Source organism: Pan troglodytes, chromosome 14, assembly GCF_028858775.2.
Source record: "Pan troglodytes isolate AG18354 chromosome 14, NHGRI_mPanTro3-v2.0_pri, whole genome shotgun sequence".
Taxonomy (NCBI): domain Eukaryota; kingdom Metazoa; phylum Chordata; class Mammalia; order Primates; family Hominidae; genus Pan; species Pan troglodytes.
The window spans coordinates 94,178,545-94,322,723 of NC_072412.2; the positions used below are offsets into that span (position 1 = coordinate 94,178,545).

Here is a 144,179-nt window from a genome sequence, read left to right on the forward strand (position 1 = left end):
ATGCAACCATAATAGTGGCCTGACTAAATATCTAGAAAACCTGTGGCCTAATCACGTTAATACATAAAATGATCACAGTATCAGAAGTATTATATGCTATCAAGCAAGGGTCTCCAACCTTTTTGGCACCAGGGACTAGTTTTGTGGAAGACAGTTTTTCCACAGAGAAGGCGGATCGTTTCGGGATGAAACTATTCCACCTCAGATCATCAGGCATTAGTTAGATTCTCATAAGGAGTGTACAACCTAGATCCCTCGCATGCGCAGTTCACAGTAGGATTTGCACTCCTATGAGAATCTAATGGTGCAGTTGATCCGACAGGAGGCAGAACTCAGATGGTAATGCTCTCCGATGGCAATTTTGCAAAATATAAGCTTTGAGCATTTTTATTACTTTTTTAATTTTATTACTATTAAATTGACAAATCATAATTGCATATATAAGCTTTGAGTGTTTATTTTTAAAATAAACCAAAAAATGTTTCACCAATGGATAGTTTCTAAACTATTCAACTAAATTAGCCAAGAGTAGTTTTGTAAGTCCCACTAAAAGCTAAACTAATAAAGTAAAGCGTATGTATAACACCAGATTGAGAGGGTAAGGGAGAGGGTAATAGGCCATAGAATACAGTTCACCTGTAATTCACAATCCCTGAATGAACTATTTTGCTCCTGAAAAATGTCCTCTAATTTTAGCACATTGATAGACTTGTTCACCTGAATGTTATCCCCTCCTTTTGTTTGTAGCTGGAATTTTCATGGTCAGTTCATGATTTCATAATCACAACTCAAATCTGCAGGGCACAAGATAATCAACTGAATTTGGCATTACTGGATATCCTATATTGCACCATATTTGTCCCTTATCTATGTGCATGTTTATGAGATGGTCAAGAAATAAAATTATGATTAGTTAGAAAAAGTTTTTTAAACTATAAAATTTCTGTATGTAGGCATGAAAATACATACAGGATATAAAAATGAATCTTACAACACAATATATTTTCTCTATATTTCCAAGACTTTATACTTTTAAATCTACTTTTGCTTTATTTTAAGCAAAATATTTAATCAAATTATTAATGTATAAAATTTCTTAATGTTTAACTAATTCTTTTTTTGTGATGAGAGATATGTTCTATATCTTGACTGCATCAATGCCAATGTCTTTTTTATTATAATTTTTAAGGGAAGTAACTCCAGAATGGAAAAATCAAACATCATATGTTCTTACTCCTATGTGGGAGCTAAGCTATGAGGACACAGGGCATAAGAATGATACATTGAACTTTGAGGGCTCAGGGGAAAGGGTCAGGGTGGCAAGGGATAAGAGACTACACATTGAGTACAGTGTACGCTGCTCGGGTGATGGATACACCAAATCTCACAAATCACCACTAAAGAACTTATGTAAACACCACCACCTGATCCTCAAAAACTTACTGAAATAAAAACAAAAAATAAAAATGAATTAATTCTTAACATTAGTAATTGTCATTATTTATTTATATTCAAAATCAGGCAACAGAAATATGTTTGCACTTAATGCTCAATCATGAACAGCCACAGGGAAAAAAGAGAAGGTAAAAAATCCATTTAAGAAATTCTTATTGTAATTTCTATCATAGGTCTTCTCGATGGTACACATAAAGTATGTCTGGGTCAAGCAATGACAGCTTAATGCCTCTAAAAGTGATACACTGATAGCTCCCTAGAGAATATTTTTATAATAGATGTATTATTATATTTTATATCATAAAATTAAGTATATGTAAAAGATATTTGTATGAAAAATAAACAGAATAGAACCTATGAGATGAGAATTATAAGAAATAAAAAAATGAGCTATTTATAATATTAGCAAGGGATCCAATGCCTTAGCTCAACTAGAATATAAACTAAGATGTTATTGCATTTGTTAAAATACTTTCTACGTTGATACACTCTTCTATTATATTCTAAATCATTAAAAATGCTTTGAATAAAGGTTTAAATAAAAATATCATTAAAGTGAAAATAATATTCATTCTGTTTTTATAACAGCATTATACCCAATTTTTGGAATTCTTCATTTCAAATTATTGTCATTGTTTAGTATATTCTGCACATTACTTTCATCCAGTTCCCTTTATGTGTGTAAACATGTGTGTCTGTGTGTTTTTGTATGTAGAGCAAGAGAAAGAGAGTACTGGGAATTGAATGTTTTCACCCTTCAAAACTCATGCTGAAAATTAATCCTCAATGTGCCACTACTGAAAGGTGGAGCTTTTAAGAAGTAATTGAGTCAAGAGGTCTCTGCTTTCATAAGTGGATTAAACTATTAATGGATTAATGAATTAATGGGCTATCATGGGAGTGGCATTAGTAGTTTTATAAGAAGAGAAAAAGAGACCTGGGCATGTACACTCAGCCCTCTCACCACGTGATGCCCTGTGCCACCTCAGAATTCCCAAGTCCCCACCAACAAGAAAACACTCACCAGATGTAGCCCTTTGACATTGAACTCAGCCTTTATACTGTAGGGAATATATTTCTCTTCTTTTATAAATCACCCAGTTTCAGGTGTTCTCTTGTAAGCAACAAAAAATGGACTAAGACAGAAAATTGGTGCTGAGGAGTAAGGTGTTGATGACAACAAATACCTAAAAATGTGGAAACAACTTTAGAACTGGGTCATGGGCAGAGACTGGAAGAATTTAGAGGAGCAGGCTAGAAAATGCCTAGGTTCTAATGAGGACTTAGAAGACAAGAAGACTAGGAAAAGTTTGGAAATCCTTAGAGATTGGTGAAGTGGTCATAAGCAGAAAACTGATAACAACATAGACAGTAAACGCTATTCTCATGAGGTTTCAAATGGAGCTGAGGAATAAGTTATTGTAAACTAGAGTAAAAGCCAGCCTTGTTATAAACTGGCAAAGAATTTGTCTGAACTGTGCCACTGCCCAGGGGTTTTATGGAAGGCCAAACTTTTGAAGGATAAAGTAGGATATCTGGCAGAAGAAATTTCTAAGCAAAATATAAAAGAAGATGCATGGTTACTTTTGGCCACTCACACTAAGATTCTAAAGCAAATAAATAATTTAAAGCCAGAATTTATAATTAAAAGGAAAGCAGAACAGAAAGATTTAGGAAACTCTCAACCTGGTCACATAAAACGTGAAAAAGTATGTTCTGGAGAGGAAACGAAGGTCATAGCCGAAGGACTGTTTGCTAATGAGATTAACATGGATAGAAGGGAATGAAACAAAGATGCTGAAAGCATTTCAGATATCTTTAAGGTTTCCCTTTCAATCCCAGGCCCAGAGGCCTAGGAAGGCAGAATGATTCCAAGGGACAGACCTCAGCTGCTCTTCCTGGGCTTGAAGCTGAGGGCCATCTTAGGACTCTACCCTCCACACCTCAGCACAGTGCTCCCTGGCTACCCCAGCTGTGGCTGATGCAGCTCCAGGTGGGGCTCATGCCACAGTTCCAGAAGGTAAAAGTCATAAGCCTTGACAGTGTCCATGTGGTGCGGATTTTGCTGCCTAGCAGAAAGCAAGAAAGCTGGAGGTTTGGCAGCCTCCACATACATTTCAAAGGATGTCTTCAAAACCCTGTGGTCCCAGTCAGAAGCTTGTAGCTGAGCAGGGCCACTGCAGCAGGCCCCCAGTAAAGCAATGCTGAGTAGAAACATGGGGTTGAAGCTACTGCGGCGCATCCTCACAGGGCAATTCCTACTGGAGCCATGGGAACAGGACTACAGAACTGTGGAGTCACCAGCAGCATGCAACACCCACCCAGGAAAGTTTCAGGCCCCATGCTCCATCCCATGTTGGTAGTCATATGAGCTGCACCCAGCAGAACCACAGGAGCAGGGCTTCCTGAGGCTTTGAACCCCTGTCCCAGTGTGTTCTAGAATGTTTGACATGGAATCAAAAGAGATTGTTCTCCACCTTTAAGGCTAAATGTTTGCCCTGCTGGGTTTTGGACTTGCTTGGAGCTTTTTACTCTTATTTTGATTCTCTCTCCCTTTTGGAATGGGAATGTCTGTCCTATACCTGTAACACCATTTTATCTTGAAAGTGGATAACTTGCCTCAATTTCGGAGGTTTACAAGTAAGACTCTGGAATTTGGACTTTTGAGCTGATGCTGATGCTGAAATGAGTTAAGTCTTTGGGGCTATGAGGATGGAAAAAAACGTATATGTATTTAAAGTTGTGAGAAAGACAGAAGTTTTGGAGCTCCAAGGGCAGAACACTATGGCGTGAAAGTTTGTTCCCTCTGAAATTCATGTTGCATGAACTTTGTCCCCAGTGTGGCAGTATCGAGAGGTAAGGCCTTCAAGAGGTAATTGGATCACGGCCCTCATGAGGGAATTTATCAATTAATGGATTAATGGATTAATGAATTGTCATGGGAGAGATATTAGTGGTTTCAAAAGCAGAGAAAGAGAGACCTGAGCTAGCACACTCCTCCCCTTCACCATGCGATGCCCTTCACTACCTTGCGACTCTACAGCGAGTCGCCACCAGCAATGAGACGCTCATCAGATATGGATCCTCAACCTTGAAATGCTCATCTCCATACTGTAAGATATACATTTTATTCTTTATAAATTACCCAACTATGAAGGTTTTGTTATAAGTAACAGAAAATTGACTAAGAGAAAAACACAGAGACACAAAAATAAACATAATTTTTCGTAAGCATAATTTTTATTGTTTATCAGATTTTCACATGGATATGGCTCAAATTTTTATTTGATTTGTCTCTATTACACAGAATTATGAATATGTTTTGATGTTACTGGCGTTATTTTTTAAGCATATTTAACCTAATTCAACTAATAGTTTTTTTTATATATTATAACCAGAGAGGGCAAAATTTGAAATTATTTTTATCTATAATCCAAGGATAATATGCATTAAAGTAAGAAATAAGGTTGCCTTTGGCTATATGTTGCTTTAGTATGGTATCTTGTTATTGTATATACCATATAAAAAGTTTTGTAACATGCATTATATAATCACGTTAAATTTATTAACACAGGCTTTGAAATAATCATTAAAACTATACATTTAACAAGATCGGAGTCATATGGTGCGCATCTGCCAGTGCAGGTATGTACGTTTTAAATCTGGTAATTGATTTCTTCCTTCATATACAATGTGTTAGGTGCTAAATTAGATCCCATACTACATAATATTTCAAATTATGAACGGACTAGTAAATTTAATAAGAGAGATATATAAGGGGACATACATGGAGTGCCAAAAAATAAAAAGCATCAAGTGTGAGAGAATAATGCCAACTGATATTTTTTCAGTGATTAATATGTATCGTGAACTGATGATGTAAGCAATTTTACATGTTTTATCTATTTTACTTCCCAGAAATCTTACTAAATATAATTTCAGATTGCCACCTTTGGACAGATGAAAATACTGAGGTAGAGAAAAGTTAAGTAAGTTCCCCAAAGAGAAATACACAGCTAAGAAGTGTTAGTTTAACTTGACCATGTGGCAGAAGGCCAGATATGCAAAGAAAAACATGGGGGAATGGATCAAGAATGGTAAATTGACATATTATTATAAAAGAATTTAAATGAAAATTTAAGATGTTTTGTGTCAAATAAATGAATGAGAGTCATCGTAGGTGATCGTCCTTTGGACATTAATTTTAATATACTGCATGATGGAATAAGTACTCATACTGATCTTGAAAAACCCGACTTTCTACTTACCAATTGCTTGTTCTTTCTACATTATTTTCTATTTGTTAGGCCTGAACTCTTTTTCTCGAATATGTCATTTCTCCTTAACTTCTAAAACCACTTAATAAAAGCCTATCTGCCTTCTGCCTACTTTTAAAGTGATTATCTACTACTTACTTTTTAAAATCAAGAAGTTATATGAGGTAAGTAAGACAGTAGAGGGTGACATAATAAGAAAAAATATGAAAGATTAGATATAAAAAGAAAAAATCAATATCTAATTGCAGTATGTGATACTATACACTCAAAAATCATGTGTGTGTATATATATACACCCATATATCTATTTCCCAATAGCTTCCTTACATAATAACAACATTAGATTTCTACTTTTAAAAATATTGCACTCTTTTTGTAATTTGATCTCTTTTGTGCTAATTTTAATTAAGTTTTACAAACAATTTTGATATTCATGAATGAAGTACTGTCTGTATTGTCTATTTGCATTGTCATTATGTATGTGAGCAATATCTTAGGAAGATTTCTACTGATAAAAAAGACACTAATTTCAGCATTGCAAGATGTACATCAGCAAGGTAGATTTCAAGAATCTTTTTAGGCAGAGGTTCTTATTCTAGAGCCCATGGACAACCAGGAGGCCATGAGAAGATTTCAAAATGTCTTTGAGTGTTTTAAGACATTCTGCAAGAATGAATGTGTATATGCATGTTTCATTGGTGCTCCTGGAATTTATAAAACATACATTAAGAAACAAATATCAAGAATGACTACTGGAACCAAGTTACTCCTAAATGGGATGGCTAATCTGAAACACATTGATTTATCCTTTATTCACCAGAGACTGAAGGAACTTGCTATCTACCGACCTCTGGAATGTTCCCTGGCTTATTGAAGCCTTTTTGCTTCCAAAAAAGTTAATACAGGCGTCAGTCACTGAAACTCAGATTTTGGACCAATGTAAATTAAATATTTATTCTTTCATGCCTATCAATCCTTGACAACTCACTGACAAAGGTTAACATTATTGAGACTCAGCTCCCAATTCACCTCTTGGTGATTCATTTGCAGTTTTCTCTTCAGTACACAGTGGAATATTTGTAATTGACTTCTCCTTAATTAAATCTTATGTATTGCTAGAATAATTAGTAAAGTTATACACAGGCCTAAAAGAGTAGACGGCATAAAACATACCCTCTAATTATTTTCAATATTAATTAGACATAAATGGCAAATAAATTTGCCACCAAATGATTATTTTATTTGGCACAAGAAATCCAGGGCTTTGATACAAGTGAATATTGCACACCATAATACTGAATCTAGGATCAAAACTTTGTAATGTAGGTTTTCTTCCCAGTTCAGGAAACTTCTTGCCTGGTTATGTTCACCAGCCCAAGTGGATAGGATAATATTGTTTGTAATTAGCTAATTAATTTGAACCTTGTGAGCAGTCCACTTGAAAACAACTGACTCTAAATATGTGTGCCTTTAAAAATATTTTTTACATCATTTAATTAGATCATTTGTTGATTAAAAATAAAACTTAATGGTGCCAAACTCTCTTAAAACATAGTAAAATATAATCATAGAAATTAAGCCTTCCCAGATCCATTCTCAACTAAGGAGTCTCTAGCATAAATAGGATGTTAATGAAACACAGAAAGTTATATGTATCCCTTTACTTCTGAAAAATTAAATACGTAAGACTATGCAAAAGGTTTTATAAGGTGTGCTAAGCAGTGACTGCATTTCCTATGAGCAGAGATTTAGAATGTGTGTGTTTGTGTGTGTCATATTAAATTTCACCAAATTCAACATGTGCCTTTATTTTATTTAATATTAACAAGCAAAATCTCAAAAAGCAGAATTCAATAAGAGTTTAAAAATACTTGTAATTTTCCATCTCAAAGTAAAGATGAAAAAACTGAAAATTATAGCAAGGAAACTTAGCTGTCTCTATCTTGGCAAAAGATAAAACAAGGGAAAAAAACCTCACTTGAATATTTGAACCATAGGCTTATGCTTATTTAGATTTAAGATTTCAATCCACATGACAAACATGGTACCCCAAAAAGCTTATGTAGAGAATATAATTTAAGTGTTCTCACATTGTTAGTGCCACTTGATGACTTGGAGAAACAAACTCTGATCATATCTTGAAGATACAAAATTTAATCTATCCAGGCAAAGGCAATTTTAAGATGTAACTCAAACTCAGATAAGATGTGGTAGTTCTATGTAGGACCACATAGGAAGCCACTTCAGGGCTTTAAACAGAGAAATAGCAAGTTCCAAAATATATTTCACTACAAATCCCTTTGGATTATGTCTGAAGAATGGATTGAAGATGTAGTAATAGAAACAGAGACATTAAATAGGAGGCCATTTTACTAATGAGTGAGAGGGATGATGATGACTCAGACCATGGTGTTATTAGCATGTCATAAAAAGTGATTCAAACATGTGTATTCTTGAAATCTGGCCAACAGGACTTGATGATCTACAGAATGTAAGGTGTACAACAAAAAACATGTGAAGAATAACCCCAAGTATTTTATGAGCAATGGGAGGAACACAATTAATACCAAAGGTGGTGCAGGTCTGAGGGGGGAAAGACAGAGATTTAGTGTCATGTTTGAGATGTGCATCAGACATTCAAGCAAAGGTGTCAGGTAGGCAGTTGTAGGTATGAGGATGGAATTTATAAGAGATCTCTGATATAGAGATATGATTTGTGCTTTTTGTCATTTATTTAAAGCAATAATACAAGAGGACATCACCAAGGGAATGAGCCTAGACCAAGAAAGGTACTACAAACTGGGTCTGAAGCACTGTGAACAGGGTAGAAGAAGAAGAGCAAAACATAAAACCTGTTTCAGAGAATGAGTGACAAGTTTTGTTGGGTCAAATACAGCGACTGCTCATGTATAACCTTTATTGATTCCATGTTTGTATCCCTCCAAAATTTATACGTTCAAGTTCTAACCCCCAGTATGATGGAATTAGGAGGTGGGGCTTTTGAAAGGTAAAGCCCTCATTATGGGATTCAAGTCCTTAAAAACAGAGAAGAGACAAGAGATCTTTCTTCACTATATGAGGATGCAGCGAGTAGATGGATGTTGTAAACTAAGAAGTTGACCTTCACCAAGGATCCACTCATGTTGCCACACGGATCTCAGACTCCTAGCCTCCAGAACTGTGAGCAATAAACTTTTGTTGTTTTAGGCATTTAGTCTATTCTATTCTGTTATAACAGATTGAACCAATGCTGTGACATAAACAAAAACAATTCAGGTATTGTGGATGGAAAATTATGATGGGATAAATGTCTAAAAGGTTGTCTGTGTCAGATACCTTTGTATCTGTGGCCTAGCAAATAAGGAATATTGAACATTTCTTCAATTGTTAATTCATGCTAATACAGGCCTTAAGATTAATTCTTTCTATGGGAAATGCATAGTTCTAGGTTGTTGATGGCTAGGGAAAGAGGACTTTGGATGTTTGTCAGAGAACTGCTTTTAGTAAATTATAATTTAGACAGCCTTTTAAAAATATAAATCATATAAACCACACAGTGAATACAAATGGACCATGAAGCATTACCTTGGCTTGTTTGGTCTGCTATAACAATTCCATAAACTGGACTGGGTAGCTTATAAACAATAGATATTTATTGATCACAGTTCTGGAGGCTGGGGAGTCCAAGATCACTTACAGATTGGGAGTCTGGTGAGGGGCCACTTTCTAGTTCATAGATGGTACCTTCTTAATGTGTCTTCTTATGGCAAAAGGGGCAGATGAGCTCCCTTTGGCGTATTTTATAAGGATGCTAACACCATTCGTGGTGATGTTAGTCTCATGAACTAATCATATCCCGAAAGGCCTCACCTCCTAATAATATATGAATTTTTTAATTCATATGAATGAAACCCATTCATTTGTTGAAATCCTGGATTTCAACATGTACATTTCATAGAGATACAAACATTCAGACCATAGTAAGCATCATAACATGTTAAATATTTGCCTCATGTCATTTGGTTATAGAAAGATGTTACTGTTTCAAATAAGATGAAAACAGTACTATACCTAAATGAAAGATGCGGCAGTTGTATGAAATGGTTGGCAATAAAATTAGAAAAAAATAAAAAGTGAGAAAGATTTGAAGAATAGTTAAACACATAAAGACAATTGACATGTTCATCCAACTCCAGAGAAACAGATGCTCTGTCTTGCCAAACTGGGCTTTCAAGGCCAGGCACATCACTAAAGGCAAGACTGGTAGAAATTCAAATTTCCTAAGTTCATTTTTCTGACTCCACTCATTACCATCAAACCCTTGATCATTTGTCTCCTCAAGGAGCCAGGATGAAATAAAATAATTTGGAGCCAGAACAACATGGTCATGTGGCATACATAGTTTTGTTTCTCATTTATATTAACAATTTTTTTGTTTTAGCTTCACATATTATTCTTCTGAACTTTTTCTTTTCAGTTTAGTTGTCTTAAGTATCACAAATGTCTTGATAGAGCAGGTGACATAGGAAATCTTAATTTATGGAGCATAGTAAAATTTTAAGAAGTCATGTTCTTTTGACCTCGTTTAAATAGTTAAGAGAGATTATGCCAAAGTAACAATAAGCCCAGAAGAAGAAATAAACAAGATTTCCTGTGGAATAATGGTCCGAATAAGAGTTAATAGTAAAATGGGTTCCAATAAGCAAAATGAGGAAACGATCTAAGGTTTTTTAATCCTAGTTCTCAACTACCGGTGATCTTACCTTCAGGGTACATTTAGCAATATCCGGAGATATTTTTGATTGTCATAACTCACCAGTGGGTACTGGATTATAGTGTATAGAGGCAAGGGATGTGGCCAAACATCCTCCAAAGCACAAAATACCTCTGCACAATGAAGGATCATCCAATCCAAAATGCCACTAATGCTGAGGTTGAAGTAGTGACATATAGGTAACCCTACCCCTCTTCCTTACTGTTTACCTGCTCATCACTTTAATAAAGCAAGAATTGCTTAAAAATCTCTTTCATATCATATGATACAAAATTATAAGATATAATATGGTACGATATGATGTGATCTACTGGGTTGAATAGGGTCCTCCAAAAAATCTTGCTCAGTGGGAGTTTGTGAATATGACTCTCTTTGAAAATAGAGTCTTTGCCAGATGTAATAAAGTTAAGATGATATAATACTGAATTAGAGTGGACCCTAAATTCAGCACCTAAAGTCCTTATAAAGAGAGGGTGACTACAGAGAGAGACAGAAACATAGAGATATAGAGGAAGGAGAAAGAGAAGAAAGAAGTCCATGTGACAATAAAGGCAGAGATTAGAATGATACGAGTTGAAGCCAAGGAACAACTAGGATTGCAAGCCATTCGCACAAGCTAGAAAGAATCAAGGAAGGATCCCTCCCTAGAGACTTCAGAGAGATTATGGTTCAGGTGAAATGTGATAGAAAACTTCTAAAATCCAGAACGTTGAGATAATTAATTTGTGTTGTTTTAAACAATTGGGTTTGTGGTACATGGTTATGACATCCCCAGGAAATTAACACATGTGCTCTGGATATGATATGCTATGACATGATGTGATATAACATAATGACATTGTATATGTAATGGCCAGGATTTATTGATGCTGAGTATAAGGGAAACAAAACTCCATCATTCTTTCTTGTCTCCAGAGTAGCCTAAAATTTAGATTGAGTGGTAAGTATTTTGCTAAGTCAAGACAAAAATAAATATTCTTTATAAAACTTCCCAAAACATCAGTAGTGTTATTATTTGGCATTCAGAATACTAATCTTTTAAAAAAGAAAGCATCCCCAGTAAATAGAGGATTACAGAGACCAATTTGAATTTATTTTCTGCAAAAAATCAACATATAGAATGGCTCAATCTTCATAAAGATTCTACTCATATCTTAAGAGAAAGGTGATCCATATTTTATGCTTTTTAAGGGTGTACTTCCTGTCTGAGTAAATATAATATGTCCAAATTTGTTTACATTATGCTAAGAATTTTAAAAGAGAGATTGATATTTTGTTTAGTTGTAAAATATTTAAGTATTCAACAATAAGACTCAGTAAGGTATAGTTACCTGCTGTGCTTCAAATGATTGACATTAAAGTATATATAAGTACTATAGCAGGAAAAGTTGGTTATTTAATTTCATAATCACTGCTAATCCAATGCAAAGAAATTTAAAGTAGTGTTAAATTCAGACAAAACAAGAATAGGAACGTCTCTTATCTAATGCCTACATGATATTAAAGAAACTCATTGGAAAAATGAAATATTTATTCAAATAGTTTTTCTGAGTCATAAAATTTTAAAGTCCTCATAGTGGTTATTTGAATTCTACTGCACAAACTGGATGTTATTCACACTACATTGGAATTGCAGATATGATTTCTGATTTTAGAATAACTTAGTTTTTTTATTAGTTACTTAAATATTATTGAAGTAACTATATTTATTTTTAATATTGATGATTTAGATGATCCTATGTAAAAATTATACTACAATGAAAATCTAAAATAATTGCTCATTTAAATAGAATAGGTATTACTATATTGACTACATTAGTTTGATTTGCCTTTTTAATGACTATATTTAGTTCTAAATGACTGATTTAAAAAAAAAAAGTTCTCCAGATTGTAAATATACTACCCCACAGATTTCTTAATTTTACCCTGAATAAAGCAACAATGGAGCATATACATTGATGTATTTAAAATAATGTTTTTAATCTACAGATGGCTCATAGTTAAATATATTATACATTCTTAAAAATATTGTTTATTGATTTACATATAGGGAACTTCATAGTAATTTTAAAATGCAATCTCAAGGGGTATATATATTTATTATTCTACATTCTAGTGTTCGTTTTTCCATGCAAATAAAACTGGAAAACATCTGACCTGTCTGGTGTCATTAGCAGCAAATGGTGCATAAACTTTCACTCTTCAACCACATAGACTGCCGTAAACGTGTCATATTTTTGAACATAAAAAAGGACTGGAAGCTAAAAGATAGAGATGGTAGTCCTCTTGGATATCTAAATGTTAACTATTATGTTATGGAATAATTTAGGAAATATTGCAAAAGTTATATCGTGCTATTAGACAGCAAAACTGAGGTGCAGTGCTTTTAACATTTTATTCAACCTAATTAAACTAACCAAACTATTTCGATATCAGTTTATTAAAATCATGTCACTATACTTGGAGGAAATTGATGCTTTCTAAATTAAAATAAAAGTAAAGGAAGAGTTTTCTTAGATTTATGTTTGCACTTAAGCATTTGATTTCTCTGAACACCCCAGTAACTGTATTCTTTAGTCACTGCTCATGTCTACACCTTGATTACTCTTCAACATAACCTCAGTCTTTTTAACAGTGCCTGGCATATTATCAGACAATAAACATATGTTGAATAAATAAACTCGGGATGAAAGTTGTGATTATTTTATAATACCTTAAACATATAATGAACAAAGATAAATCTGAAATAATAACTATTGCAATACCTATGGCAGCATAAGTCTAGAACATATTTAAAATACAGAAAGAAAATAAGAACATATTCATGGGTGAGTTAAACTATAACTCAATTAAGCTCTGCTAGTTATATTTAAAGACAAAAGTGTTAACTTGTTGCATCTTAAGTTAAAATATTATTATTTAGTAATATTAACAAGAGGTAAAACTAACAAAAAGCACTCTGAGCTACAGATGCAAAAATTTTAAAATTTGTTGTTTCAATAATAAAACAAAGTTTTGAGGAAATAATATAACTGATAATACTCATAATTGAAAAAACAGAAATAAAATTATGAAATAATTCTGAAAAATTACAAAATAAAATCACGAAATTCAGAGAATAAAAATTATAGAGAAATAAAATACGTTTGTTTAATAAATGCTCATAAATAAAAACATATAATCAAAATTAGAGTCTGCACAGTATGTTGGAAGATGGTCTTCATTATCCAATTGTGAAATGGATATTACAGATGATTTTCAGGTGTAAAACAGCATTATATTATTTAGGAAAATGAACACAAAAATGTATTTTTAAAAATATACCTAAATTATCATGAGATTATTTAGTGGAGGAAAGGACTGTTTTAACTGTTAATAATCATTTAGTTATATGAAGCATTGAAACTTGTTGGTATAACATAACGACAAGTTCTTGTTGGTGTCTAAATAAAATCTCACTTTATCTAAAAATAAACTACTTCTTTAATATAAATATATTTACATATTTATATGATTATATTTATATTATATATCATTGATATTTAAATTTCTTCAGAAGTAATAATATTTAGACAATATAATAGCATTGTTTACATTTGGGTTATTACTTGATACAATTGCTTACTGAGGTTCTATTAAGAAAGCAGAACATATGCTCTTAACTAACAAATGCAGAAGAATAAATTTGGGAAATGACATGTGCTTTAAAGACATGTTGGATCATAGAATTTTCTTGTGTATTCCTGTATTGACAATTTACACATTTTAGAACAAGATGTTAACTACATCCTATGGTAATTATGCTACACCTATGTGTACATTTCAGGGAGATTAATATTAGCCATTTGTCATATATCTATTTAGTAAGATATGCTAATTTTCACAAAATGAATATGAACCTCATGCAGAAACATATCTTACAAGAAGCATTGTTGATCAATTGGCCAAGTCAAACTACATTCCCAATGAAATTCCATAGAACTATACTAATTTTTGAAGTCCATTTAAAAGCTACTATAAAACACGTACAATATGCAGCATATTCTATTGTATGAATGCCAATTGAAAATACAGAATTCAGTTTTCACCAACTGAATATTTGAGTGGTGGTGGACATATTCATGATAAAATATAATTCATATTTTATTTTAATCAGTTTTTACTTATATACAATACCATCAGCCTCTGCTTTCAGTAAGATGAAAGAGATGCTCATATTCTTCTGCTATTTTATACATGAGTATGTTAAATATAATAGTTATGATTTTATATATTGTTAGAGAGCCTAAAGACAATATACAAATCCACTAAAGAAAGGAGCGAAGCTCTTTAAGTCCAAAGAATACAATAAATTCTGAAGCTTTTAGATACTAAGGGGCATAAATAGATGATGACGGTCTAGAAATATAGTACCATGGTCTATGTAGAGTGGTAATTGGGTTCAAGACCATGTTATGTATATTGATTTCCAAAGCAATCTTACTTCTCGGGAAAATAACGAATTAGGAAAAAGAAATTCCACCATAAAGGCTGAACAGCCAGAGAAATGTTCTGCTTCATCCCTAGCTTTGGGTGTAGAATTTTTAAAAAATGCCTCCCTTGAGAATATATTACTATTGTCAGAGTCTCATGTGATTTGATTATTGAATCTCAAGTTATCTCAGACCACATGCTTTTTGAAACAGCATGAAAATAGGTCTAAATATTGTGAGGTAACTGACAGAAGCAAACACAAATCCTCCCAGAAGAAATGCTCAGTCAACATGTCTCGAAAGGTTTCTATAGATAAAATTCCCAAAAGTACTAAGTCATAAGAATAAGTAGGTACAATTTTTAAATGCACACATTTTTTTCAAATTGTTGCAAATCTCCAAAATGTTTCCCAATATATTTATTGAAAAAAATGTATGTATAAGTGGACCCATATAGTCCAAAACTATATTATTTAGGGGTCAACTGTACATTGTATGACCATTATTGAATTACTAAATTATTGTTTTATGCTTTTGACTTTTAAATTATATAGGAAATAAAAAAGAAGTTCCAATAAAAATGCAATAATACTGGCTTTTACTTTTACCTGTGTACAAGTGGAGTTCTTTATGTTTTTTATATTGCTTAGAGTTATTACATAGTGTCTTTTTATTTCAGCCTAAAATATTTTAGCATTTCTTGTAGTGTGGGTCTACCAGTGTTAACTCTTTCAGCTTGTATTTATTTTTTTTAAATGGGGAATACTTTGGAAACTGAAGGGTTAATTTGATCAAGTCTGCCTGCCCTGCTTGCTTTAGATTGCTTGCTTGTTGTTATTATTATTTTTGTCTTTTTTCCATGATGCTGAAGACTGAAGTAGCTGAAGCTTTCACTGCTTAAAACTGAAACTTAAATTTCACTGGTTACTTTATAGAAAACAATCATAGATCACCATGTTGTCAGTTGTCTTTCAGGAACTTGGTCCAACTTCTGGCTGGTTCAAACTGGTTGAGACCATGGACCCTTCAACTGGGTTTGCACAGGTGGCCTTTTGGCATCGGAGGGCCAAAAACTTCACCTTCAGATCATGCTAATGTTGCCAATTTCTGGACATATTTCCTTTGAAATGTCATGAACTCTGACTATGCTTGCGTAGAACAAACCTGTTACTTTATTTTTCTCCACTGCCAATCACCTTTCCCCATACCACTTCCCTAACACATAGGCATCCCTAAGTCTTATCTTCTGGAGGTGGATTTGAGAGCTGTTTTCCTGCCTCCTCACTCAGTGGTTTTGTGAATAAAACTCTCTTTTGCAAAACCCATGTCACAGTAGTTGATTTACTGTACATGGGCAGAGCAGACTTGGACCTGGATGGTAATGCTTTAATGTCTCATTTATTTTTGAAGGCTATTTTTGAAGGATGTAGAATTCTTGGTTGACAGTTATCTCTATTAGCACTTAAAAAAAAAAGTCATCCTACTCCCTATGGCCTCCCTATGGTTTCTGATGAAAAATCTGCTTCTCAGATTACTTATTAATCTTATTGTGTGTCCTTTGAATGGAATGAATTTTTTCTCTTGCTGCTTTCATTAACTTTTTTGGTTTTGACAATTTGACTATAATGTGTCTTAGAGTGGTTTGCTTTGAATTTACACTTTGAATAATTTTCTTAAACGTGTAGATATTTTCCTTTTGTCAGATTTGGGAAGTTTTTTTATTGTCATTTCTTCAAGTTTTTTTTTTTTCTGCTCCTTTCTTTCTTCCTGCCCTCTGGAATTCCATTATGCATATGTCGTTGTGCTTGGTGATATCTGTTATAGCTCTTATCTCTGTTCATTTTCCTTCATTCATTTTTTAAATTTTTTTCTCACAGTGCATAACTTCAATTTACCTATTTTCAAATTCACTGCTATGTTTTATGTCCTGCTCAAATTTGCCATTAAACCTAACCAGTGAGTTTTTCATTTTAGTTATTATTCTTTTTAATTCCAAAATTTTTATGTTATCCCCTTTTATGTACTTATCATAATTTTGTTTATATTTTCTTATACTATCTTCTGGTTTTATTTAACTCTTGAACATATTTAAGATAATAGATTTAATGTCTTTGTCTAGAAAGTTCAATGACTGCTTTTTGAAGGTACATTCTCTATTAATTTCTTCTCTAACTGGGTCATAGGTTCTTTAACAAAGCTCATGCTTTGCATTTTTTTGTTAAAAACTGGAGATTTTGAATATTATAATGTGGTAATTTGGATATTATATTATTACCCATCTTTGCTGTGGGCTGTAGCTTTTTGTTTGTTTAGTCACCTTTATAAACTCTTTTTGTAGTTTTTTCCTTCATGTTTGGTCCCAGAAATTTATGTTCCTTTAGCTTGTGTTCAGCTAGTGTTTTCACAGAGATTTTCTTGAATACCAGGAACCAAAGAAAGGAAAAAAAGAGAGAGAGAGAAAAGAAAAAGGAAAGAAGTAAACAAAATCTTCCAGTCTTTGCTGATTAATTCTGTGCTGGGCATTTCTTTAACGCTTATCCAGACTATTAATTATATTTTTATCTCTTATCTTTATCTTCTGCTTGCTCTGAATCTATGTAATAGCCAGAAATGAAACTTAAGTGTTTTTATGCATATTCTAATCATAGCCCCTACCTGGGGCAAACATGTGACTTTCTAGCTTTCCCACTATACATATAAACTTTTGAATGCTAGTTTCCCAAAGAAACTCTCTGTTTCTAGGATTTCCTCCTATGCTTTAGGTGCACTATTTTTTGTACCTCAACTGTAATATTTTGCCCCAGGCAACAGCGGTTGGTTAGTTTGCCTTAAAATGTTTTCAAGTAATGCCTGCCACTTTTATAATTGGAGTGAATATTGAGTTAGGCCAATCAAAGATGACTGTCTTGCATTCGTCCTTCAAGAAGTCCCCAGGCAGGCTAGAACAGACAAAGGCAATTCTTTGAGTATAAGTTCTGCTGTACAGAACCAGGGACTGGCATTCCACACTGGAAACATGCTGTCATCTTCAAGATAATTGCTGAGCAAAAGAAGAAGGTGGAGAAAAAGCAGGTAAAGTGCCTAAGTTTTTCTTCCGTATTAAGCTGTCTTTTCCTTGATTCAGCATTCATTTGGTTGCTTAAATTTTGGACTGTTCTTCACAATTATAACAAACTTTATTCTGAGAGTTTTGGGCTCATTTTTGGATTATTCTGTGAAGGGAAAAGACCTTAGAGCTATCTATTCTACCATTTTCACTGATATCATTTTTTCATGTCTCTAGTTTTAGTGTTTTATTTTAAATTTATATAACTATATATTTTATAGATATATTTAAGTTTAATTTGGGAATCTGTTTTTACATTGGTAAGCTTAGCACACACAAACACAGAGTAATTAAGTCACATATTAATACTTATTTCTACAAATACACTTGCATTATTTATTTACCATTCATGAATTATTTATTTTTTATGAGTTAAATTACATAAATTAATTAGATTTTATTATAGTATTATCAATTCTTATGTAATAAATTATCACAAACTTAGCATTTACTGCAAGTCACATTATTGTTTCTTAGTTGCTGTGGGCCAGATGCTTTGGCATGGCTTTGCTGCATCTTCTGACAGTATCTGTCAAAACTGTAATCCAAGTAATGGCCAAATTGTATTTTCACCTGGAGGTTTGACTAAGAAAGAATCTTCTTCCAAAACCATTTAGTTCACTAGTACAATTCATTTTCTTGCAGTAGTAAAACTGGGGGCCCTGGTTTCTTTCTGACTGTTGGATTAAACTGCTGTCACCTCCTGGAAGTTGTCTGCAGTTCCTTGCCACGTGGGCTTTGCTCAGAATACCTACTTTTTTTTTCATTCAGTGTATTAATCTGTTTCGACTGCCATAACAAAATATTGTTGACTGCATGGATTAAACAACAGAATATATATATATATATATGTATATATATATATACACACATATATATACACACACACGTGTATATATATACATACATACACATATATGTATATATGTACACATACATATATACACATACATATATACACATATATAGTATATGCATACACATACATATATACATATATATGTATATACATACACATACACATACATATATACATATATATGTATATACATACACATACACATATATATGTATATACATACACATACATATATATACACATACATATATATACACACACACACATACATATATATATATGCTTTGGAGGCTAGAAATCCCAGATCAATATCTGGCAGGGTGGGGGCTCACTTCCTGGCATGAAGATGGTTGCTTTCTCTCCGTGTCCTCACTTGGTCTTTCCTTGTTGAATGTGCACAAGGAGGTGTTGCGCTGGGGAGAGAGAAAATGCTCTTTGATGTCTCTTCTTATGAAAACTCCAGTCCTATCAGATTAGGGTCATGCCCTTTTACCTCATTTAATCTTAATTACTTCCTAGGGTCCTCACCTCTAAATACAGCCACACTGGGGCTTAGTAAAGCTTCAACATATAAATTTTGGAGGGACTTATATATTCAGTTCATAACATTACACCCCTGGCTCTCCAAAAACTATGTTTTTCTTACATGTAAAATACATTTATTTCATCCAAATAGTCCCAAAAGTCTCAACACATTTTAGTACTAACTCTCTGACTTTAAAGTCTAAGGTCTCATCTAAATTTTATCTATATCAGACACGCATGAAATTTGAACTATGATTTATCTTTAGATGACATTCCTCTTAAAATGTAAACCTATGAAACGAGAGAAATTATGTGCTTCTAAAATACAGTGTTGGGACAGGCAGAGAATAGTAATTCTGTCCTAAAAAGGAAAAATCAGAAGGAAAGGGGGGTAATATTTCCCAACCAAGTCCAAAACCTAGCAAGGCAAATTCCATTAGATCTTAAGGCTAAAGATGTCTCATCTTTCATTTGCTGCACTGTCCTCAAGGACCACAGGGGTAGCAGAGTCTTCCCCACAGCTCTGCAAGGAAGCTCATCTCCAAATACAGCCACACTGGTGGTTAAGAATTCAACATACAAATTCTGGGGGAGCAAAAACATTCAGTCTAAAACATCCAGCCTGTAAAGAGAATCTCTAGAGTGAGTTTTCTAACAAGACAAAGTCTTAAACAAAATGACATAATCATGGGCATGACATCCCATCATGTTTGTCTTACTTTATTTGTTAGAAGCAAGTCAGAGGGCTCAGACACACTCAAGGGTAGATATTTCATATAAATTTGAACACCAGAGAAAAGGATCATGATGACCATCTTAAAGTCTATCTACTAGAGTTTAAAAATCATGATTTTTATTTTTATTTTTTTCAAGTAGTTATCTCTAACTAAGATCCAAATTTAATGTATAATTCTTCTAACATTCCTTTTCATTTTAATCTTTTCTGTGCCTGGAGTTTATTTTGTCTTTTAAATTCTACTTTGTTTAGTTGACTGTTTTTCCTTCATTACTTAATTGGTACTGAAGAAGTTTATCCAACATTAGAGTCTTTTTACTAAATATTTACTTATTTTTATTTCTCATTTAAATATGTAGTCTTCTCTTTCAATAGTTTATTTTTGTTGTTGGTTTTGTTTTGTTTTGTTTTGTTTTGGTGTATCTACCAAGAATCTTTACAAAGATAGACTTTAGTAAACTTTTTAAAGCTTTATGCTGGAAAGCATATGCATTTGGTGTTCATGTTTTAATAATAAATTGGTAAGACATGCATTTGTAATTCAAAATTATTTTTTATCAGAACTTAGAAAATAGTGCTTATTTTTTGGTCTTCTTGTCAGTTCTTTGACTATTTATCTTAATTTGACATTGTTTACCTTGTAAAAATCTATGAACTTCAATAACTTTTGTTAAGAACTTTTTCTTACTGATCTTATTATTGTACTATGTGTGAATTTTATTTTAACTATTCTGTTTGAAATTTTGGGATTCCTTTCAACCACAAGTCTTTTATATTTCTATTATTCTTTGCAATTCTCCATATTAATATTTGATTTTCTCTGTTCTTCTTATACACCTAGACTTTCTTAACAATAATACATCTTTATATCAAATAATTTTATTATGTCATCCCTTTGTCATGTGTTTTCTGAAAGAATTTCTTTAATAAATTTTGAGTGCAATCCATATTATTAAATAGCACTAGTTTTGTTATTCCCTCATCTATTGAATTATTTACTTACTTCACTATTTTTTTAACCTAATATTGTTAACCAAGTGCCAGAGATTCAGTCTAGGTCCTGCTGCTTGCCACACAGGAAGCCAGTCGCTGGGACAATAAGTTTTGCGAGGGAAGCAGGCTTTAATAGGGTGCTGCAGTTGAGGAGATGGGAGACCAGTCTCAAATCCACCTCCCTGACTGACTAAAATCAGGGGTTTATATAGCAGGAAGAACTGTAGCCACATGCAGGAAAACAGGAATTAGGGACAGGTAAGGAAAAGGTATTGGTGAACAGGAAGCCAGTGGTGGGTGAGACAATCATGACTGGTGAGGGGTCTGGTTTTTCATTATCCAGATGCAGTAATCAGGTGTGCTTTAGGTCTGTGATACTATTTGGGAAGACTAAAGGTTAGTTTCCTGAGAAAATAACTCAGATAAAACAATCATAACTTTCACAAGTCTAAAGACTGAGAGGGTCAATTTCCACATTTATTCCAAAGAAATCATGAACATCAATTCTATGGGAGAATTGGGCCAGTTTCAATATTTCCACAGTCTTCTTTATTACTAGTTCTTCCTGCTTCATGATGTAATCATGCCATATCATCCATTTGAGGTGTTACTGTTAATTTAATATTTTCATGTATTTATACTGTCATAGTGCCCTGGTTTATCTGCTACAGATGTTTATTTTTATATATTCTTCTTATTTATGATGCTATTATGTTTGTTTGTTTATTTATTTATTTTGAGATGGAGTTTCGCTCTTGTTGCCCAGGCTAGAGTGCAATGGCACGATTTCGGCTCACTGCAACTTCTGCCTCCCAGGTTCAAGCGATTCTCCTGCCTCAGCCTCCCTAGTAGCTGGGATTACAGGCATGTGCCACCATGCCCAGGTAATTTTGTAGTTTTAGTAGAGACGGGGTTTCTCCATGTTGGTCAGGCTGGTCTCAAACTCCCGACCCCAGGTGATCCGCCCGCCCCAGCCTCCCATATTGCTGGGATTACAGGTGCGAGCCACCACGCCCGGCCTATTATGTTTATTTTTGAATTTGTTTATTCCTGAAGGTACCAAATAGTTAGCTTGTAAAGTATTCAAGATAGAAGAAGCAAGGCTTAATGCTTTGGTGTTTGTAGAGTTTGGAGTAGGGAAAGCATTCTCCATGGCAGAGCCAGGGTACCAAGGTTGAGTTTGGCTACCCAAATAATAAATTTTCTTTTTAGAAAATTCTGAACCTCGGGAAAACCATCTTTACCTGTTTCATTAAGTATTCTCCTTGTTTGTTCGTAGTGCAAAATGGAAGGTGGGGATGCTGTTGCTATCAGCTTTTTACTCCACCTTCGATGTGACAATCTGTTATGATATCCATCTCACACTGACATAATAGTTTTCTCAAAGCATTGCAACAGAGAAAATAAAGCCCACTTCAAAGCTCTCTTTCTGTCCAGACCTCATACTTAACACCAAGCCCATCAAAATGCTACTATTGAATATTTTGTCCCTAGGCATTCTTCACAATAAGTTAATTCCTCAAATCCGTAAAAAGTTCACCATTACACTGAGAAAGATTTCATCAATATTATGTTTGATTATCTTTTATTGGTGTTCCCGAAAGTTTTTTTTTTTAATTTTGACAGTGTTTACCATTCCTAAATACTTGATTTTTTTTTTAGCCTTTGGTTTCATAAGGGTCATACTTTACTTTCCCTGTTTACTTTTTGTTTACTTTATGTTTTTGAGTTTTCTTTGTACATTTATCTTCCTTTCAACTATTATATTTGTTAATATGCTACCTAAAGCCATTAGGTATTTATTTTATCTATAAAATTGTTATGCTGCTGTAGTAGTACTAAGCTCCACTACAGAAAAACGCCTCTGTTTCCTCATTGATTTGGAATAACATGCCGGTTCTACATAAAACCACCATATGTCACAGGTTTGTTTTGAGACTCTTTTCTCTTCCATGCATTTATTTATCTATGTTTCCGCCCAAACAACAGAGTATTACTCATTTTACTTTATAGTAAATCTCTATATCTGGTACATAATTTCTTTTTCCACAGTGTTCTTTATCATCAAGAATGTCTTGGGTTTTCTTCATGTTTTTACATACATTTTACTTTATTTATTTATAGGAAAAATGCTGAAATTTGTATTAACAATGCACTGAATGTATTAATAATTGTGCATACAATTATAGATTTATGTATTGGTTCTTCTAATTCATAACCATAGCATACATTCCCATTAATTTGTCTTCTTAAAATCTCTCAATAAATCCTCATAAAGGTTATTATAATTACCCATAGTTTGTTTTATTTTTATGTTACTACATAATTTGATAATCCAAATATACAAAGTGTGGATAGGACTATTATCTCAACACCATATTGTCAAGTTGCTTTGTCTCCTTTTGCACCCCAGACAGAAACCAATATAATGCAAATTTCTTGCTTGAGATTCCCTGATCAACCCAGGTCTTGTGTATCAAGAGTAGGAATCTGGACTTTTGTAATACAGAGTAATAGTTTACCAGAAGTTTCTCCCATTTTTAAATTTGTTATGGTTGTTCTGTTCTAATCAGCAGCATCTCAATTGGATTGTGGGTAGTGTAGGATGATCTATTTCTGCTTTGCTATTATCCAAAAGGTGTGTAGACATTAGAGGTATCTGCATAATATGGCTATAGACTCCCTATTTGGGGAAGTTTTCTGGTTTTGACTTTTTCGTCCTAACTCTGCAACTTTTTAAATCTTTACTCTTAGTGTATGGTAAGAAAAAGATGCCATCCAATTTTTTAAAAATGTGATGCCTTAATACTCTACTTACCTTTGTGAATGCAGGCTTTTATCCACAGCTTTGTGTGAATATTTCCAAATGTTTAAATCTCTTCAGTATTTTCAGGCTATTTTTTTAAAATTTCTCTGGAATTTTTTTTTACCTCAGGTTTGATATAAGTAATTTAAGCTATTGTCATTAGAATTGGAAGTTCCTAAAATTTATTTTTCACATTGCCAGTAGAATGATCATTCTATACACAAACCGTATGATATATCCTTGTCTTAAAACCTTTACTAGCTCCTTATGACTGTCACTGCTTTTAAAATTTTGTATTGAAAATTAAAATGTTATAATGTGATGCCTAAAAACTAGGCTATGTCTCACTCTAATCTTCATACAGCTGATCCTGAAACACGTTTTGGAATATATTATATTATCCTTGCTTCTGGTCTTTAAGCATAACATTATTTTTGCATGGAGTCTTCTCCTGCTCCATCTTTTGTTTTTCCTATCTTGGATTTATCCTTCTGACCTCAGCTTAAAGATAATTTATAACTTTGGTGGTATAGGACATACCATAATAGCTATACATAACAGGCTCCAAACCAATTATTTGAACTTTTCTAAGCCTTCAATAACCCAATTATAATGCCAATATACCTAACATTTTGTTTTGTGGATCAAATTGAATAATGTACTCTGTCCTATAGTAAACATTCAATGAATGCTAATTACCATTATTTTTCGCTGTTTTTATTTGCACACACTCCCAACCTCCAACTGCAACCTTATGAGACTGAGTAGTTGCAAAAGTCTATGTTTTTGTATTTCCTTCTCTAGTTGCATATAAGACACTGAGGTTTTTGTTTAGCCATTGGATTCTTTTATTAGAGTTTAAGACCTTTAAGGTAGAAACCCTGCCTTTCCCACACGTATATTCATTATGCCTCATATAGAAGTACAACTACTACATATTGGAGGTGGGGGCAGGGAGAACATCAGGAAGAATAGCTCATGGATGCTGGGATTAATACCTAGGAAATGGGATGATTTGTGCAGCAAACCACCACGGAACACATTTACCTATATAACCAAACCTGTGCATATAGCCCTGAACTTAAAATAAATGTTGAAGAAAACAAAAAGCAAAATATTAAATCCTACACTTTTATATTTAGGAGAAAAGAAGAGAAATACAGAATAATTTTCTAATATTGTAGAGGCAGTAAAAGAGAGATTCCAAACTCTTCTCATACCAACTCTAGGCAAGATGCCTAGAGTCAACATATAATATGTATGTAGAAATAAAAAATATACATATTGGCGGGGCACAGTGGGCAGATCACCTGAGGTCAGGCGTTCGAGACCAACCTGGCCAATATGGTGAAACCCCGTCTCTATTAAAAATACAAAAATTAGCCGGGTATGGTGGCACAAGCTTGTAATCCCAGCTACTAGGGAGGTTGAGGCAGGAGAATCGCTTGAAACTGGGAGGCGGAGGTTGCAGTGAGCCAAGGTCACACCACTGCACTCCAGCCTGGATAACAAGAGTGAAACTCAGTCTCAAAAAAAAAAAAATGTGTGTGTATATATATATATACATATATATATATACACACACACACATTATATATGTATTACATTATACTATAAAAGAAGTAAATTAAGAACAGAAGTATTTTAGATTGAAAGATTATGACATTTTATTGGGAAAAGGTCAAGGTAATTTTGATGGATGAAGTAGGATTGTAGATTGGCCTAGCATGACATTGGTATAGCTGCCAGGGCACTGCCTGAAAGTTGTGCTTCACTGGAGTTCTGCGATGCTTGAAAAACAGACAATAAGCAACTTGACCTAGGATAATGTGTTATTTTCATGAAACCTAAATGATATCAAAGTCTGTGCATATTGATGGCTAAAACCTGTACATTTTTTTTCTTTCTTTTCCAAACTAGTGTTGGTCACAATCAATATTTTCTCAAAGAAATTAATTAAATTTTATTAATTTTACTTTCTGTATAAAAGTAACACAATAAGTGTATATCATATGTTAAGCATTAAGTATATACTTAATACTTATTGTGTATAATATATTGTATTATATATACAATAAGTGTAGATATATAAAATATAGGATGAGAAATACACTAAAAAGAAAAATATTTTGAAAAAATTTACAATTACTTGTTTAGCCCCTCAATTTGTATCTTCTGAGTTTTTGGCCTATTGTAACCTCATTAATAACTGCAGCATAATTGAGTTTTAATGGATTTATTGAAGCTTGAGTGTCCTCAAATATTTAACATTAATAATTTGGTACCATATACACTAAATCACACAAATCCTACATTGTAAACTAGAGACATTTTAAGACAAAGATGTACAGTATCATTATTTAACACACAAGTTAATAGAGGTTATATAATTTATGACAAAATCAGCTTCACATTTCTCAGGAGAAGAGAACTCAGAAAAAGACAACTGTTCTGAAATTTCCTGAAATTCCCATCTGGAAATAGAAAAGATTTGGCTTTCAGAAAACCATCTCAAGTGATATTATTTCAGGGAGAGGTGTAAAGTCAGAAAAATTCAGTGTGAGGTTTTCAAGTAGAACACTTTAGTTAGTATTGAAAACATTTATATTAGAATATTAATATATGAAGTTGAAATGGTAGTTTGAAAACTGACAGTGAAAAACCTATAAAGCACATTATTATTTTTCTTTGAGACAATGAATTTTGAAAACTGAAGGGTTTTGGTCAGTACTATGACATGATGAAACGGAAATTTTGGAAGATTATATAGCAACAGTTAAAATGATTGATTTTGGTAGAGAATAAACTGGAAGCATAGGGATTGATAATGGGATCATTGCATTTTCCTTATGCTGCTAATACTACTGCTACTTGCTTAGAAGCTGCTTAGTATCAATCTCAAAATGGAAATTTACTTGTCATAGCATATGCCAGCAGAATATTGAATAAAAGAGAACATGTATATCCCAGTCCTAATTTAGGGTGTCTGTCTTTGAAATAAACAGCTTGAACATTTCTTGAGTTTTTATATGAAATAAATTCAGAGTAATGATAGATTTTTCTAAGAAATTTCTGACTACTGCAAAATTGAATGTAGCAGAACAGACAAGAGTGTCAATGTAATACCTATTCCATTTCAAACACTACACAGGGTAGATGAAGGAAGTATAGATACTGATACACTTTGAAGAAAAGAATAGTGTTTCTAGGGAAGGTGGAAGAGAAATATTAGCATGAGATGACTAATAATACTACAGTGAGAATTAAAATAAATATAGCATTTACTATTGTCTGCCTATACATGTTTAGATATAATTGATAGAAAAAAATGAGATTTATAAAATTTTAAAACATTTGATACAAATTGTTTAGATAAAGATATTTGACTATTTTATTTCAGGTTTTCACTACATTACAGGTCAAAAATATGTGAAAAGCTATGTCAAAACTCAAAGCTTAAAAAAGTTTTTGAATTGACCACTTCACCACTTTCATAGAACCAAAAACCCACATATGCAAGCAACCACCCTCTGAACCTAATTCAAACGATTAAGTTATATTTTGGTAATTTGCAAATGAGATATACAAGCTGGTTTAATAAAGTCAGACACAGAAACAAGTCAAATTGCAGAACTTTTTACCAAGGGAAGCTTGTCTACCAAGAGGAATTTAGGAAAGAAAGGTAGAATGAAACAGATGATAGATTTGGGAGGAGAGAGCAACAGGGATAGTAGAGACAAGAGCGTAGAAGCAAATGTGACCATGAGATTCTTAAAAGATGAGCTGCTTGGTGATATACTTCTTCCAATGAAGATAAAGTGCATTTATTGTGATCTTATTCTACGGCATTCTCCAAATGCATTGTGATTATAAGCACGCACACACTTCTGCCAACTAGTTTTTGGCTGTTATAAGAAAATTACTTAAATCTGTGGCTCTCAGCACAACTGTAAAATGAGCAGAGAAATATGCTTTTGTGAGAAATAATATAGCTTTTGTTAAATCAGCTAAAAATAATTTAACTGTATTAATGTCATTTATTATCATTTATTATGTATACATACATTGTATGTATTTATATACACATATACACACATGAATAAAAATTACTCGCCTTTTGAGCTAATGAGTTTCTCTTTTAAAAATGAGTTTCTCTTTTAAAAGCAATCCTGCCTAAAATATCTAGTAATGCTTTGAAGGAGATTTACTAGAAATAGATTCTTATTGACTATATTGTCATTTCATGGTAGCTGGAAGTTAGGATTCTTCCACTGCAGCGTGAGAAGATGGTAGATTGTATAGCATTATAAAATACCACAGCTGGTGTGATTATTGCTTATAGTACCTTGAGTATTAATTCACATGCCCACTGACTTTGGAAAACTTCCACTGACTTTAGAAAATGTACAGCCAAATGTGTATATATCAGAAGGCAGTTAGTAGTTTTAAAGAACATAAAACAAAAGAGCAAATGTTCATACTATCTTTCATGGAAAGAGACATGGGCAAGTATAGTGAATCTATCCCTCAGATGTGAATATCCTGTCTTTTGTTACTTAGTCTCCTAAGATTTCTGCAATCTAGGGAGAGACTAAAACATTCATGTTGCCAAAATCAGCTACTAAATTTTCAGCATTGCCTGTGGTTTTAATGCCCTGGTTGTCAAATATCAGAAGGCTAACATCTCTAATAGTGTTCATAGAATTAGGGAATCTAATTACAAATAAATATGAATTCTGGAAAAAAAGTTTGTTATCAGATACTTGCAAAGGGAGATTGAGAATAAAGGCTATGCTACTTATTCACTACTTATATCAAGTTTTGGTATTCCCTTTACAGTCTGTGAACTGGTTTAGAGAAGACAAAGTAAGAGAGTCTGTGGTAACTAGATAACTAAGTAACAGATGCCTCACGGAGAGTCCTTCAAGATCTGCAGCATAAAATTCAGACAATCTAGAAAATGCAGTGATGAAAGAGTTAGTGAAACTTGTATGAAATCTATTTGTTGAGAGCTAAAACAACATTGAAAATCAGCCCTCTGAAGTTGTTCCAGAATTTTTGTCACTAAAAATAAACAAAACCCAAGAAGGTTTGGTGAGTAGTAAGCAGTCCATGCTTGACTCAATTCAAAAGGTCAGGTATCTCACTTCTTCAGTAAGCTCCATACTTCAATTCAAAAACTGCTGGCACCTGCTTAATATCACAAGCCCAGTCTGTTTTGAAATAGGAGGATTTCATAAAAAAAAAATTGAAAATATTTTCCAGGCCCCAGAAAAAGTAATCATATTTAGATAAATAGGAGAGAAAATGTGTTATAGACTAAGACTGACAGAGATAATTTATACAGATGAAATCTGACAGTAATTAGCTTTCCTGGTTTTTCCTATTTTAGAATTAACACTTTTGTTAAAATAGCTAATTTTATATTAATATTGTTAATTATATATCCAAACACTCATTGAGTTTATCACTAGGAATTATAAAGATGATTAATTATGTTCATATAATAATAACTGTATAAAGTATATATTGACTTTTTCTAAACAATACATTATATTGGGTATGCAATGTGTTGTTAAAGTATCCACTTCTACATCTCCAAGGAAGTTATCTTATTCTCATCCAGTGTGGCTAGAACTTGGTGTTTTTACTAACCATATCCTCCTGTATCTCTGTTTTTTTAAGATTTATTTTTTCCATGTGCTAGTTTGTAATACACTTACTTCTTTAACCTTTAGGTCACATATGATTATTTCTGCATCTTTATTTGATTTCATTTACCTCAAGGGCAGTTTATTTGTATAAAGATGTTACTTGATTACTTGAAACAGCCTTCAAATTTCAAATGTTTTGCTTTTTTATACTGAGCCTACTGTATCTCTATTCTCTCTGGAAACCTCTGTTCTTCTAGTCCACTGACAGAACAGTCTGTCTGTTGAGATGAGAGCAGAGAATGTTCATCATTCTTCTAGACAAATGAAAATTGTATCCATTCTATTAGCAATGACTCTGTAAAACTTTAACTTGTCAACAATTGGTGAATATAATTAATTTTAATGGATTTGTTGCAGAATAGATTCTCGGTTTATATAAATCATTCATGGCACAACACATTTTTCAGTAAATTGAATACTGCTTGTGTTTGACTGTTTTAAAAAGGAAAGGAAAAAAGGAGAGGGAGGGAAGAAAGTTAATGAAAGGGAAGAAAAAATGAAGAGAAAATGGGAAGGGAAAGGAATGGAAGGGAAGGGAGGGGAAGGGAAAGGGAGGAAACTGGAGGGAAGGGGAGGGAAGGGGAGGGAAGGGGAGGGAAGAGGAGGGAAGGGGAAGGGAAGGGAGAAGGGGAGGGAAGGGAAGGGGAGGGGGAAAGAGGAAAGAAAAGGAAGAGAATAAAATAAGGAAAAGAGATTGTGGGCAGTATTTAGGCCCTCCTTGGGTCACTGCTGACCTGCCATTGCTTTTTGACTCGTGGAAGACAACCTGAGCACTGGAACTTAGATGGATAATGTATTTGCCCGCAGTCTTGGGCAGAAGATGTTCTCTCTGTGAGTAATTGCTGACCTATAGTTGTCTCTTGACCTGGGGAAGACCTATCAAAAGCACATGGGCTGTGTGGGGAAGCTAACTAGCCGACTAGGGATTCAAGCTTGAAAAACACGTGGGCAGTGTTTCCCGCAGCATGATGCTGCTGCCTACTTGAAGGCACCATGATGTGTAGTGCCTTTTTTGGCCAGAATGCAGAACAATCACTAAAATCCACCTGTTTCTTTTTTTGTTTTTGTTTGTTTGTTTGTTTGAGACGGAGTTTCACTCTTGTTGCCCAGGCTGGAGTGCAATGGCACGATCTCGGCTCACCGCAACCTCCGCCTCCCAGGTTCAAGCAATTCTCCTGCCTCGGCCTCCCGAGTAGCTGAGATTACAGGCATGCACCACCACACCTGGCTAATTTTCACATTATTAGTAGAGACGGGGTTTCTCTATGTTGGTCAGGCTGGTCTCAAACTCCTGACCTCAGGTGATCCGCCTGCCTCAGCCTCCCAAAGTGCTGGGATTACAGGCGTGAGCCACTGCGCCTGGCCCAAAAATCCACCTGTTTCTAATTGATCCCAGGTGTCCTAGCCCTGCTGGTGGTTTCAGTGTTTACTGTGGAACAAGACAAGAGTGAAGCTCTTGTGAGGGGTCCCAAAATTGTGGCAAAACTGAAAGTCTGCCTCCAACTCACTTTTTTTCACTATAGAAACAGTGGGTTCAGGGGAATTATCTGTGCAAGCTTGGGGCAAGGGAGGCACCGTAAACAAAACAAAACAAAACCAAAAACTATTTTTCTTACCTTTCAATGGTGGCTTTCCTCTACTCTATAATCCAAGGGAAAGCTTAAGAAAATAAGAAGCATGGTTTTAATTCATCATATTAATAAAGATTCTGTGACTATTAGGTGGTTTATGTATTAAGATATATAAGAACACGGGCTATTACAATAACAGCCTTACAACTCCAGTGTAAAATGCATTGAATAATTCATTTAAACTTGTGAATTTTTTAGACTAAGTCATAAATTTCTATGAATGGCCATTTTAATCTGTTGAATTTAACAGTTATTTGGTACTTAGAATTATTTTGTCTATTAAATCAGATTATTGAACTATTTTATAAAACAGAGTACTTATCTATTCAATGTATTTAAAACATTTAAAATGGCTTAATGATATTTTAGTCTGTGAGACAAAAAATTATTCTGATAATCCTAGAAATGATTGGCAAGATTATTTTAGGGCAAACAATGAGATTATTTTGCAAGATCAACTTAAAATTTAATAAACATCAAGGGTTCCAAATAACAATTTTGAACTTATAACTTTATATTTTAAATAACAATTGTGAAAACAAAATAAAAGACTAAAAACATTTCTGTATAAAAACAGGCATGAAGGTCACAAAAATACAAAAGAACAAGCAAACAAACTAACAATAGCTCTTAGAAAAACTTTAGTCTTTAGTGTTTCTATAACCCTGAATCCTCATATTTCTCATGGAGGCCAATAAGTAGTTTCCTATTTTTTTTCTGAAGCCTCACTATTCCCCATTTAATTTTTCTTTTCATCTTTCACATGATCTTATACCTCTAGATTTTTGATTCTCTGTTTTTTCCCACTACTTGTAAACAGTTGGAAATGTTTAACCTTCTTAGCTTGACTGCTCTTCTCCTTAACCACATATAATGCTACCACTGTTCCCAGATTATAAGAATTTTCTTTTTGCTTTTTTTCTCTTAGCCTCAAAGCAGGTCTTTCTATTGTGCTTTTCTTGTTGTCTTTTCACTTTGTGGCCTTATGCAAAGTGAAAGCCATGAACTCATCGAATGTATTCTTTATTTTAAAAAAAATTATGTTCTCAAAAAATTTCTGCTCACTTAATGTCTCCCTCACTAGGAATAGTATCCGTAAGATGTCTTTTCTATTCTTCATTGTTGAACAAATGTAAATCCAATGCCGGGCGCAGTGGCTCACGCCTGTAATCCCAGCACTTTGGGAGGCCGGGGCAGGCGGATAACCTGACGTCAGGAGTTCGAGACCAACCTGGCCAACATGGTGAAACCCCGTCTCTACTAAAAATATAAAAATTAGCCGGGCATGGTGGTGCACACTTGTAATCCCAGTTACTTGGGAGGCTGAGACAGGAGAATCGCTTGAGCCTAGGGGGCAGGGGTTTCAGTAAGCCAAGATTGCTCTACTGCACACTCCAGTCTGAGCGATAGAGTAAGACACTGTCTTAAAAAAAAAAAAAAAAAAAAAAAGTAAATCTAGTTAATTGTTTTTCTTCTTGGCATTTTTTGTGGGATTTATTATTTCTGTTACTTTCCATGAGGTTTTGAGTGTGTAAACTTTAACAGGTTTGCTCTTAAATTTGGTTTAGTACATTTTCTTATTTTCTTTCCTTATCTCCAATACATGTTTTAACATCTAACCAATACTGCTTTAAGTATTCTACATTACTCTGGAAAATATTTCTTAATAACATTCCTAGATCTTACAGGCCAACATATCTAGTCCACACTATTGGCTACTTTAAAATAATTTTCTGGTTCTGGGTTCCATTTTCTAGATGAATTATATCTGTTCTGAGATCTTACATTTTATTTTTTCTTGGCAGTTTCTGAACACCGTATGTTCTTTATAGTTTCCTAATCTCCTAATGGCTAAAATAAATATCTCTTTCAGGACCCTCTCAGAATATCTATTTTGCTGTTTGCTATTTCTAAAATTTAGCCTTTGCAATATTGTATCTTCTAAAATAATTTCTAACTTTAGCTCAATTATTTCGTTCTTCATTTTTCTTTCATCTTCTTACTGCGCTTGGTCTGTCGGCACACTAAAGTTGATTTCCTTTTGTTATTGTTTTAATTCATCCCATTTTATATCTTCTAATTTTCCTAAATGCAGAATGTTCCAGTAGTAGCCTTTGGAATAGTAATGATTCAATTGACTATTTCCTTTATGTCAACCAAGAATATTAACTATTACCTATATCTAAAGGGCACTTATCTCACATTATCAATCGATAAAAATTCTCCAAATACTTGTATAGAATCCAGTGTTTATGTTTCTAAAATCTATAACTGTTATAAAAGCTTAAAACAAATAACAATCTGACATGCGATCCTTATAATGGGAAGGGGACATGGAAAACTCCTGTTGTGTCCAACGTCCTTATCATCTAAATCTACTAATGCCTAAAATACAGTGTAACTATTACAGTTTATCAAAATATTAACTAAAACTTACTTTAGCTTGCTTAGCCTGTTTATATAATCTTCAAATTTTAATTTAACGTAGTACTATTGTCTGATCATCATTTGCCATAAGAATTTATATGGAAGTAAGAAGCAATTTCAGTCAAAATTCTCCAAGGTGTTTCTCCTGACCACAATTCATCCTTCCCATTATTTCTGGTCTGCCATTTTGCTAAAACCAGGCACACTCCCATTCTTTAGGGGATTTGTAGCCTGCTGAGCCAAAATAGATTTTTTATTCTGAATATTGAATATCTAACTTATAAGGTCTCTATTAGTTTTAATCGTTAAACAATTCCATGATTTTCATAATCTGCTACTTTTTATCTGAAAGTCAGCCTATTTTAGTAACTCTTATTCATGCACACTCCATTATTCTGGGGTTGGAGGCAAGAAAAAAGAACTAATATTTATGCCTTCTCCCATAATATTCTAACATTTCAAAAGAATTAAGGAAAACAGTCACTGCCCCAAACCGTGATTAAAGAGGTAATATTTTAACTTCCATTTCAGTGCCACCATTTAAAGAGGTTGAAAAGAGTCATGCCCATTCTAATAACAAGAAAAATCTAGACAAAGTGAAACCAATGACTTTTCTTGAACCTATCAAAGAAATTATTTGCAGAGAAAATAGCCACACCAAAATCTGGAGAGACAGATGACTCCAGAGCCCCAGTTAGAATCTACTAAATTGGAACAGAAACCATTGTACCTATAAACTGGTTGCGTCACTTAACTGTAATTTTGATGAGTTGGAAGCTAAATATGGGCTGAAGTGAGAGTAAAAATCTCCTTGGTCAGCTGTCTTAGTGGAAGCCTCACACTTTGAAGGTTTTAACTTCCAGAATTCCACTAAGTTCTCAGGTTGAAGATCTGATAATGATCCTTATCTGGCTCTGGCTAGGAGAGAGAAAGTGTAATCCATATGAAATTCATATAGAACCTTCTTGATAACAAGTATCTACTCTTCAGGGCAAACACGGTACTAGAACTTTGTACCAAAGATGAGAGAAAAGGAATTCCTCTAACTCCAGGTGCTTTAGTCTCCCTGGTTGAACTAAAGAAGGGAGGCTATACAAGAAGAAACATTTGTGAAGCCCAAATGTTTGTGATTCACAGCCCAGAATCACAGTATCACTAAAAATCTGATGATTATTTGGAAAATTATGTAATGGTTCAGGTCAACAACACCCTACCACCACACCACCTAGTCCTTATAATAATCACAATTGGCATTAATCAACTACACCTGGCATTCCTTCAAATCTGTACTCACGTTTTTTTTAAAGCTATACTATTCATATATTCTGGATCCATCATCCATTACCTCAGTGATGAACAAGACATCTGAAAAATAGAAGGATGATTCAAGGCTCTGCCCTTCACTTCTTCCTCCCTTATTATCGGCAGCCTCTCACTTACAGGAATACCTTTATTCACAGGCTTCCACTCCAAAGACCTCATCATCATAACCACAAACACGTTGTGTACCAATGCCTGAGCCCTTTTAATCACTCTTATTGCCACCTCCTTGACAGCTGTCTGTAGCACCGTATCATTTTCCTCGCACTGATAGGACAACCTCGCTTCACAACTCTATTATTAATGAAAACAATCCCTTCCTAATTAACTCAATCAAGTGCCTATCAATCGGTAGTGTCTTCGTCAGATTTTTCATCACTACAAATATTATTCCTATATCATCCCCCCCAAACAGCTATGCCACTCCACCTAAAACTTACAGCCCTTGGTGTAACCATCTTAGGCTTTTCATGTTAAAGTAACCCTAAAATAAAATATATTAGCAATTTAAATGAAGCCAAAATAATTATTTACAGATGTCTGTGTGAAGAATCCTTGTGTTTCTTACATTTACATCAGCCTACATTTTTCTAATACAAAATAGTATCTTCAAAGTTCAGGCCTCACAAAAGATGACCCAAATTGCATGAGTTATAATCTTCTCAATAGTGTTGTAACCTACTGGGATCGCTATACTGTAGTCTATGTGATATCTAAATAAAGGAAAAATTAAAAATTAAGAAGATTTATGGTCCAGCACAGTTGTTTATACCTTAAATCCTAGCACTTTGGGAGGGTGAGGTGGAAGGATCGCTGGAGGCCAGGATTTTGAGACAAGGCTGGGCAACATAGTGAGACCTTGTCTCATGAAAAAAAAAAAAAAAAAAAAAAAAAAAAAACCATGTGTGGTGGCATGCACCTGTAGTCGTATCTACTCAGGAGGCTGAGGCAGGAGGAATGCTTGAGCCCAGGAGGTTGAGGCTGCAGTGAGTTGTGATAGCATCACCGCCTGGGTCATAGAGTGAGACCCTGTCTCTAAAAAAATGATTAAAAATTCAAAAATGAAAAAAAGAATTTTTTAGTATATTTTTATCCTTATTAAGTATACTTAATTTTTTGAACTTTAAAGAAATGTCTGCAGAGTTATTTAGAACTACTCATAAAAGTGCCATGAAAATAACCACAAATAATAGCCAATATCCTACTTTAAATTTCTCATACAACCTATCTTCAATCTGTTCCTTCTATGCAGACAAACTCTACAAGTTGAACATCGTCTCTTTGTGTTAATGAATAAATCACAATTTCTGGACCCATATATCTGAATACCAGCTTAGTCCTTGTTAAAGTTATTAATAGCCTGCAAAATCATAAATGAAGTCTGAAGATAGTATTATAATTGAATATCTTCCACAGAAATTAGAAAAACAAAAGACTGTGGCCAATAAAAATGTAAATTTTAAAACAGATATGTAAGGTTTTCAAACCAAATGATGACCACTTGTTAGAATATAAGCTGAAGGAGGGCAGATATTTTTTTCTGTTTTGCTTTGATTTTTATTTTAACTGTCAGGACCACAGCACTTAGAACACTGCCTCATATGTAGAAAGTGCTCAGTAAATAGTTGTTATGGAAATTCATTAATGAGTCCTAAGCCTGTTAGTCTATTTCGTACTTACTATATTCTTGTTGCATTGGGTTACTTAATAGTTTTAAAGTGTAATTTTATCTTATTGTGATGATTCAGAGTCTCCATCTAGGAAAACAGACAATAAGCAATCACTGTTATACATTTGCATTTATTATTTATGAATTGACAAGAAAACTACATTTGAAAATGCTGAAATGAGATTATTCACAAGTAATTTTTCATGTCTTGATTCCAATTTAATTTATTTGGCTATATTTTGTTTCTAAGCTGTTAAAAATGTAAATCTGGATTGATTATTCATTATTGAAACCATATTAAGGGAGCAAATGCATGTCAATGCTTCAAAAAGTTGAAGGATGACTATCAAAGATGGAACAAAATATGAAACTATATTCTTTGAATAATGTCTCATGATTTCTGTACTCAGAGTATCTGAGAAGGAACATGAAAGGGTGAATAAAAATAATGTTGTTTTATTTTGTTTGCTGTTAATATTATAATTTCTTGTCATTATTAGCTTTATTGTATGATAGTACTCCCTGAGGATGCTTTCAATAAACTTTAAAGGCTTTTTAAGTGCTCTATGTTTGCATTTCTATAGCATTCTATACATAAAGCTATCATTGCCCTTCAGTATAATGAACATATTATATTGAAGAACATTTACTTAGTTGTCTATTTTTTCGAAACCTAGAAACTAACATGAGGATTGAAATTACAGTTATCTTTAGTGCATGGTAAAAATAGTCATTCAATGTTGGTTGAGTCAAAGTGATGGAAAAAAATAGAAAGCATTAAGATTTTCTGTCTTTAAACATATGCCAGAATCTTATGTATTCTGAGGAGTAAAATTTACAACTGGTTCTTGAAGAATTTAAAGTGCTCCTTGTCAAAAAGAAAAACAGATAATTCTAGAAACAGCATTAGAGGTAATGATCAAAGTTGATTGCTCTTATAGAGTGGCTTCAAAAGTATAATTTGCCATTATAGAGGTATAAGAAATGGTATCTTCTAAACAATATACTTCTGACTGTAATTTGAACTGGGAAATATCTATCATTATGCCAAATACTTAAAAAGGAGAAGTTGCTATTTGGCATTTGTCAGTAACAGGAGAATACATATTTCACTAAGAATATGTCAGGGTTGAATGGAAGTGTATAATATTATCTTGGTAGAAAGTACATCAGATATAACAACTTCAGGTCCTTATCTCTGCAGTATTACATTTATATTTTTGTTTTATGTATACTATTATTATTTTTCATATACTGAATGCCTATATAGGGAGAAAGAATGTCTAAGTCTCAATATCAATATCTAATGTGCAATGTGTCATACAAAGCATACTATATTAAAGAGGAAATTAGTGTTTAGTTCAATGAAAAATTATACGCATTAAGTGTAATGTATTTGACTCATTTGGTTTTTAGAAACTGAAAATGTCAAGTAATCTCAACTAATGGGGTATAGAAGTAAGATTATAAAAATGTTGTATAAACTCAGTGACAGCTGTTACTACAGAGACTACAGCACAGTTGGGACAGAAAGATCTTTGGTGACTCAGTGTAGTAGTCTGCTTTTGCATTGCTCTAAAGAAATACCTGAGACTGGGTATGTTACAAAGGAAAGAGGTTTAATTGGCTAATCGTTCTGCAGGCTATACAGAAAGCATGGTACTGGCATTTTCTTAGTTTCTGGTGAGGCCTCAGGAAGCTTACAATGATGGTGGAACACAAAGGGGGAGCAGGCATTTGACATAGTGAGAGCAAGAATGGGGGCAAGAAGGTGCCACACACTTTTAAACAGCCACAACTCGTGAGAACTCGCTCACTATCTTGAGGACTGCACCAAGCCATGAGGGATCCATGCCCTTGACTCAATCACCTCCCATGAGGCCTCACCTCCAACATTGGGGATTATATTTCCACATGAAATTTGAGGGCACAAATATCCAAACCACATCACTTCACCCCTGGCCCCCCAAATCTCATGTACTTCTCATATGTCAAAACACAATGATCCCTTCTCACTAGTTTCTTAAAGCCTAACTCATTCTAGCATTAACTCAAAAGTCCCAAGTTCAAGTCCAAAGTCTCATCTGAATATAAATTCCTTCTACCTATGAGCCTATAAAATAAAACAAGTTATTTACTCCTAAGATACAATGGGGAGCATAGGAATTGGGTTAATATTTTCATTCCAAAAGGGAGAAACTGACCAAAGGAATGGGGGTAAAAGCTCCGTGAATCTTCAAACCCCAGCAGGGCAGTCATCAAGTCTTAACCCTCCAAAATAATCTTCTTTGACTCTCTGTCTCACATTCAGGGTACACTGATTCAATGGTGGGCTTCCAAGGACTTGGGCAGCTCACCCATGTGGCTCTGCAGAGTACAGCCCCTGGTGCTGCTTTCATGGGCTGGCGTTGAGTGCCTGTGGCTTTTTGCAGGTGCAGGATGCCAAGATGTTAGTGGATCTACCATTCTGGAGTCTGGAGGATTGTGGCCCCCTTCCCACAGCTCCACTAGGCAGTGCCCCAGTGGGAACTCTGTTTGGGGCCTGTAGTCCCTAATTTCTTCTCTGCACTGCCTTAGTAGAGGTTCTCTGGGAGGCCTCCACCTCTGTGACAGGCGTCTGCCTTGGCACAAAGGCTTTCTTGTATGTCCTCTGAAATCTAGGCAGAGGCTGCCAAGTCTCCTTCAGTGTCACATTATTTGCATCTACAGGCTTAACACCACATGAAAGCCACCACAGCTTATGGCTGTCACCCTCTGAAGCAGTGGTCCAAGCTATATCTGGGGCCCTTTGACCTAAGGCTGGAGCCAGAGCAGCTGGGATGTGAGGAGCAGTGTCCCTAGACTGCACAGACTAGACCTCAGGGCCTGTGATGGGAAGGCTTGCCCTTTTCCATTGTCATGACTATCAGCATCTGGCTCCTTCTTAGTTATACAAAACTCTTTAGCAAGTGATTGCTCCATACTCTGCTCTAGTTTATCTCCTGAAAAAGTTATTTCTTTTTTCTGCCAAATGACCAGGCTGCAAATTTTCCATATGTTTACACTCTCCTTTCCTTTTACAAATAAATTCCAACTTTAAGTCATTTCTTTGCTCCTGCATCTGAGTTTGGTTGCTAGAAGAGGCCAGGTCACTTCTTTAATGCTTTGATGCTTAGAAATTGCTTCCCCCAGATACCCTAAATCATCACTTTGAAGTTAAAAAGTCCATACATCCCTAGGGCATGAAGAGAATATAGCCAAATTCTTTGCTAAGGCAAAATCCACTTGACCTTTGCTCCATTTCCCAATAAGTTCCTTGTTTCCATCTGAGACTTCATCATCCTGGAATTTGGTGTCCATATCACTATGACCATTTTGGTCACAACCATTTAACCAGTTTTTAAGAAGTTTCAAATTTTCCTTCATCTTCCTGTCTTCCTCTGAGCCCCCCAAACTCTTCCAACTTCTGCTTGTTACCCAATTCCAAAGTTGCTTCCATATCTTCAGGTATTTTTATAGCAATGCCCCGTTTCTTGGTACCAATTTTCTGTATTAGGCCATTCTTGAATCACTATTAAGAAATACCTGAGGCTGGGTAATTTATAAAGAAAACAGGTTTAATTGGCTCCTGATTCTGCAGTCTGTACAGGAAGCATGATGCTGGTATCAGTTCAGCTTCTGGGGAAGCCTGAGGAAGCTTGCAATCATGGAAGAAGGTGGAAGGAGAACAGGCTTCTCACATGGCAGAAGTGGCATTAAGAGTTGGAGGGAGGTGCCACAGACTTTTAAACAACCAGATCGCGTAAGAACTCTATCACAAAAACAGCAGCGAGACATGAGGAATCCTCCTTCACGACCCAATCACTTCCCACCAGGCCCAGGCCCCGCCTCCAATATTGCAGGTTATATTTCAGCATGATATTTGGGGAACAAATATCCAATGTATTTCACTCAGTTATCTCTTTGCTCCATCAACAGCAAGAATTCTTAATCTTTATTATAGTGACTCAGCTTAATCCCTTGTTACTGTTGTTATTGTTACTAGTATATCAAGATATCCTATTAAGTATACCATACTTATAGCTATAAATGTTGTTACTCATTTTATATACAACACATTTACTAGTAAATATAGAATGTATAATATATGCATACATAGAATATATATAATACACACATATGCACATATACATATATATGATATAAAGCAATTATGCTTCATGCTAGTCTCCTGCAAGCTGTTTCATATTTTTTTCTTTTCAAACAAGTTAGGTTTAAAAACATTTTATTTCCCTGAAAACCTGTTTTCATAGAATTATACAGAGCTATGTTCTTTCATGCAGAAACAAAAAGCCACATGTGACTATTTGAACTAATAGTTAAATTAAAACTTAGCTATGTTCTCTCATGCAGAAACAAAAAGCCACATGTGACTATTTGAACTAATATTTAAATTAAAACTAAGTATAATTAAAATGTATGTTCTTAAGTCATACTAGCCACATTTCAAGTGCTCAGTAGTCACATGTGAATGTGACTACTCATATTAGACATTACATATAATAAATATTTTCATCTTAGAAATTTCTATTGGCCAGCATGTCTATGTAGATTAAGAGCAACACAATAGACTGTTTGAATCATATTATCATAATTTCTGAGTGACTTAGAGATGCTTTTAAACTTTTCTAGGCTTCAACTTCTCTGTGTGTAGAATAAAGATAATAGCAATATCTGTATCATAGGACTTACACCAGGATAATTTACTACATGTAAAATCCTTTGCAGAGTGATGAGTACATTGAGAAGCTGAATATGCAAATGGATAATGTTCAGATCATATATAAAAATAAAACACTGACTCACAACCATAGCAATTAATCCAGTAAGCCAAGCCATTATCTACATCTACCTAGTACCCAGTCAGGAAGTCAAACTACTATCGTTAGGAACCATTTCAGAACACCAAACAATAATCCCTGTAATAGTCAAAAATGAGTAAAACCTAATTAATAACTAAAAAGATTTCTTATTTTTTGCCCCAATGTCCAACTTAGCTTCAAATATAAAATGCTAAATATGCACCCCTAACCAATTACATAGGATGCCCTGCTTCTAGGTAGCTTGCCTACAGCCTTTCCATGCCAACAGTTCCAACCAAGGCATACTAGATTTTTCCCTTTTGTTCATCATAAAGCTTTCTCACTCCTCTGCCTTCCTTCGAGTCTTTTCCAAAACACAATTGGTGGTTGCCAACTCTCTTGCTATAGTGAACTCTGAATAAATGCCTTTACTTGTTCTTATTTGAGTGACCATATATTTCCACAGTTATAGTGAAGGTTCTATTAAGATACGCTCTGCACTGTCTGATGCTGTGGCCGCAAATCTTCAACCAGGTGCATAACCCAGAGAGGATGCTTGCAGCTTGCTGCTCACAGGTTGAATTTTCAATAATGTAGTGTCAGCACTGGGTCTGAACTCGACTCTGGTAGATTTCATTGCTATTTATTCAACGTTTGGTACTTAGGTTTTGTCATAAGTTCTATTTTTTGACATCTTTGGTGGATTCATACTATTTATTTTCATCTCTTTTTGCTGACTTTTGTGTTACTGTTTAATGTTGTGCTGTCTAAAAGTGTTGCTTCTTCTAAGAAGACGAAACACAGAGTAGAATATAGGCATAGGCCCTATAAGCATGTTTTTCAAACCAGCTTCAGGGATGGTGAGTTTGTAATTCCGACTGAATCCACATTCACTTGAACAAACTGTGCTGTGAGTGATCAATAAATCCAAATGAAGTTCTTCCATCTCATTTTTATTGTCCTGAGAAGTCGGCTTTGATTCAGGGTGAGCATTCTTTCTGGTTTTCCACCTGCCACCGGGCATAGATTATTCAGTTTGTGTTCGGAGATGACCACTTGTCAGATTGGGAGCTCAAGACAAAAGGAATACAAGAATTATGTCCCTCATTGTCACTGACAGCTCTAATGGGAGTTTTTAAAGTGTGAATCCTCACCTCTTTCAGGAAAAAAAAAATTCTGTTTCAATGTACTCTCATTACAATTCTACTATTTGTACCTATCTTTCTAACTGGCACAACTTCACCAAGGCTGAATGAGTCTTGTGTAGCCGCTGTGGTGACTGCCAGATTTAAATAAAATTGTTCATTTGAGAAGTGTCTTAGAAAAGAAAGGCAGTATTTCTCAGACCTAATGGGTAGCATATTTTGATTGATATTCAAATTCCTCCAAATAAAATTCTAAATTAAAATTTGCTTTACTAAAACATATTTGGCTCAAAGACCATGAGCAATTCAACAAACTTAAGCAACAACAAACTAAATCCATTTCCCTAGTAAATCCTCTCTTCTTAAGCTCCAGTTCCTTTCTTATACTCAGATTTTCTCTCTTTTCCTTTTGATCTCCCTCTTTTGGCACTCCTGTCAACTCTTCCATCCTTGACCAGAAAACCCTACATTTTCCCAACAACTCTCCTAAAATCCCAATATGCCAGTGGTTTCTAAATATCTATCCCTCTCATGAACTACAAATGTAGGCAATTATATAATTAAATGTTGAACTTGAATCGAATTAAGAGTTAAAAATAAAAATTTACCTCAACCCAAGTAAGACAAGTAAATATTCATAAGAGAATTTAGAATTATTTTGGTTTCATGTCACCCAGGATTACTTGACCAGTATCACCTTGTACAAATGTCAGTCATAACCTTGGATGCTAAATATGTGATAGAAAGAGCTGATTTGACACTCCTGGAAAGGAACCTAGGAGATCTTTCTTTCCACAGTTAACCTGAAGGTCGTTAAAAGGCCAGACAAGTAGATGAAAGTCTCCTAAAAGTCATACCTGAAAAATGACTAATAAAAATTTAATATATCATTGTTTAATTATGCAAACAAACAAACAAAAGATGAAAGAATAGGATATTTTCTGGATAGAATAGAGAATACCTTATGAAAATACTTGTAAGTTATGTGCTAATATAGTAGTAGCCCTTTGATCTCATTTTGTCAGTAAGGTGAAACTTGAAATTGGAGACCTAATTAAAAAGAAAAAAAGGGAAATAATCCCTTTATCTGAACTTCAATATTTGGCAGCACATTTTAAAATTGATTTAGAATAAATATGAGACATAACCAATATAAAGTTTCAGTCCTACACATGAAATTGTTTGGTGGCTCATCTCCCAGTTGGACACCTACTGACAAGGACACTGGTAGATACTGTAAATAGAGTGGACGCTGAAAAAAAGATGGTCTCATTTTACAAAAGAAAAACCAAGATTTTAAAAATCCCTTAATTTAGATCAAAGGAGGTGCTCTGAAAAGGGAAAAATCATCTAACATCCTGCCATACTCTCAAACACTCGAAGTAAATTAACTATAAATATAGATGGTTACCCTCATGAATTTCTGGTACATATGGTTACCACCTTGGCCACATTAAACTCCACTACCTTTGTTCAACCTCTTCCTCGAATTAACATGCCACATAGGTGGTAGGTATTTCAAATAACCAACAGATTTTTCTCCTAACACTTAACCATAAATCTGGTGCCCTTGACTGCAAAACATTTCTTTTTGCTCTGTGATACCTAACTCCTTCAAATTTAGCAATACAGACATACTTTGCAAATTGAATTCAATATTAATGCATATCAAAAGGGCTTTTTCTTGAGGTCGAAGAGACTCTTGTATTCATGACGAAGTTAGGTCTACTCTAGTTATTTTTTCCTTTCCTCATTGCATTTAACATACACCCTGCATAAGGATCTTGCCACTGCATCTCTCTATGGGCTAAAAGTTCCATTGATATAGACAAAATAACCAGCAAAGGCACTGTAAAATATAAATCCTACCAAAATATCTGGATAGTCTTTGAAACAAAATCAAAAGAAAGTCTCAATTTTGTAGTTGAAACCCTATACCCAAATATAATCTTGTATCCTGCACTTTGTAAAAAGTGAGTCTTTTTAACTCTCATCCTGCCAGTAAAAAAACCAAATGAACAAGGATATCAGTGATATCAATGTGCTCAAAACCTCAAGACCACCAGCAGAACTGCTATATCTTGTTTTCTGATAGTACCTAAACCAAATACCATCCTGTCATCAATTTCTCCTGAAGCCACTTCAATTTAATGGATCTGTGTTCTACCTTTTTCAATGTACCTGTAGGCCAGTTGAGTTCATTTCTTTGCCTTTACCTGAGAAGGACAACAGTATACCTCAACAGTCTGCCCCAGGGATCATTAAAATTTCCTCCTACTTTTCCCAGATCTAGGACTTGAAATATCTAAATTTCCCTTGTGACTCAATACTTGTATAATATGTAGATTATCTGCTCCTTTGTTCAGAAAACAAAGAAACCTGTAAAAATAATTTCATTTATTTACTCTCAGCCTTGCAGAAAAAATATATAAAGTTTCAAAAGTTAAATTACAATTTTGACAGAACACAGTTAATTATTTAGGGAATGACCTATCTGAAGAGAGAAAAAAAATTCTCTCCTGATAGAAAAATAGTTATCCAATAACTATTTATCTACACCCCTCACAGTATGACAAGTGAAAAATTTTCTGTATTTGAGTGTTGCTGTGAATGACTGCCATTTTTTTTCTGAGATTGCTACACCTCTTTATGAATTGACTAAGTCCTCTGTACAATATGCTCTATTCTGTAAGCTCAAACGTGAACAGGACCTTTGTACTCTAAAGAAGATGCTTCAACAGCCTCTTTCTCTAGACAACCATAAGCACAAATTGCCATTCATCTATTTGTGCATGAGCAATCTGGACAAGCTCTTGGAATTTTAACTTAACTTCAGGGCAACCATCAAATACCCCTTACTTATGATAGCCTTACCCTTGATCTGATTACAAAGGCGTATTTCTCTTATGTTAGGATGATAACTGCCAAAGAAAAATTCTATGATTCTGCTGAAGTAGTTCTAGGCTCCCCATTTCACCTCATGATCTTCATGAAGTAGAAACACTGTTACTGACTGAGAACACACAACACATTTCAGCCAGCTGATTTACCTCTTATGAAATTTTATTACTCTGTCCTTCTTACATCACTATTTGGTATGGCAACGCCCTGGATACTGCCACTCTTCTGCCCCTATCAGAAGAAAGGAGCTTCATGATTGTCTTACCTTGGTTAGGGAGTTCTCTGTAAATATTGCTCAGGTGTATTACAGACTCCTATTGAGAAGAACTCTGACCTAATACTGGTTGTTGATGGCTCATACTTCAAAACCGAAATTTGATGTTATCAAGCAGAATGTGCTATCAGTAATCTAAGCTCTCTTTTAGAATATAGTCTTCTACCTGAGATAAAAGCAGCCCAGATAGCAGGACTTATTTTATGTACTAGAGTTTGTCATGAAGCCAAAAACCAGAGTAAACATATGCACAGGAGACAGGTATGTTTGTGGAGTAGTAGTACATGACTGTGGCATGCTTGTGAAACAAAGGGTGTTTCTCGGCTCTGACGGAAACTCATCAAAAACAGACAAGTCAAATAAAATTTAAATATGCTCCTGCCATCTACCACTCTTAATGTGTTCTTATTTTGAATGTTCCCTCATATTAACAATATATGAAATGTATACATATATACATGTATATTCATTTTTTTGGCAAATTATAGCTAGCTCATTTACACTTTGAGCTTGAATTTTTCCACTGTAAATGTATGCCTTAAATTTACCAAAAGTTTTAAAACTTTTGGATTTGCACCAACATGAAGAGTGAAAACTTTTCCTATTTCAATCTGATTAATTATCATCCAATGATAGTGACTAAAGTATGATGGTTATATTGAACATTGTATGAATATATAAATAAAATATTCACATTTTCTGTCAATATATGGCATCAGTAAAAGAGTAGAAGGAAATGTGAGTGCCGCCACAGGATAAATATGTAGGTGGAGATATTATAAAGGGAATTCATTTTGGGGGGAACATTATTTTAGTCAGCTTTACAAATTGAGTTTCAGGAATAAACCTTGGTTTAATTTATAAATCCCCTGTTGATGTACATTGAGGTGTTAAAATTCCCAAATCAGTGAAATTTAAAATGTCTGAACATTTTCATTGAAACTTTATGTGTATGTCTGTGATTTTCTACCCAAGATGAATTCTTGGAAATTGATTTAAAAATAAAGTGTGTCTATTTAAGTAATTTTACAGAGTCTCCCACTATCCTCCCAAAAAATGACAACCGTGCCATCTAGCAATATCAGTACATGACTAGAGCTCTCACTTCAAATTCCTCCCACCCCATTTTTCAAGTGACAAATTATCTAGTTTTTTATTTTTAAATTTTTCAGGGGAAACTTGCATGTAGCATTTTGAACAAATTTGATACATTGAACTATATTTTAGCTAGAACACGTGGCAATTAGAGGAGAGATTTGAGAATCCAAAACTAATTTCTAAATAGTTATTAGCAAGAAGTAAGAGAAAGAAACTTACCTTGGACAATCTGTAAAGAAAGAATTGAAAACAAACAAACAAAAAAAACTAGTGATATATTATGATAAACTGGAAAAATGTGAAACATAATAAAATATGTACAACAGAAGAATTGGAGGTACAGATAATGGAAACTAGAGAAGCAAAAACTATCATTCACTTGCATCTAGGTATTGATAAGAAGTGTGGTGCAACATATGCATGATTGTTACGACATTTTTCAGGCAGGAAGATATGTATTTCTCATATTGGATTATTTCCATACCACTTTCAATGAATTTTGAATATATGCTAATCAAGAACCTATTCCATTTTTCCTTTAGACTTAAATGCTTCTGAGTTCAAAATATTTCTCACATTAGAATATAATTACCTACATTAATTGATTATTCTACTTTATATTTTAATGCATAAATTTTAAACAAGAAAACAAGTGGACATATGTAGAGAGAAAGAGAAATTATCAGTTTGGTTGAGTTATATCAGATACAGTAATTTTAATATTTTATATATGCAGGTGTTTTTCTCTCAAAGAAGTCAAGTGTAAGAGTATTAGAAAAATAAAATGAAGTAGTTTGGGTAATACTATCAATGTCTCTAAAATAGTACTATCTACCATGAACATGTATACATAAAACACACCAGAATTTGTTTTAGTCTCTGTAAAGATATAGGATGCCAGTACAAAGAAGTGATTTAAGTTAGGTTATAGGACTTCGGAAAACTGTATGCTAGAGTCTCCGCATGTTGTGAGGTGGAGGACAAGGGAGGGATGGAAAGAAGAACAAAGTTATTTTAATTTTGAAGTTTTGAATCTGTTTATAAAGAAGGAAAAGCTGAATTGAAGAAATAGACTGGGGAAAGTATTATGTAAAATGAGATGAAGTTTGTTACACAAAATATGTTCTTCTGGGGATGAAAGAGAATAGGCAGCTTTAATAAAGTGAGAGTCTCTGTCAGCACCCACTCTCCTGAAAACTTAGCTCCCAATTAGGATGCAATACATAGTCATTGGAATACTTTACTAGATACCACCCTAAGAAAAAGACTGCTTAGGAAAGGAGAAATGTGACATTAACATATCAAATATTAAGCCACATTTTGTTTTAACATCAGCATCAAAAAGATTCTATCCATGATTGTTTTTCATTTCTTTCTCTTTATAATTATATGTGAATGACAGTGAATTCATAAACCTATGAGTATATATATATACTTTAAATATGAATTAGATTTATAAATATGTTACTCTAAATATATAAACTAAATAAAATGTATAATATATAATGGCATTTTTACCAGAAATAAAACTAATAATCTTTAAGTTAATAATAATTCAACTCAAGGTAGTTTTACTTCAGTGAATAGGGTTTGAAACGGCATCACTCCCAAACTTATAAGGCAAAAGTCGGACAGACTGCAAATTAATAATTTTTCTGGACCCCATCTCAGAACTGAGGTCCCAAGGCAAACAACTGACTGAAAAAACAGGCCAAAAAAGGCACCTGAATAAAGAAAAAATGCTTGAACATTTACTTCTATAAGGCAGAGGCCATGGGTTGCAACATAAAGGAAAGTTCAGATTAAAATATTTAATCAATTACTAAAGGCTGAGCACGAGTTAGCATGAGCGTGCTAGTGGATCAGCATAGGGGTTTGTACCCTATTGCAAGCTTTTGTCTGCACCCTAATCTCATCTTGAATTGTAGCACCTGTAATTCCCACATGTTGTGGGAGGGACCCGGTGAGAGATAATTGAATAATTGGGGCACTTTCCCCCACACTGTTCTCTTGGTAGTAAGTCTCATGAGATCTGATGGTGTTATAATGGTTTTCTCCTTTTACTTGGCTCTCGTTCTGTCTTGTCTGCCACCATGTAAGATGTGCTTTTCACTTTCTGAGATGATTATGAGGCCTCCCCAGCCATGTGGAACTGTGAGTCCATTAAACTTGTTTTTCTTTATAAATTACCCAGTATCCAGTATGTCTTTATCAGCAGCAAAAAAAAAATGGATGAATAGACATACTATGTTTAGCTCTCTAGGTGGAAGAGGGCGAAAAGTTTTGAAAAGTCACACACATGAGATCCTGGAATACAGTGCCTACCTAAGACTGAAGCTTATTGAAAACAGAAAACATTCTCTTGCCACTTCGTCCATAACAGGTTCTCAGGCATTGAGTAAAAGTAACAGTGGAATACAACTTAGTTACAAGAGACAGATTCTCTCCAGGCCACAGTGCAAAGGAAAGACCCAAAGGCAAAGGAAACAGATGTTAAGAAATTAACCTCCAGCAAACCACCCACACACTAAACAGAGATTGAAAGCTTCTGGTATACTGATGGTAACCATAAGAAAAACAAACATCAAACTAAATTCGAAAAAACAAATCCAACATTAAAGGGAAAGTCATGACCATCAGCAAACATAAACCATATTTAACTCAGGGACTACCTTCCTACAAAGGTGTCTGTCTTTTAAGAACAGCAAATGAGATGTAAGAAAAGGGAAGGAAAAATACACTCCAGGGGTAAATGTCAATAATAAGAACTAAACTCAGATAATTATTAGACATGGAATTTAAAATAACTATAATTTATCAAATAATATGGTAATCTTTCCCTACTTCTTAACACCTATGACTCAGCATGTTTGTTGGTGGTGGAGACATCTGTGTTAGGAATGGATGGTATGTGGAGTCTGAAAAAAGACTTAAAAGGTGATCCTAAGATCAGACTTTTAGGATCTTGGAATTAGTTGAAATTCTGAGTTAAATTTATTTGTGCTAAGGTTATATAAAAATTGCATATAATATCAGAAAGCATAAACTATAAATGCTATCTAATTTTAGAATAGTATATTATGGGAATAAAGTTTGGTATATGTTAATAATTATCACTAAGTCTTGTACTAAAAACAGGCTTGGGATAATTTGTACTTTCTTTCTCAATAAATTATTCACTTGTATCATTTTTTCCCTCTAGAATTTGCATTTCACATCAAATAGAATTTCTCTAGTATTTGTTTGATTAACAAAACATCTTAGGCTACAAGACTTTTGTATTTTAAAAACATAGAGTCTCTATATTTAATATATGTAATTTTAAATTTACCTTATTTTATTATTCAGTATTCTACCTAAAATTACACTCGTTTACAACTTTCTTGAGCTATTGAATGTTTAATATTTTTCACAAGTATACCGTCAGCTTACTTTGGATTGTACTGGAACAAGCTGCTCATAAAACGTTTGTCTAGGAAATATTATGGAATGCACAATGAGCTTTCTGATTTTCCAATTCACTGGCTTAATCTTTACTCCCTCTGTGGTTAAAACCTTAAAATCTTACTTTAGAAACACAAAAATACGGTGTCATAAATTATTATAAAATGATTCACTGCAGTTTTGTGGGTAAATTCCACACACTCACAAAAGCTTGAGAATTCTTCTGGTATAGATTCTTGTTTTGTTGTTGTTGGTTGGTTGGTTCCCAAGGAGTGTATGATTATCTTGTGAAACAATTATCTTCGGCCGGGTGCAGTGGCTCAAGCCTGTAAATCCCAGCAATTTGGGAAGCCGAGGCAAGTGGATCATCTGAGGTCAGGAGTTTGAGACCAGCCTGGGCAACATGATGGAACCTGTCTCTACTAAAAATACAAAAAATTAGCTTCACGGGGTGGCGTACACCTGTAATCCCAGCTACTCGGGAGGCTGAGGCAGGAGAATCACTTGAACCTGGGAGACAGAGGTTGCAGTGAGCCGAGATCATGCCACTACACTCCAGCCTCAGTGACAAGAGTGAAACTCCGTCTCAAAAACAAAGAAAAAAGAAAAAAATATTATCTTCATGATTGCTTTAAGTACACCAATATTCTTTTCAAAATTGCACATATAAATGACCTTAGCCAGTTCCTCAAATACACTATAGTAAGGATATGCATTATGAACCCTGTTGGAAATTAGTTGTTGTGTCAAGGAAATAACATCTAAGAACATTTCTATTATTATGTAAACTGTATTTAGAAACATAAATAGCCCTGCTTTACCAAAATTAGAAAATTCACCTGCTTTTTTTCACTATGCAAATAGGAAAAATTTGTGTATATGGGAGAGTACCGGGCTTGGGATGGGAAAAGATATGTCTGAGTCGCAATTCACTTGTATGACCTTGGGGAATAAATATTTTTAAACTCTCAGAGCCTTAATTTCTTTTCCTGATGCAAAATGCAGATGCCAAATACATATTTGAAAGGACACTAATTGAGAAACTGTATATGAAATACTACATAAACAATAAATTCCTACATGAATATAGCCACGGGTAGATTCAGGTTTTGTGGGCTTTGAAGCTTATACAATATGAAATAAAGGATACAAATAGTAAGTAATAATTTATATGCATATGAATATTTATTTATAATGAGTAAAATTACAGCCAATTACAAAGCTAATAAAACTGAAATTGCAATATATATCATAAAATCCAGAAAAATATCACTATACTCTTTGTAATTTACTCATTGACACTTCTATAATAATTTTTTTTCTGTATCATTTAGATAAATACTCACTGATCACCTCTAGTTATAAAAATAATTTGAGATATTTCTTAAGTAAAGATAATTCAGTCTGGTGAACAGTTCTTTCCCCTTCAAAATCTACATAATCCCATTCCTACCTCCTATAGAATCTATGCAAATAGTGGACACATCTTCTGTACCTAGACTAAGGTCATGATGCCAACAAAGTGGGCACATGTACCTGGAATAAGAACAGGAAGGAAAAAAGTCATAAGTGTACAGCAAAGTGAGCAAGGATACATTCAGTAAGAAATGAAGTCAGAAACATTAGTAGTTGGATAAATATCTTTTTGTTCACCATTCTATTCCTAATTCCTGGAATAGTTCCTGACATATGATAGGTACTCAATAAATTATAGTTGAATAAATTTAAAAGTTCATGGATGAACGTAACTGGAAGTACTCCATCCTGATTCTTAGAAGCCATTTTCAAACTGAGAGCTCTAACAATTACTTAACTATACGTGGACCGGACTATAACCATTTGAATATACACCACGAAAGTGGAACCAAATGTATTCCTTACTCTCCTTAATCATAACCTTATTCCAAAAGCACCTGCAACCACATTTATGCAAATGGACAGCAAGCTAAGTCTCATGGAGAGGGAAAGGAAGAGTAAAAATAGACACCATCTTCATTTAAAAATCTTTTAAAGACATAAAAATCATAGTGAGCACCTGGCTGAAGCCCTGTGAAGGGGCTTATGCAATGAGCAGACATGCATCTTTACCTTCATTGGCTTTATGGAAAATTCATCTCTGAATGTACACTCATGCTCAAGATGATTCTTCTCAAGCAGAATGTCAGAAGTCTGCTGTGTAACTAAACAAGTTATATTTTTCATAGAACTACAGTCTTCTTCATTTACTTTTAGTAGATTGCACCTCTGCTAATCTGGAGATAGCAACTGGTGGCATTCAGAAGTAATGACATGATATTAATTTACTAGACTCAACCAACACTAGGTTTGCCATCCTGAAAATTATTCATGAAACCCACCTGGTCACAGTCAGCTCCAGATCTTTTCTTTCTTTTATAGTTTTAGGCCTTAATACACATTTCTATATACTGGATTTATTCCATAATGTTAAGTGTTGTGCACCCAATTTGGAGATAATACCTAATTCATTTTTGTGTTCTCAATGCCTAATACATTTTTGAGCAAGCATAATCTTAATAAATATTTGCAAAATCAATTAATTAAAAATACTCATGTAAATGCAGAGATTTTCAGTGTAGAAGACAACATCTAAGAGTACATGCAGTTACGTGTACATGCAGTCACATGTAGGCTGCTACAATGCTATCATAGCTTTACAACTGAAATCTTTGTATCTGCTTCCTTGTATCTATTTTTATGAACTGCTTCCTTGTATCTATTTTTTAATAGAATATCCATATTTATATCCATATATATAAGGTATATATATACACACACACACTAGAAATATACAATGAACATACTGCATAGAAATGAACTATATTTTATATATGTATATACATCTTGACAGCATGGTTCTGCAGATACTCTGCCTTTCTTTTTGAGGTGATTTTTTTCCCATCTTTATATTGCACACTCTATTCAACCTCCACGGATTGTTTTTCACTTCTATAAAGATAAAATGTACATTATTTCATTAACTCGCTTTGCACTCCTTCTGGTTTATTTCACCATCATATGAACTTGACTGGTTTTTGTTTTCAGAGTTTTAGCAAATTTTTACATGAAGGCATTTCCTGACCATTGTACCTAAAGTAACTTTTATTTCTGTAGTTATTTCATCCTACTCTCTTCCCCATAACATTGCTCTATCTCTGAAATTATCTTGTCTATCTAAAAATTTTCAAGTATCTTTCAAACCACTTTGGAAAAAGTAGCTTCTTGTATAAAGAGACTTTCTTTGCTATCTTATGTATAATATGTTCTCATTGTCTACAAGAGTGCCTCACAAAAAAGTTTCACAATAAGTATTTGTAGAATGAATGAGTGGATAATTATAACAGTGGGAAAATAACAATAAAAATGTAATTTGCTTATTAAATTTTAAATTTCATTTCTATATTTGGGTTACATTACCAAATATATTATGTAGAGTATAAAATTAAATATTATGAATTTTATAATTGTACAGTGATAATATTTTAAATTTATATGCCTTATAAAATTATTTATAAAAGCTATTGATTTTTCCCCATTCATTATGTTATACAATTTACTTCAAAAGAATCACAGGGTACAAATGAGTTTAATTCAACTAGATAAGACTACCATTTAATTTCCCCAGCACAAAGAGCTAACAAAATCTTTTTCAGAATGATATACAATAAAACTCAAACGTATTTTGCTGCCATGCAAATTCAAAAAGAGAACTCATAAAAAAGAAATATTGCATCATCTACCTTATCACTATCCAATAGTTCCTACTAAAATTGCTTAAAATAAATAAATGATAAGTAATTGGTGTTAAGAGTTATAACCACATGATTTTAAAATATTAAGTGCACAAATGCAATAAAACATAAGCTAAATTTATTTGTGTTCATTATTAAACCTCATTAAAGTTGAATCAAATATTTTCCTCCATGTTAAAGGCAGTTTTTAATGAAAACATGTTTTTACAAGGCCATAGCGTATTTACATAGAAACAACATTTACAAAAATGTTGAAAGGCTTAAGTCAATAAATATATCTCCAACATTCTAGAAATTTAAGAAATAGAGGACAGTTAAATGCAACTTTTATATTTTTTCTCAAAATTGGCATTGAGTTAACTTGTATTTTGAGAATCAAAGAAAGCCTAGGTCAATAAAATCCCACAGGATAATAGACATTAGTAAAAAATGAGGATGGTAAATTATACACTGAAATGTTATTTGTGTCTTTTTTTCATAGAAAAAAACAAATTATATAAATTATATGTTTGAATATATAAAGGTAATTTTAAATTAATTTTATTTTGCAGCCCTTTTCTGTTGTCCATAAAATGCCGATAGTTTTTTCCTCCAAGATGGCAGAGTATAGGTTTTCACCATGGCTGAGACATGTGGAAATTGCAAAATAGTGCATAAAGATCAACTCTATTAGCTTTAATTTAAGAAGAAAAACAGGAATCCACCAGAATTGTGAAGGACTCCAGATCCCCAGGAGAGATCACAGTCAAGTAGCATCCAGCTGATAAAAGTTAGTGAAGTCCCAGTATGTGAGAGACATAGAAAGCCTCCTTCTGTGACTCACTTTTCCACTGAAGATCCAAGCAACCCAACTTGCAGGAGAGTACTTCATTTTTCCTAAGCCCTAGAGCTAACTTGGGAAGAGCCTTGGAGATATTATGAGGAAAAGATACTAGAAAAAGCTGCAGACATTTTCCCAGACCTAGGACTGAGAGCATAACATAATTTTTAATCCAGGTGCATACAAAGTCAACCATTCTTTAGTGGGTCAGCAGCATGGCCACGCAGGCATTTCAGTCTTGGGCCAGAGATTGGAGTGCCTGCTCTGGATCAGGGTAGGATCCTTCACAGCCAGAATTGTGGAAAGCACCTCAGCAGTAGGTGCTCAAGTTGTGTTTTTACTCATTGCAAACCTGGGGTGGGAGAAAAACTGCTACAGCTGCAGTTTATCCTGGGTGGTAAGACTTACAGCCAACGCCAGCTTTGTTACCTGGAACTGGTTTATGTGTGTCATTACTGGGTGCCCCAGCCTACTCCCCTGAGATTGTGGTGAAGTGGGTTCCTCTCTGATCCACTTACAGGCAGAAATTCAGGCATTTGGAGCACCCACTTGCCTCAACCAGCAGCCTGAGATTCCTCACCCTTCATGGACATAGACTGTGGTGCAGTGGGGCCCTCTGCACTTCATGCCCAAGCAGGTTTCCAGACATTCAGAGAATCCGTTTGCCTGGTGCAGCAGCATGAGTCACCACACACTTTCTGGGCATTCATTGTAGTGCAGCAAGGGCCTCTCCACTCTATGCCCAGGCAGATCTTCAGGCTTTCAGAGAACCTGCTTGCCTGGTTCAGCAGCCTCAGTTGCCCAACATCTCCTGGGCAGAAATCTTGTTGCAGAAGGCCCTTCTCTGCTCCAAACCAGGCAGATCTCCAGATATCTGTCATTACCACTCTCCTGGTATAGGAGCTTAGGCTACCTTTGATTCCCATGCAGAGAAAATTAGGCCAATAAAGTTTTCCAGCTCCAAACACAGGAACACCTCTGGGCACTTGGGGGCCACCCACTAGATTCTTTATTGACAGTGATGCTTGTGCCAGCCATCAGGAGATGTGTAGGATGACAACCTGCTTAGTACATTGCTATCAATCATGGACTCATACCTCCAGTGCTGAGCAGCAAGCACAGACCACTGTACATTTCATTAACTGTCTCATTGCCTGAGGCAATAGAGAGCTTCTGCCAGTAAACAAGGATCAAGTATATACCTAGCCATGTTGGCTGCAGATGGCTGTTACCTGTAAGTGCAATCTACTTGCTTGTAGATCAAAGTATATTGCTAAGTATAAAACCTGCAGAAAGAAGTGCATAGGGCTATAGTAGAAAAGCTAAAAGACTGTAATAAGAATTCTATACAGTTGCACTCCTTAGGGAGCAGGCTAAGGGAAAGGAAAGAGAAAAAAATATAATATAATGGAGAAAAAAATAAAAATCCTACTTGCATAAAAATAATTTTAATAATTATAGAAGCCCATATCTACAGAGGAGAAGAAACAGGAGAAAATAATTGGCACCATAAAAAATCCGAATGTAGTGACCTCACCAATGGATTGCACTAGCTCTCTAGCAATGGTCCCTAACCAAAATTAAAACTCAGATATGACAGAAAGACAGATGAAGAAATAACATACTCAGAAATGATAGATAAAAAATTCAAACTATGAATTGTGGGGAAGCTCAAAAAAAACAAAGACAGGGTTGAAAATCAACACAAAGAAATTTCTCAAGAAATTCACTATATGCATGAAGAGATAAATATCTTAAAAAGGAATCAGTCAGAGAATCTGGAATTGAAAAGCTCACTCAAGGAATTTCGAAATACAATGGAAAGCTTTATCAACAGTTTGGCCCAAGCAAAATAAGGAATTTCGGAGTTTGAAGACTGGTCTTTTGAGCTAATCCAGTCAGATTAAAAAGTAGTAGTAATAATAATAATAATAATAATAATAATAATAATGATGAACAAAGTCTTCAAGAAATATGGAATTATATAAAGCCAGTCAACATACAAATTATTGAAATTTCTGACGGAGAAAGAGAAAAAGTTAAAAAACCTGGGAAACATTAGAGAAAATAAAATATTTCTAGAAAGTTTCCCTGACTGTGCTAGGGAGGGAGACATCCAGATATAAGAAATCCAGAGAATCACCTGTGTATTAGTCTGTTTTCACATTGCTATAAAAAACTACCTGAAACTGGGTAATTTATTAAGAAAAGAGGTTTAATGGACTTACAGTTCTGCAGGTTGTATAGAAAGTATGGCTGGGAGGCACCAGAAAACTTACAAATATGGCAGAAGATGAAGGGAAAGAAATTACATCTTACATGGCAGGAGCAAGAGTAAGAGAAAGTTAAAGGGGAAGTGCTACACACTTTTAAACAACCAGCTCTTTTGGGAACTCACTCACTATCATGAGAACAGCAAGGGAGAGTCAATCACTTCCCACTAGTCCCTTCCTCCAAAACGGCAGATTACAATTCCACATAAGATTTGGGTAAGGACACAGAGCCAAACCATATCAACCTGTGAGACACTATACAAAATGAACATCACTTATGCATATAATCACCAGACTGTCCATGGTCAATGCTAAAGAAAATATAAGAACAGCTAGAGAAAAGGGTCCAATCACATACAAAGGGAACCGCATAAGGCTAACAGTGTGATTCTCAGCAGAAATTTCATAAAACAGGAGATAGTGGGAGCCTATTATCAGCCTTCTGATTACTCTGTCTATGACTTCCAATACTATGTTATACAGGAGAAGTAAGACTCAGCATCCTTGTCTTTTTCTAGTTCTCAAGGAGAATCCCTCCCATTTTTGCCCATTTAGTATAATATTAGCTGTTTGTTTGTCATAGATGGCTCTTATTATTTTGAGGTGTGTTCCTTTGATGCCTAGTTTCTTGAGACTTTTTATCATGAAGTTAAGTTGAATTTTATTGGAAGCTTTTTTGTATCTATTGAGGTAATTATATGGTTTTCACAGGTAATTCTGCTCATGTAGTGAATCACATTTATTGATTTACATATATTAAACCATCCTTCCATCCCACTTACGCAGTCTGTTTGAACATGGTGAACTAACTTTTTGATGTGCAGCTGAATTAGGTTGGCTAGTATTCCAACTAAGAATTTTATATCCCACCAAACTAAGCTTCATGAGTGAAGAGGCATCTGCAGGCCCATGCTGAGCTTCCCTCATCCCACATGCTCATTGGTGCCCAAAGTCCAGAGAGAGTGCCAAGGTGCCGGGGGCCCAATGTGTCGGCACCGCCCTGAGTGTGCACAGACCCAGCCAGGTCACAACACCACCCAGGATCTCCCTCAACTTTGTTCTTAAATCAGAGTGGGTGCTGGGAGCAGGGAGAGGCCAGGCAGGAGGAGCAGGCATTTCTGAGCCTGTGGGGTCAGGGGGACTTCCCAGGCTCTGGAGAATGTAGGAATGCCTGGGTCTGCAGCCACAGATGGGTAGATTCAGCTGTGCCTTGAAGGGCAGGGCTCCTACCCTGCCAACTTGGAAGGGAATGAGGCTTCTGCTTGTTTCTGGCTCCCATTGGCTTGTGAAACATGCAGCCCCAGCCATGCCTCCCCTGCTGCAGCTGGCATCTTCACAGAAGCCATTTCAGATAGGCCACTGCTGCTATCACAAACGCAGAGGTCAATGAAACAGAATAGAGAACCCAGAAATAAAGCTGCACACCTATAACCATCTGCTCTTTGACAAAGTTGACAAAAATAAGCAATGGAGAAAGGACTTTCTATTCAATAAATTGTGCTGAGATAGCTGGCTAGCTATATGCAGAAGAACGTAACTGGATCCTTACCTTTCACCATATGCAAAAAATTAATTCAAGATGGGTTAAAGATTTAAATTAAAAACCTCAAATTACAAGAATCACAGAAGAAAACCTTTGGCTCATCCTGGACATCATACTTGAGAAAGAATTTATGACTAAGGCCTCAAAAGCAATTGCAACAAAAATAAAAATTAACAAGTAAGACCTAATTAAATTAAAGAGCATCTGAACAGAAGAAAAAAGCTATCAATGGAGTAGATAGACAATCTAGAGAATGGGAGGAAATATTTGCAAACTATACATCTATAAAAGGTCTAATATCCAAAAATCTAAGGAAATTAAATAATTCAAGAAAGAAAAACAAATAACTTCTTTAAAAAGTGGGCAAAAGACATAAACAGACACCTCTTTAAAGAAGACAGACAAGTGGCCAAAAAACATGAAAAAATGCTCAAAATAACAAACCATCAGAGAAATGCAAATCAAAACCTCAATAGGATATTATTTCACACCAGTCAAAATAGCTATTACTTAAAAAATCAGAAAACAACAGATGCTGGTAAGGCTGTGGAGAAAAGTGAATGCTTATACACTTTTGGTGAGAATGCAAATTAATTTAGCCACTGTGGAAAGCAGTTTAGAGATTTCTAAAATAACTTAAAACAGAAATGCAATTTGACACAGCAATCTTATCACTGGGTATATATCCATTTTACCCTTCATGCTAAAAACTCTCAATAAATTAGGTATTGAAGGGACATATCTCAAAATAATAAGAGCTATTTATGACAAACCCACAGCCAATATCATACTGAATGGGCAAAAACTGGAAGCATTCCCTTTGAAAGCTGGCACAAGACAGGGATGCCCTCTCTCACCACTCCTATTCAACATTGCGTTGGAAGTTCTGGCCAGGGCAATCAGGCAGGCGAAAGAAATAAAGGGTATTCAATTAGGAAAAGAGGAAGTCAAATTGTCCTTGTTTGCAGATGACATGATTGTATACCTAGAAAACCCCATCGTCTCAGCCCAAAATCTCCTCAAGCTGATAAGCAACTTCAGCAAAGTCTCAGGATACAAAATCAATGTGCAAAAATCACAAGCATTCTTATACACCAATAACAGACAAACAGAGAGCCAAATCATGAATGAACTACCATTCACAATTGCTTCAAAGAGAATTAAATACCTAGGAATCCAATTTACAAAGGATGTGAAGGACCTCTTCAAGGAGAACTACAAACCACTGCTCAACGAAATTAAAGAGCACACAAACAAATGAAAGAGGATTCCATGCTCATGGATAGGAAGAATCAATATCGTGAAAATGGCCATACTGCCCAAGGTAATTTATAGATTCAATGCCATCCCCATCAAGCTACCAATGACTTTCTTCACAGAATTGGAAAAAACTACTTTAAAGTTCATATGCAACCAAAAAAGAGCCCGCATTGCCAAGTCAATCCTAACCCAAAAGAACAAAGCTGGAGACATCATGCTACCTGACTTCAAACTATACTACAAGACTACAGTATCCAAAACAGCATGGTACTGGTACCAAAACAGAGATATAGACCAACAGAACAGAACAGAGCCCACAGAAATAATACTGCACATCTACAACCATCTGATCTTTGACAAACCTGACAAAAACAAGAAATGGGGAAAGAATTCCCTATTTAACAAATGGTGCTGGGAAAACTAGCTAGCCATATGTAGAAAGCTGAAACTGGATCCCTTCCTTACACCTTATACAAAAATTAATTCAAGATGGATTAAAGACTTGCATGTTAGACCTAAAACCATAAAAACCCTAGAAGAAATCCTAGGCAATACCATTCAGGACATAGGCATGGGCAAGGACTTCATGTCTGAAACACCAAAAGCAATGGCAACACAAGCCAAAATTGACAAATGGGATCTAATTAAACTAAAGAGCTTCTGCACAGCAAAGGAAACTACCATCAGAGTGAACAGGCAACCTACAGAATGGGAGAAAATTTTTGCAATCTACTCATCTGACAAAGGGCTAATATCCACAATCTACAAAGAACTCAAACAAATTTACAAGAAAAAAAACAACCCCATCAAAAAGTGGGCAAAGGATGTGAACAGACACTTCTCAAAAGAAGATATTTATGCAGCCAACAGACACATGAAAAAATGCTCATCATCACTGGCCATCAGAGAAATGCAAATCAAAACCACAATGAGATATTATCTCACACCAGTTAGAATGGCAATCATTAAAAAGTCAGGAAACAACAGGTGCTGGAGAGGATGTGGAGAAATACGAACAATTTTACACTGTTGGTGGGACTGTAAACTAGTTCAACCATTGTGGAAGACAGTGTGGTGATTCCTCAGGAATCTAGAACTAGAAATACCATTTGACCCAGCAGTCCCATTACTGGATATATACCCAAAGGAATATAAATCATGCTGCTATAAAGACACATGCACATGTATGTTTATTGTGGCACTACTCACAATAACAAAGACTTGGAACCAACCCAAATGTCCAACAATGATAGACTGGATTAAGAAAATGTGGCACATATACACCATAGAATGCTATGCAGCCATAAAAAATGATGAGTTCATGTCCTTTGTAGGGACATGGATGAAGCTGGAAACCATCATTCTGAGCAAACTATCACAAGGACAGAAAACCAAATACTGCATGTTCTCACTCATAGGTGGGAATTGAACAATGAGAACACTTGGACACAGGAAGGGGAACATCACACACCGGGGCCTGTTGTGGGGTGGGGGGTAGGGGGGAGGGATAGCATTAGGTGATATGCCTAATGTAAATGACAAGTTAATGGGTGCAGCACAGCAACATGGCACATGTATACATATGTAACAAACCTGCATGTTGTGCACATGTATCCTAGAACTTAAAGTATAATAAATATATATATAGAGAAAAAAAGAAAATGTTGTACCTATACACCATGCAATACTATGCTGCAATAAAAAAGAATGAAATTATGTCCTTAGTGACCACATGGATGCAGCTGGAGGTCATTATCCTAAGCCAATTAATCTAGAATAGAAAACCAAATAGTGCATTTTCTCGCTTATGAGAGCCAAACATTGAGTTCTCATGGACATATAGATGGCAACAAATGGCCACAATATAAACTGGGGACTACTAGAAGGGAGAGGGAGAGAAGAGGGCAAGATTTCAAAAGTTAAAACTTGGGTACTATGCTCAGTACTTGGGTGATGGGATCGTTTGTAACCCAAATCTCATCATCAGGCAATATACCCAGGTAATAAGCCTGCATATGTACTCCCTGAATCGAAAATAAAATTTTAAGAAAATTATCTTTGCAGATATTTTTAAGTTAAAGATCTTGACATCGGAAAATTATCCTGCATTATCTGAGTGCATGCATGCAATTATAAATGTCTTTGTAACAGACAGGTAGAGAGAAATTTTACCCATCCAGAAATGTAGGCGATAACCATGGAGGCAGCTATTGGAGTGATGTGGCTACAAACCAAAGAATGCTGATAGCCTATGAGAGGATGGAAGAGATGGGAAATAGACTCTTCCCAGGCACCTCTGGACAGTGTGTGGCCATCCTGCTACACTGATTTCAGCCTTGATACTAATTTCAGACTTTTGGCCCTAGAACTGTGAGATAATAAATTTCAGTGTTTTGAAAAATAAAATAAAGTAAAATAAAATACTGATATTTAACTCACATATATTGACTGCTACTATTGGCTACTCAAAATACTATGTGTTTTCTGTTTTGTTCTATGTGGATTTATTAGGCTAGCCACTATTACCTAAGTTTATAAATATGAATAAATTGTTTTTCTTGTCCTCAAATATTTTACTATAACCATGAAAATACAGAAATATTTAAATATAATTTAATTTACATGTAATAAGTGATATTATAGAGCTTGGATTAGTATTCCAGAAGAACAACACAACATCTAACCATTTATGTTTTTGGTGAAGGGGGATTGTTGTTGGTTTGTTATATCAGGGGATATTTACCAAGAGTGTGAAATCTAAGATCTCTTAAAGAATTAGAATAATCAGTCATTAATGACTAGAAATGGAAACCTCCTACCCTCACCTTCCTACATATGTGACAAAATGAGTAATGTAAACACACTGTGTAAGTGGAACATTTGTTGCCTACTTAGAAAATAAAGGAGTTTAGTGTTCTGTAAGAATAACATAAAAGGGAAGACAGTGCCAGCTCATAAATGTTTTAATGTTTCATTTCACAAAAATTAAAGTCAGAGCCTTGAAGAGGTAGGCATTGCTTGGATATTAAGAGGAATTGTGGTTTAATCACATTTACATATAGATAAACTGTTCTAGTAGCATTAAGGTAGATACCCAATGTGTAAATTCCAAAGAAATGGACTATTTAGGTAGGTTTTGGGAGCATTCAAGAGGCCAACAATTTAAACACTGTCACTTCATCCTCAAAATATTTTCTTGAAATACCAAATATCTGCTTCATTTTACAGATTAAGACATTTGTATTCAGAGAGGTTGCATTGTTTTATTTGATTCAGTTATCGCTGGTATGTATGCATAATTGTCAATTTAACAATTCTTTTCCAAAAAAATATAATATTTGTCCAGCAATGAATACAAATTCTCAACCAGAGCTGATTCCAGGTTTCCTGCCAGGGTGGACAGTAAGTTTCTATTGCCTGAGAATTGCTAAACTGCTGAGTTCATACAGACTTGTGTGCCTCAGGTGGCTCAAATCATAGGTTATAAATTGTGCACTACATAGTGTTCCAGATAACCCATTCCAAGAAATGATATTTCTCTGCATCTTAATAAGAGTTTAGTGTATGTTGAATAAATAATAGAATGCTTATTGCTCCTTTCTTATCCTTAACTTACTCCCTTTTAAATAAGCTTTTGCAAGTACACTTTGTTTCTGAACATAGAACCATTCCTATCTGGACTCCATGTAAGAACAAAACACTAACTCATTATATTAAGAACAAAGGAAGTAATTAAATTTAAACTTCAAGTTCTCCAGAATAAAACATTCTAATCTTCCTCTTTCAGCAAACCACTTTCTGCATCCATCACAGACCCTACAAGCCACTGTTTTGATCATACCAGCAAAAAGATTCCTGGTTATATATCCCTATGCCCCCCTCATAGGACTACCCAGTGGAAAATTTAGAATGTATTTCAGAAGTGAATATTTAAAGACGATATTACAGCTTAGTCTTCCTTCTCAAGAGAGAAAATCCAGTCATCCCATATAGCCATCCATTTTTAGCAAAGAAAATACATAAAAACTCAGGAGGCCATAACAATGCATAACTATTTTATTAAAATGTATTTCTCCAAATGCTGGTGACTTATGAAAAAAATGTGCAAATAAAATTTTATTATGCATACTATATGCTGGCTGTTGCTTATTTATATTTTCTTCTCTATTTGTTTTAGGCCATGACTAGTCTTGGAGTCTTGCTCAATTATTGTATAAATAAGTCACAGAAAGAAATCATTTTAAATCATTTTCAGTGAAAGTGATGATTAAATCTATGCCAACAGTCAGAAAAGATTTAGAAGCTCTGTGAAGACTGGAAATTAGAAACAGAACATATAGATCCTGCTTGGAACATTAACTTTATCTAATTATACTTCTCGTAGAATACAGTCCAATTTCAACCTTCACTTTTTTCCACTGCAGAGAAATCAATTCATTCTTTCTCATTCTAGCAGTTCTATGAGCAAAACAATGAGCTACAAAATTATTTTTTTCTTTTATACCATAAAGAAAAAAATACATATTTATTAACTTTTAATTGTTTCACTTTTTGACCTTATTTTGTAGAAGAAAACTAGCCATCATTATGTATGATTGCAACATCTTGTAATGACATAAATTAAGGACCAGTAATTTGTTTCTAAAAAAAAAAAAAAGCGAAAGGGAAAGTTTATTTTCCATATAAAGAAGAAATAAACAAAGATAGAAAATTGCAGGGCATGTTGAGCTTTATAGAATATAATGTTAAATACTTGTATACTTTCAGACACAAATTTCCATCTTTTATTTCATGTTCTTTTTTTGACAGGCAATCTCTTAATTGAAAGACTTGTTTTTATAAACAATTTTGAAGATATATGTAAATTATTTGTTTTTCAAATATTGTAAGATCATAGATGTTTGTTTTTAAAATTAATTGATTATCACTAATTTGTCTTTGATAGATTTTTATACCATGAAGATATTAGAAAAATTTCATTTATATGTTCTCTTAAATCAAGGTTTAAAATCTTTTGTGTAAAAAGCCAAATAGTAAATCATTTACGACTCGTAGACCTTATGGTTTCTGTCAAAACAACGCAGCTGTCATTGTAGCATGCAAGCAGCCATATACAATGAGTAAACAAGTGGATGTTGTGTTCGAATGTAGCTTTATTTACAAGACCAGGTGGCACTCCATATTTGGCTCTTGGGTCATAGTTTGCTGACTCATGCCTGAAGCTATTTTATTACATATTCATTGAAAACGTACAAAACAGAAGACAATTTTTGCCAGTAAATGTGAAAAGTAAGGATAACTATCATTTGCTTGGGTCAAAGTAAATTTGAGTTGACTGAGAAATAAAATTAGTTACCTGTATGTGCTCACTTTGTCCTTTATAACAGAAAAGCATAGATAGACAGCACAAATGAAGTGGTAAGAATCTGAAACTTGTTTATCAACTTTGTGAATTCGAAATCTTGAATTCTCCACTATGTAGCAAACCATATTTAATTCTGGAAGCCATGAGGATTGGATTTCCATTGAGTAAAAGTTTGGCTTATTTTTAATATTAATATTTTATGTCCTTATTTTTTAATGTCTTAATAATATAAAATTGGTATTCTAACTTTTAGCTAATGTAGTATATATAAAAAATTAAGGTTTTACAAGTTTAGTCTGTGTTAGTTTGGGGTAAATTTTTATTATACAAATCAATAAATAAATTACAGTAATTGTTTACATATAAGTGTAAGGTACACATACTAGTGCATTTTTTTTCATTGCTGCCTTAAAAAATTATCATACATTTAGTGGCTTAAAACAACATTCATTTATTGTCTCATAGTTCTATAGGTCAGAAGTCCAAGTATAGTATAACCCAGTTGGGTCTTCTGCTTAAAGCCTCACAATGTCAAAATGGTAATATTAGCAAAGATGTACTCTTTTTCTGGAGGTTCTGTGGATGTATCTGCTACCAAACTCACTCAGGTTGCTGGCCATATTTATTTCCTCGCAAATGTAGGGCTAATATCTCCATTCCCTTGCAGGCTGTCAGCCATGGGCCTAGAGGCTTTGTTCCCAGCAGCTGCTTGCATCCCTTCCCATGTTTTCTACATCCGTCTTACCCCCACCTCCAGCAATGATAGGTAGCATTCCACTCGCGCTTGGAAACTCCCCAACCTCTCCTCCTGCCACATCTATTTGATTCTACCTTGAGAAAAAAAGAAAAAAAAAAAGGAAAGAAAAAGAAAAGAAAACAAAAATCTCTGTTTTCAAGGGTTCATGTGATTAGATTTTGCTCAACCAGATAATGCAGGATAATCTCCCTGTTTTGAAATCCTTAACCTCAATGACTTTTGCAGGGCCTTTTCATCATGTACTGTAACTTATTCACAAGTTCCAGGGATTAGGTGGTAGGCATCTTTGGTGAATCATTCTACCTTCTACAATTAATGATATGATGAACACCAGCATATCTACTTATTGGTTTATGAAATATATCCTTTCTCTTAACTTTAATATATCACCCATTTCATCCTTTCTCTCCTGCTTCAGGGGTAAACATATTTCTGAATTTTATGTTTATCATTCTTCATGAGAATGGAATTTCTGTTTAATACTGTATGCACATTTTCAGCTTTAGTAGATAATAGGAGGTGGAAGATGACTTAATAGGTGATTCATAAATTTACACAACAAAAAAGTATGTGTGTATGTTCCTATTGTTCCACATACTCACCAAAAATATTGTCATTCACTTTTTAAAAATGTGGTGGAGATATGATACAGTATGTGATTTATCTAAATAAATATTTTTTAGGATAATGAGCTCCTTTTTTATGGTTATTGAATATTTTATTTTTATTCTTCAGATAAATGCCAATTTTGCTAGTCATTCATTGACTTGGTCTTATTTACTTCTAAAAGATTTTTATGTATTTAAATCACATATATTCTACATGTTCTGTCTCATTTTATGATATGCTTCAAACTTCCTTTAATATTTATGCAGAACAAAAATGTGAGAAGGAGAGGAATGAGGGCATGGAGCAGGAAGGATGTGGAGAGGGACATTCTCTGAGAATACTTGTTTGTATAAACTGGATTTTAGAGCCATGTTAACATTTTACCTCCTCAAATAAAAATTGTAATGTGAATAAGCCTTCAGGACATTGTGTTAAGTGAAATAATCAGGCACAGAAAGACAAATACCACCTGATCTCACTTATGTGTGCCATCTAAAAGAGTTGTACTCATAAAAGTAGAAAATAGAATGGTGGTTAGCCAAGGCTGGGGATTGGAAGACTAGAGAGATATTGGTCAAAGGATACAAAATCTTAGTTCAACAGGAGGAATAAGTTGAAGAGATCTGTTCTACATTTTGGTGACTATAATTAATAATAATGTATGGTATACTTGAAAACTGCTGTGACTAAATTATGTGTTCTCATAACAAAAAGTGATAAGTATGTGAAGTAGTACATATGTTAATTAGCTTGATTTAGCATTTTCACAATCTATACATATATCAAACATTATGTTGCACACTATGAGTAATACAATTTTATCAATCAAAATGTTTTTAAAAAATTAATGAAATAAAATGGATAAGGAAAAATAAAAAATGGATATTTAAAATAAAATATTTCTCTCACCTACATTCACAAATATATTATATACATTTTCTTTTGTTAATTTTATAGCTTGCTTTAAATATTTTAAGAACATAGTTTTAAAATGTCCTCTTTTTTCTGTTGTAGGAGATATCCAATTGTATGTTTCTCCAAGGGGGAAACCCATATTCTAATTTCATTTACTAAAGAAATGCTTCATCCTCTACTGATTTGTCTTTACTTGAGGCTGTCTCCGAGCTCTCTCTCCTCTCTTTATTTAAATATACCAATCTCTCAACAACACAAATCAAACTTTAGTTACCAAGGTCCATTAACCGTGAGTAATTTCACAAAGCACAAGCTTCACTGCTAGCTCTTCCCTCATGTTAATCACATTTAACTAAGAGGTGCACCTCATGCTCACAGACTAACCATGGCTCTTCTTTCCTTTTTTAAAAAATTTTTAAAAATTTTATTTATTAATTTATTTATTTTTATTATACTTTAAGTTCTAGGGTACATGTGCACAACATGCAGGTTTGTTACATATGTATACATGTGCCATGTTGGTGTGTTGCACCCATTAGATCTAGAGCTAGAAATACCATTTGACCCAGCCATCCCATTACTGGGTATATACCCAAAGGACTATAAGTCATGCTGCTATGAGGCTCTTCTTTCAATGTCTGTTGGTGAAAGGTCACTGTGCTTCTCTTTCTCAGTTCACACACAGACAGCCAAGCATTTAATTGTGTTGTCTCCTTGTATCCTAATGCTATATTCATGTGACACTTAATTTAAAAATGGATAAACAAATGAGAAAGTGACCCACAGAAATGAAGGTGCAGCAAAAAAAAAAAAAAGAAGAAAATAAAAATGATAATGCTGGAAGTGAACCAAATGTAAATGGAATTAGAGAAGAAATAGCTGACCCTGGGAGTGTTGACACTGTTGCTATTGGAGAGACTCTAGATATACAACCAGAGGAATCTGATGAAGGTGGATTTATTGGCATAAATGAGAAAAGCTGTTTGACAAATAGGATGAATTTGTTCCAGAAGAAGTGATGTCTGCCAAAATTTTCACAGTAAAGTTACTCTAAAGCATTTCAAGACATTTGAAGTGCAAAGATAAAATACTGGAAGCCAATCCAAACTTGCAATGGAGTAGGACAATTCGTCAATGCATAAGAAAATGTGCACTTTATATCACAAGTTATATGATAGGCTCTTGTGAATGGTATCTTAATTTAGTAAGTTTCATAGCTATTTATTGTTAGCTTTGCATAATATTATTATTTGTTGAATCTGATTTTAAGGTTGGCAAACATGCAAAAGACTCATTCTAAGATTTGATTTTGTTTTGGAGGGAGAATAGATGACATAAGCTATAAATAATTACATGTTTATTTACTCTTGTCCAACCTTTACCTTCTTAGTTTTTAATTTTTCTCCCTTTATAGTGTTGAACAGAGTGCTGTAAATGTATTAAACATAATCATGATACTGGTGACCCTTGTAATAACATTAACAGTAAATCTGACTGCAATTTAAAACCAGTGCCTTGAGAGAGAAAAGGCCATCTAGATTTCTAGTTGGTCCTAAAATTATCTATTCATAAAAATGAAAACCAGTAAAATAGAAAGTTATAAAATATTGGTTTTTAAGAAGTTTCGAATTTTTGTGTAGAATTTCCTCAATGCATCCTCATCTGTCATAGTGGAATTTAATCTTTTTTTTTTTTTTTCAGAAAGGGTTTCACTCTGTCACCGAAGCTGGAATACAGTGGCGAGATTACAGCTCGCTGCAGTCTTCACCTCCCAGGTTCAAGTGATCTTCACACCTTAGCCTCCCAGGTAGCTGGGATCACAGGTAAGTGCCCACTCTCAGCTAAATTTTTGTAGACATGGGGTTTTGCCACATTGTCCAGGCTGGTCTTGAACTCCTGAGATCAAACAATCCTCCTGCCTCAGCCTGCTGAGTAGCTGGGACAACCTGCATGTACCACTACCCCTGGCTAATTTTTTTTGTAGATACAGGGTCTTGCCATGTTGCCCACGCTGGTCTCGAATTCCTGGACTAAAGCAATCTGGCCATCTCGGCCTCCCAACTTGCGTGAGCCACTGCACCTCCTGGAATTTAATCTTTATATCTGTCGTTAAGTGGTCCAGAAATTTTGGTTGTAATCATAATTGCTATTTTTTTACTTGTTGTATATATTATTTGTCTTTTATGTATGCCTTCTGACTCTTGAAAACTAAATATGGAAAATATGTCAGCTTTTCTTAAATATCACTAGATATTTAAATAAAATTGAATCCCCATTTTATAGGAGTTTAGCCATGCAGTTTAACAAAATATGCTAGATTTTTCTCTGGGAAGAAAAAAGTAGAAAAATCAACCAAAATATGGTTGACAGAGGTTTGTTACATAATAAAAATGTCATGACACTAATTAGAGCAATATAATGTCTTAATATGATCTGGAATTTCACAATGTAGCATATAATAGAAATACAGATAAAATGGATGGTCAACATATTAATACGAACATAATAAAAAGACAATATATTAGGGAAGAATATCCAAAGCATAAAATAAAAGAAAAAATAGAAATATAACTGTATCACAGTATATCCACTTAATAGTATAATAGTAAGAGTTATGGTTATATAAAATTAATAAAATGGAAAATGCTGGTGTAAAACATAAATACCAAGATTTATATGGCTTATATGATTTTTATCTATATAAAAATACACATTAAAACTTAAATGAAATGAACAATTGTTTAATCATCTTTGCCATTTTTTTCAAATTTTTCAAACTTTTACATTATTTAGTACATTTTCCACAATTAATTTTCCTTTTCTTTCTTTCTTTTTTGTTTGTTTGTTTTTGTTTCTGTTAGGTGAGATCTGTCTCTGTCACCCAATACAGTGGCGTGATCTCAGCTCACTACAACTTCTCTCTCCTGGGTCCAAGTGATCCTCCTGACTCAGACTCCCAAGTAACTGGGACCACAGGTGAACACCACCACACCTGGCTAAATTTTTATTCTTAGTAGAGATGGGGCCTTGCCACTTTGCCCAGACTGGTCCTGAACTCTTGGGGTCAAGCAATACTCCCACCTTGGCCACTTGTGATCTTCTGGGGTTACAAGAGTGAGCCACCACACCTGGCCAACATGTATTTCTTGATAATGTAAAAATTAGTAAAGAATTGACCTTTTACAGTGGTCTTTAATTTGTAGTAGCATATAAATTAAAGTTTTAGAATTTTTTTCTCATTGTTTCCTATTATTAATTCTCATTAATTTAGTTATCTAATTTTTTTCTGGATATTTTTATCACTGTTATTATTTATTGTTGTTTTGAGCATACTGTTCCAAAACCAGAACTATAGTCTAGCTTCTTTAATTATCTAGACTTTAGAAAGCAAAGGCATACAAAATTAGTTAAAAAATAACCTTTACTGAGTTTTCATTGAAATTTATATTCTGAGTGTTTCAGTAACTTTATATTGAGTGTTTCAATAATACATTTTCCACAATGCCAGACTCTATGTCATAATTAAAACCAAAGAACTCAGACATATTATTATCTACCATAATCACAGTTGCCCTCATAATGCTGACCTTTTAAACCTTAGTCTAACCCCTGATTTCTAAAGTTTGAATTTAATTTATGTAATGTAAATAAAATCAATGGCTACATAATTAAAGATATCAAAACAATTTATTAAGGTTATAATTTCTTTAGGTTTGTTAATTTGCAAAGCTTGCTTTGATAACATATTCATGCTGTGAAGTGATAATGCCAATAATCAGTAACTATCTACTAAAAGTCACTAATTTACATTGTCATTTAAGTAACATATATATTTAAAAGGCAAACATAATCTTCCACAGTTTGATTGAGCAATAAAGATTTTATTATATTATTAAAAAGCAATGTTTTCCAAAAATAAATAATTGATAGATAACATATTTAGAATAAAGAAATTATTTATATTTATTGATTTTAAGTACTGATTGCTAGGTTCACAGATATGAATTATGATTATTCCAATCATTCAACACAACTTAAAAACCATTTTGCCAAAAATGTTTATTTCAGGTATATTTTAATTTTCTAACTGTTGAATTTTCCAACTGGAAGTAAAAAAATATTGCCATGATCTCGCATTTTGTTTTGTTGCTACAATATTTTACAGCTAAATGGTATCTTACTGCACTCTGGATTATTACTTTCAGTTTTCCACCAAAGTAGCATTTTCACTTCTTGTAATATTTGCTGTTACATGGAAAATAAAAAGGATCATTATATCTTATTTATTAATACCAAAATATCATTTCTGATTTAGAAAAAATGACCTTCACACACAACTTTGACCACCACAAATACATATACTATGATTTTTACTTGGAGTATAATCAAAACTTGAAACAGGAGTGAGCAAGTGGGAATATCTGAATCCTTAAAAACAGATTGCCCTGATTTTATTTAGAGATTTTATTTAGAGAATTGTTTATATATAAACTAAACTGAAAAAATGACCACCGTAATTGTTATAAATAGCCCCAAGTATCATTAATTACATCTAGTGTAATGCATAACATGTAATGACTTTAACATATAACAACATATTAATATATGTAATTAAAACACAGCATAAATAACATCTCATATTCTTTTGTCTTAAACATGTATTTCTATTTTGCTTTTTGGATCACAGACCACCATTGAAATCCATTTATTGTTGAATGTCTTATGAATATAAATTCCAATTTAAATATAATTATTATGTCATTTATTATTTGGTTTTAACACATAAAGCAAATAAATTTGTTTAAAGTTTTCAAAAAGTACTAATGCCAAACATATGGCCTTTCTTTGCATAATTTGCCTTTTATATTTTTGAAGACAAAGATAAAAATTTTGATCATGCTTTTATATTTTTATTTAGGAATTAATTGTTCAAACACCAAATTTTTAATTATAAATTTCCAAAATGAAAACATGGGACAATTACCAAAAAATGAACAGGAAGATGAAATCACAGTTTTATAACTTATTAGCCACAGAATAATATTTCTGAAAATCTGTCAGATATCCATCCTATCCCTGTATTTATTTAATAATAATTACATAGATTATGGTTAATAAATCAGCTTTTTAAAAAGTGTAAAACTGTGAATGTTAAAGTCCTATTCAATTACCAAGAAACATTACTCAACTTGAGATTTATTAGTTGAATAACTAAATGATTTTTTTGCAGTATCTTGAGAACTGCAAATCATATTGAAATATCCTTAACAATTAAATACTTTTTGACTTTTTGATTTGAAGTAGATAAAATGTAAGTAATATATTGAATGTAAAATGTTTTTCAAGGCTAAGTTAGGGCATAACATAAATTATCTGTGCATATATTGAATAACCTCCAAAAATGATTTCACATTACTACTAGCTGAATTGAAGAGGTTTCCATTGCCTATGGAAACACTGAGTATTCTAATAAAGTCTTCATCTTATTCCATTCAGAATGATGAATATGACTAAAAACATTAACAAAAGAATAAATTAAACAAAGTCACAAAATTTGTGACATGTTAAATGGTTGGGTCATTTATATATTGAACAAAGTTATAGGCCTTTCCAAATATGGGCACATGGAATAATGGAATATATATATATATATTTAATATATATATTTAGTTTATCATTTAATGATTTCTCATAAACCTCTCAGAATCTGAAACATAATGGATGCCATTATTGTCACTTTGAATTACATATTTATCTTCCAATTTGCTGTCACTCTACCCTATGTTCGGTAATTTAAAAAAATTATTGATAAATATAACAAACAGTATCAAAATATTTCAACAATATTTATTCCATAGTTGTCAGTATATATTCTAGTTTGACTAATGCCTCAAATTCACAATAGTAGAAAATACTATAAAATATTTTTAATGTGAATATATCTTCAAGACTTTTAAAATTTATTTTATTTTTCAAGTGCTTTTTTGGCACCATACTATTTTTTATTGAAACATAATATTTATACATATTTATGGGGCACATGTGATATTTTATTATATGCATAGTATGTTTAATGATCAAGTCAGACTATCTGGGGTATCAATTACCTTGAGTATCATTTGTATGTGTTGGGAGCATCTCAAGTCCTATTAGCTTTTTCGAAATACACAAACCATTGATATTAATTATAGTCACCCTACTCTGCAAATATGAAAACTTATTCCTTCTTCTAACTGTATATTTGTACCCATTAATCAACCTCTTTTTATCCCCCCCTTCCAAATATACTTTCCATTCTCTGGTGTCCATCATTCTACTCTATCTTCACGAGATCAACTTTTTAAACTCCCAAATACGAGTAAGAAGATGTAATATTTGTCTTTCTGAGCCTGACTTTTTTCACTTAACACAATGGTCTCCAGTTTCATTCATCCCTGCTCCAGCTACAAAAACATGATTTTATTCTTTTTAATGATTAAATAATTTTCCAGTGTGTATATATACTATATTTTATTTATCCATTCTTCCATTAATGGACTTTTAGGTTGATTCCATATCTTTGCTATCATGAATAGTGCTGCAATACATTTGTGATTGCAGGTATCCCTTTTATACACTGACTTATTTTTCTTTAAATAAATACCTGGTAGCAAGATTACTGAATTGTGTGGCTCTAGTTTTAGGGGTTTTTTGTGTTTTTTTTTTCTTTTATAAAATTATACTGTAAGTTCTGGGATACATGTGCAGAACGTGCAGTTTTGTTACATAGGTATACACCTGCCATGGTGGTTTGCTGCACCCATCAACCCCCGTCACCTACATTAGGTATTTCTCCTAATGCTATCCCTCCCCTAGTCCCTCGCCCCTTATCAGGCCCTGATGGGTGATGTTTCCCTCCCTGTGTCCATGTGTTCTCATTGTTCAACTCCCACTTATGGGTGAGAACATGCAGTGTTTGGTTTTCTGTTCTTGTGTTACTTTGCTGAGAATGATGGTTTCCAGCTTTATCCATGTCCCTGCCAAGGACATGAACTCATCCTTTTTATGGCTGCATAGTATTCCATGGTGTATATGTGCCACATTTTCTTTATCCGGTCTATCACTGATGGATATTTGGGTTGGTTCCAAGTCTTTGCTACTGTGAATAGTGCCACAATAAACATACGTGTGCATGTGTCTTTATAGTAGAATGATTTATAATCCTTTGGGTATATACCCAGTAATGGGATTGCTGGTTCAAATGGTATTTCTAGTTCTAGATCCTTGAGGAATTGCCACAGTCCTCTAGTTCTAGATCTTTGAGGGATTGTCTTCCACAATGGTTGAACTAATTCACACTCCCACCAACAGTGTAAAAGCATTTCTATTTCTCCACATCCTTTCCAGCATCTGTTGTTTCCTGACTTTTTAATGATCGGCATTCTAACTGGTATGAGATGGTATCTCATTGTGGTTTTGATTTGCATTTCTCTAATGACCAGTGATGATGAACTTTTTTTCATATATTTGTTGGCTGCATAAACGTGTTCTCTTGAGAAGTATCTGTTCATATCCTTCGTCCACTTTTTGATGGAGTTTTTTTTTTTCTCGTAAATTTGTTTAAGTTCTTTGTAGATTCTGGATATTAGCCCTTTGTCAGATGGATAGATTGCAAAAATTTTCTCCCATTCTGTAGGGTTGCCTGTTCAATCTGCTGATAGTTTCTTTTGCTGTACAGAAGCACTTTCGTCTAATTAGATCACATTTGTCAATTTTGGCTTTTGCTGCCATTGCTTTTGGTGTGTTAGACATTAAGCCTTTGCCCATGCCTATGTCCTGAATGGTATTGCCTAGGTTTTCTTCTAGGATTTTTATTGTTTTAGGTCTTATGTTTAAGTCTTTAATTTATCTTGAGTTAATTTATGTCCTCATATGGTTTTCCATATTAGCTGTACTAATTTACATTCCAAGTAACAGTGTGTGTTTCCTTTTCTCTACATCCTTACCAATATCTGTTATTCTTTACCATTTTAATAATAGCCATTCTAACTGGGTAAGATGTCTCACTGTGGTTTGATTTACATTTCTCTGATGTTAAACATGTTTTCATATACAGGTTTGCTATTTGTATGTCTTCTTTTGAGAAATATATATTCTAATTTTCTGCCCACTTTTTAATAGGATTACTCGTGGGTGTTATTTTTACTGTTCAATTATTTGAGTTCCTATTATTAGAATATATTAGAATATAACTATTATTATATATACTATAATTATATATAAAATATATATAATTATATTATATATTATAATATAAAACATATATTATATTATATATTATAATATAAAACGTATATTATATATTATAATATAAAACATATATTATATATTATAATATAAAACGTATATTATATTATATATTACAATATAAAACGTATATTATATTATATATTACAATATAAAACGTATATTATATTATATATTACAATATAAAACGTATATTATATTATATATTACAATATAAAACGTATATTATATTATATATTACAATATAAAACGTATATTATATTATATATTACAATATGAAACGTATATTATATTATATATTACAATATGAAACGTATATTATATTATATATTACAATATGAAACGTATATTATATTATATATTACAATATGAAACGTATATTATATTATATATTACAATATGAAACGTATATTATATTATATATTACAATATAAAACGTATATTATATTATATATTACAATATAAAACGTATATTATATTATATATTACAATATAAAACGTATATTATATTATATATTACAATATAAAACGTATATTATATTATATATTACAATATAAAACGTATATTATATTATATATTACAATATAAAACGTATATTATATTATATATTACAATATAAAACGTATATTATATTATATATTACAATATAAAACGTATATTATATTATATATTACAATATAAAACGTATATTATATTATATATTACAATATAAAACGTATATTATATTATATATTATAATATAAAACGTATATTATATTATATATTATAATATAAAACGTATATTATATTATATATTATAATATAAAACGTATATTATATTATATATTATAATATAAAACGTATATTATATTATATATTATAATATAAAACGTATATTATAATATATATTATAATATAAAATGTATATTATAATATATATTATAATATAAAACGTATATTATATAAAATATATATTATATATTATAATATAAAATATATATTATATTATAATATAAAATATATAATATATTATAATATAAAATATATATTATATTATATATTATAATATAAAATATATGATAGTATATATTATCATATAATATATATTATATGATATAATATAATATATATTATATGATATATTATATAATATTATATATTATATTATATATTATATCATATAATATATATTATATTATATATTATTATGATATATACTATGTAATTATTATATAGTATATATTATAATCATATATAATAATTATTATATATTAGAATATAACTAATATTCTAGATATTAGTTGGATTAATAATTTGCAAATATCTTCTCCCATTCAGTAGGTTGTGGCTTCACTTTGTTGATTATTTCCTTTGTTATGCAGATGATTTTTACTCTAATATAGTCCCATTTGTCTATTTGTCTTTTTGTGGTCTATGCTTTTGTTGTCTTAGCCATAAAACCTTTGCCTAGAACAATGTCCTAAAATATTCTTCCTATGTTTTCTTTCAGTATTTTTTACAGATTCAGGTCTTACACGTAACTGCTTAATCCATCTTGATTTGATTTTTATATATGGTGAGAGATAGGGGTCCAGTTTCATTTATCTGCATGTGAATATTCAATTTTCCCAGAACCATTTATTAAAGAGGGTGGCCTTTCCTTTCTGCAATGTATGTTCTTGGAATCTCTGAAAAATAAGTACATTGGCTGTAACTGTGGATTTATTTCTGGGTCCTCTATTGTATTTCAGGATCTCTGAATGATTGTGATATATATATATATATATATATACTGTCTACGGTCTTCTAAAGGATGAGTAAGTTCGTGGAATATCCTAGTATGACATGAACTCCTTTATGTAGTTTTCCTAGAGAAGTTTAGGTTTAATTTTTCAGAATCAATATGTAAATATTAAATCAATCATATAAACAAAATTTTATAAAACACCTACTTTGTGACAGGCATAGGACAGCTGTCACACACATGATGAAACCAAGCAGAAATAGTTATGTAGAGATAGGCAATTTGAAAGAAAATATACAGATAAATGATTCCTCATAAATGTTGTCAATCCTACAAAGCAAAGAAGCAGAGTAATAATAATGATACCATGAATGGTGACTTTCTTTTCCATGTATAAATAAGAGATTAACATGATATTTTCTTAAAATAATTTTTTATACTTTTAGATAATTTATTGCATAGGGTAAGAAAAGTGGAAGCAGAAAATCAGGAGAAAGAAAGATAATATTACTGACAGAAAAATCCATCATTAATAAGAAGGTAGAGAAGGAGGTGCCTTTACATATGGATATTAAATCATTCTAAAATCTTGCCTAAAACCACATTTCCACCATATACATTCGATCACGCTCCGTGCTCCAGCTGATCACACTCTGCTTCAACCGTACTATATATATTGGTTATCTATTACCGTGTAACAATTTACCTAACAATTAGAGACTTTATAAATAATATTTATTATCTCACATATTCTATGAGTCAGAAATCTGAATGTGGCTTAGCTGGGTAACTCTGCCTTAGCTTCTCTCATGAGGTTGAAACTAACGTGTCTGAGGCATAGTCTCAAATGAAGCTTTGACTGAGGGAGGAGTCATGCCAAGATTACATGAAATTGTTGGAATGCTTGAATTCCTTGCTGACTATTGGTTGGAGGCCTACTTTATTTTCTTATTTTGTTTTATTGTTTGTTTGTTTCTCCTTGATATAGGGCATCTCACAATATGGTGGCTGGCTTCCCTCAGAATAAGAGTTAATGAGAGCAAGTGAGAAGGAAACCAGAGATCTTTCATAACCTAATGTCAGAAGGAACATCCCATCACTTTTACTGTGTTCAGATTTTAAAAGCGAATCACTAGGTTCAGCTCATACTCGAGGGTGAGGATTCCTCAGGGGTAATATTGGGGACATATTTAGAAGCTGCCCACCACACCATGATTGACTTTATTTTTAAACCAATTTACTAAGGTGTGATAGACAGGTTAAAGCTGTGTGTATTTAATGTATACAACTAGATGAGTTTGAGGATAAATATCCATCTGTGAAACCATCTCCTCCATCAAGGTCATACACGTGTCCATTATCTTCCATAGTTTACTCCCATCCCTTTATTATTAATGTCAAAGTCACAGAAGCAGAGAGTAGAATGGTGGATAACAGGAGCTGGGGTGGGGGGAATGGGGAGATAGTGTCAAAGGGTATGAACTTTCAGTTATGCAAGATAAGAAGTTCTGGAGATCCACTATGCAGCAGAGTGCCTAAGGTTATCAATACTGTGTTGTATACTTAAAATGTACTAAAAAGGTAGATCTTGTTTAGCGTCCTTACCTCTTTTTAATTTACAATTCACTTTTATAGTGAAAACTATTCCTGGTTTGACGGTGACTGCCCAATTTTTAGCACTAAAATACTGAATCCTGAGAAACCCTTTGGTCCCAGCCCATTGGGAATAGTTGATTAGCCTACTTACAATGTCAAAGCTCTGAATTCTATATAGAGGCTTCTTCCTAGATTGTCTTAATAGCCTTCTTTTACTACTAGCACATACTACTCAAACTATAAGACCCCTTTTGATATTTTCTTTTTCAAGGATCCTCCCTGTCTTCCCTTAAAGATTAATGGTCCTTCACAATTCTAGAACATTCTTGTAGTAATGCTATGCAAGTACTCTTTCATTCTGCTTTTATAAAGAGGTGTGTCTTTTTTCCCCTACAGACTAGAATTCTGAGAGAACCATGACAGTTGATTCACTTTTGGTTTTAGGGTACCTAGCTCAGTGATTAGTAATTTTTCAAAAAGAATATGCATTTCATGGAAAAGGAGACATGATATCAGAAAGGTAAAGAAAAATGTTCAAATTCATTCAGCAAGTAAATGGAGAAAAAAGATCTGCAGTGGCACTGATATCTACCAGAGATATTAATGATGAGTTATGCAGAGATTTATATTTTAAAATTTCCTGTTCCAAACAATGACCTGTCCAAAATTGTATAGTAAACCATTTAAAAAGCCTGCATATTTTTAGACACCAAGATACATAATAATTAAAAAATAACACTTTTGCAGAAAATAGGGATATTTCACATTTAGTGTTGATGTCAGACCCTGCATATGGAAAAGTCACATTATTAGAATGACATTAATCAAACATCCTGAGCTTTCTGCATAAGCACTGGTGGTTTACAAATACAGGTCCATTAGGATTAGGTAAAATTACTTTCAAAACTGTATTATCCAACCCAATGAGCAGGCGCCAGCTGGAGTTTAACATTTTTTTTCCAGATTGTCCTATATTATTTGGATTTTGAGCAATTGTTCGCATACATAATACTGGGGCTGGAGTAGAGAGTGTAACTTTAATGCAAGAACAAACAATGATTCTTCCAGGTTTATGAGTAGATAACAGAGGTTAAAGAATGCTAAAGCATAGTGGTAGAAGGAAGGAGACAATTTATCAGAATAAACAAGTTTTAGGAGTAGCAAAATGAGATAACTACCCTCCCTCAGTGCAACTTAATAATTCAGTAGTGTATTAAGAAAGATGATGGATTTGAAGGCAATTTTGTATATTGATAAATAGCGAGGATGTGATATTCAAGGCTATGACTGTAATCTTCCAAATTATGAACAGGGACATCAACAGTGTACTGACTGGGAAAAACTTAGATTTAGTAATTCTTCAATAAACCAATTGAATCAGTGCCCAGGCTCTAGATCCAAATACCTCAGGCTGCTTCTTAGGTGTTCTCTTTATTTCTTAAGCCAAAACGTATTTGGATATTCTAGTCTAGTAACTGAGTGCATTCTAACTGCATAAAATCATTCTATGTTAAAATCATTATAGATTTAATTAGCAACAACCTTTGAATGAAATTGAAAATGAATTTACCTTTATAACCATATTCTTGAAGATCAATCAACTTTAAACAGGACTACATGCAGGCTTACTGATAATTTAGCATTTAAAGTATAAACAAGTATAATATTTAAATGGCAAAAACAAACTAAGATGGATTAATCCTAAGAAGAGAAATCCTCTTTTTATTCTGAGTAAGACTATATTGGATACACACACATGCACACACACACACACACACACACACACAATTATATATTTTCTTAATGTTATAGGTTTTTAGTAATATTTAATGCATTAAAAGTATAATACAAATATTTAGTCAATAGCAGAGGCTTATTGGCCTGTGATATTAGGTGATGTATAATGGCCAGAAATCATTTACATTAGTGTTTTCAGGTGATAATGGAGTAAAATTAGAGTAATTTTTGCTCTGTCATCTTATCAACAGTATGAATGACACTTATCAAACTATATTTACTTAGGTATATATTTTCCTAAATAGTCTCGCTTTATCTTTAGTGAGAACAACAGAATAAGAAACCAAGACAGAACATTCAGTCACTATTTTTCACTGTGGTTAATCGTTGAAACCATTAATGAGACCCCTTGTGCTTTTCTGGCTATCTCTAGCTTGAACTTGATCAGCAAACTTTGTCTGCATTAGTAGCCATGGCAACTTCAGGATAAATATTGAGTACTAGCCTTCCAACTGTTAAAAACCTTTAAGTCTCATTTAAGTCTGTAGTATATTACCACAGAGACACTAGCATGCAAAAAATAGAAATTTCACACATAGTTCCAAGAAAAAAAGGTAAAATTTGATGAACAATGTAGTTTATTATAAAATTAAATAGAAGATAAAGTGCAAAGATTAAAAAATTTTTTTTCTTCCGAGGTGGTAGTACACATGACAAATTTGAAAATTTCATAACAATTATATAAAGCTTTTATGTAAACAGATGATTAACACAGTTGCATACTTAGCTGCTTGAGGGAATATCAAAGAAAAGTAGAAAAATAGGGTAGTACAAGACGAATTCAATCTGAATAACTTTATTGCCTTATTAGATGCCTATGTATGACACACAGTTTTATGGAGTACCCTCTTAATTGAAGCTAAAGGACATAATTAAAAATCATTTAAAAATATATACTTGCTGCCAGAATTGTATTCATAGCCACTTGTCAGGCTGTGTCGGTATCCATAGACTATCCTGTGTTGACTCAGAGCTCTGTGTCTATGACATTTACATATTGATGACACTTCAGATGGGCAAGCTGCTGTGCTCATCTCACGTATGCTGATAGAGCCTTTTGATTTTGGCACAAACAGGGATCCTTAAAGATTGTTAGAATAAATAAAAGCCTTGTGACAATTGTATTTTCTAAAGATTAGCTACAGTATCTCCCACCTCACAAGCTCTTCTAAGGATTTAATTTTGCCATTCCCTCCAAGTGTCCTCTCCCTTGAACCACATGAAGTATCATAACTGCCTCAAACACAAGAGTATGCTAGAAGTATCACTATGTATCTTCTGAGGCTAGGTGTTCAAAATAGCACATACTTTTCTTACTCTCTTCAGACACTTGCTTTTAGAATCCACCTGAAGCCAACTTGTGAGGAAGTCCAAACTAACCTACATGAAAAAATCACATGGAGAGGCCACATTTCAGCTGATGGACTGTAGAGGTTCCACTGACTGCCATCATCAGTTGCCAGATAGAAGAAATAAGATGTTTCCAGATGATTCCAGCTTATATAAGTTAAGTCCTATATCACTTAATATCTTCCTGCTGAGGCCTAAGACATGAATGAGTTGAGCAAGTCATTCTTGCTTCATTCTTGAAATCCTAGGCCTCAGGATTTCTGAGTACAATAAAATAACTCTTTTATACCTCAAAATTAGTATGGATTATTATACAACAATAGTACCTAGAACAGACACCAACTACTTGTCCCCTTATTTGTACCAGCTAAGTCTCTTCAGGCAGCGAATTCCTAATCATGTTTTCTAAATTTTTTTAGAAAACGTTTTCATGATATCAAGCCCACCTTTATTCAAGGGAAGTTCTTTAAACACATACATCATTTTTCACTCAAAAAGAAATGTCTGTTGAATTATCAACAACAAAAAGCACCTAAGTAACATAGAAATTGTCAATAGATGCATAGTATGATGTGTTCCTGTCAAAAGCTGAAGAGAATTTATCACTTAGAAATATAGAATAGAGCAACTGATTTTAACACAGTCAATAGTCAATTCCTTTCTGCCACACGAAATATTAAGAAAAATTTTCCTTTGCAATAGTCAAACAATGATTCAGAAGATGTCAGTAATCTATCTCCTGGGAATTTGAAATTGAAAACCAGGTTGTCTACTTGACTTTCTTGTGTGTTGCAAATCAGAGGTAATGTGATATTGGAAAATATGTGGCAAAGTGGAGAGACAGTGAAGAGAAAGGGAGAAAAATGTAGAAGTTGCACAGAGATAAGGTGAAGATAAAATGGGAGACTGAAGCTTAATGTCATGACCTCAAAGATTTAGTCAGAAATAAAGAAACTATGGTGGCATTTTTATCCTAGTGAATTTTCTGTTTTCTGTTCTAGTTTCCTTGGAGATGCAATAGCATATTTTGATATCCCTATATCCCTGTGAAACCCTGGTTGCCACCTGAGGTTACTTAAAGACGATATATCAGTTAGAATGCCTTTAATGAAGGTTAGAATTTAAACAAATAGGAAATGCATAAGCTTATATCAAAATAAACCTAGTGATAAAGTCGTCCAGCATATTAGCAGTGTTGTAAATAAACCAGAATCTTTCCATCTTCTGAAATGCCAGAGTGTAAAATTTATCCTAATGCAGGTTTCTCCTGTGGTTGTAGGTGGCTACCAAGTGCATTCCAAGTCTGCATAACTCTTCATTTGGTACAACAGCACTATCTCTTTCCCTTCTTCTTTTCCAACACGCTTTCCTTTCATTTGACTCTTCAGAGTTCAATTCTTCATTTCCCCATTATTTATGAATTTAAGCATTTGCTTGCTAAGGAGACCAGTGTAAGAAAGGGCCCTTTTTCTCCCCTTTGGCTCATTCTTTGCAACAAAGAATCACTGGCAGTGACTAGGTTTTATCATTCCTTTCTCTAACAAGTTTTTACACATGGAGGGGAGCAATATTCAGACTTCTTGATATGAATAATTTGAATTATATATTAATTTTAGAAGGCAAAGATACAATTTCCATTTTAAATACCATTTTTATTTCACAGTTTCACTTTATTTTGTCTTTTAACTAAGATGTTTTAGTTCAACATCTATAGTTTATCAGGAGAAAATAAACACATAATAAAAGTATTTATAGGGAATATTCTATAGAAATCATTTTTAATAAAAAGTCCTATATCTAAAGCACACTTTATTTTTAACTGAATAGGTGATTCATTTATGTTAAATGTAAATAATTGATTTATTCAGAACATACATACAAAACAAGGAGACAATGGGAAGTCACTCCAAATAACATTACTAAAAATTAAACACTATAAACACGCGTTTCCCAGATTTTGCTTAAATTTCTATTTAAAATTACCCACACACAAGTTATAACATAGTCAATATATAGTTTTGAGTTATGATGCATTCTTTTAGCATTATAGAAAGAAAATATCCTCATGCCATTTAATATTTTTGAAAATAATATTAGAACATCTGTAAATTATTGGAAGAATAAATGTAATAATAATTTCTATGTTTTTACTATGTCTTAGAATTTTAAAATTAAAGTACTACTTTGATGTTGTGGTTAACTTCTTAGCATAAGTTAAAACACAATTTTTACTAATGTTACCTCTTGTGAAATAGTATATGATAGTGAAATAGTGAAATAGTATATGATTTTTAAAGTTTTCTCACACAAACGAACATAGCTATTTTAAAAATATAGTTTAAAAGTTTTTCTGAGTCATTGCTAATATGTCTGAAAAATATTTCATACTAATTTTTATATATTTATCATTTTATTTCATCAGTTTATAGAATGTTTTAATAAATATTCTGTGACATCAATACTAAGCTGAAAATTGCATATTGCCTTCTAGGCTACAAAATGCAAGTAATTTTTAGCACTTATAATATTTCTTCATTTTTCAACTGTAGTATGAGTGTGTCATTTTACAATATAAGCACAAAGTTTTGTTTTGTTTACAAGCAGGGATTGTTTATGTAAAACCGGTAATCATAAGATCTACTCTTCACAATTAAAAATAATAGCAACTATAATTAAGCAGCATGTTTTAAAATGAAAGATTAATCCAATGGAAATCTACTTCGATGTAATAAATTAAATCCTGACAATTACAGAGGTATCCTTTAATGTACACAATTCAAAGAGAGAAATCAATCTGAATTTTCTGTACATCATAATTTACCATTTTACTTAAAGTCTAAAGTGACTAAAAGTCACTTTAAAAATAACTTCTTATGTAAATAATATTTTTAGAATAAAATGTTAAATGCAATTAATAGTAGTTAATGCACTGATTTCCTCTGACATATTTGATATACATTTCTCAAAAGAAGATATTTACATCAATTTGAATGTCACAATGTGATTTTTAAAAGAACATTTGTCTCATGTGCACTTATTTCTTTAATAGCGATTTTAGCTCACCCTTACCAGAAAGCTAGCTCCAAGTCACTTAATATCTCTTTTCTTCTCCCAAAATAATAAAATATATCCTTTTCTTGAGTATTTTCCCACAGAAAAAAATAAAAAAATAAACCAACTCATAATCCTGAAATATCAAGTAACTGATTTACTGATCTTAGTTGAGTCAGCACAAAATTCTTCATAATAAAACATCAGAGGAGTTTATAAGGTATGCTTCTACTTTCATAGGTTTCATATATGTGGGGTAAAATTCCTCTCTAGAGGAACTTGGAACCAAATATTGTACCCATAAAGAGAATTTTTTATTCCTGCCTATCTAAAAGTATTGATTAGAAACTTGAGTTACAGAACTTTACTCTTCAAAAGCACAAGCTGGGTCTTTTGAAGTTCTTGTTTTAGGATATATTCTGGAAAAAAAAGTAGATCCATGTGTGTTACTAAAAATATTGTGTTTGGTTCTTCTTAACATGTACTTCCCCTCTCTTCTCATTTGTCAGGGGCCAGCCTCAACTAAGACTGTCTTAATCACATTTCAGCCATGCTATAGAAACTTTAACTGAAACCTTACCTTTTCTTGAAACTCTTATTATAAGTGTCTTTAGGCAAATTCTAAAATTTTCTCACATGTAAAATATCTGCTTAGTTATAGAAATATAGTCTATAATTGGTTAATCATTACTAATTTAGAAAGTTCCCATCTGAAGTAAATAAATCTATGAATAAAGCAAAATGAGTCTTATTGATTTCTATGGCAAGGGAGAATATTTCACAGATGATTCCAAAACAAAATATTGTTGGGAAAAGTAAATGCAAGGATTTAATTGTGTATGGATTAGACCTGGATATTCTTACGGTGGAATATCACAGCCAAGTTGAGTCTTCTTTCTGTTTGTTGATTATTTAAAAGAGGAGAGATTCTGGATGAAGAAGAAAGTATTGAGAGAGGACGCAGTTAGGGGCTGGTTAGGCAGATAGAGAGAGAGGGTCTCGGGAGAAGGACAGAGAAGGGCAGTGTTCACAGGAACAACCACAAGACAGCACCTACACCCCCTCTGCAGCTAACAGGAAGAAATGTGGTTAAGAACTTCTTGTGCCAGGATGTTGCTCAGAAGGAACTGTCACAACTTAGGTGCAGGCTCAGTAAATCAACCTAAATGTCCTTAACCTGACCCAGCTGGTTATAATGTCATTAACATGATATTAGCATTGTGGTTTTATCCCCCGACCCATAGGTTTCACTTAGGCACTCATAGGTAATAACCAAGGTGGAGTCACTCTGGCCAAGCCCAGGCATGTGCAGATGCAACAGCCCTAGGAGGAAAGTTTACTCCTCCCATTTGGGCAAAACCCACAGAAGGCTTCCTGTCTTCTGCCACATAAAAGACCCAGAAATCCACCCCATTTCTGGAAACTTGCTGTCAGGCCCTCTCTCTTTGCTGAGAGCTTTCCTTTTGCTAATAAATCCTACTCTACTCACTCTCCGGTATCCACGTACCTCATTCTTCTTGGTCATAGGACAAGAACTTGGTCCTAGCTGAACTAAGGGCTAAGCTGATTGCAACAGTATTATGTGAGTCACAAGGCATTCTTCCGTCATTTTTGTATAATGATGAGTGTAATTGTTCTGGTCCTTGGGGGCTATCTTAGGAGATAACTGAAAAAAAAAATTTTTGATTTTTGTAATAACTTACCTTAAATCACTCAATCTCTGTTTTAGTTAAATTAATAATTCTTTTAAATTATCTCTGAAGCTACTAGCTGTTTATAGTAAATCCAGTTTCCCCCAGTCTTTTGCTACACAGAAACTGGAAAAGCATAAGGGAAAGGAGCCATAATCCTTTCTCTAATGTAAAAAAAGAAAAAAATAGCAGAAAACAGAGACCTTAGAGACTAAAGGAAGTGTAGGAGTTCTTGTAGACAAGACTGAGGATGCAAACACACCAGCAATAAGGCTGGGGGAAACTGAATTGCCCAAGAGGAAGGAAGGGAGGGAGTAGGGAAAGTCCAAGACCACTAACAATGAATAGCTCATATAGCTGTCACACACTCTTCTGGCAGCTTATTTTTGGTCTTTTCACAAAATTCCTGCAATTAAGAAACCTAGTTTAGTACATTAACTCTATTACTAAAATTGTTCAATCACTGACATCTTACTGTTTTTGTAGAAGCTCTAATACTTTGGCCCAGAGTTCCATAAAACATAGTTTGGGGAAAAGAGTCACAGTGAGGCAGAGCCGATTGCCTCCAAAGGAGCACATTGCAAGCTGAGCTGACTGTTCAGGTTGCCCTCCCCATCAAGAAGTCTTGTACCAGTCTGTGGCAAAAACATATTTGAAGTTATACAGTAATTTTCGTGCATGACAGTAACATTTATTTTTAAAATGTGTGCATATAAGACTATATGTATGTATGAAGTCATTCAAAATAGCCATAGCTTTCTATGTGATGAACTCTAGCTTCCATAGCAGTAAAAAAAAAAAAATAATAAGAAGAAAACACATTGGGGAAATCGCAAGTACTTAAGTACTGATGAAATTTAACGAGCTACAAAAAAAAAAAAAATGGGCTGAAAGTATCTAGACTCTAAAGAATGGACATTGTTCTTAGGGATGACACCTCAGTCAGCATCTCAGTGCACTTTGTGACTTCCTGAACTGAGATTACAGCAGTAGAGATGCAAAGGAGGAAGGACAAATGAGATTTAATCCCTGGATATGTGTGAGAAGTAGGGAAGAAAGAGTGCCATAGATGAGTAACATATCTCTGAATGTGATAAATTTAAGTCGGGAAAGCTGAACCCGGGAGGCGGAGCTTGCAGTGAGCCGAGATAGTGCCACTGCAGTCCGGCCTGGGCGAAAGAGCGAGACTCAGCCTCAAAAAAAAAAAAAAAAAAAAAAAACCAAAGAAAGTTCAAATGGAGATTCATAAATTAGATAAAGGAGGACTTGGTAGGCACAAGTGAGCTGAGTTTCAGACAAGTAGCCTTTATGGTACTTGTGTGTTTAGGAGCTACATATCTGAACTGAACTTAATACAGAATTTGGGAGCTATGGTAAACTGAATAATGGCACCCCAAAAATGCCCATGTACTAATCCCCAGACCCTGTCAATATGTTTCCTTACATTGCAAAAAGATATTGTATAAGTGATTAAGTTGAAGATATTGAGTTGTGAGATCATGTTGGATTATCTGGGTGTGCCCAATGTAATCATGGGGATCCTTAAAAGGACACAAGTATCAGAGATTAGAAGGAAGGCAATGTGATGACAATGGCAGAGACTGGGATGGTAGGAACACAAGCCAAAAAATGATGATGCTATGAGTCGTTCAAAGATAGGAACAGATTCTCCCTGGAGCTTTCAGAAGGGACTAGTTTATGGACACCTTGATTTTATTCCCACAGGACTAATTTTGGACTTCTGGCTTCCAGATCTGTAAAATAATATATTTGTGTTGTTTTAAGCAACTGTTTTATGGTAATGGGTTTCAGCAATAATACAAATCTAGTATAGGGAAAAAAATGAGTTTGGTCATTACATTTGATTATATGGACAAGATAAACACATAGCATTATAAGAGAACTACAGATGTTTAGTCAATGATGAAACTTCTTAATTAATTAATTTTTGAGGGGTTCTTAAAGTATTCCTTTAACATTGATTAATTAAATTTATAATAACTATACAGTGTGTGTGTCGACTATAATATTTAATCTAACACAACTCTTTACAAACAATGATGACAACTTTTTTATATTTTAATTGTGTCTGCATCTATCAGAGCTCTGAATCCAACTTAAGTCTCCTTTTCTTGACTCATTATTACACAATTTATTGTTTTGTTCTAAAGAGTTGCAGATAACACTTTGTTTGGACCATAAGATACTAATATATAAAAGGAGGAACATTTATACATAGCTGTTCAAATTGCATGTCTAGATTTGATATCCTGAGAAAAATGTACAACTTTAATTAAAAATGTGTGAAATTTCACATTCAGAGAAATCATTAAGGGACGTGATAGCTAAGTGCAATACTCCATCATAGGCTGGATACTTTCAGAGTGACTAACTGTTATGTTTTATCTTGGACTGATATGTTTCCTGGGACACGGGACTTTCAGTGCTAAAACATGGACAGTCAATCAGACTGCTCATACTGGTTCTGGAACACACACACACACACACACACACGCACACACACACTCACACGAGAAAGAGGAAGGGAGAGAGAGAATGAATAAATTATAAAGCAAACAGGGCAAGTTATGACAAGTGAATTGGTAAAGTGTATAAGGCTCTTCCTTGAACTATTTTATTTGTGCAGCTTTTTGGAAGTTTGAAATTAATTTCAAATTTTAAAAAATGTTAGGAGGTAAACAAAACAAAAACTCTATTTAGATAACAAATTTTTGAACTAAGTACAAAGTTCTTTTTGGTCTGGCACCTAGAGTTTCTACCCAGACTTGCTCATGTCCTTTCTTTTTGCCATCACACCACACTTCGTCTCAGTCCTTTCCCCATAACACATTCTTCAGCCTTCATTCCGTTCCAGAGACAGCCTATGCACGCTCATCCTAGTGAGAATTGCACATATTGACCAGGCTGATTGAAATACCCTTTCTAATCCCTTTACTCTGTCTCCCATTATCTAGTTAATTTTGATTCAATATTTAGATCACAGTTAACTTTTTTGCTTCCTTTAGAGCCTGTGAGAGACAATACTCCCAGATTAAATAGAATCTTCTTGTTACCATCTCTTTATGTGTCATATAACACTTATAACATTGTTAGCATTTATTTTTTGTGATTACTTGATGGATGTCTGCCTCCTCCACTAGACCCTATGATTTTAAGTGTCAGAAATATGCCAGTATCCATTCACCATTTTATCTTCTCTGTCCAGAACAGCACCAGACACATGGAAAGGACTCCACAAATACTTGTTAAATGAATGAATTCTGATTCACCTGGCTCGAAATTTCTTAAGGAATAATCATATCATGTTTTTGCTCAGGTAAGACAGACTGAGGATTGTATATATCGATGATTAGTTTGCTTTTCCTCCAATTCAAAAATACAAATGTGAGAATGTAAATATGTTCATATAACAGTTCATTATCATCTGGTGTTCCTAATATTTTAGATAAATAATTTTTATTGTGAATAGATACCACATGCAAAGCACAAGAGTGTTGAGATGTAATAAATAAACTGGTGAACAAAAGTGCTTTGAACTATGTATTTGGTTTTAATTTTTACAAAATGATTTAAATAATGTAGTCATATCTGTCAGTAGCTCTCTTGTCCTCTTTATGTGTATATGAAACATTTTAGCCACAGATGAAAACTCAAGCAGAGCAATGATCACTTTTTTCAACTATTTCTCTCTTGACATGCGCTTTGCCTACCAACACTGTCCTACTGTATTGTATATTGTACAATACTGTAATGTATTGTAACCCACATACTTTCTGCTTTTTATTTGCTTGCTTTCCTCTGTACCTTTGACGATGTTTTTCCTTCTGTTTGGAATGGCTTTATTTTTACTCTGTCTTTCTAATATCTATTAATTCTTTAATACTTATTTCAATAATTATTTGTATCTTAATTCCTTTCCTTATCTCCTCTCTGAACATCCCTCCAAGCATGCATACTCACCAGTCCGGGCTAGGTGCCTAGTTCTGTGTTCTCATAATCTTTGTATGAGTCTTTTTAATTGAAATTGTTGTGGTATATGCACATTTTCTGTGAGTGACTTTCTCACCTACTGAACTCGAAGAGGCTTGAGGGTGAATACTGCTTTATTCACAATTGTAAATCCAGCTCAGGTCCAGTCCCTGCTGTTCAGTGGGCACTCACTATAAATTTGATAAACTTAACTAATCAGATCACACAGAGGCATGAGCCTGAAAATCAACAAACACATGTCTCTTAGTGGCCTCAATAAAAATAAATGTGGCATAGATTGTGAGCCAAAAGCCAAGCACTGTCTTCATAGAAGAGTCCCTCAGGTCTTACAAACTCTTATTTTAGACACTATTAAAAAAAGTGCTTGCTTATCTGATTTCCCAGCACACAGAAAATTAAAAGCAGCAATTTGGAGGCAGTAAGAGGGTGATGTTAGAGGCAGGCATTGTAACAAAAAAAGAACTTTTAGCTGCTGACTCGAGGTTATGGAAAGGTGATACCAAATGTACAAATGAAGCACTTTTTTTTTCAAAACTAAATCATGAAAATCAACCTCTAATGTGTTCTTTGACTAGGAATAAATTAAACTGCAAATAAATTATTTTTAAAAGACAACTATAAAATCTCAATGTTTGAACATTACCCATGTACTTCTAAATAACCTGTCTTTTAAGAGGAAATACACAAAGCTGTACAAAACATTTTGAAATAAATAATAATGAAAATATGACACATGAGAGATATTATTATGGATGTAGGTATATCAGAGCATAAAGAGAAATGTGTAGCCTTAAGTGCATATTTTGAAAATAGAAGAAAGCTAGAAAAAAAGAGATAAAAGTAAAATAAACTAGGAGGGAATAATAATGAAAAGATCAGAGATCGATAAAATGGTAAGGTACTTAATAACCGAGAACATGAAGAGAGCTGAATTTGTTTTCTTGAAGCAATCACTAAAATCAACTTATCTTTACTGATTAAGCTAGTGGTTTTGCATTGGCTGCAGATCTCTGGGTTCCATATATTCAATAAAACTGTTTCCAAAATAATAACTTTTTCTTATTCATTCGCTATTTATTTGGTACTTTCTCTGCATCCATGAATTTTTTGAAGGGTTCTTACTTCAATGGACTTATATTATTAAGGCAGCAAAAGAAAATAATTTAAAAAAGCAAAAACAAATATGTCACCACCAAACAAATGAAAAACAATAAATAAGAAAACATATCAGCTAACTATGTGTTTTTTGTTTGTTTGTTTGTTTGTTTTGAAGGGAGTGTGGCCACAATATCTGGAAATACTGCTAAAGAAGTAAGAACACAAGTGAAGATTGAATTTGAAGATTAGGGGATACCTTTTTGTAAACAGTAGATGAAAAAGGAATGTATAGTCAGGGAATGGAGACACCATTGAAATAGAAGAGATTTCAACATGCTTCAATATAAAAAGAAGAGTTTTCTAGAAAGGTGTGGCTCTAGATCAGAAATATGAGGTCAAGGGAAATTTATTTCTCATCTCACATGGAGAATACTAAGAAGTGTTATAGGAAAGAGAAAATAAACATATGATGCAACAGAGAGAGATAGTAAGTCCTTGAGAAGACACAAAGAAAGGAGGAAGGGAACAGGACTGACATTTTATGCTGTGTGGTTTAAATGTTCGGATATTCATATTCATATTTTTTACTTCCATGTTATTTGTCCTCTAGAAAACTGAATTTGAAGACTTCTGGTAATGTCTGGATATGAAGTTTATTTAGACACTGGTTAAGCAGGTTACATATGGGTCAGAATATTGGAGAATACATATTTTGATTCTAAAGAAAGTATTTAGATTTTAGGTATTTAGACCGTAAGTATTTAGACTTCCAAGGTTTGACATGGGGTAACAAGAAATTTTCTCATTACCTATGTAAAATACCAAATGTTGAGACAAATATCCCAAACAGAATACAAACAACTTTCAGAAAAAAAATTAAAATTTGCAGCTGGGAGCCTTCTCCTCTAGCTTATTTTTCTACGTCTCCCTCTACACCAGCCCCATTCTACAACTTTGCCATGCGGTAATGAATATTACTAGTCAGTGTTGGGAGTGAGTAAACTGGGAAAGTATTTCAACTACATTTGACCACATAAGCTACTTGTGCAAACTTTTCTCTGTGAGATAAAGGTGAGTGGGGCATTAACTTATTTCATTACATTGGGATGTGTCCTCTGACCAATACAATCCTCTCAGACAATTTAATAATACAGGTTACCCTAGTTCAAGATATATAGTGTTGGAGGCAGGAATCTTAGTTGTCTTAGAACATAATTTCACATTACTGAAAGAATAGATTCCAAATAAACCAACATCATGTCAAAGGTCTCCTGCAGTAAAGACCTGCATGTTCTGCCACTGTGTCTTTTGTTCTAACACATTGCAGTGCCTTAATGTTTCCAGGCATAAATATCTGGAAATATTAAGATCCTCAACTTTTAAATATGCAGCTTTCTAAGAGTAAAACATATCTATTTTAAAATATATTTGCCATGAAAAGGAGATCTGCCATTTTTCACTTCTCTTTCTACAAATTTCTCTCTCTAATTGTACAAACAATGGCTTGTCTCTTACCCATTTTTATTTTTTTAACCAATAGGGTGATAGTTATGTGCTGATTTGCTAATGAGAGTATGGCCTATGCTTGTTTTTCTTGTTTACTTATTAATATTGCCTATGTGTATTCTTTATTTGGATGATAAACTATATAGTCACTCTAACTACGATGCTTTCCCCTGAAGGCAAATAACCCTGAGACACCCTTAGAGAGAAATAAAAGTGCTAAAGTTGGTATTGCAAAAGTGAATGGCATTAATGGCTGGGTAATAAATCCTTTTGTTCAGGTTTCCCATTATTTACTTTCAACACAATGAAGGGAAAACCTAATAGAGTTGTCAGATGACAGATTATTAAAAATAATTTTGAAGATAGATAGCTATGTAATTTGGGGCATATAACTATTAAGAAGTTCAAAGAGCCAAGAAACCTTGCTATAATAAAACAGCTTCCATTACCATCTGTTTTTGTGATCACATTTTCTTGGCACCTACCTAAAAAAAAAGAAAAAGAAAAGAGAATATAGGAATAAAATTGATGGTGAATACTGTCTCATTCAAGTAACAAACACAGCAATACCTCATTTTATTGTGCTTCACTTTATTGCGCTTTGCAGATATTGTGTTTTCTACAAATCGAAGGTTGGTGGCAACCCTGAACTGTACAAGTTCTATTGACACTATTTTTTTCAATAGAATGTGTTCACTTTCTCTCTCTGATGCACTTTGGTAATTTTCACAATATTTTGAACTTTTTCATTATTATTATATCTATTATGGTAATGTGGGATCAGTGATATTTGGTGTTAGTATTATTATTGTTTCCAGGAGACATGAATCTGGCCCATATAAAAGAGCAAACTTAATAGAAAAATATGTGTATTCCAACTGCTCCACCGGCCAGATAGTCACTCATCTCTCTCCTTTTTATTGGACCTCTTTATTCCCTGAGACACAACAATATTGAAATTAAGCCAATCAATAACTCTGCAATAGTCTGTAAATGTTCAAATGAAAGGTTCTCTCACTTCAGACCAAAAACTAGAAATTATTAAACATTGTGAGAAAGGCATGTCAGAAGCTAAAACTAGGCCTCTTGAACCCAGTTGGCCAAGTTGTGAATGGAAATAAAAGATTCTTGAAGAAAATTAAAAGTCCTATTCTAGTGAACCCATGAATTATAAGAAAGCAAAAAAGTCTTACTGATAGTAAAGGGAAAGTTTTAGTGGCCTGAATAGAAGATCAAACCAGCCACACCATTCCCTTAAGCTAAAGCCTAATCCAAAGCAAGAACCTTAATTCTATCCTCTCAATTCTATGAAGGCAGAAAGGAGTGAGGAAGCTTCAGAAGAAAAGTCTGAAGCTAGCAGAGTTGGTTCATGAGGTTTAAGAAAAGAAGCCATTTCCATAACATAACAGTGCAAGGTGAAGCAGCAAGTGCTGATGTAGAGGCTGCAGGAAGTTATTCAGAAAATCTAACTGAGATCATTGATAAAGGTGATGCACTAAACAACACTTTTTTTAAATTTTAAATATTTCATTATTATACATATATAACAGTTGTATATGTTTATAGGGCACATGTGATGTTTTGGTACGAGCATACAATGTGTGATGATTGAATCAAGGTAACTGAAGTCTCTATCACTTCAATTATTTATCTTTTCCTTGTGTTAGGAACATTCCAATTCCACTCTTCTAGATAATTTAAAATATACAATAAATTTCTGTTAACTATCGCCACTCTGTTGTACTACTGAATACTAGATTTAATTCACTCTATCTAACTGTATTTTGTACTCATTAACCATTCCCACTTTATCCCGTCCTTCCTACTATTCTGTCTGATAATCGTCATTGTACTTCCAATTTCCATGAGTTTATTTTTTTTACTTCTCACGTATGAGTGCAAATACAAGATATTTGTATTTCTGTGCCTGTCTTCTTTCATTTAACATAATGTCCTCCAGTTCCAACCATGTTATTGCAAATGAGATAATTTAATTTTTATGGTTGAATAATATTCCATTGTGTATCTGGACCATATTTTCTTTTTCTATTCTACCATTGATGAACACTTAGGTTGATTTCAAATCTTGGTTATTGTGAACAGTGCTGAAATCAACATGGGACTGAAGATATCTCTACAATAAACTGATTTCTTTCTTTTGGGTATGTACCTCATAGTAGAATTGCTGAATCATGTAGTAGTTCTAATTTTTAGTTCTTTGAGGAGCCTCCATACTGTTCTCCAAGGTGGCTGTACTAATTTATATTCCCACCAACGACCTCTCTCCACAAGAAGAGGACTCCCCATTCTCCACATCCTTGTTAGCACTGGTTATTTTCCATCTTTTGGACAAAAGCCATTTTAACTGGGGTGAGGTGATATCTCATTGTATAATAATTTTGATTTGCATTTCTCTGATTATTAGTGATATTGAGCATTTCTTATATACTTGTTGGTCATTTGTATATCTTATTTTGAGAAATATCTATTCACATCTTTTGCCCATTTTTAATCGGATTATTTTCTATAGCGTTGTTTGAGCTCCTTATATATGCTAGTTATTAATTCCTTGTCAAATGAGTAGTTTGCAAATATTTTCTCCCATTAGGTGGGTGGTGTTTTCACTTTGTTGATTCTTTCCTTTGCTATGCAGAAACTTTTTAGCTAAATGTGATCCCATTTGTCCATTTTTGCTTTGGTTGCTTGTACTTTTGAGATCTTACTCAAAAAGTTTTTGCAAAGACCGGCGTCCTGGAGTTAGACATCCAGTTTTCAATGTAGAACGAAGCCTTTTAGTGGAAAGAAAAATGTCATCTAGGAGTTTCCTACATAGGGAGAAATCAATGACTGGCTTCAAAACTTCAAAGATCAGGCTGACTCTCTTGTTAGTGGCTAATGCATCTGGTGACTTGAAGTTGAAGTCAAAGCTCACGTATCATTCTGAAAATCCTAGAACCATTAAAAATTATGCTAAATCTACTCTATGTCCTATAAATGAATCAACAAAGCCTGAATGATAGCATATCTGTTTATAGCATGGTTTGCTGAATATTTTAAGCCCACATTGAGACCTACTGCTCAGAGACAAATATTTCTTTCAAAATATTACAACTAACATTGTACCTGGTTGCCCAAAAGCTCTGAAGGAAATGTACAAAAATATTAATGATGTGTTCATGCCCACTAACAGAACATTCATTCTACAGCCCATGGCTCAAGGAGTAATTTTGATCTTCAAGTGTTATTAGTTAAGAAATACATTTCAAAAGGCTGTAGCTGCCATAAATAGTGATTCCTTGATGGACATGGGTAAAATAAATTGAAAATCGCATGATTGTTAGCATGTTGTATCAATAAAATATTTTCAAATTAAGATACGTACTTTTTTAAGATATAATGCTGTTGCACATTTAATAGACTATAGTATAATGTAAACACAACTTTTATAAGCACTGGGAAACCAAAAAATTTGTGTGACTTGCTTTATTGTAATATTGGCTTTATTGTCATGGTCTAAAATCAAACACACAATCTCTCCAAAGTATGCCTATAGTAATTAACCATGGACATGTAGTAAAGCCCTATTAATATCATTAAGGGATTTAGTTTAAGAAAATGTAAAATTATTATAATAAACATTTAACAAAAATTTTAATGTAATTATATTACTTTAATTCATCATGTGCTACTAATTATAATGATAATTTTGGCTTTATACTCCTTATAATCAGCATTTTACATGGGAACTATACTGTATCATTAAAGACACTAAAGAGAAAATTTTAAGTTTATTCTAGCATGGTATATCAAAATTTATTGTTATTTAGGATGTTTTATATAAGTATCTTTCAAATTTACAGTTTGTATTAGTGAAATATTGCAAATATACAGAATTATTGTTGGTATCAAATATTGGAAGACATTTATCATTTTTTTCACATGTAAGTTATAGTTCATTTTGCTTTTTTGTGTACTCTTGAGCAGCAACAAATTCAGAACACATTTGAGATAACTATATTATTAAGCATTTTGATTTTTATATCCTTACTTTTAAAATGTATTTTAATATTAATTTTTTAAATTCCAATATTTTACGCAAAATTTTCATGGATTTCAATTTTTAATATATTTTATAATTTATCATTTTTATGAATTACCTAAAACTCAAAGTGATCATTTATTATTTCATTTCTTATAGTTTTCTTTTAATAAATTTCTGCTTTTGCTATAATCTGAGAATGTTAGAATTTGCTTCTTAATATCAGAAAAATGTTCTACTATTTTATAAATTTATATCAAATTTGTTTTACATGCCAATTACATTTACCTGAAATTTGTCTTATTGTTAAAAATACATAAATTTATATTTGGCAAACAAAGTTACCTATATGCTTCCAAGCTAGAATCATTAATTTATTCTTATTTTTTAGTGGATGTATCAAAACATTTTTCTAAGTTGTTATAAAAATTGTCTATTTTCAAATCACCTTTCTCTAAGCCAGATCCCAAAGAATTCTTCTGTGTCTATTTCACTGGACTCAAGATAAATTGTGACGGAAGAAAAGTCAGAGGAAAGGAGAAAGGCCTTGAGTGATGTTTCCTTAGTTTCATAGTACATGAGAAATTTTTATTCCTTATTTGCATTATTCATTATAAGTATACCATGAACTACTGGCAAATTTTTAAGTTTTTAAAAATTATATGTATACACACACAGACACATAAAAATTTGCCACATAGTGTGTCTTTGAGAGCTCTCCAACTTCTTTCTGGATGGGGTTTGCTACCACAGTAGAAATCACTGAATTTCCATAAGATGCACTGTGTTTAAATCAATACAGACTGTGTTTTCACTGTCTTAACTGACTATGTTCTTTTATAACTTGATAGTGTTTAAACATTCATCTGCCATTTCAATGGTAAATGCTTTCCGGAATTAATATATCGGGCTCACCTACCATAGATTCTCACTGAATAGAGTTCAAGAAGGTATGTTGAAAAGTTTTGCCTTCTCTTTCTTTTCTCTTTCTTTTCTTTTCTTTTCTTTTCTTTTTTTTTAGATAGGGTCTTACTATGCTGCCCAGACTGCTCTCAAACTCCTGGACCCAAGCGATCCTCCTGCCTCAGCCTCCTGAGTTGCTGAAACTATAGGCACACACAAATGCAACCAGCTTAATACTATATCTGAACAAAAATCAAGAACAGAACAAAAAGATCCAAGAGATAGAGTAAGCAATCTTTTTTTTTTTTTTTTTTTTTTTTGAGACACAGTCTCGCTCTGTCACCCAGGCTGGAGTGCAGTGGCGTGATCTCAGCTCACTTGCAAGCTCAGCCTTCCAGGTTCACGCCATTCTCCTGCCTCAGCCTCCCAAGTAGCTGGGACTACAGGTGCCTGCCACCACGCCCAGCTAATTTGTTTTTGTATTTTTAGTATAGATGGGGTTTTACCATGTTGGCCAGGATGGTCTCGATCTCCTGACCTCGTGATCCGCCCGCCTTGGCCTCCAAAAGTGCTGGGATTACAGGCGTGAGCCACCGCTTAAGCAATCTTTGGTTAAAGGAGTTAAAGCTTAAAGCCTACAATTCAGAGATTCTGCACTTTCAATTGACACTCAGCAATGGTGAAAGATGGCAGCTATCCATCCACATGCTTTTACTTTAATTCGTTTTAACTGAACTTGGAGTTTCAGTCAATATTCATAAAAGAAAAAGAAATTATTTCACCTGAATAAATATTTTAAAATAACTATTATGTAATCCAAATGAACTATTATGTAATCAAAAATAATGTAATCTTAATAAAGTTGCTATATTAGAATTTAAAGAAAATACCACTCAGAATAAAAGTAAAAATCACATTTCAAAACATTTTTAGAAATTGTGATAAATCTAAGCCTTAAAGTTTGTGTGAAAATTTATAATACTTGTCAGAAAGCCAGCAAAATTTTTACAGAAGTCTACTAAGTATAATATTTTATTATACATGATGTACTTAGGGAAAAATTAAGAAATAAATGCCCTGTCTTTGAGGCTCTTGCAATATAGTTAAGAAAAAAAAATATGTTCTTATGGTGACATAAAAAATTTGTAGTACAAAATAATTTAGAAATCCAGTAAACATTTGAGATTTAATTACTGCTAGAGATCTTTAAAAATATCAGGAATTGAACATTGCACTACTTATAATGCTACATTAATTATTTATGAGAGCAGTATATTTATTAATAAATCTGTATAATCTGTGCTACTGGAAGCTATTATTACAACAGGTTTTACATTTTTATTAGTGAAATATTGACAAAACACATTAATTCTTGAAACATGAAACTTTTCGAGTAGTTGAAACTGTTAAAATCCAACTTAAAATTGTATAACTGAGGCAAAAAACAGTCAAATATATGATATTGAATAGTTATGGTTTATCTAAAATCCAAATTTAACTATGTATGTTGAAATATTGTTTGCTCAATCTGCAACCTTACTCTAATTTCTGTTGAAGAAATTGATAAATGTGTATATGTATATTTCATAAACAAAATACAGCATCCTTGTCTTTTCAAATTAATGATATAGAGATAATTTCATATCTATTGATATCATTTTGCTTGATTATTTAACTATTACATAGCGTGCTCTAGCATTTACGTAACTATTTATTTAAAGATTTCTCTACCAAAAGCCATCTTGATTTTACAGATATTGTGCAATCACACATTAAGAAAAATCTAACAGTATATTATTTCACATGTTCTTTTGGGTGTATGGACAAATATCTATCAAGAGTAAATATCAAAAAGGGAAGTCTTGTGTCAAAATTCAGACATATTTTATTTGAAAAAATATTGACTTTTCTATCATAATGTTTACCCAATATATACTAATGATTACATGTTCAATCTGGTTTTATTTTGAATTTTGATGGTACAAAGTAATAATTTGAAACATTTTGTTTTTTCTGATCCATGATGCTAATCATCTTTTCAGATTTTTATTACTCATTTATATTTGGTTTGACTATGCATCTATTAATTTTTTTAATTTTTAATTTTTGTCAAATTTTTAATATGTTGTATAATAATACTTGTTTTAAACATAGCTAATGATTTCTTTCAATCTGCCTCTTGATATGTAACTTTATGGTACTATCCTTTGCTTTATAGATGTTTATTAATGTCATGAAATCTAACAGTACTTGTTTTTATATATATTTTCACACTATTTTGAGAAAGAAGATATCTGTGATAGGCTAATAATGCCCAAGATCTCCATATCCTAATATGTTAATTAAATTGGCAAAAGGGACTTTGCAGATTTGATTAAATTAAGGATATTGAAGTGTAAAGATATCCTGAATTATGGTCCTATGTAATGACAAGGGTCTATATGAGAGAGAATGCATTCTGAAAACATAGCAAAGAGAGATTTGAAGATGCTGCACTGATGGCTTTGAACAAAGATTGTTGTGGTCTTAATGGTTGCGTCTTTCTCAAAATGTATCCAATGCAATCTATTAGGAAGTAGGAACTTTGGGAGGTCATTAGATGATGAGAGTGGGGCCCTCATGAATAGAATAGTGCCCTTATAGGCCCCAGAGAGATGCCTTGCTTTTTCCACCAAAAGAAGACGCAGCTAAAAGGCAATATTATGAACCAGAATGTAGGCCCCTGCTAGTTACTGAAATCTTTTCATGCCTTGATCTTGGACTTCTCAATCTCCAGAACTGTGAGAAATAAATTTTTGTTGTTCATAAGTTACTCAGTTTATGGCATTTTATCATAGCAGTCCAAATGGACTAAGACAAAAGTGGAGGAAGGTGCCATCAGACAAGAAATGCAGCTATAGAAACTGCAAAAGGCAAGGAAACAGATTACCTCCTAGAGCCTTAGGAGTGAAGCCCTGCAGGTACCTTGATTTCAGACTAATAGAACCCACTTTGGACTTTGGCCTCTAAAATAATAAGAGAATAAATGTGTGTTACTTTCAGTCATCGAATTGGTGAAGTAATTGTTACAGCAGCAATAGAAGTCTAATGGAAAATGTATTCCAAATTGATAGCTTTTTCTTATTTATTCAACTAACCATTTTGTAGTTTTTTGTTTAATCAATTTAAACCAGTTGCCAGTTTTGTAACCAACATGTTTTTGTAGTCTACATTTTTCCAAATAAATGGCCATTGCTGCACTATTAATTATTAAAAATGCCTTTACTTGTCTGAATTTATTTTCCACTGTTTAATTAATATATATTTATAAAGTTGTTTCCAAATTTTCTCTGCTATGCCTTAGTTCTATTATAGAATTATATTATTGTGATAATAATACATTTTATAATTTTTTTGTTACTTGGTAAGACAAAATTTTCCTATTTTTTTCTTTGAAAAAATCTAAAATATTCTGGTACACTTATTCCAGAAACCCAAAAATAATCTTCATATCAATTATTTAAAAATTCTTATTAGAACAATAATTATGAGGATTTTTTAAACTCTCTTTTTCAAAGGGAAAATATTTGTCCTTTTCAGTTTTTGGAATGACTATCAATACTTCAAGCACTCCAGTTTTTGTTTTGTTTTGTTTTGTTTTGTTTTGTTTACTTTCTACTTTTGGAACTCATATTCACTAATCATTAGAGCCCTGATGTAACTGCCAGTCTTCTGATTTTTTAAAAATTATACTTTTAACTTCTGAAATCTTCATACAATGTTTATAAATACTTTATAAGACCAATTGTCATTTTTTAAATATGAGCATTTTTAGAACATATATCTCTGGCAAAGTCAGATCCAGCTGGGCTTATGGCTTCCTGTGTGGATGACTCTGACCAGGCTGAGAGCAGAGGTGTTAGCATTCAGGCCTCCCTGGTGAAGACTTTGCTTTGCTGCTATATCTTTCTCTTGGTTTTCCTCTTCTAAATTTATTTAAAAGCTTCTGTTACACAGAAAATTTCCTTAATTGACTTAGAGTGTATATATAAGCATTCATATTTGTAGCACATATTTTACTTTAGTGCATCTTTTTGTTTCATTTCATGAGGTGTTTGTGTGAATAACACATTTCAGCAAGTTCTCAATTTGCATTTTTTAATTTTTAATTTTTGTAGGTACACACTAGGTGTATAAATTTATGGAGTACGTGAGATGCTTTGATACAGTCATGCAATATATAATAATCATATCATGGAAAATGGGATATCCATCCCCTCAAGCATTCATCCTTCGTGTTACAAAAAAAATCCAATTGTACTCTTTCAGTTATTTTATATGTACAGTTAAATTGTTATTGACTATAGTTACCTTTCGGTACTACCAAATACTAGGTCTTATTCATTCATTCTAATTTTTTGCACCATTAACCATATCCATGGCCCCCAACTCCCCCACTAGCTTAGCCAGCTTCTGGTAACCATCCTTCTACTCTGTCTCCATGAGTTCAATTGTTTTGACTTTTATTAGACTCCACAAATAAGTAAGAGCATGTGATGTTTGTCTTTCCATACCTTGCTTATTTTACTTAACATTTTTCATCCATGTTGTTACAAATTACAGGATCTCATTCATTTTATGGCTGAATAGTACTCATTATGTATATGTACATTTTGTTTATCAATTCATCTGTTGATGGATACTCATGTTGATTCCAAATCGTGGCTGTTGTGAACTGTGCTGCAACAAATGTGGGAGTACAGATGTCTCTCTGATATACTGATTTCATTTATTTTTGGTATATAGCCATAGTGAGATTTCTGGATTGCATGGTAGCTATATTTTTAGGGTTTTTTTATTGTACTAATTTACATGCCCATCAACAATATACGAGGATTCTCTTATCTCCACATTCTCACCAGCATTTGTTATTGCCTAACTTTTGGATAAAAGCCATTTAACTGTGGTGAGATGATATCTCATTGTAGTTTTGTTTTTCATTTATCTGATGATCAATGATGTTGAACACCTTTTCATATGCCTATTTGCTATTGGTATGTATTCTTTTGAGAAAAGTCTATTGAAATATTTTGCCCATTTTAAAATCAGATTATTAGATATTTTTCTACAGAGTTGTTTGAGCTGCTTATATATTTTCATTATTAATCCTTTGTCAGATAGGTAGTTTGTAAATATTTTCTCTCATTCTGTGGGTTGTCTTTTCATTTTGTTTGTTCTTTCCTTTGCTGTGTAGAAGCTTTTTGACTTGATGTGATCCCACTTGTCCACTTTTGCTTTGGTTGCCTGTGCTTGTGGGGTATATCTCAAGAAATTTTCACCTAGACCAATGTCCTTGTGTTGTTTCCCAATGTTTTCTTGTAGTAAATTTCATAGTTTGAAGTCTTAGATTTAAGTATTTAATCAATTTTTATTTTGTTTTTGTACGTGAAGAGAGACAGGAGTCTAGTTTCACTCTTCCATATGCAGGTATCAAAATCTCCCAGGCCTATTTATTGAAGAAATGGTGTTTTCCTCAATGTATGCTCTTGGTATCTTTGCCAAAAATGAATTTGCTGTAGGTCTTTACATTTGTTTCTGAGGTATCTATTCTGTTCCATTTGTCTATATGTCTGTTTTTTAACCCAGTATCATGCTCTTTTCGTTACTATAGTTCTATAGTATAATTTAAACTCAGGTAATGTGATTCCTCCAGTTTTGTTCTTTTTTCTCAGGATAGCTTTGGCCATTCTGGGTCTTTTGTGGTTTCATATACATTTTAGAATTGTTTTTATCTGTTTCTGTGAGTAATGTCGTTGGTATTTTGATAGGGGTTGCATTGAATCTGTAGATTGCTTTGGGTAGCATGGATATTTTAACAATATTAATTCTTTCAATTCATGGGCATGTAATATCTTTCCATTTTTTTGTGTGCTCTATTCAGTTTCTTTTATCAGTGTTTTATAATTTTCATTGTAGAGGATTTTTACTTCTTTGGTTTGATTACTAGGTATTTAGTTCTATTTGTGGCTATTGTGAATTGGATTAGTTTTATTGACTTATTTTAGATTGTTCCCTCTTCGCATAGAGGAATGCAAATAATTTTTGTATGTTGATGTTGTAATCTGAACTTTACTAAATACGTTTATCATTTCTAATATAATTTGGTGGAGTTTTCAGGTTTTTCCAAATATAAGACCATGTTATCTGCAAACAAGAATAATTTGACTTCTACCATCCCAATTTTTTTTTTTTTTTTGAGCCAGAGTCTCGCTCTGTTGCCCAGGCTGGAGTGCAGTGGTGTGATCTTGGCTCACTGCAAGCTCCGCCTCCTGAGTTCTCGCCATTCTCCTGCCTCAGCCTCCCGAGTACCTGGGACTACAGGCACTCACCACCACGCTCGGCTAATTTTTTTGGTATTTTTAGTAGAGGTGGGGTTTCACCGTGTTAGCCAGGATGGTCTCGATCTCCTGACCTGCCTGTCTCAGCCTCCCAAAGTGCTGGGATACCATCCCAATTTTAATGTTCTTTATTTCTTTCTGTTTTCTTCTTGCTCTAGCTAGGAACTCTAGTATGATGTTGAATAACAGTGGTAAACAAGGGCATCCTTGTCATGTTCCAGATCTTAGAGGAAAAGCTTTTAGTTATTCCCCATTAAGTATGATACTGATAGCAATAGTAAACAGATTCCTAGGAGAAAGGGATGGGTCTCTGGTGAAACCCAATCTTCAAAACATGGACAGTTTAAAGCCTGAAAACTGAGCTGCCATTTCTGGATAGAGTCCACAACCAAAGTGAGAACTTCCATCCCCATCATACTCACTCTCTTTTGATTGGGTTCTGCTGAATGATGCCTGTTAACCAATCAAATGGTGCTTTTTCCAAGCCCACCCATGGACCAATCAGCATGCACTCCCCCATTCTAAGCACACAAAAACCCCAAACTCAGGCTCACAGACAGCTACCCGCTTTCAGGTCCCCTCTTGCAGCTGAGAGCTTTCTTTCTACCACTCAATAAAATTCTACCCTGCCTTACTTGCTCTCCATTTTCCACATACCTCATTCTTCTTGGTCAGGGGACAAGAACCCAGAACTCGCCAAACTGTGGGAGCAAAAGAGCTGTAATGCTTCTGATTGCTGAGCTGTAATCTGTGTGAGTAAAAGAGCTGTAACACTCCATCCTGCACACTGAACAACAGGAGAGAAATAACCACTGGATGCCACCTCCTCCTGCTTGCCAAACTATGGGAGTGAAAAAGCCATTACATTTCTGGGGGCTTGTCCAGGATCTTCAGAAGGGTGAGTAAGAAAGGACTTATGACTCTACTTTAATTCTGAGGTTTCTTGTCTTCAGATATTTTCCTGAAGGCAGATAAAACACCAGGTCTCTGTCAGCCAGTTAAGAGTGGATAGCATGGCTGCTGGACTGCAAGACTCAGAGGACCAGCTTGCTGGGGAGGACTTTGTCAATTCCCCTTCACCCTTGGGTGTTGGGAATGTTGGCTGTGTTCCAATCCAGTGTGCCTTCATGAAAGTCTAGCCATCACATGGGAATAGAACAATGTTCTGGTGCAACTGAAAGCATCTGGACAAGGCCACAACTTGATGGGACCTGAAGGCCCCTAGATTGACTCCAATTCCTGACAGTCCATTTAGGTGTCAAATAAAGACTTCCAGTCTTTCCTATATTATTTTCTTTCTTTGGAGACTGTCGTGGTTGCTATTCCCTCTTTATATACAATGGTACAGGTTTTCTTACAACCCAAAGAAATTATATTACTTGAGTAGAATTACCACTTGGCTTAGTCAAAAGGAGCATATTCCAGAACAATGCTGTTTCTGTTTATTCTTAGAAAAAGGAGGATGTGACAATTAAGAGAATTTTCTTTCCCCTGATGAAAAAAACCATTAGCATAAGGCAAGAGTCTGTTTCCTCCAGGCCTCTTCCCTCCTCTATATTTTCGGATTTTTTTGTTTGTTTTCACCATATCAGGAGTCAACATATCTTGTGAATACAAGGAGCTTTTCTATGTGAGGGATTCATTTTTTCTTTTTGAGAAACATCTTATTAGACTAGGTCCCCAATTCCCAAGACTCCCTTTTTTTCCCCCTGTTTTCGAGGAGGATCTGGTTCCACAGCTTTACCTTAGCATTACTCCAATGTATTTTCCAAGGTTCAGTTTGGAGCCCTAAAAGGAGAACTAGGTCTGTGGAACCCAGAGCCAGTCAACAGTGGAAAGCTAGGGCACAGCACAGGTAAGCATAACTATCCCTGCCAACTAGGCCTTCCTGTTTCATGGGTGGAAGACTTGCTTGCATCCATGGCATAGATGAGGTCTAGGGAGCCCAAAGGTTACTAGCAGGAGTAGGTCAGGGTGTGGGTAGGTAAGTGTGACTATCACTACTTTTGGACCCTCTTGGAGGTCCAAGTGGAGGTCACACTTGCATCCAAGGGTATTGGGCGAAATTCACCCCCAATATTTCACGTAGGTTCTTTTCTATTTTCCCTAAGTGTCAACCAGTCTGAGAAGTAAAGGGAGAGAGTACAAAAGAGAGAAATTTTAAAGCTGGTTGTCCGGGGGAGACATCACATGTTGGCAGGTGCCATGATGCCCCTCAAGCCACAAAACCAGCAAGTTTTCATTAGTGATTTTCAAAAGGGGAGGGAGTGTATGAATAGGGTGTGGGACACAGAGATCACATGCTTCACAAGGTAATAAGATATCACAAGACAAATGGAGGCCGGGCAAGATCACAGGACCACAGGACCGGGGCAAAATTAAAATTGCTTATGAAGTTTCAGGCATGCATTGTCATTGATAACATCTTATCAGGAGACAGGGTTTGAGAGCAGACAACCAGTCTGGCCAAAATATATCAGGCGGGAATTTCCTCATCCTAATAAGCCTGGGAGCACTATGGGAGACCGGTGCTTATTTCATACCTCCGCTATGACCGTGAAAGACAGCCGTCCCCAAAGCGGCCATTTCAGGGGCCTCCCCTCAGAGATGCATTCTCTTTCTCAGGGATGTTTCTTGCTGAGAAAAAGAATTCAGTGATATTTTTCCCATTTGCTTTTGAAAGAAGAGAAATATGGCTCTGTTCCACCTGGCTCACTGGCAGTCAGAGTTTAAGGTTATCTCTCTTATTCCCTGAACATTGCTCTTATCCTGTTCTTTTTTCAAGGTGCCCAGATTTCATATTGTTCAAACACACATGCTCTACAAATAATTTGTGCAGTTAACGCAATCATCACAGGGTCCTGAGGTGACATACATCCTCCTCAGCTTATGAAGATGATGGGATTAAGAGATTAAAGTAAAGACAGGCATAGGAAATCACCAGTGTATTGATTGGGGAAGTGATTAGTGTCCATGAAATCTTCACAATTTATGTTCAGAGACTGCAGTAAAGACAAGCATAAGAAATTATAAAAGTATTAGTTTGGGGAACTAATAAATGTTCATGAAATCTTCACAATTTATGTTCTTCTGCCATGGCTTCAGCCAGTCCCTCCATTTGGGGTCCCTGACTTCCCGCAACACATGGGAGATGCCTATGGTGGCCACAATGACTCAGGTAAGTGTGGAGAGAAGAAAGAAAGGAATGTATTTTTTTCTCTCCCTCATATACCTTGGAATTTGTCAGGAAGAGAGAAAGGAACTAAGGGATGCCTTTTCCCCATCTCTTTCCAGATGGGTAACAACTCATCTTCAGCCTGCACTCCACTCAAGTGCATCCTGAATCACTGGAACTCTTTTGAACCTCAGACACTGGGAAAAAAATGCCTTGTGTTCCCTTGCACACAGACTTGGCTAGATTATAAACTGCTGGACACAGAAGTTTGGCCTCTGGAGGGAAGTATTAATGTTAATACTATCCTGCAGCTGGACCTTTTCTGTAAACATGAGGTTAAATGGTCCGACATCCCATATGTGCAGGCTTTCTTTGCCTTGCAGGATAATCTGAACTTTGCCAACATTGTAGGATTGATCTAGACCTCCTAGTGGTCATCTCAGGAGTGGCTACAAAAGACAATCCAAAGAAATTAGGGAAGCAAACCCCAGTGGTGCCTCCAGTGAGCAAGTCAGCTCCCCTTGTTCTTGCTCCTCTTGGTTTATAATGTATTCTCTAGTCAGGTTCTCTTTCCAGCTTGTCCAAATCCTAAAAAACCTCATCTTAGGTGGGTCCCAGCCTCACTTAGCCCCTACAAGGGATGCCTCATGAATATGGTCCCCTTTTCTCTATAGGACTGAAGACAAATTCAGGGAGATCTTGGAAACCTTTTACATGACCTGGCAGTTATATAGAGGCTTTCCAGAATTTAATCCAAGCATTTAAACTCTCCTGGAAGGGTGTTATGTTAGTTTTTAATCAAACACTGTCTGCTGCTGAGAGGCAGACAGCCCTGCAAGTGGCAGAGAAGTTGGGATGAGCTTTGTATCTCATATAGTGCCAAGGAAGAGGAAGAACCTTATCCAATTGGAAAAAAAGTAGTACCATTGGAGGACCCTAAATGGGACGCTGATGATGACAAGGTAGATTGGAGGAGGAAACACTTTCAGATGTGCATATTGGAGGGCTTACAAAGGACTAGACGTGAAACTCTCAATTACTCCAAACTATCCATGATAGAGCAAGTATCAGATGAGAATCCCACTGCCTTCCTGGAAAGGCTGAGAGGCCTTGGTAAAGCACACCTAACTCTCTCCTGACTTAGTTGAAGGATAAGTAATTTTAAAGGATAAGTTTATTACTCAGGAACCACCTGATACTAGGAGGAAGCTGCAGGAAGAGGCCATAGGACCAGATAGTATTTTAGAGAACCTCTTGAAAGTGGCCACCTCGATCTTTTACAATAGGGATCAGGAGGAGGCTCAAGAGAGAGGAGACACAAGAAAAAGGCAGCAGCTCTAATGGCCACATTTTGGGCTTATAAACCCCAGAATCCCCAAGAGGCACCTGTTAACTGCTACAAAAGCCAGGGCACTTTAAGAAGAACTTCCTAGACAGCATGAGAAAGCCACCTTGACCTTGTACAATCTGTGGAGGGGACATCTGGAGGGTGGACAGTCCCCAGAGATGCAGGTCACCAACTCCAGAACCAGTCTCCCAAATGGTCAAGCAGGACTGATGGGTCCCAGGGCCACTCTCCCTAGCTCCGATGGCTCAGACCACCATTACCATCCAGGAACCTGGGTGATTCTGGAGGTCGAAAGGAAGAAGGTGGACTTCTTCCTGTATACTGGAGTAGCCATTTCTGTTCTCCTCCCCAATCCACGACTCCCCTCCTCCTGATAGGGCATTTCAGGAAAGCCTTTAACTGAATAGTTTTTCCAACCCCTTATTATAGTTGGAGATACGTCTTGTTTCCTCATGCTATTTTGATCATGTATAAAAGCCCAACTCCTATGCTATGAAGAGATATCTTATGGTAGCTACCATTCCTATGGCTCCAAGGCAGATTTCTTTGTCTCCCACTGTTGGAGACTAATATTAATCCAGAAGTTTAGGCAACTAAAGGGAAAATTGGTTAAGCCACAACTGCCATACTGGTCCACATCCGCTTAAGGATCCGACCTCCTTCTTTAACCGGAGACAAAATCCCCTAAAACCAGAAAATAGGAAGGGATGGCTACAATCGGAGGATGGAAAACTTTATCTACCAGCTTCTGGGCAATGTAAAGATTTTAAAATCTTTTACCAAGCCTTCCACCTAGGAAAGAATAAAACCTATCAATTGGCCCAATGGTTGTTCTCAGGTAAAAATCTGTTAAAAATGGTCAAACAGGCCATTAATGTTTGTGAGACTTGCCTCAAAAATAATCCCAAATCAACAAATCTTTCTCCCTAGAATCCAAAGAATGGGATGCTACCCAGAGGAGAACTGGCAGATGTATTTCACTCATATGCCAAAGATAAGGGGCATCCTGTACCTCCTGGGATGGGTAAAACCTTCACTAACTGGGTAAAAGCATTTCCATGTCAGACAGATAAAGCCTATGAGGTAATAAAAGTACTAATTAATGAGATAATTCCTTTCATTGGACTTCCTAAATACCTCCAATGCAATAATGGCTCCTCGTTCAAGGCAGTTGTCACCCAGGGGGTCTCAAAGGCACTAGGCATACAATAACATCGTCATTGTACTTAGAAACCACAATCCTCAGGAAAAGTAGAAAAGACAGATAATATTATCAAAAGGCACCTCAGAAAACTGTCTCAAGAGACCCATGTCCCCTGGATTACTCTTCTCCCATGGCCCTACTGTATTTTAGAAACACCCCTTCAAAGCTAGGTTTAATTCCTTTCTACATGATGTGTGGATGATCTTTTCTTGCCAATGATTTCTTGCTAGACAAAGAAACCTCTGATTTGATTAAACATGTAACTTTTTTGGCCCATTTCCAACAGGAACTGAAACAACTCTCAGAGGCCCAACCTTGTGAACTAGGACTACCTCTATTCAACCCAGGGGACTTAGTACTAATAAAGACTCTTCATCCTCTTTCTCCTTTCGAGAACTGGATTGAGAGAAAGCTTATACTCTACTTCTCTCTACTCCTTTTGCAGTGAAAGTCACTGGAATAGATTTTTGGATTCGTTATACTCAAGGGCTTGGGAACTGAGGGAATTACCTCTGTTCACCCAGAAGAGTGACTGAAGCAAAATGTGAAAAAATCAGGAGCCTCAAGCTAGAGATCATAAAAGATAAGTGTGAATAATTAACCTTCCATGGATATCTTCTTTACACTCTTGACTATATGTGCTGTCCTTGTCTCTTTTCTGTTTTTCACCATAAGGTGTCTGCCCCATATCAAATTTAATTTCTTTCACCAGAGTGAAACGGCTCTGGCCACAACTTTGTTTTCAGAATGATTAGTATATTTTACTTCTTATTTCTGTTATCTCTGGCACTTGCTTTTTCCCTTTTGGCTCCTCTTTGTATAATACCCACATTAGTTACATGCATACTTAACCTCCTGGTAAAATTTGTTTCCGTTTAACTGGGGTCCCTTACGTTGGCCTCTAAGAGAGATCTGACTGCTATTTTCCCAAAACAACATCTCCTGTTAGCATGAAGCAGTCAAAGCAGTCATCATTCCTATACTACTGACAGTGAGATGTACTCAGAGCAGGGGTAAATAGGGACAGGAGACAGACAGATTTCTAGGCAGACAGGGAAAGGGCCCTGGTGAAATCTGACCATCAAGCCAAGAACAGTTTAAAGCCTGTAAACAGAGCTGCCAGTTCTGGATAGAGTCTACAGCTACAGTGAGAACTTCCATCCCCATCTTACCCACTCTCCTTTGATTGGTTCCTCCTGAATGATGCCTGCTAACCAATCAAATGGTGTTTTTTTTTTCTTTTTTTCAAGCCCACCCTGGGCCTGTCAACATGCACTCCCCATTTGTAAGCTTATAAAAACCCTGGACTCAGCCTCGCAGATGGCTACTCACTTTCAGGTCCCCTTTTGCAGCTGAGAGCTTTCTTTCTGTTGCTCAATAAAATTCTGCCCTGCCTTACTCACTCTCCGGTGTCTGCATACCTTATTCTTCTTGGTCGCAGAACACAAATTTGGAACTTGCTGAATTGTAGGAGTGAAAAAGTTGTAATTCTCCTGCTCACCGAGCTGCAGATGATGGGAGTAAAAGAGCTGTAGCACTTCCTCTTGCTCACCAAAAAACAGGAGGAAAGTAGTCACTGGGCTCCACTTCCTCTCACTTGCTGAACGATGGAAGTGAAAAAGCCACAACAATACTAGCTGTCTTATATGGGCCTGTGGGCCTGTTGTATACAGCTTTTATTGTTTTTAGGTATGTTCCTTCTATACCCAATATTTTTAGTATTTTTAGTTTTTATCATGAAGAGATGTTGAAGTTTATCAAAAGCTTTTTCAGCACGAATTGAAATAATTATATAGTTTTTTCCTTCATTCTATTGATATGATGTATGACATTATTTGCATATGTTGAACCATACTTGCATCCCTAGGATAAATCCCACTTGATCATCATGAATGACCTTTTCAATGTACTTTGTTAGCATTTTCTTGAGGAATTTTGCATCAATATTCGTCAGAGATATTGTCCTGTAGTTCTCCTTTTTTGAAGTATCTTTGTCTAGTGTTGGTAGTAGAGTAATTGTGACCTCACAGATTGATTTTGAATGTATTCTTTTCTCCTCTACTTGCAGAATAGTTTGAATAGGATTTGTATCAGTTCTTTATATGGTTGGTAGAATTAAACAGTGAAGCTATCAGATCCCAGATTTTTCTTTATTGGGAGTCATTTTAATTACAGTTTTGATATTGTTACTTGTTATTTGTCTGCTCAGGTTTTTAATTTATTCGTGGTTCAGTCTTGGTAGGTGAGATGGGTCTAGGAATTATTCCTTTTCTTCTAGATTTTCCAATTTATTGGCATATACTTGCTCATATTATTCACCAATGATCCTTTGAATTTCTTCAGCATCAGTTGTAATGTCTCTTTTTATCATCTCTGATTTTATCTGGATCTTCTTGTTCTTTGCTAGTCTGGCTAAAGGTTTGTCAGTTTTGTTTATCTTTTCAAACAACAAACTACTTTCCTTGATCTTTTGTATTTTTCCTTCATTTTAAATTCACGTATTTATTTCTGCTCTGATCTTCATTATTTATTTTCTTCTACCAATTTGGGGTTTGATCTGCTGTTGCTCTTTAAGATGCATCGTTAGGTTATCTATTTGAGAATTTTTCTTTTTTATAGATATTTATAGCTATAAATTTACTTCTTAGTCTGTTTTCAGTATATCCCATAGGCCTTGGTATGTTTAGTTTCCATTATCATGTATGCCAAAAAATATTTCAATTTTCTGTTTAATTTATTCATTGATCCACTGGTTATTTCAGAGCATATTGTTTAATTTCCATGAGTTTACATAGTTTCCAAAATTCCTCATTATTGATTTCCAGTTTTATTCCATTGTGGTCAGAGAAGATACTTGATTTGACTTTAGTTTTTTTGAATGTTTTAAGACTTGTTTTGTGACCTAAAATATGGTGTATCCTCCAGAATAATTCACGTGCTAAGGAGAAGAATATGTATTCTATAGCTGTTGAATGAAATGTTCTGTAAATATCTATTAGGTCCATTTGTTCGGCAGTGCAGATTAAATCTGATATTTCTATATTGATTTTCTGGCTAGAAGATCTGTCCAATGCTGAAAGCGGGCTGTTGAAGTCTCCAGCTATTATTGTATTGAGGTCTGTATTAGTCTGTTCTCATGCTGCTAACAAAGACACACCTGAGATTGGGTAATTTATAAATGAAAGAGGTTTAGTTGAGTCACAGTTCCACATGGCTGAGGAGGCCTCTCAGTTGTGGTGGAAGGCAAAGGGGAAGCAAGACATGTCTTACATGGCAACAGGCAAGAGAAAATGAGAGCCGAGTAAAAGGGAAAATCCCTTATAAAACCGTCAGATCTCATGAGACTTATTCACTACCACAAGAACAGTATGGGGGAAACGCTCCCACGATTCAATTATCTCCCACCTAGCCCCTCCCACAACATGTGGGAATTATGGAAGCTACAATTCAAGATGACATTTGGGTGGGGATACAGCCAAACCATATCAAGGTCTCTCTTTTTAGTGCTAATAATATTTTATTTATGTATCTGGATGCTCCAGCCCTGGATGTATATGTATTTATAATTGTTATATCCTCTTACTGAATTGACTCCTTTATCATTGTATAATGGACTTTGTCTTTTACAGTTTTTGTCTTGAAATCTACTTTATCTGATATAAGTATAGCTATTCTTGCTCTTTTTTTTTTGTTTCCTTTGTCATGGAATATTTTTTTTCTATTCGCATTTTCAGTCTATGTGTATCTTCATAGGTGAATTGTAGGTAACAGATGATTGAGTCTTGTTTTGTTATCATTCAGCCACTCCATGGTTTTTTTGTTTTGTTTTTGTTTTCTTTTTCCTTTCTTTTTTTTTTTTTTTTTGACAAGAAGTTTTTACTCTTGTCGCCCAGGCTGGAGTGCAATGGCACACTGCAGCCTCTGCCTCCCAGGTTCAAGTGATTCTCTTGCCTCAGCCTCCCAAATAGCTAGAATTACAGGCACCCACCACCATGCCTGGCCAATTTTTTGTATTTTTAGTAGAGACAGGATTTTGCCATGTTGGCCAGGCTGGTCTCGAACTCCTGGCCTCAGATGATCTGCCTGCCTCAGCCTCCTAAAGTGCCGCTGGGATTACAGAAGTGAGGCACTGCACCCGGCCCCTTCCATGTTTTTTTATTGGAGAGTTTATTCTATTCATATTCAATGTTATTATTGACTAGTAAGAACTTACCTTCTGCCATTTTGTTATTTGTTTTCAAGTTGTTTTATGGTCTTCCCTTTCTTGCTTTTTGTCTTCCTTTTAGTGAAGGTGTCAACCTGCAATTTTTAAGCTAAAATTAATATTTCATAATAAAATACCCTTGACATTTTGAAGTTATTCATATCTGTATATAATTTACTACTTTTCTTTTGTTTTTTTAAAGAATGATCCGCCATTTCTTAAGTGCCATTTTAAATTTTTTCTTAATATATGGCTTTTGTTTAATTTCCATGTTAGTCTAACTTTGCAAAATGAATTAATAAATAATCCATGTGGATCTCATTTATTTTTAGATTTGATCTTGTGCTGCCTTTCCATTTTTTTATCTAATTTTTATTTTGTCTCTTTATTTTGTTTAAGCTTATTATTACAAGTTATAACTTAGGAGAAAATAATCCATATGATATATAGTAAAAAAGTATTTGAGTACAAGTATTACCCTATAATCTCAAATTTAAAATATACATCTTATAAATTATATATTTATGCATACATATTAAATATTTTTCTTACATTACTAAAGCTATGCATACATTTCCGTGTTGTCAAAGAGCCAGTCTAATATTTAATTAATAACTCTAGTATTTTAGTTGGTTTAAGTTTCTAAATTATCTTTTTATTTTCACAAATTTGTTATTTTTATTTTTTACTTTATTTTGTCTTTTCTCAGATTCATGATATTAAAGTTTTATTTATTAAATTTTTTTCTTTTTTTCCTAAGAAGTATACTTTTAAACACAATATTGTATTTGAGAACTGCTTGGATTATAACCCACAAGGTTTTTAAATTTAATATTCATTGTTTTCTACAATAATGGTCAAATATAGAGGTAGAATAAAATGGTAAATTAAACCCTATATGTGCATGCTACCAAGGTTCAAAATATTTCAGTTTTCTTCATTTGATTTAGTTGTCCTTTTTTCTCTAAATAATTTCAAACAAATTTTCCATGGGTCAAGGTATTTTGTTGATATATACTGCAATATTTGTCTTTCATGGTACAGGTATTTTCACATGTAACTATGATGCTATTCTGTTGTAGTATTTCCCTGAATATTTCTGAGTTTCTCCAAATTATTATTTAGAATTTATTTTTTGGATAAGGTTTTAACCAAGGTTCACATACTGCATGTAGTTGTGACATGCCCTAAGCCAGGCCAGAACACTTCCTTTTTTTCTTTCTTTTTTATTTGCAAACCTACTTTCTTTTGGAATGCCCCACATTCTCGCTGTTTCTGTTTGTTCTCTTATAAAATCATTTAGCTAATTTCCGTATTCCCTGCATTTGTTGAAAATTGAAGGTACAACTGGAGTTTCCTTATTTTAACAAATTTGAAATGAAAACTTTATAGATATTCACTGAGCTTCATATTGTTTTACATAAGGAAACACAAAATATCCTATTGCCTATTTTTAGAGAAGCTAAGATTCAATTGTGGTTCAGAAGACAACAGCTTCTTTTTTCCTTTTTGAAATTTTCCATCAAGGAGTCATTCAAAAATTTCAATTATTACTTATTGTTTCTGAAATAATTATTTCTGAAGAATTGCCAAATGTAGATTTTGAAATATTTTTACTTTCCTTGTATTTTGGCTTTCATGATACATATTTGTTCTTAGCTTTCTTCAAATTTAGTTTTTCTTCTGAAACTAAAAGAATATGTTTTTCTAATTGTTTGCTAATATTTGTCAGTTTTCACTTTATGTCCTCCTGCTGTCTGGCTAAAAAGATTAAAATTTGTTTGTATTCTAATCAGTGTTTTTACAAAGCTTGGTATTTCTCTATAGAACTTTAAATCATCTTTTTACTCTTTTAATTTGCTTGGTGGACACGTTCTTCTGATATGCATCATTTTCTATTGAATTTTAGGTATATTTTATTTTTTGTCTTAAATAAAGTTTTTGGGTTTAATTGTAATCAATTTTTGTTTCTAATGTCTAAATGAGACAAGTGTCCTAAATTATGAAGAAAAGTTTTATCCCAAGTATTTTGTATTTTCATATATATATGTATATATTATATATATATAGTTCTTGGTATTCTGAACACCATGGTTCAACTTCTGCTCAATTTCTTTATTTATTTGAGGATTGTGAAGGAGCTGGCTAAATCTTTTTTTTTCTTTCATAAGGGGAGACATATGATTCACTGCTTGTCTTGGTATTGTCATATCTCTAACACGATTCTCTGTGATGCTCAGTCTTCAGGATGTTTTCTCACCAAAAACTCTTCTCAAGGAAATTCATTTATCTTACTATTTTATTTCTCCTTCACTTCTGTCCTATAAGTAAGATAATTATTTTCACTGAAGTCAAGAATACAGACTTAAGAAGTACTGTAGATTTATAGATTTAGGTGTGTATTTTATACCTGTCACACCTTTGCCCTATGAAACCCAAAAATCTTTCCTTTTTTGTTATGTATCATCAATTTCTTTATTTTTCACAAGTTTTTCAGTAGAAAAGACCTCTATACATAAAGTTAAGGACTGATGCTATCTAATGCTTATTTAACACTGAATGTTTTGCTAACACTGTTCCTTAAAACCACATATGTCAAAAATGTTTGGATGCATTTGAATCTATTAGTCTAATGATTAGAGTGCTTTTTCTTAACTTTCCATTTCCAAGTTAATGGGTATAAAGTATCATATCTTGTTTATCAAGCATAGTAGTGTTGCCTTTTTGTTAAGTCAATTATAATCTCAGGAACTTAAAATCGATTTCAGTGATTCTACTATATTTCCATTTGTGTCTGAACTTGAGGTAATGTAAATTGCAGAGCTGTGTTCGTCTGCTGAGGAAGAGAGAAAGCCAGTCTACAGGGATAAGAATGAAACAGACATACAAAGTGGTGCAGAGATGAGAGGTCATGTGGCTCCAGGGGGAGAGGGAAAAACTGATGATTTGGAAGCTTTGATCCTTGATAGATTTCTGTATCCCGTTTCTCAGCCCTCAGGAGGCCTAAATGTACTGTCTGCCCTTGTGTTACATAAAATACTGTTGCATCCTTTACTTACATCATTTTAATAAATTTATCTTCTTTTCTGTTCTTTTATTCTATTTTGTTTTTGCTCAAGGCATTTTCAATTCAGTTCTTTAATGAGCCAAGAATTAACCTTGACTAACATGAATATTATTTGAAGCTTATATTGTAGAGTGATGAATTTAAGAAATTGTGTATCACTTACTATACAATTATGAGAAGTAAATGATAACACACAAAATAGTTTTCAGTTGTATTTTTCTTATCCTTGCTATCTCAACTTCACTTTTAGTTCTACTTGTTTAATCGTATTTCTAATTCCTACTGCGTCAAATTGATTAGACTATCAACAATTCCTGAAGTAATTTACTACTGATGGCGTGGAAATCTCTCACTGTTGAAAGAAAAGGGGAAAAAAAAGAGGGTGAATATTCTGAGTCAAATAGTTGTTATGGTGGCATCTTTATACTGCCAGCATGTGTTTTAATATTTTAATCACTTTTGCTATTTGAATAAATTAAAATGGAAATACTGCTTCTAAAAGCAACAAGGTGCTTTTAGTTTTATTTAAAGGTATACAATTCCATTCTTTATAGGAAAGCACTGATCATACATTCAAAAGAAACCTGTGTGAAGATTTATTACATGATATAAATCTGATTTACATAATTTTACAGACTATATTACATTATAATTATATAATATAAATCTTAGTTGAATTATTGTCATTATTATGCCAGTTTTATAATATAATTTTGTAAACCAGGTAATAAAATATCTGGCCTATAGCACATATTTGGTAGCTGATTATATTTAACATTAACCTGGAGAAGATAAATGTATAAATTAATGTATACATTAATGCCGCGGTTTGCCACAGTTACTATGGGACTGAACAAATGAGGACAAATGCAGAAATGAAAACTTAAAACAAAAGTAAGTATTTTAAAGGAAGGGTAACATGGGGAAGAAGAGGTCTCCCTTCTTCTAATGAGCAAAGGCAGCCCCCTGGCCTCTACAGGCCTTCGTATTTATTGGGTAGAAAGAGCAAGGAGCAGGAGGTAACAATTTGTCAGCTGCTTAATTGATCACAGGTTCACATTATTGAGAACAAGCTTCAGATGTGCCTAATTACAAGAAACACTTGTGCCTGGGGTGTGGCTGCCCTCAGCATTCCTTCCGGGTGGCAGACGCAGTTTGTCAGTTTGCCAACAATCTCCTTTTGTGAGAACAGTTTGCTATTTACTCATGTAGCCTCCAGTGGCATACTGAGTTGATCATGACCCTCACTCTTTCATCCTGCAGCACTTAATAATAGTCATTCTTTCTTTAGGTACACTGTCTCATGTGAGTTACTAAATACAGGGTATTAAGAAAAAGTATAAGCAGGTGTCTCAAAACAACATTTAGAAGATGGGAAATTATTTTAAAGTGATTCTAAAGCTTTGAATACTTTGGTGGCTAATACGCATTAAAGTTTGAAGAACTATCTTCTCAGTTGAGCTTAGGGCTTTTTTGGTGTCTCCTGGAAGACCAGCTCCCTTCATGGTTTCACTATTTCCTCCCTTTAAACAAATTTGTATTCCTTTTATATCATTCTAAGATGTTCTATTTAATTAAAATGCTTGATTGCGTACTACTTAGTGAGTCAACTTATATGAGATAATATGTTTTTATTTTTTAATGTTTGACCAATAACATGACTTTAATATTTAAACATTTCAGGTTAATACAAGCTTAAATAGGAGCTATTTTTGAGTTGATGCAGATGCTCCTGAACTCACATTCTCCAAATAAACCTGTCTGTTTACTAAAGTATTTTAGGCTCATTAAGAGATTCTTTGGTTTTTTGAGGAATCTCCACAGTTTTCCATAATGAATGTACTAATTTACATCCCACCAGCAGTGTATAAGGGTTCTCCTTTCCTCCACATCCTCATCAAAGTTTGTTATCTTTCTTCTTTTTTGTAATAGTTATTCTAACAAGTGTGAGGTAACACCTCAATATAATATTAACCTAAGTTTCTGAAGAATCAGGGAGATTAGTTCTAAGTTGATTTGTTATAGGTTTCCAACTACTTTAATCACAGTGTATGTGAGTACAAAACTGTATATGCACGGGATATTTTGCAGTATAGATGTATGCCTTTTTACCTCCCTTGTATAGTAAGAATAAAATTTTCTCCTAATAGTCAAAATCCATTACAAAGACAACATAGTGAAATATTTTTTGCTTGTTGATATGTTGCTATAGAAAGCCCAGCATGTCTATGTGCCAGTCTCAACTTCCAGTTCAGCAAAATCTGTTATATCCTCTGGTGGAAGCATTCCTCACTTTGGAACTAAGACCTTTAGATCAGTAGAGATTAAAATTCTGAGGACAAGATGCCAACATTTTGCTAGTAGATAAGAAAGATAGTGAGTAGAGCCATTCTTGTCTCAACCTCTTAATTGCCACACCAATAAATCCTGGTTATGGGTAAAACAAGGCAATATATTCATCACTAATTGAGAACACTTACTGTGCCCCAGAAGACATTTGCCTGCACGTATAAGTCTGTCTTCAAAAGGTTATCTGCTATCCTATCAAGTCATTGCTTCAGAATACCAGAGAATATGACAAAAACCAGTACATTTCATGAGAGTGGGCCTTTGGGCTCATTATACAGCATATATTTAATATGCTGTATAATGTCTTTCTGTATAGTGCCTTGATCACACATGATGGTATTTGTAATACCAGATTGGTACAAAAGTAATCGTGGTTTTTGCCATTAAAATGTAATGGCAATTACTTTTGATGGCAAAAACCAAAAATGGCAAAATTTGCCATTACTTTTAATGGCAAAAACCACATTTACTTTCACACCAATCTAATATCATGATAATGGATAAAGCAATATGTGAGTTCATGGATTGTGGGAGAAGCATTGCAGACAGAAGAGACAAATTTAAACTTATACCTAGAGTGCATACCTATTACACTACAAACAAAACTCTACTTCTTCCATGTTGGAAGGTCTAATTTCTGCCATACTGAGGAATAATTCTTGATTCCTGAGGTTGGCAGATTTGACACTCAGCAGTGGTGAGAACCAGATCACCTTTAGTGAGTGGAAGTCCATGTTGATTAACCTCTATTCTTATCATCATGGCCACTTTATTCAGAACAGTGAGCCATAACGTACATTCCTGGGAAAAGTGTCTGCCTAGCATTCACAAAATTGTCATTCTTTTCACTTTATTTTAAAAATTCTTTTCTAGCAGAGTAATTCTTCAGTGAGTATTGGTATAGGATATAAATATCTTTATATACTGTTTCTATCAGGCAGATCTGTCCAAATACCTTTGTTGCCAATTTTCCAATTGTGTATTTTTTCAGATCTTTGACAAAACAGGCCATTAACTGCATTTCCCTGTTGGTGGCGATTTGGTTATTTTCAGTTCAGAGTTCATTTTGAATGGTTTTTACAAGCATTATTGCATAAGACTTTGTGTTCAATTATTATCAGTAAATATTTAGAAGTGTAATTGCTGGATCATTCAGTACTGTAAGTGTAGCTTTATAAAATATTATCATACAATTCTCTAAAGTAGTTGAAGAATCATTTAAGAAATTTTGAGTTTTGCTACATTCTCACCAATATGTGTCATGCCAGCTTTTTAAAATTTCAGACATTCTAGTGAGTTTAATTGGTATCTCATGGAGGTATTAATTTGCATGTCTTCATTATTAATGACATTCAGTACTTTCTGTACATTCATTAGCCAGTCTTATATCCTCTTTTATAGGTGGTTCATTGATGTGCTCAGTAGGAAATCTCAGTCCCTCCCCAGGTGTAGCCCTCCACAGAAATGCTTGAGCATCCTTATAATATTGCAATGGAATTTCCCTAAAACAATTAGAAAGAGAGAGGAAGACAGAGGAGGGCAGAGGGAGGGAGGGAGGGAGAGAGAGAGAGAGAGAAAGAGACTGAGAGTATAAGCTTGTACCTATCCCTTTTGTTTATTTTATCTTATTTCCAAATTTTAAGTTCAGGAGTACATTGCAGGATGTACAGGTTTGTTAAATAGGTAAACATGTTCCACAGTAGTTTGCTGCACAGATCATTCCATCACCTTGGTATTAAGCTCAGGTTGTTAACTTGAGATCTTTCTAGATTTCTGATGTGAGTATTTGGTGCTATAAATTGTCCTCTTAACACTGCTTTAGCTGCATCCCAGAGGCTCTGGTACATTGTATATTTGTTCTCATTAGTTTCAAAGAACTTCAGGATGACTGCCTTAATTTTATTATTTACCAAAAAGTCATTTAAGAGCAGGATGTTCAATTTGCATATAGTTGTGTGGCTTTGAGTGAATTTCTTAATCTTGAGTTCTAATTTGATTGTGCTCTGGTCTGAGAGGCTGTTTGTTGTGATTTCAGTTCTCTTGCATTTGCTGAGAAGTGTTTTACTTTGGATTATGTGATCAGTTTTAGAGTAAGAACTGTGTGGCAATGAGAAGAATGTATATTTTGTTGTTTTTGGGTGGAGAGTTCTGTAGATATCTATCAGGTCCACTTAATCCAGAGCTAAGTTCAGGTCCTGAATATCTTTGTTAATTTTCTGTCTCAATTACCTGTCTAATATTGTCAGTGGGGTGTTAAAATCTCCCACTATTATTGTGTGGGAGTCTAAGTCTCTTTGAAGGTCTTTAAGAAATTGCTTTATGAATCCGAGTGCTTCTGTTTGGGGTGCATATATATTTAGGATAGTTAGCTCTTCTTGTTGAATTGAACCCTTTACCATTATGTAATGCCCTTCTTTGTCCTTTTTGATCTTTGTTTGTTTAATGTTTGCTTTGTCAGAAACTAGGATTGCAACCCTGCTTTTTTGTTTTCCATTTGCTTGGTAAATTTTCCTCTACCCCTTTATTTTGAGCTGGTGTGGCTTTCCATTCTGTGTCTTTTAACTGAGGCATGTATACCATTTACATTTAAGGTTAATATTGTTATGTGTGGGTTTGATCCAGTCATCATGATGTTAGCTGGTTATTTTGCAGACTTGTTTATGTGGTTGCTTTTTAGTATCACTTGTCTGTGTAGTTCAGTGTGTGTTAGTAGTGGCTGGTAAAGTTTTCCCTTTTCATATTTAGTGCTTCCTTTAGGAGCTCTTGTAAGGCAGGTCTGGTGGTAACAAATTCTTTCAGCATTTACTTCTCTGAAAATAATCTTATTTCTCTTTTGCTTATAAAGCTTAGTTGGGCCAGATATGAAATTCTGGGTTAGAAATTCTTTGTTTTAAGAATCTCTTCTGGTTTGTACAGTTTCCACTGGGAGGTCTGCTGTTAGTCTGATACACTTCCCTTTGTAGATGGCCTGGCCTGACGTTTTGCTCTGGTGGCACTTAACATTTTTTTTTTTTCATTTTGACCTTGGAGAATCTGATGATTACGGGTCTTGGGGATGATCTTCTCATGGAGTATCTTACTGGGGCTTCTGAGTTTCCTGAATTTGAATGTTGGCCTGTCTTGTTATGTTGAGAATGTTCTCCTGGATGATATCCTGAAGTATGTTTTCCAAGTTGGTTCTATTCTCCCTATCCCTATCCAATCAGTTGTAGATTTGGTCTCTTTACATAATCCCATATTTCTCAGAGGTTTTGTTCATCCCTTTTCATTCTTTCTTCTCTATTCTTGTCTGCCTGTCCTATTTTAGAAAGATAGTCTTCAAGCTCTGAGATTCTTTCCTTTGCTCTCTCTATTCTGCTATTAATACTAGTGATTGCACTGTGAAGTTCTTGTAGTGTGTTTTTCAGCTCTATCAGGTCTGTTATGTCCCTCTCTAAACTGGCAATTTTGTCTGTGAGCTCCTGCATTGTTTTATCATGATTCTCAGTTTCTTTGCATTGTGTTACAACATGCTTCTTTGGCTCAGGGAAGTTTGTTTTTAATCCACATTCTGAAACCTATTTTTGTCATTTCAGCTATCTCAGCCTAAGCCTAGTTCTGAGCCCTTGCTGGGAGGTGTTGTGGTCATTTGGAGGAAAAGGGGCACTCTTGCTTGTTGAGCTTTTCAGTATTTTGTAAGTATTAATATTTGTTTTTATTGATCTTATCTTCCATTAAGGAATTTTTTTATCTTAAAATGTATATTTATTTTAATATAAAAGAACTTGTTTAGTAATTTTTATAAAATAAAAATATACTATATATAAAATATATACTATTCAGTAAAACTAAAATGATTAATTTGTTAAAGGGGAACACTTATTTATTTTTTTAAAGGGGGAAATTAGACAAATACCTGTTTTTCCTATAGAGTCAAATATAGCTATAATTTGAGAAAGTTGATTTATTTTCAGATAATTTAAATCAATAAAGTTTTTGCCATATTGTTCACTTTTGAAAAGGCATTAACCTAACTTTGTATGTGAAAAAAGATTTCATATTATGTTACAGCAAACTTTTGTGCATCAAATAACACCAGCAAAAAGAGAAAATGTAAGCAATAAAATGGAAGAAAATGTTTGCAAATTGTTTATATAATAAAAACCTACTATCTAGAACATATATATAACTCATATAATTTAACAATAGAATGGCAATAACCCAATTGAAAATGGACAAAATAATAGAACTTTCTCCAAAGATGATGTACAAATGGCCAATTAGCACATGAAAAGTTGATCAATATTATTAGTTATTTTGAAAATGCTAGTCAAAACCACAGTAGAATAATTTTAATAGTCACTCTGGTTTTTAAAATATATCACAAAATCAAAATAAAAGGAAATAAATTAGTAGTTCAATAATATGGATTCCACTATTTACATTTGCATCCTGACTAACTTAGAAGATATGACAAAGTCATTCTGTACTTACATCTACATGTAGAATAACTGGAAAATCATTGCATTGGTAAATGATATATTTCAATCTCACAAGCAGCATTATTAAGATAACACATTTTATTGACATGATAAAAAATTAGTCTAATTTTGAACAAAACAAACTGCCTTATTCCTTCAACTGACATAGTAGTTGCATTTGTAGAATTTGTTATAAATATTAAACTCTTGCAAAAATAATTTTACTATAGATATTTAAATGTTGTTTAGAAAAATATAAGCTGTTTTTTTAGTCTACATGCATATGCAACAGAAGATTTCATTATTCTTCCAGGTTAGGGAAAACACTTCATTTCTTTGGAGTGATTTGTACATTGCAAATCACAGTAACATCCCTGGCACTCTATATCAGTCAACCACTACAGGCAATTAGCATTTCTAATGAATAAGGTAGAATACAACAATGTTTTCTGAAATATCTCCTTTTTCAGTGATTGGATGCTTTAACGAAACAGCTTTACACACACTTCTGTGGAAATTACAGCCATATATTTCTCTTATATAACGCCTTCTGTCTCTGTTACAAAGTATTTTTAAAACTTTGACTGATTTTTATTTATTTATTTAGAGAAAGAATCTCACTCTGTCACCCAGGCTGGAGTGCAGTGTATGAACATGGCTCACTGCAGTCTTGACCTCATGGACTTAAGTGAGCTTCCCTCCCCAGCCGTCCAAGTAGCTGGGACTGCAGGTGTGCACCACCATGCCTGGATAATTTTTTCTATTTTTTTTCTAGAGATAGGATCTCTCTGTGTTTCCCAGGCTGGTCTCAAACGCTTGGGCTCAGGTGATCCTCCTTTGAAGGCTCAGCCTCCCCAAATGCTGAGATTACAGTTGTGACTCGTGGCACCCAGCTTATAATTATTTTTTAAATGGTGACAGGCACCTACAATCATCTTCAAAATGACATGTTGAAGAATCTGGGCATAAGCTGAGGAGTTACTGAAAAACTTGTTGGTAGGTCATTGAGACCTATTGATTCTATTTCTAAATTCTAATGACTTATTTCTGACCCCTTATAGAGATCCTGTGATCATCTAGTCCTTATTTTTCCTCTCTTTCCATCAGTTCTCCTCACACATTTGCCTCCGGTTCATTTGGTGCTGAACACCATGCTGCTTCCCGCTCTGCTCTGTTGCATCTGTTATCATTTGATGATACTATGCTATCTTCCTAGGGCACTTCTCCTTCAGTTCTTAGCTGAAACATGATAACACAAATACCCCTTTCAAATATCCAGTCAAAGAGCAGTTACTTTCCTTTCTTTATGAAAGCACTAGCCTTTAAAGTCTTCTGTGAATATCTCTACATATGACTGCTCATTGACCTCTTGCTTATCAGTGTGGAAGTACTTATTATACTGTACAGTAATGCACTTATTATCTAATCCTATGCTTCACTAACTTCAGAGTAATGCACCTGTTACTCGATTGCATGCTTCACTAGACCATAAGCTTCTTAAGGACAGCACTTCAAAACACGACATATCACAAGAGCTCAATAAACTGTTACGTGAATACTCAAATTCTTGTTTTCTAACTCCTGGGACAGAGTTCCTCCAAAGGTTTATAAAGAAACTAATGTTAGTGTATAATTTAAGCAGAAGGATGAAGAAATTGTGCTGTAAAAAAGCTAGTTATGTTTTAATATATTGTGTTCTGATTTTTTAAATGTATTTTTATTTTGCAACCAAATATTGGTGGCCAATGGCAGTCTCAGTTATAGACAAAGCAATTATACAGCATTAAAACTGTATCTGAGTATACACTGAAGCATGTATACCACCAGCAGAGAATAAATAATACTTTCACAACAAATTGCTTGAACATAGAAACTACAGAGAGGTCGTTCAGATCACAAAACTCATTGATCTCCTTTGGCATTTCGCACAACTGGGAATAATGTGCAAGGACTTTGGTGTTGTCTAGGTTTAGTGTTCTGTCTGAATTTCAAAGACAATCTTTTGGACATGATAACAATCCTAAAGGTGTTATGTACTACTTGGTAATCAAAATGGCATTTTCATTACTATCAGTGAGCTTTTAAATATCTCCTTTGGGATTCTCCAAAGATAATCAATTTCATTTGAACAAAACACTTTTGAGTACAGATAACATAAATGAAGGCATGCCTTCGAAACATTTGTAAAAAATAATCGGTGAGAGTAGTGTCAAATAAAATCCTTAAGTTGACTATAAACACTTTAAAACCACATTTTCTTAAGGTGAGATCTTGACACAAGTTCATTTGTATCAGTCAGATTTATAATTGCCAAATATTGCAGATAGACAAAATCGTAATTTAATAAATGTATATTGACATTCCTAAGTTAATAAATGTATAATGACATGCCTAAGTTAAAGTATTTATGTTTATCAAGGAGAAAGCCTATATACTAAAATTTATAGCTTATAAACTTACTTTTATCTGTTTATTAGAATATAAATTAAATCACATGTTAATATGTGTCATATCTTCTTTAGAATACCTTTAAGGAATTAAATATTGCAAATGTCATTCAAACCCACATATTCCCCTCTTTAATTCTGTTTCCCTTGTTCCTTTTCCCCCAAACAATGACTGTGTGGTTTTTTTTACAGTAACCCTCAGAAGTATTTTTATATGATTACTAAATGTATTTGAATCCATAAACAACTATAAAAGTATTGTATTTTTAAACTATTTTGGAAATTATGTCAGTCTATATTCCCGTCTTTTAGTTAAACTGTTTTTGTGATATGTTCCTGTTTATACATTTGATTCTAATTTCATTTTAATAGTTACAGAGTATTCATTTTACAACTATAACTCAACTTATGTCAGCATTTTTTATTTATGGATGAATACCTATTTGTTTCATTTTTCTAAATGTCTGCCATTAAAAAATGTTTCAGTAAATGTTATCGTACATATTTCCTCATATACGTATGCACAGATTTTACTAAGGCACATAGAAGTAGCATTGTGAAGTTCTAGGCTTTGTACATTTTCAAATGTTATCTACTGTAAAATTTGTCTGTAAAATGATTGTGACAATTTGCATGTATTCTAGCAATGCAAAAAAATTCCTATTTCTGCAATATTTGTTAAGATTTTGCATTATCAATTTTTTGATGTTGCTACCAAGCAATCAAACTGTACACCACAAAAATTTTAAACATTTTTAATTATAGTTTATTAAAGTACATCAAATATACATAAAAGCATACCCAGTATAATGCACAGCTTGATTTATTTTCATTAAAAACACAGAATTGTAGCCAGTATCTCAAATAGAGAACATTGCTACATTGCTTGGTCCCCAGAAGCCCCTATGTTCATCTCTCTAATCATGTCTCTTTCCAAAAGAAATGGATATTCTAACTTCTAACATCAGGTTACTTTTGCCTACTTCAGAATGATACATTATTGAAACAAAGCAATCTGTACTTTATTTTGTCTGTGGCTTCTTTTGTTTAACATCATGGTTGTGAGTCTCTTCCATATTGTTGCACGTGGTTACATTTATTCACACTCATATTTTACTGAATGGCTAAGGGTTTATTTATATGTTATACTATGGTAGATATGTAAGTGATTTACTGATGCACAGCAAACACCCAAAGCTTAGTGCTTTAAAATAACACCAATTTTATTATCTTTCACAATCTCTGCATACACTCACCTGAGCTGAGTCTTCTGCCTCACAGGTTGTGGACAGAGCATACCAAGGGAATGTTTTTCAAATGAAAATTGAAAGATACTTCCTATCACCTTAAGGAGGCCTAGGATCAGAAGAAGTCTCTGAATATCACTTCTGCCACTATCTCTTTATCAAATTGTCACAGGAAGATTCCAAATCTAGGGGGATGCTCAAGAAGGGAGGAATTTGGGGTAACTATTTTTTAAAAAAATACCACAGTTCACCATGTCATCACAATAATTCATTTTCATTTGCAAAATTACACACTCTCCTTTCCTCTCTTCCAATTATGTCATTATTTAGAAGTTCAAAATTCCATCATTTAAATCAGGTTGAGGTATATAGATGAGCTCATTGGGTTTAGCATCTCAGGTTCATTTCCTTGAACTCACAGATACGAAGCATAATGTTGAGAAAGAAACAGAACAACTGTAACAAATATCTGCATTCAAAGGGTTGGGAGTAGGTGATATAGTATTTCATAACAATTCTAGTATTCAGACGTATATTTCACCAACACTTCTGCTTCCTGATAGTGGTTTTTCTCTCTTTTGTCTCTGCCCTCTGAGTCATTCTTCCTTTTCCATGGGAATGCTCCATTTTTGCCATTGAGTGTCTTTCCTGACTCCACTAATTGCCTGTGAGAAGTTAGGTATTGAGAAGCCCCATTTAATTTTAATTGCCTCTGTTTCTTAGCAGATATAATTTATTCAAAAATCGTATAAATTTTAAATGCATCAAATTATTATCTATTCAGTTTGCCAAAATCTGCACTCATTTAACTCTTCAGGATAGGCTCAGCCTTGTATAAAAAAGTGGAGATCGAAGTTTATGTAGGAAATCCCTCCAAAATTTTTACAAGATTTCATTTCTAACAAGAAGGTAAAAAAGGCGTGCCCTAAGATTCTTTTATTCTTTTTGTTTTGTTTTGACCAAAAGTATCTATCAAGTATGCCTTAAATCTTGATGAGATATTTAAAAAGAAAAAGAGGCCATGGCATCTTGAAACTTAGACCACTTTTTAACAGGTAGCACTCTCATTTTCATCTTTTTCTTAAAGATTCTTAAAGATACATCTAATGCATGGATGTCCATATCTGTGTATATGAATAGGTAGATGCATTCTCATTCCACTTTAGCCATAAAATGTTTGTGAATGTCATAAATGCATTTTGAAAATAATAACTAACATACAAATATTTTCAGCATGTGACACTACATTATGACATTACTATCTATAAATATCTGTGAAATAAAGATAAATACCTTCATGGATTTTGATAGTCCTCAAATTTGGTTGTGTATTTTGGATGACTATTGCCAAAGAAGAATAAATATGTTCCTTGCATTGTTGAAAAATTGGCTTTATTATTAAACATTTCCATTCCAAAATGAAGTCATAAAGTGGTGAATGATTTAGAAGATTTTATTGGTAAAATTCTGAATTTTGTAGATATAAAAACTTCCAAGATAAACTAAATATCGAGTGGTCAAGAACATAGTGAAATATTTCGGAAATGAACCAAAGTTTTCTGACTCATTATATAGTGAGTGCTTTATCAAACACCACATATTTTCTCCCTGCACAGGTCAGGGCCAATTCCTAGTTCATCCTCCCACCTTGGCTTTCAAAGTGTCTATTAACCTTACATTCCCCATTCCAATCTTTATTGTTTGTAAGTCTCCCATAAATGTTACTTTGACTTTCCCTGACCTTTCTCAGGATGATACACATTCTATTGACTGAGGTTTTCATCTTGGGTTTCAACTCGCTATGTAGACAAACAATGTAACTTTTTTGGAATTCTGTTTGGTCAGCCATAAAATGAAGATAATAAATTATTTATAATAAAAAATAAATATTTATCCCAGGGTTGTGAGGACAAAATGATGTAATATATTAGGAAATGCTCTGTAAATTATAAACAAAAACAGCTATGAGGTATTGTGATCTTTCCTTTGTTCTGAAAAGTCATAGATGCATTCTCATTCCACTTTAGCCATAAAATGTCTGTGAATGTCATAAATGTGCTTTGAAAAAATAACAAAAACTTAATTTATTCAATGATGAAAAACATTAACAATGAATAGAAAACACTGACTTATGAGGGCTTTCTTACAAATACTACATTACCCGAAAAAACTTTTAAAATTACTTTATAGATATTTAATTCATATAAATTGAATATTACTTGTACTCACAAATGGCAACAATGATTTGTCATCAAATCACTCAAGATCATGGCAATGGTGCGCTCCAAATAAGCAAAATTTGAATTTGTTAGTAATTCGAAGACTCTTTTTTATCAAAGTCTTTAATATTAAATACACAAAGGATAAAAATATGTGTTCAAAGGAACACATTCTCTGCCTGTTTTTAATATTTAACGAAGTTATATTTAAAATATGTAAAAAAGTAAAATAAATATATTATTTCAAGCTATAGCACTGGAACTTCGTATCTGCTAATATGTATGTCTCAAAGAAAGAGTTTGGTGATTCTAGATACATCAAAAGGAGAGAAGATAGGATATATATTTTTAATTTTTATAATTTATAGAGGTTAAATAATTATTTATTTTAAAGTAATATATATACTTACTGAAAACCATGAAATATACAAATGTGAAATCAGATAAAATGAAAACATAAATACAAAAGATAAAGCAAATGGAAATTGTGGAGAACAGCAATGTATGAACTTGAAATAGAATGAAATGTTTAACATGTACTCCCAAAGCAAAAGCATCATGTAAAAAGAGACAGAGAGAAACAGAGAGAGAGAATGAGAGAAAGAGAGAAATATTAAAATATACCAATGCATTTTTACTTAATGAAGAGATAGTTATGAAAATAACCATTGAATAGGGACCCAGGGAAGACAGCGGTAGCAGCTAAACGTGACACAGGATGATAACTAGAAATGCAAAGAATGTCTGTAAATAAACAAGAAAAAGAAAATCAGTAGAATAAAAATGTTGTGCATGAAAACATTACAAAATTGAACAGCTAATATACGCCAGAAGAAATGGTTAGTTTCATTTGAAATCAGAGAAATGCAAACTAAAACAATTATGTTCCACATTACGTAGGAAAATTTTAGAAAGTTGTTTCTAAAAGCATTGATGTAAATGTGCGGAAATGGCATTTTTTGCACTACTGTTTGTGTGGAAATGTATTCAAATATTCAGAAGGGCAGGGTAGTAGAGCTTAGGGCAATTAAATGTTTATGTATTATGATGTAGCATTTTATTTATGGGACCTATGTTTTCTAGTTAGCCATGTCTCAAAATAAATAAGTAAATGTCCTAGAATTTAAACACGTGAAGCAGTGACAACAGTGGAGAATTGTGAAGGGTTGGGAGGCCCAGGCGGGCAGATCACGAGGTCAGGAGATCGAGACCATCCTGGCCAACATGGTTAAACCCCGTCTCTACTAAAATACAAAAAATTAGCAGAGCATGGTGGTGCGCCTGTAGTCCCAGCTACTCGGGAAGCTGAGGCAGGGGAATTGCTTGAACCCAGGAGGCAGAGGTTGCAGTGAGCCGAGATCTCGCCACTACACTCCAGCCTGGCAACAAGAAGACTAAAAAAAAAAAAGTAAAATAAAAGTACCTGGAGTAGCGCAAAGGCTGGGGACTGGAATTAGCTGAAGGCTTACTCTCCCACATGGCTATCAGTTGCTGCTGGCTATCTACTGAGAAACTATCTGAGTTGTAAGCTGGAGCACCTACATGTGGTCTCTACATGTGACCTGAACTTTCTCACAGGGTTGGCTACATCCTAAGAGTATCTCAAAAGGGAGAGCAAAGTGGAAGCAGCATTACCTTTGTAACCTAGCCTCACAAGTCAAGCTATATTATTCTACCACATCCAATTTATTAGAAGCAAGTCACAACTGATTCCTAAAAATATAAGCAAGAATACCTATAAACATGTGCATTTTAATGTATTTTTATTGGACTGGAAGCACTCTGCAACTTATTTTTAGTGTGAAAACATGCCATGGATATCCATACAAATACTGTAGATAGATTTTATAAAATTATTAACCAATGTCTAGAATTAAGCAAGCAATTTTCAATTTTTGCCAAACAGCTGATTATAAAAATACTTATTTTTAATTTAAGTTACAGTTCCTTTAAAATATGAGTTTAAAAATGTAAACAGCTTTTAAAAGGGCTTTTAGTCACTTGAATTTATTATTGTGTAAAATTATCTTTAAGAAATGTGTGGATTGAATAAAAAAATGTGGTACATATACACCATAGAATATTATGCAGCCATGAAAAAGGATAAAATCATTTGCTTTGTGCAACATGGATGCAGGTGGAGGCATTATCCTCCTTCTACAAACTAACAGGGAAACAGAAAACCAAATACTGCATAGTCTCACTTATAAGTGGGAGCTGAGCATTGGGTACACATGGACATAAAGATGGAAAGAATAGACAATGGGGACTACTAGAGTGGGGAGAAAGGGAGGTTAGCAGGGGCTGAAAACCTGCCTATTGAATACTGTGCTCCCTATCTGAGTGATGGAATCATTTGTACCTCAAACCTCAGCATCACACAATATAGCCGTAGGACAAACCTGCACGTATATCCTCTGAGTCTAAAATAAAAGTTGAAATTGTAAACAAATACATAAAATACTGTAAAAACTTGGATTTTTTTTTGTTTATTCATGGTGGCAATATCATTGCTAACAATGTTGACCATTTTGTGTCAATCATAACACTTTTTTTTTTCCTAAATCTATCTTTTACCTGTCCTTTATAAAATTTTGTATCTGGCTGAGATGTGTTGACAATTTTACATGCTTAAATACATGCTTTTGTTTTAATAGATTCTTGACATTCACTACTTACAAGAAAAGCATTCCCTACTTTCAGAATATGAACACAATGATCAATTATTTATTTTACATGTTTTTTATATTTAATTTTTTTTACATCTGGAATTTGATTTGTTTATCTCACTTTATGTACTTCCAAAACCCAGCTGTGCTAAATTTTAACAATGAACCTGAAAATTGTGTTGCTTGAAAAAAACTGCCAGATATTAATGTAAATATTTAATATTTGTTATATTAATATATATTTCAAAATGTAAATTCAGGATGTCTTAGTTTGCTGTTCTTTTTCATAAATGTATTATTTTTATTTTCACTCTAATACTTTTCAAACATCATGGCTTCTTAGTGTGTGTTTATAAAAAGTAACTTGGAACCACCCATAACTATTCTTCATTTGTATTTGAAGATACATTTAATATCCAGTGTAGAGGATTATTGTATTATGCTATTTTGAAGCTTGTTAACCACACAGGGATGTGAAACTTAGAATCCCTTTCAAATAAAGACTGCACTACTAATCTGCTAGGGGTATAGGCAGATTACACTCCAGCTGTTAGATTTGTCAGGTCCTGCCTCAGTTTTTAAACCAGGTTCCCCTCTCTTGCCTGTTTTCTTTTTATTTATTTCTTTTAGAAAATTATTAACCAATGTCTAGAATTAAGCAAGCAATTTTCACTTTTTGCCAAAGAGCTGATTATAAAAATACTTATTTTTAATTTAAGTTACATTTCCTTTAAAATATTAGTTTAAAAATTCAGTTTTTAAAAGGGCTTTTCTTTCTTTCTTTCTTTTTCTTTCTTTCTTTCTTTCCTCCTCTCTTTCTTTTTCTTTTTCTTTTTTTTTGAGACAGAGTCTCGCTCTGTTGCCCAGGCTGGAATGCAATGGCGCAATCTCGGCTCACTGCAACCTCCGCCACCCGGTTCAAGCAATTCTCCCACCTCAGTCTCCTGAGTAGCTGGGACTATAGGCATGCTCCACTATGCACAGCTAATGTTTGTATTTCTAGTAGAGACAGGGTTTCGCCATGTAGGCCAGGCTGGTCTCAAACTCCTGACCTCAGGTGATCCACTCACCTCGGCCTCCCAAAGTGCTGGGATTACAGGTGTGAGCCACCGTGCCCAGCCACCTGTTTTCTTTAAAGTGATCCAAGCAGCTCCCAGTAATTACTAACAAGGAGGTTAAGCAAGGGCTTAGCCATGTCTGTTCAGTGAGGTACTCTTTGAAATATTTATTCTGGAGATCCCAAACACACTGGCAGAGAGTTTCTCAGTCTGATATCATGATCTAATGCATCCACCTGTCCAGTCCTGCTCTTTTGTCTGTTTTCATTAAAGCCGTGAGAAAGATTGCTCTTTCTCTTCCCTTATACTTTGCCTTTCCTCCTCAACTTCAGCATCTACTTACTTAAGAATACATTTGGCACAATTATTTATTTAAGTCTGAGATTTGGAAGGCGGGTATGTATGGTTACTGGACAGCTAAAGGAACTAAAAATGTACAGGTGTGTGCATGCGTATGTGTGTATTACGAATAGAGAGATAAAAATCAAAGCCCCAAACTATTTTAGTGAAAATAAAAATATTCATTGTATTTAATATCCATAGGATGAAGGGACAAACCTCTATAAAACAGGTATCAAAAGGGAAGAGGTCCTCATTCTCTATTCCCATCCAACTCTCAGCAGGCAAGGCACTAATATAGGACCTAGGTTTAGATGACTGAGTGCTTCCAGAGAGTATAAAATTCAATCTAGAGGAGATTACACATAGAAATAAATGACGAATTAATTCAAAGTAACTAAAACAGTATTGAGAACCAGATGCAATATGATACAGCATTCAGTGTTTCCAGCTCGACGCTTTCCACTGGTAGTGAGAGCAACATTCAACCTAGACATCTGCCTGTCCACATTTCAGACTCCTGCTCCCATGATTCCATGCATCCCCGATTTTTTTTATACATCTTTCCTATTGTGTTTAACAGCATTAGTTTCTTTTATATGCAGGCAAGAGACCAAATTGATACAAATGGAAACATAAAGCATATTCCCCATCATTAAGTTCAAATACTATAGTTTCCACTACTTATAAAGTAAAGTAAACAGGAATTAAACCCAAAGGCCTTAATCCTCAATCAGCTTTGTGTCCACAGTTGCTGCATTCTGAATTGTTTACCAAGAGAATTAGGCAGTTTATTGAACACCCAAAATCGGAGTTCTTAAATATCAACTCTTAACAGGCTCACACTTTATATTCCAAAGAATTTATAGGACAATCAAATATTGCCTCACACCACAACTACAATATTTAGAAAACTCAGGAAAGAATGTCATTGTCACTAATAAATCATGTTTTCAGACCAAGGCATAGAACAATACAAAAAGATGTTACTTTTTTTTGAGATGGTGTCTCACTCTGTTGCCCAGGCTGGAGTTCAGTGGCGCAACCTCGGCTTACTGCAACCTCTGCCCCCCTGAGTTCAAGTGATTCTCCTGCCTCAGCCTCCCGAGTAGCTGGGATTACAGGCACCTGCCAATGCTTCCGGCTAATTTTTGTATTTTTTAGTAGAGACGGGGTTTCACCATCTTACTTAGGCTGGTCTTGAACTCCTGACCTCATGATCCACCCACCTCGGCCTCCCCAAGTGCTGGGATTACAGGCGTGAGCCACTGCTCCCGGCCAAAAGATGTTACTTTTTAAAATTTAGTAGCAGAGACTCAGAGGCATAGGCCTATGGCATAGGCAATAGATAAAGCAAACAGGAAAGTCTAAAAAATATCAGTTTTAGCCTCTAGAGTCTATGACAATTTACTAGAGACCATGATCTGGGAAATGTAATACTATTGGGAGTAGCATGTAATCAATATGGAAAGTGTAGAAGATGACTGGATCACATTTAGCAACTTAAGACTCCTGTGAATAGCAATCTTTGCTATTTGATGTGTGTGTATGTGCGTGTGTGTGTGTGTGTGTTTGTGTGTAATGTGCAGTGGTAACCTCTGGCATTACTAGTAGCTCCCATATTCTCTAATCAGCATATTTAGGACTTCTAAATTTCCAGAAATCTTAGCCTTTTGTTTCAGTCACTTCAATGCTAAACTGAGTGTGAATTCTATCAGGTGGCATATTCTTTTTTTTCTTTTCTTTTCCTTCTTTCTTTTTTCTTTTTTTCTTTTTTTTTTTTTTTTTTTTGTTTTTTTGAGACGGAGTCTCGCTCTGTCACCCAGGCTGGAGTGCAGTGGCGCGATCTCGGCTCACTGCAAGCTCCACCTCCCAGGTTCACGCCATTCTCCTGCCTCAGCCTCCCGAGTAGCTGGGACTACAGGCGCCCGCCACCACGCCCGGCTAATTTTTCCTATTTTTAGTTGAGACGAGGTTTCACCGTGTTAGCCAGGATGGTCTTGATTTCCTGACCTCGTAATCCACCCGCCTCGGCCTCCCAAAGTGCTGGGATTACAGGCGTGAGCCACCGCGCCCGGCCCGACATATTCTTTTCTCATGCCATCATGCACAGTAAATTGCATTTGTAGACCAAGTTTCTGTTCACAGAGTGGCTTTGTAACATATCCCAAATCCTGCCTTTTACTCTGTTTTTCTTCTTTGGAGACCCGTGCATTTTTAACTATGCTACAGTATCTTTTCTCTTGTATTTTTTGAGTGGAGTTTCTCAGGTATATAATATATTTATGATAGGGAATTTCTCCCTTGATAATCCACATTTGATTCAGCATGAGGCTTATTCTTAGTGCACTCAAAATGAAGCGGCTGTCAAAACTGATGCCTACACAACGTGGGTTCCCAAGAATCTAGTGGGAATCACTGTTTCTGCCAAAAGCTCTTCCCTTCTACTTGGACTTTCCATAGGTTTTTACTATTTCAGGCCTTTAGCAATCTTTGTTAATCCAGAAAGAGTAGAAAGATTTATTTCTACCTCATATTTTTTTCTGTGGCTGTGGCACACACTTTCTGTATTCCATTTTGATCCATGTTCCTCTGCTCTTTGTAGGCAGGCATAACTAAGTTTAAAAATCTGTATTTTCATTTAAACTAGGCACATTTTCATTCTGCCTTCTTTGTTGGATTAAAATGTAGTACCTGTATTAATCATTCCTTCACATTATTTCCTGGTCTAGAGATTTTCTTTTCTCCTTTTAATTAACAATGTGTATTTCCTATTCTATCGGCTAGGATTTAACCTATTTTTGTCCTCTGTTCTATATGTTAGTGTTTCTCCTACTTCCTATAATTCTGTAATATATTTTATGAGGGGTCTCTGAGGACCATGAAAATAAGTACATCTACATCTAACAGTACTGTGACACCTCATAACTGATGCAATAATGCTAGAAATATTGTACATACATTTTCCTGGTATTGTCATCTTCAATTAGTCTTCCTGTTTTTTTTCCTATAATCATTTAGTACATCTGTTTTTAAATGTACTTATTATGGATTGTTATTATGAATTACATATCAAAAGCTTTCAGAGGGTTCTTTTCAATAATTTCCTGGAATCAAGACTGTCTCTAAGAAAATCAATCAAACTATTTTTTCCTTAGAATTATTGCCTCTCTTCTTTCAGATGAGCTCAGGTATTAATCATTGCTCATAACCCAGTAAGAGAAAAACTCCTTTGCTTACAGTGTCATTTTCTGAACATATAGATTAGCACTGTTGTTTTATGCAAAAATGAAATTACTATTTAATGTATACATTTACATACGCACACAAACACACACACACATACACATACATTTAAATTTCAGAGCAATCAACTTTCCTGTCTAGACTGCTCTTACAGCTTAACACAACTAAAACATTTTTTAAAACTCATTTTCTGTTAGCAATACCTTTATTATCTCATTTGTATGCAGTCAGATCCTTAAGTTATTTATCACTCAGTAAACATAACTTGTATTCTACACTTCTTGTATTTATTTTTTATTGTGTATGAATATGACCCAAAAAAATGTTTGAAGGACAGGTGCAGTGGGGTGGCTCATGCTTGTAATCCCTGTAAATTGAGAGGCTGAAGTGAGAGGATTGCTTGAATCCAGGAGTTTGAGACCAGCTTTGGCAACATAGCAAAACCTTGTCTCTCTATAAAAATAAAAACAATAAATAATAATTATAATAATAATGTTCATAAGTTAAGCTTTATGTGAGTTTCCCCTGAGGGGTTATGCATTATTTTTACTGGGTGCCTGAAAACATGAGCATCCCTGGGTGAGGTTAGGCTAAACTATCTCTCTATGGCTCTAAGGATTACAAGTTATGATAAATTCTGAATTTAGATTTATACAGGAAGGCAGTTTGTGCTAGCAGTTTGTCAAAAGATGAGGAGAATGCTTTTTTTGTTCTTTGTCCACCTAAAGCCAAGGCTGACACAAACAATTCTTTAGCTTCTGTCTTAGTCCATGTGGGCTGTTATAACAAAATACCATAAACTGGGTGGCTTATAAACAACAGAAATGTATTTCTCACACTTCTGGAGGTCTACTTTTTAGTTTACAGACAGTTCCTGGATTAATTCATTTTCATGCTGCTGATAAAAACGTACCCAAGACTAAGAGAAAAAGATGTTTAGTTGGACTTACAATTTCACATGGCTGGGAAGACCTCAGAAGCATGGCAGGGGGCAAAGGCACTTCTTACATGGTGGCAGCAAGAGAAAAATGAGGAAGAAGCAAAAGCAAAATAAATTTGAGCATCTTTTCATGCCCTTGTTGGCTGGTTGTACTTATTTTTTGGAGAAATATCCATTCAAGTTAATTTTTTAAATTGGGTCGCTTGTCTTTGTACTGCTGAGTTGTTAGAGTTTTTTATATATTCCAGGCACAAGACCCACATTATATCAATGAGTTGCAAATATTTTCTCCAAACTTTCAAATTTCTAAGGACATTTTCACTTAACAAGAAAAAAAAAAACTGTCAACTTCTTGCTAGTGTCCTTCAAAATATCAAAGCTTTTTTTCTTGTTATCTCTTTTTTTAATTTTGACAAAGCCCAATTTATTGATTTATTTTTCCTTTGTTGCTTGAGCTTTTGTTGTCATATTTAAGGAACTGTTGTCTAAACAATGACCATGAACATTTACACTTACGTTTGTAAGTATTCTGTAATTTTTGCACTTACCCTTGGATCTTTGATAAATTTTGTGTTAATTACAGCTTGAACATTCTAAATCTAGAATCCCAATGTCTCAAATGCTCCAAAATTTGAAAGTCTTTGAGCACAGAAATAAACTCAAAGAAAATGCTCATTGGAACATTTCAGATCTTGAATTTTTGGATTTGGAATGCTGAACCACTAAGCATAATGCAAGTATTCCAAATCCCCCAAAAATCCAAAATCTAAAACAATTCTAGTCTCAAATATTTTGAATAAGGGATACTCAACCTGTATTGTATATTTTGTGAGAAATGGATCTAACTGTAGTCTTTTGCATGTGAAATTCCAGCTATCCAAGCATCATTTACTAAAAAGACTCATTCTTCTCCCACTGAATGACACCCTTGTTAAAAAAAACTATCACCTTAACATGTCTTTACTTTTGTACTTTAAATTACATTTTATTGATATATATGTAGATTCTTATGTCACTACAATGATATTTTGATTACTATGGCATTGTAATACATTTTGAAATTGGAAAGTGTGAGTCCACAAATGTTGTTCTTCTTTTTCAGAATGGTCATGTTGGTTCCCTTGCAATTTCATATAAATTTCAGAGCAGCTTGTTCACTTTTGCAAAAAAAGACAATTGAAATGTTTATGGAAATCATTTCAAATCTCTATATCAATTTGGGGAACCCAGACACCTTAGTAATATTAAGTCTTCCAATTCATTAACACAAAATCTCTTTACAGTCATTTAGTTCTTCCTTAATATATTTTAACACTATTTTGTAGTTTCAGTGTACAAGCCTTTTATTGACTTTGTTTATTTCTAAGAATTTTATTACATTTGATGCTATTATAAATTAAAATTTTGTTGCATTAATTTTTGAATTTTTTAGTGTTACTTTAAAAAAGTAAAACTAATTTTGTATATTTATCTTATATCTTGCAATTTTGTTGAACTTGAGTATTAACTGTTATAGATTTTAAGGTGGATTATTTAGGGTGGTTTTTATACCATGACCATGTTCTCTTCAAATAGAAAAAGTTTTACTTCCTCCTTCTCAATTTGGATGGCCTTTATTTCTTTTTCGTCCTTAATAGTTCTGGCTAGAACATCTACCGCAGTGTTGAATAATGGTGGCAAAAGTCATCATGTTTGTCTTCTCCCTGACCTTAGGGGAAAAACTTTCACTCTTTCATTTTTTTAATGTTATGCAACCTCTGTTTTTTTCAGAAATGCTCTTTATCATGTTTAGGGAATTTTTTTCCTCTTCCTAATTTGTTGTGAGTTTTTATAATGAAAATATTGGGTTAGATTTTATCAGTTTTTTCTACATTTGAGATGATCTTGTTTTTCTTTATTTTACTATCATTTCGTATTTTATTAATAGAGCTTCATATGTAGAACAAGGCTTGCATTCCTCAGATAAATTTTACTTGGGTATCATGTATAATTCCATTGATAAGCTATTGGACTTAATTTATTTGAGTTTTGTTGAAAAGTTCTCTGTCTGTATTCATAATGGATATTGGTCTTGTTTTCTGTTTTATTTTGTTTCATGAAGTCTTTGTTTACCATTGATAGCAGGGTAATTTTGGCTTTATAAAATTATAAAATTAGTAAGTGTTCTCATTTTTAGTATGTTTTGGTGGAGCTTAAGACTGGTTGCTTTTTATTCTTTTTTAAAGATTTCATAAAATTCAACAATGAGTTCAGCTGGGACTTTAGTTTCCTAAGTGGATAATTTTTTGGAGTCTCTTTACTTGCAGTTCTATTCAGATTTTTTATTTCTTTTTGAGTCAGTTTTGGTAGTTAGAGTCTTTCTACAAATTGGTACATTTCATCTAGATTATATAATTTGTTGTTATATAATTGTTTATAGTACCTCTTTAAAAGTAGTTTTATTACTTTAGGTCATCAGTAATGTCCTTTATTTAATATTTTAGTCATTTGACTTTTTCTTTTTTATTCCTTGTAAGTCTAGGTAACTGTCAATTGTGCTGAAATTTTTAAAGAACTAACTTTTGGTTTTGTTGTTTCTATTTTTTATTACTTATTATATTTATAAATAGTCATTATTATTTCTTTCCTTCTTCTTGCATTATGTTTTGTTTGCTTTCTTTTGTAGTAATTAAAGTAAACACATTTTATTGTTCTAAGAGCATTCTTTATTTTTTATGTAGAAATTGAGAGCTATCAATCTTCTTAGCACTGTTGGTCAAAAATTCCCATTAGCTTTGTTGTGTTGCATTTTTGTTTTTGTAGTCTCAGAGTATTTTTGAATTTTTAAATATCCCTTTTGATTTCTTATGTGACCCACTGATTATTTCAGAGTGTGCCGTTGAATGTACACACAAATTTTCTAATCTTTCTGTTATTGATTTCTAGATTTCATTCTATCATGGCCTAAAAACATATTCTGTGTGATTTAAATTGTTTTAAATTTATTGTTAATTGCTTTATAGCCTAACATAGTCTATCCTGAAGAATATTTCATGTTCCCTTTAGAAAAATGTGTGTTCTGCTGTTTTGTGGGGGTCGAATGTTTGACATATATCTGTTAGATCTATTTGGTTTATACCATTGTTCAAGCTTTCTGTTGTCTTTTCGATCTTCTCTCTAGTTGTTAAAACTGCTATTCCAATTGGGGTTTTGAAACCTCCAACTATGATTGCTGTGTGGATATATCTTCTTTCAACTCTGTCAGTCTGCTTCATTTATTTGGGGTTCTATTATTAGTTGCATATATTGTTATATCTTCTTGATGTTTTTACCCTGGGGAGTTTAATCCATAATATCTTTAATATAATTATTGCTTAAAATGACTTAAACCTACTATTGGTATGTGAATTTTACATGTCTTCTATCATTAAAAACGTTTTTTCATTAATAGATTCTTTTGTGTAAAATAGATACTTTCTACCACAGCAATTTAAAGCCAATCTTCGTTGTTTCTTTTACTTCATATTTTGAGGGTTTTTTAGTGGTTGCCCTAAGCATTACAATAAACATTATTCATTAGCCCATTGAGAAAAATAAATATGAGTGTCTGGGGAAAAAGGCTGAGTTGCATCCACAAATGGCTTGTTCTAAACAATTAATGATTAAAATTCTCCCCTGCTGATTACACCCTTTAGTGAGCATTCACATAGGCTACAAATGTCTTCAGTTTTTCATCTGTTCTCTGTCTATTTATCCTTCCAAGCAAAAGTAACAACCAGGAAAGCTGCCTGAAGTTCTGTCTACTGGGAGAAATTTTCTTTACTAGTGTCTTTCAGAAATGTCCCAGAAAGACAGGGACTTTAGTCTGAAACTGTTGACTATTGGATGGTATCTGCATATTATGCAGAACCATCTGTGAGATATGCCCAATTTCTCTTCTTCTATCAGTTGATCATAGGAAACTCTCCATGAAGCCATAGGTACACTCTGAGAAAATGTAATTTTGCAGGAGCCGGGACCATGAGCATTAGGGCTATTCTTCATATATTAACAACTTACTTGCACTTCAGGGCCTTTTGAGCCCAATCTTATATAAATATACCACTTCCATTTCGTGATGGTGCCGCACATGTCCGATTTTATGGCTTGGTGGGGTAGAAAATACCAAGTTGATGAAGGGCAGCTAAGTTTGCATGATAACTTGGCAGCCCAAAATTAAGCTTCAATCTCTACTAAGGCCCACTAGCAAACCAAAAGCTATTTATCCAAAAAAGAATAGTTATGTACAGATGATGGCAGGTATTGTTCCAATATCCTAAGCTTCTGCACTGTAATTTGCCTATAGAGATTAGCCAAAGGCCCCAGGTATCATTCCTATCTGCCATTGAGATTTCAGGCACCATTGGATATGCTGCAGCATATGGCCCAATTAGCACAGTGGCTTGAACAGCAGTGTGAAACTGTTGTAGAACCTACTCATGTTCTGGACTTCACTCAAAATTTGCAGCTTTTTAGGTCACTTAGTAAATGAGCCAGAGTAGCACATCTGAATGAGAAATATATTGCCTTCTCAACTCTAAAGAGGCTCACTAAGAGTTGTGATTTTCTGTCTTCTTCTTCTTTTTTTTTTTTCAGAAGAAAGGGCTCAATTCAACAACTTACCCTTCACCTTAGAAAGCATATCTCAACATATCCCATACTACCATGCCCTCAAAATTTCACTGAGTTAGAAGACTCCTAAATTTTTATGAGATTTCTTTCTCCTACTCTGACATGGAAAAGTCTTACCAATAAATGTAGAGTAGTTGCTACTTGTTGCTCACCAGGTCCAATCAGGATGATGTCCCTGATATAATGGACCAGTATGATAACTTGTGGAGGGATTGTGACTGAAGTCAGGAGAGTTGTTATACCCTTGAGGTAAATTAGCAAATGTGTATTACTGGCCTTTCCAGCTGAAAAGAAACTGCTCATGGTGGTCTTTACTAAGTGATATTGAGAAAAAAGCATATTCTAGATC

General features: G+C 33.9%; 1 long non-coding RNA gene across 1 annotated transcript; it reads left to right on the forward strand.

Moving 5' to 3' along the window:
• Window positions 1–3,918: 3,918 nt before the first annotated feature.
• On the forward strand, window positions 3,919–94,376 carry LOC134808243 (uncharacterized). Its single transcript, XR_010150779.1, has 5 exons — window positions 3,919–4,568; window positions 5,030–5,100; window positions 69,481–69,602; window positions 90,501–90,611; window positions 92,559–94,376. It is a non-coding gene; the product is annotated as an uncharacterized LOC134808243 (long non-coding RNA).
• Window positions 94,377–144,179: the final 49,803 nt, after the last annotated feature.